Genomic DNA, 142,778 nt, shown 5'->3' with positions numbered 1-142,778 from the left:
CACCAGAACATGACTGCATGAATGGGAAGTTACTTCCTTGCACTGCAACTGATTAATTCATCTCCACAAGGCCTTTCACCTACCACTCTAAAGCAATCAATCTGATTCTCTGAATGCAAAGGGCAGCAAGTTGGCAGCAGATGGGAAGAGGGAATGAGATTGCTTTACAAGGGCCAGAATTTCAACATTACTGAATTAGTGTACTGCCAAGTTGCATTTGATGCCTGCTTGTTTCTGATCACCAAAAGCTCCCTCAGTAGCAATGTTTAACTATCTTGTGCCTGACAACTGATTTATCCACTAGGGTCCTACACTCCAGGTTTGTTGCAGGCTTAACTTGTGATTGTACAGTGAGAACTTTTGCAAAAATCAAGCTTGATAAGCCAAGGCTGGACCTTAAGCTTAATGCACCTGAAAAATAACATAATAAATGACTGCAGCTAAAGGACCAGTTCATCATAAGAACTTAAGATTTGCCATACTGGGTCAGACCAAAGGTCAATCAAGCCCAGTATCCTGTTTCTAACAGTAGCCAAGCCCAGTCACACGTACCTGGCAGGATCCCAAAGGGTAGATAAATTCTAAGCTGCTTATCCCAAGAATAAGCAGTGGATTTCTGCAACTCTATCTTAATAATGGCTAATGGACTTTTCCTCCAGGAACTTGTCCAAACCTTTTTTAAACACAGCCTACATTAATAGCTTTCACCACATCCTCTGGCAATGAATTCCAGAGATTAATTATGCATCGAGTAAAAAAATATTTTCGCTTATTAGTTTTAAATGTATTACCCACTAACTTCATTATGTGTCCCCTGATCTTTGTACTTTTCAAAGAGAAAAGCCAACTGATTAATATTTACTCATTCCATTCTGTCTAGCCTGCCCAGTCTAGAATCAACGTTTTTTTCACTGTGGGTGTGCCACTCACTGGCTAAATACCAGGAAATACCCCATGGTCCATAAGATCCCTCTATTCAGTGTGTGTATGGATCCAGAAGCATACAGCAATTCCCATGCTGGATCAGACCAAGATGCATGGAGCCCAGCATCCTGCCTCGTGCCAGTTTACAAGTACCTGGCAGATCTCCTAGAGTAGATCTAACTCCTCTGTTACTCCCATGGATAGCAATAGCTTTCTTTAGCTTACCTCCAGGTTCTTGTCCAAACCTCTTCTAAGCCCCGCTGTGCTGGTCACCTTGATCACATCCTCTGGCAACAGATTCCACAGCCTGACTGTGCACTGAGTGAAAAGCACTTTCTACCATCTGTTCTGAATCTGCTGGTTGTGAGTTTCACGGAGTGTCCCCTTGTTTTAGTATTATTTGAAAGGATAATTCCCTGCACGTACCCGGATCAGTCCAGACCATGGGTTGAGCCTCCTTTCCAGCAGGTGGAGACAGACCAAAACTGAAAGGGTATCCTATATGAGGACAGAGCTTACCCTGTAGCCCTTCAGTATTTGTCTGTCTCCAGCAGGTGGAACAGCTCACCCTGTGGTTCCCCGTTAACTTCTACTTGCCCCTTCTGGGCGTTTTTTCCTTCTGTGTGTCTATCGTGTTTGGATCCAGCAAGTATTTCTGAGTTATTGTTTAAAAAAAAAAAAAGTGTGAACTCTGTGGATCCTTCACAGGAGACAGGCCCTGTCTCCTCACTCTTGCGGGGGCTGGGCTCCCTTTTCCCAGTGATCCTTGGCTGCAGGGGTGAAAACTGGTGGTGCCAGTCACTCCCCCTGTTCAGCTCCCTTTCTCCTTCTCTTCTGTACTGCTCTCCCTTCATTGGGATCCATATTTTGCATCCTTTATTTACCCATTGCACCCCACTCATGATTTTATAAACTTCTATCATGTCCCCTCTCAGACGTCTCTTTCCAAGCTGAAGAGCCCCCTGTGTAGCCTCTTATCACAGAGGAGATGATCCATCCCTTTTTATCATTTGTCTCCCTCCTCTGCACCTTTTCTAGTTCCGCTATTACTTTCTTGAGTTGGGGCAACCAGAACTGCATCGTGTACTCAAGGTGTGGTAGCACCATGGGCGATATCATATTTTCCATTTTATTCTGCATTCCTTTTTGGATCAGTTTCTTTTATTTTTTTTTTTAACTACTGCCACACACCAAGCAGAGTATTTCAACATATTGTCCACAAGGACTCCAAGGTCCAATACAGAACCCAGCATCCTGTACCTGTAGTTGAGATCATTTTTCCCTATGTGCATCACTTTGCAATTTTCCACATTACATTTAATCTGCCATGCATTTGCCCAGGCTCCCAGTCTCACAAGGTCCTTCTGCAGTTACTCACCATCTGCTGCTGTTTAAACAACTTTGAATAATTTTGTGTCATCTGCAAATCTGATCCTCACTCATTGTTCCCTTTTCCAGATAATGTATAAATATGTTAAACAGCACCGGTCCCGGTACCGATTCCTGTGGTTCTCTACTAACCAAGTTTCTCTATTGGGAAAACTGACCGTGTAGTCCTACCCGCTTTGCCAGCCTTTTAACCAGTTACCAACCCAGTTCTTACCCCATGACTTTGTAATTTCTTGAGGAATCTCTCATGGGGACTTTGCCAAATGCCTTCTGAAAATCCAAATACCCTATATAAACTGACTCACCTTTATCCACCCGTTTATTTACACCTTTAGAAAAACAAACACTCTAAAAGACTGGCAAGACAAGATTTGCCCTTGCTGATTCTTGCCCCTTTAAGCCACATCTCTCTATGCGGCCAGTGATTTTGTTTTCAAGAATGGCTTCTATCATTTTGCTTGGCACCAGTATAAAGTGCACCAGTCTATATTTCCACAGTCACGCCTGGAGCCATGATTGTCCACTTTCCAGTTTTCAAGAATTGTGCATTTTTCAAATGAAGTTACTAGTAACAGGTTAGCAAGTTCATCTTTTAGTTCTTTTGAATGCCATCCAGCCCCAGTGATTTATTACTCTCTAGTTTGTCAGTCAGATCTGCTACATCCTCCATGGTCACAGATGTAACAGATCAGATTGAGAAACTAAAGGTGGAACAACCCTATGTTTCTGATCCCCAAGCATTCACAAGTGGCTCTCCGGCTCTCCAACAGTAGCCATGGTCTGTGCCAACATTAACCTGAAGCCTTCTGGTGTGGCAGTAGTCCAGAGCAGGGTTGCTCAGTCCCCGGTCCTTAGGGTACACCTAGCTGATCATATTTACACTGATTTTTTGTTTTAAAGATGTATTTTTGTATTATGTTTTTTTTTTTATAAATGTCTTTTATGGAATCCACCTTGAAATGATCTGCCGGTGGTAAGTGTGGAATATGTTTTACTACATTCAGAATTCCAAACAAGTTTTCAGGATATCCACCATGAATATGCATGAACAGATCTGCATACAATGGAGGCAGTGTATGCAGATCTATCTCATGCTTATTCAAGGTAGATATCCTGAAAACCTGACTGGCAAGGTGTGTCCCAAGCACAGAGGGGAGAAGCTCTGCTCCAGAGAACCTCTCTGGCCTAGTCCGCAGTTACACTACTGCCCTGTTGCTGCTCCTTTGTGAGTAATTATACTGTAAAGCATTTCCAGGCATGCTCTGACCAACAATAGCAAGAAATGGGCTATTTTATGTGCATGCTTAAATTTCCTGAATCATTTCTTTGTTCTGCTGGAGAGTAGCAGGAAAGATTGGGCCTTCCTGTTGAGTTGTGGCAGCGTCACTGCTGCTTTTGTTTGCCTCTCTGCTGCCGCAGCCGGGTTGTTAAAGCTTACTTGTTCCCATATTACCAATCCTGACAGCAAGCGATGAATAGTAACGTTCCCGTTGGTCAGGTCCTAATTCTCTTAGGGGATGTGCAAGTCGTTTCAGCCTCATCTCTTCCTATTTGTTATGGAGGTGGTGGGTACCTTAGCAGGCCTGGCCAAAGCCAGTAAGCGCTGTAAGAGATTCAGCATCAGGTTTGGGCTCCGGGCAGTAACCGCAATCCTGAGGTCTAATCACGGTCTCAGAGACTCAGTATCACAACCTTTCCTGCACTCACTAATCTGTCACGTCCAAACTAAACCCAGGTACCCCACCCCAAGGAAAAAACACGCTGCATTTCACTGCTATAAAGTAGTTGGGTGCTTCATTCATACGATCCAGGAAAAGCAGTCTGAAAGGAGTCAGAGGTAGGAGCAACACAGTTGCTCCTACCTAAATTGCAAAATAAACTTCAGATAGCCTTCTGCTGCGTAGCTGACAAGACAGACAAAGCTGTAGGAGGCAGCCTGCTAAGGCCCTTCTGCCTGAATCTCTCTCTCTTTTTTTTTCTCCCAAAGGTTCAGAACTGCAAGTCTTGCACCTCCTCCAGAGAAATACTGAAGGACTGCAGGTACAACACCAGGTCATGTGCCGGTGGCTGAGAAACTTTCTCTGTCTCCATCTGCTGGCAGGGAGGCAAAACCCAGGAGTCTGGACTGATCCGGGTGCGTACGGGGAACTACAACTGTACAGAAATTACAGATCCTGCAAAATTAGGCCTTAAAGAACTATTCTTCACGGAAAGGGTGGATGCAGGGAAAAGCCTGCCCGTGCAGAGAGAGGAGGCCCAGAGGATCCCTGCTTGGGAGCAGGGCAGGGAAAACCAGGGCTGAAGTGGGATCCATCGGTCTATAAACAGGAAGGGGGACACTGTATTCATGTGCAGAGTGGAAGCTCGCTGGGGCAAGGATGTGTCCTACAGTGCATGGCTTTTAGGTACTAAACTCCAAAATTAATTAGTGATGTCAGTGAGAGGACCATGATTTTCAATAAAAATATAACTTAAAGGATTCCAAATTTTATATTTTCAAACACATTAAATAGCTAAAGTGCAGTATAAAAAAAAAAAAAAAAGTACTTTCATTGCTGCTGGTGTGCAATACTGCATATATTAAAAATCCCCTCCTCAAAAAAGGGCGTTTTTACAATATGGGAAATGCATCCACTTGACAAAATTATTCCATTCAAAAAAATCTGTAGCGAAGGAATCTGTGACCAATGCCCAGCCCTCCTCACAGGTATAAAATCAGCCTATTCTGAAAATAGATAACACTTTTTACAAAACAATCTTTACAGTCACGTCGCTCCAGGTTTGCATTTCGTCTGCAGCAGGGGCTTCAGCTTGTCCTGTCTTTCGAGAGGAACTGCCACACGAACTCCTGAGCTCTCCTCTTGTCCAGGATGTCTGGCTTGGCGTGGTCAGGGGGAGGTCGAAGCAATAAGCTTCCAAATAAACTCGCTACATGGAAACAGCCCACCCCCCAAAAAAAAAGAAAAAACCATTAAATAAAAACAAAACAGTTTTAAGCAGCAAGATTAATTAATACACGTGAACAACTTTGAAGACATTTATAAAATTAAAGATTCCCCGTTTCTGTCCCCCTTTAAACGGTTTACATCTAAAGATTAGGGTTTAATGGTTTCGGAAGCGCCTGCGCTTATATTACACCACCCCTACCGTTATGGGTCTAAGTAACCTGAGGCGCTGCTGTGCTGATTGTCATCAGAGCACCCTCTATTTCCCCCCCCCCCCCCTACAAAAATGGCCAATAGTGTGCAGACAGAGGAGGACACTTAAACAGAGGCACAGCTGTAACTACGAAAGCCCCTACACGATGAAGCCCTGTAAGACTATAGCAAGAGACATTTATTAGGACTAAAGAGAAGGGGCAAGAACGGAGCTCAAAAAGGAAGTAAGAGCCTAGACTGAGGCGGACGAGCCCTTTTCACTTATCCCGGTAGTGCTGCCGATGCCGGCTCACATTTAGAGAAGAAGCTTCTGAGAGAGCAGTAGCCTCCTGCCAACGGCCCGAGTCCTCCCCCCATTTTCTCTTCATTCATTCTGCTGCCTTTTCCACATCCACCTTGACTGGAGGCCTTGGGGGGACCCAGTCGCTGTTTGTAAAACCCTTTCCCCGCTCCAGGTCACATCTTCCTTTTGTTTGCAATACCCTAAAGCCCAGTCGAGCCGCGGCTTCGCCACGCAGGATCCTCTGCGCTCATCCCGGCCTCTCGAATTCCGCACTCTCTCTTTCTTCTCTTTCACCATGCGCAGTTCTTTTTCCTCTGCTCCAAGCTTCGTTCGTTTGAGCAATTCTAGTATGCAGCAGCATGCCCCCCCCCGGGTCTTCTTCATCATTCTCCCCATCATATTTCATGACAAAGTTTAAGCTTCCGACTGTTTCCGGGAAAGGTGATTTTCAAAGCCGTTTAGATGGCTGAAAGCAATTTACAGAGATAAAAATTACCCTACGGTATTGTGTGCTGTAAACCTCTCTGACTGGACCTTTGTTCAAAGAGGAGAGCATTCTATAAAAGCAACATAACAACTTCAGGTCATTTTTCCAAAGGCTTTCCACAGGTAAAAAGTGCTGACCTGCTTAAAATAGGTTTTAGAAAATTTCCCACCCTTACTGGGGGTGAAAGGAGTTCAGTGACCTTCAAAGCATGCATGGCGACTGGCATGTCACATCTCCGCGTGCTGTTTTCCCCCGTGGCGCTGACGTGCGCAAACAGCAGCTGCAAATGACTCGTGAACTTATCTCCAAAATGAAACTCCACAAGGAGCAATGAAGGTGCAGGCCCCACGGAGATATTTAAAATTGCCCCCCCCACGTAATGTGTCCTGCCCCTAAATCGTGCACGCGGTCTCCCTGCTTTGGCTTCAGGTATCTAATGGAAGGGTTTCTGTAAACATCTTAGTCCTGCTTTTTGTGCTGGCAGAAACTGGCGTTTGTCCTTCAGAGAAACTCGCTACCTGCTTATTTCCTGTTTGGCAAAGATAAATAAATTCTGGCTTTTTTAAAACAGAAGAACACGGAAACAAAAACCGAGACAGATTAAAAAAAAAAAACCTAACTCTTTAAGCACTGATGCCGGGGTCTTTAACCCAGCCCTGGTTCATTTCGCTCTTTGGGTTTGCTTTCTTTGGAGAATTTCGCTAGCCAGCGCCAGTAAATCCAACAGCGGCGCGAGCTGCTTTTACATTTTTCTGCCTCGGCTTAGGTTTGTTTCCCCCAGTCATCCAAATCTTCTTTCTGCCCGTTATTAACGGGTGCCTTACCCAAGGCGCCACCTTAAAATTAGAACAGCAAGGAATTAAGGAAGGAGAGAAAAGGCGGGAAAAACGATGGCGTAGGTGTCAATAGACGGGAAAGGTGAACTTTTTTCACACAGATTTGGCATCAGAAGGTGTGCGCCAACAAATTCTGGTGGTGAGGCACTGAGAGAAGAAAAAGACTCTTGAGTGCGTGGAGAAGAGGATGCGAATGTAAGCAGAGAGAGAGAGAGAGAGAGAGCGAGAGAGAGAGAGAGCGATGCAGGTTTGCCCCAGCCATCTTGAAAGCCCAGTGCAGCTGCACCATGGCCATTCAGGGCTGTAACTGCCCCTCCATACTTGGGCTGCCGGAAACAAAACGGTCTCGGTCCTTTTGTATCCGGCAGCCCAAGAGAGGAGCAGGTTCAGGCTCATCACGAACCCACCACTGAAATTTTACTGACCCACCTTTGGGACGAGGAGATAGGGGGGTTGTCTGTCTCTCTTTTACGAATGGTGGGTTGAGATCACGTCAGACAAAATGGGCACTGGAAGTCATACGAGAAGGATATGCGCTGGAATTCCACAGCTCTCATCGGGACGTATTCATGTTTCCTTGCCACTCCCAGCACAAGAAGCTGGCAGTGGAGATTACACTGCTAAGGCTCCTTGGGATGAGGGCTGTGATCCCAGTACCTACGCCCCAGGAAGATCCGGGGCATTATTCCATTTTGTCATACCCAAGAAGGAAGCTTCCTTTAGTCCCATCCTGGAGCTCAAGAGTATCAACTGTCACCTATGAGTGACCCTTTTTCACATGGAGACCTTATGCTCCATGATAATGGCCGTACAATCAGGAGAGTTGCTAACCTCCCTGGACCTATCCAAGGCCTACCTACATATTCCAATCCAACAAGAGCACAGTTTCCTACGTTTGCGGTACTAGATCGACATTTTCAGTTTTGGGCGCTGCCCTTTGGGCCTAGCCACCACCCCCAGAACATTTTCCCAGATTATGATGGTCATGGCGGCAGCATTGAGGAAAGACAGGATCCTAGTCAGCCATACTTGGACGAGTGGCTGAACCAGCTCTGTGGAAGAGAGCCTCCTGGTGACCAACAGGGTGGTATCCTTGTTATAGCAACTCGGTTGGGTAGTAAACCTGGCCAAGAGAAGCCTCAAGCCTCCCCATTCCTTGGAGTATCTGAGAGTCCGATTCGACTCCAGGCGGGGCAAGGGCTTTCTTCTGACCACATGGATAAGCTGATGTACCAGGTGCGTCAGTTGGTGAACACAGTATGCCCGATGGTGTGGAGCTATCTCAAACTCCTCGATTTGATGGCAGCAACCCTGGAAGTAGTGCCATGGGTGAGGGCACACATGCGTCCACTCTAATGCTCTCTGCTATCATGCTGGAACCCACACGCTCAAGACTATGCAGTTCATCTTCCCTTACCAATGACAGTCTGTTCTCGCCTTCAGTGGTGATTGCAGGAAGCTCATCTGAGCAGGGGCATGTCCCTGTCCTCCCTGAACTGGCTGGTTCTCACGACAGATGCGAGTATCCGGGGCTGGGGAGCTCACTATCAGGAGCTAACGGCTCAGGGATGTTGAATGGAAGAGGAGACCCTCTCAATCATCAATTGCCTGGAAGCCTGGGCAGTCAGATTGGTATGTCTACAGTTCAGCTACAGACTCCAGGGTCAACCAGTCCATAAGATGTTGGACAACGCAACAACAGTAGCCTACATCAACTGCCAGGGAGGAACCAAGAGCCAGCAGGTGTCACAGGAGATAGACCTCATTATGGAGTGGGCGGAAGTACATCTACAGATGATCTCAGCCTCCCACAGTGCAGGAAAAGCAAACCTCAGAGCAGACCATGAATCAGAGATATCTGATGGTCCGGATGGATCCCGATATGCCTCCATCAGATCCAGGGATACCAAGAATTCTTCTCTTCGAACCACTGCGATGACGGAATGCAAAGTTTCCATTCGAAAATGAGGAACTCTGAGAGCTAGATTCACTTTCTTTAAGTCCAGAATTGGACGGAACACCCCGTCCTTTTTGGGCACCACAAAATAAATGGAGTAACGACATACAGGGAATGACCCGTTTTTTTGCTCCTGCAGAGGTACGGGAACATAGGTCCCTAGCCCACGCAGATACTCATGAGTCTGAAGCACGATCCACTTCTTTTCCGCCGAGGCACAGGGAGACACCATGAAGAGGCTTTGCAGCGGATGAGCAAACTCTAAAGCATAAATTTGTTCTATCATGCTTAGAACCCACAGGTCAGACGTGATCTTGGCCCACTCCTCATAAAATTGAGTAAGACGACCTCCTATCACCAGGACGGAGGAGTGGACCAGCCTCGCTTCATTGTGAGGATCTGGCTCTACCAGACCCCTGGCTGGAGCCATCCCTGCCCAGTCTGCGGGCTCAAAAGAACCGATTCCAGGACTGCAACCTCCCCGCGGTCTGCCTCTGTCCAGTAGCCAGAGCCTGAAGCGCCTTTACCCCTGGAACTGGGAACTAGATTGAAAGGACTTCTTAGACTCTTTGGGCTTGTCCCTCTGGCAATCTGTGAACCTTATTCTCACCCAGAAGCTTTATCAGCTGATCCAAGCCCTCAAAGAGAAGCTTGCCCTTGAATGACAATGCCTCAAGCTGAGTCTTCGAGGAAACATTGGCCGACCAGTTCCGCAACCAAAGAAGCCTCCTGGTAGAAACTGCAGATATCATCGTTCTGGACGAAGTACAGATGAGGTCATATAAGGCGTCAGCGCCATAAGCAGCCTCTCAGTCTGTAGGCGCTCTGCCTGCTGAGACTCCGAGGATGACATCTCTGCCTGTTCTTGTAACTTGCTGCACCCACCCCAGAAATTCTCGAAGCATAAAACTGCTGCCGACACCTCAAAAATCTTATGATGCACTTCAAAGCTTCTCGTCTTGCACATCCTTCAGAGCAGTGGCCCCTGCAGCTGCAAACACCAAAACAGAAGCATCCACCTTCGCTTACTGACTCGTGGTGGCCCCGGAGGCTTGGTTTGTGGATCTGGTCAATCTAGCAGCGGACAGTCCATTAAGGTTGGGGCATCTTCCAAACTTACTATGTCAGAGGCTTGGCTTTTGAGAGGCAGAGTTTAAGAAAGAAGGATGTTACTGCTACTCTGTTGCAGGCTCGAAAGACCTCCGCTTCTTTGACATATGTCAGAGTGGGGAGGGTTTTCGACTTTTGGTGCACTGACCAAAAGGATTGATTCTAGAGAGGCGTCGGTGGCGCAGATTCTAATCTTTCTGCAGAAAGGGCTGACGAAATGTTTGTCATTTATAAAGCTCCCTGAGAGTGCAGGTCTCGGCCCTGGGTGGTTTTCGAGGCAAGATTCATGGAAAGCTCCTAGTGGCACATCTGGATGTCATGTGTTTTCTCAAAGGGGTGAAGCATTTACGCCCTCCTGTTCCTCTGGTGTGTCCATCTTGGAGCCTTAATTTGGTCGTCATGGGCTTGTACACAGCGCTGTTCGAGCCTCTCAAGAGGGCTAACCTTAAAGGATGTCACTTTGGAGGTGGTATTCCTGGTGGCAATTTGTTCGGCCAGAAGGGTTTCCAAACTCGAAGCCTCGTCATGCAGAGAGCCTCTCTTACGCGTCTCAGACTCGGGGGGAGGGGGTTATTAACAACGGTTCCATCTTTTTTGTCGAAGGTGGTTTCGGCGTTCCACTTAAGCCAATCAGTGGAACTTCCGGCTTTTCCGAATCTGGAAGTTGATGCACCTCATGCAAAAGAATTAAGACGTCTGGATGTCAGGAAGGCTTTGTTGCGGCATTTAGAGGTTTCAGATTGTCAGATCGCCTTTTTGTGCTATGGAGCTGTGCAAAAAAAGGGTCATAAGGCATCAGAAACCACGACTGCGCACTGGTTGACGGAGGCTTTTGATTCCGCATGCAGCTGTCGGGGTCATCCTATCCCGGAGGGGTTAAGGGCTCATTGTACCCGGTCCAGCTCGTGTCACCACTGCTGGGAAGCCTTTACAAACCTTTGCCAGACACTACTGACTGAATGGCCAGGCTGCGGCCGGCGACTATTTGGGTGCAAGTGTACTTCAAGCAGGACTCTCGCAGTCCCGCCCTGGTTAAGGAAGCTTTGGTACATCCCAGCTGTCCTGGACTGATCTGGGTACGTACAGGGAAAGGAAGATTGGTTCTTACCTGCTAATTTTCATTCCTGTAGTACCACAGATCAGTCCCGCCCGGTGGTGGAGAGGAGATTTGGAGAGTCCGCTCGATCTGTCCTGTTTTTTTTTTTTGTCTGCAGCACAGCACAGGTTTTCTGATCACTCCTTGAAGTTTATATTGCTGTCCATTGTTGTAAGTTGGTTTCTCTTTTCCCTGCTTGTTCAGGAGATATTGTTTGCCTTAAATCTCCCATCATGTGGCTTTTGGGGTAAGCCCTGCATGGTTTTTGGTAGCCTCTGTCTGCACTGCCTTCAGGCCGTCGCCATCCTTTTGAGGACTAGGAGCCATGAGCTCTCTGCATAGTCATTTCTGCTCAGTTTAATACCTCATCCTTGGCATTGCAGTGCCCCCTAACCATACAGCACTAGGACTGGAGACAAGCATGTGAGTGACTCCCTGCAGCACCTGTTTCCAGATACTGATCAGGTCCACGCTGCACCCCCACCGCCGACGTCGGAGGACATTTTTTTTCTCTAATTTGGTAAAACTGTAAAGTGTCTTATTTTTTCATTGAACCCTCCCTTCCATGCCACTAGCTTTACCAAGAAAGCGGCTGAGTTACGCTCATAGAGCTCCAGTGGCTGTAGCTTAGAAGAAAGTGGAATGTCGCTAGCATTCAAGGTAAAAATACAAGTCTTACACAAGCTTGCACTGTGAAAGAAAAACAAAAGCAGAAGAGAAGAGCCCTTCCTGCCAGCAGCCGTTACCACTGGGCACTGAGCCAGCTGGACAGCATTTAAGTTCATGTACTGGAGACAACAGTTTGGGGAAGGAGGGGGAGGAGAATGCATCAGTGCACCAGGGCACAGTTGTGCTATTTCAAGTACAACAACTCACCCAGAATGGGAATATCCAGGTGATTTTGTTCAGTGTTTTTCAGCAGCTCCTGTAGAAATGCCATAAGGTAGTCAAACACATTTTTATGGCACCTGGGTAGCCTGGAGACAGCCTGAAAGAGGAGGGAATATGTTCAGCCAGGTTATTAGTGGGGTTCCTACTCTTTCAGCCAAACCAGAAGTCCGTCACAGTGTGTGACCGTGGGATCCCGGATAGCTTATTGCCCCTCACTGTGCAAGTTAGTGTTTCCAGGCCTGGTCTGAGACGTGCAGGCCCTTGCTGCACCATTTAAAAGAGTCACATTTTATTCTCCTTTTGCTCAAGGTTTGAAAGCTGGGACCGAGGTAACATCCACAGCTGCAATGCAGTAACGGAGCCCACCCTTCCTGACGCATCAAACCTCATCCCCAAAACTCAAACTCTTTTCTTTTTTCTAATCTGTTATTAAATATCTGCCAATTTTCCTTTAACAAAAAATATGTGCAGATCACCTGCACCTGGTTTGGCAAACGACACTTCTGCTCCTGAGCCCTGAACTGCAGAACCAGTCGTGTCTGTCCAACCCTCCAGCAGGCGCCTCTGTATTACCTCTTTACACATGGCATAGTCGCTGGCGCTCTCTAAACAGGCCTCATACAACCGGTAGCAGAGGACAGGCTCCGGAAGTCCTTCCAAGAAGAGCAGCAAGGCCTCTGCCACAGAGTGGATGCTCCCGGCTGTCAGAGAACGGCGTGAAGGAAAAAAAGGTCACCCAGCTTTCTTCTGCTTTGGGGGGGGGGGGGGGTGTCACACACACTGAGCCGGATTAAGACCCTCAAACTATTTTTCCCCTCCCTGAAAATTCTACAACTCGGTTATCTTAGGAGACGTTCAGCAAGGAACAGAGGTGCCTTCACAAGCCCAAACGAAAAGGTTCTCCCAAGCAGACGCTACCATTTCAGCATTGAACTCCGTCTTATCCCGTGAAACGGCCAACCTGAGGCTTGCTCAGAGCACAACGCTACCTGCCAAGGGCATCGTAGTCTGGACCCAGACCTCTATGGGTGAGCCTGCTTGTCCCCATCTGGCAGGGCTTCCTCATCCACTCCCAGTCTTCAGTGGGAGAGCGGGAGGTTGCTGGGGGTCATGGGAATGCAACTGATCCCTTCTGTCGCTCCGTCTTCACCCCTAGATTCCCCTCTTCCCAGACCAGCAAATCAGTTTGTGCTGGTAAGAAAGCTTTAAAGTCAGCAGAGGTACCAGCACAAAAGGCGCAGCGTCTTCACGTCAAAGCAGGAGCACTAGCAATACTGATTTTTTGTTTCTGATGGGGGCGGGGAAAGGATACGAAGGGTGTCAGGCATTCCAGTATCCAGGCAGTCTCGGATAGCTTCGAAGTCGGAGCGTAAGCCAGGCTGTTGGAAGAGATCTTCCTGTGAGGCAGACAGACAGACACAACGCACTCTGTTAGACAGCGGGCAGCTCTGCTTACTAAAGACTCTGTCTCGCTCCTTAGCCCCAGGGTATTCTGTGCTTAACAGAGGCTAAACTAACTGGTCAGGGGAGTCTCTCCCCCCCCCCCCCATAACTCACTTTCAGCTCGAAGTAGGGAGCAATTTTATTATTAAAATGGCCCCATGGAATCCTAGCTTTTCACCAGTCCTAGGTTGTGGTTCTTCTGCTTAGCTACCTGTCTGGCTTTCAGGATATTCCCCATGAATATGCCCACAGTGTAGGCAAGACGCCCAGATGCAGCTCATGCATATTCATGGGGGATATCCTGAAAATCAGAGGTCACCAGGTGGTCCTTAAGGCCAGGGGTGAGAACCAGTGCTCTGAATCAAAAACGCTACCAATTGCTTTTCTTTCCTGTTGGAGCACAGTGTCTTCCATCCCGTCTCCTGCCGAGGGACCTCTCCGCCATAACCCAGCCCCAATGTGTGTGTGTAAGCTGAGCCTTGAACGGGGGTGGGGAGAGTGGGAGTCACAGGAACGAGAACGAACGTCTTCTGCTTAGCTACACCTCAGAATCTCCCTGCGTTAGCATCCGTCTCCCGTCACCTCCCCAGGCCCCACCGGCTGACCTGCAGGCTCACGTTGCGATACATGTGATCCACCATCATCCAGATTTCTTTGGGGATGTCTAAAGGTTTGTCTTGAACATAAAAATCATCTTTTATGTGCAGGGGCATCAGTGTCTAAAAAAAACAAACAAAATCCCCCTCAGAAGACACATCCCTTCTGGCCTGTAAAATCTCTCGCCCTCAGCCGAGTAGCTCAGCCTACCAGTTCTCGGATGGACGCTGCGGACAGGTCGCGGATTGGCTCCCTCATGTAACAGAGGGCCTGTATGGAGGATCCGAAGCAGCTGGGCAGGTAATTCCCGGACACGGAGAGGAAATAATCTTTGCCCCCGGCCAGGTGCAAAACCAAGATATCCTCAATGCTGTCCTCCCCAGAGTTGAGCTGCGTGGCCGTGGACTTGTTCACAAACAATTCTAGGTCAATGACCGCCTCCGCACCTGAAAGACAGACAGACAGACACACGTTTATGAGAGAAAACCAGACCCAGAGGCATGGAGCTGTGCTCTGCACCACTGAGGACAGCTGGCTTTTCTCTTGTGAACCAACAGTTTTCTCCTGTGCCTTTGGGCTTCTAGCTCGATCAGACTACAGTGCCATAACTACCCTGCTAGTTTTATATGCCCCTACCCAACTCACCTCTGCTGTCACAGTGATAGACCTGAGCCAGGGGATCACAAACCAGCTCCCTCCTGGAGCCCAGCTAACAAACACCTGATGTCTGGCCTCTAGGCAATGCCACTGAGCAATGGCTGAGATTCCCTCTCCCCGCTCCTAAGAGGGTCTGCAGCATCCTCTGGCCCAGACTGGGCAACGGAAGATGTGACCTAGGATTAGAAGCCAGGATGTGCACACAGCAGTGCAGGCCCTAGGATAGCTGGATTTAAGTTCCCAACTCAGCCAGCTGGAGCGAGGAACGCTGCACTGTCACAGCTCCAGCAGGGAGGGAGATCCTGCTTTCAGGGGTATTTCCTCCCTCCCTCCCTTCCCCCAGGCTGCTGGCAAAAGTCCAGCATCGGAAGCAGGCCCGAGGGGAGATGAGGCTCATTCTCTGCTCCGCTTGCATAGAAAGGGGAGAAGACAGGGGAGACACTGGCAGCAGTGCACAAGGGCCTCACGGTAAAAAAAAAAAAAAAAAAAAAACCCAAAACAGGCAGCAGCATGTGCCAGGAGAAAAAGCAAAGCCAGAGAACAAGGCAAGCCATGAAGGCTGAACATTAATGGATGCTTACGATATAAAACAAAGAAAAGGAGGTTCTGAAGGTTTCAACAAGTCCACCACGGATTTGGAGCTGCAAATGTTATGGGAACGTATCACTGTTCTCACAGCATTTATGCAAAAGTTGTTTTCCCTATAATATAAAGCTCCAGAGTAAAAACAGAAAACTGCAGCATTCAGACTGGACACTTAGGTCCCAGTCTTGGGGTACTCTCTGCCGATGGTGTGCTACGGGGTCTCCACGTATCGTCTGGGGCACTAATCAGTGAACAAGAGGGGTTCAACAATACATCAGGACATCACGACTGTGCAACCCTTCCAGCACCAGAGAAGAGAGAGCAGATTAGGGATAAGCATTTGTAGCATCCGTTTCGGCGATACGCGCATAACCGGTGGTGAACTTTATAGTACGCGTGGACTTTTAATAACGAGTTATGCACATACTATCCGGTTTTACCCTTGTACTAAGAAGTTACGCGGGTACCGCCCGCACATCCCTAGTGTAGCTAACTTTAAAGACTGCACGAGCGAAGCAGGCTGTCAACTTATACATTTGGCAATGTTTGGTGAAGTGACAGAAAGTATTGGTAATAAAAAAAAATTAATAATAATAATTTGGATCATTTATAAAACGGATCAACATAAACAGGACAAATGTGATGCATCCGCAGACAGAGTTCAGCAGGGATTTCTGTTCATGTCCCAGGATCAGTTTTACATTCTGTTCACCAGGCTCGCTCCACTCTACCTTTTACACTTTACTACCGAGTCGTTGCCGCTCTCAGAAGCCCTCGGATGAGCCACTAACCTTGCATGAGGAATCCCTTGCTGGGGCTCGCAGTCAGCCACGGCTTGCAGTACCACGGCTCGTCCGGCTTACTGATGAACTCAAACTGACACGGCACCTGGCCCTCGTTCTGAATGGTGAAGGTCCTGGTCTGCAGCTGCATGAATTTGACGTCCTCGAAGACGAACTAAAGGGGGGAGGGAGGAGAAAGAGAACCAAACATGAAAATAAATGGACTTATCCGTAACCGCTGTCCGCCCACGTCAAATGCAGAAACGTAATCAGCCCGTAAGCATTATTCAAAGTTTCATGGGCATCCATCTTCTCACACTGCACATCTGTGCTACTTAATCCAGCTTCTATGTAAATTACAATTAAGAAAACGTTGCATAACTTCCAAATGGTGGCGAGAGCAGCAGTGCATTCTGGGGAGTGGGCAAAGAATTAGTTCCCTGGAAAAACCCTGGAAAATCCTTCCACGCACACTTTAATGTTTGGGCAGCGGTGCACACTAAGCGGTTAGTACTTTGAGACACCCTGAGGTTTATATCAGTATCTTTTTTTTTTTCCTTCCAGCTACTGCCGGGGTGACCCTTCCCAAGCTGTTTCCACTCCCCGCACCTCAGTTCACCCCACAGTAATCGCTTCGGTCCTCTCCCTACCCATCTGGTAGCGGTCATGGACTCCAGGTACCAGACGTGCACCGCTCCTTGGCTACTGGCCCCAGCACTGGCCACCTTTTATAGTCCGTACATTATAAGCTGAAAGCCACACTGGGATCCTCTTTGGGGGAAACGCAATATAAACAAAAAATTATTAGTTATTTAACTGGACTGCAACAGCCAGTACCCAGGTCTCCTACCTGAGCTTTCGGAGTGGAAGGCAAAATTTTCAAAACCAATTGGCCTGGCTGAAGTTTGCCCCCACAGCATATGCACTCCTAAGCTGGGTTAAAGAGAGGTGTTCCCGGGGGTGTGGAGGAAAAAGGCGTGCGTCCGATCCATTCACAGAAAGCAGACCGGCTGTTCCACCCTTCCCTCGGCTGCACAGGACAGCGGCACCCAGGCAGTCTCCCCTCGGAAATCCAGCTAGAAGCAGCATGCTTGCTAAAAGCATTAAGGCACTTTGCAATAATGCAGCCTGCGTGGTGCTCAGTCTCCAGCCAGCAATCCTTTTGAATATTCAGACCCTTCCAAGCGAGACTGAACATTTCTGCACGGCCCTGCCTGGGCACGTGAGCAGCCCTCCTACCTCCCTCGTGGACAGCGACACCGACGGGATGTTCTCATTTTCCAGTTTGTCCATGGAGCGCACTATTTCTTCAAAGGTTTTCCTGTACAGCTCTTCATTCACTATTTTCACCTGCCAAAGGAACACAGGAATGGAAGAGAACGCACCCCAGAAATCTCCAGAGCACCAGGTAATGTCCTCGTGTGTGTGAGAGTGCGTCACCGTTCACTTGGGCTCCAATCGGTACAAACCTCCAGAGCAGAGGAGGATCACAAACAACTTACTCGGCCCCTCCAATCTGCAGTCTGATAGCATAAACCATGCTGGTGGGGCAATGATGAATATCTCGCGTGGACCCTGTAGGTATTTCAAAAGTGGCAGATTTCCTTCCCTGGATAAGGTCATCTCCATATCCTACAAGCTGGACCAGGGAACCCTCTCTGCAGACTGAACGAGATGGCCCAATCCCTCTCTAAGATCCTGAACTCTGAGGGCGAGTTCTTCTGGCACTAAATATTGGTGGCAAGGATAGGACATGACACAGGAATCTGGAAAGCAGCTGGAAGGGTCTTACAAAGATTTAAGAGGAAGGACTTTTCAGAATACAGTGTGAACCAGTGGGAACTCACGCTCCAGAATAAGATAATAATGCAGGAAAGCTAGCCACACGATAAGGATAACCAAGAACCTGGGAGTGTCTGCCCTCTCGCTCCTACCGAGAGGGCAGGCACTGCAAGGACTTCAGACAAGGCTGGACATGACCTAAACACCTGTGAGCGATGCCGGAAGGCCCCGCCGGGACGGCACGGGAAGTGGAAGAGCTGCACGTACCCCGATGTTGAACAGAGAGCTGACCGGTTTGTGGTCGCTGGTCTTCAAGCTCATGTGACTTCGGTAATCCAGCTGTGCGATGTGCTTCCCTTTCCAGAGGATGCGGTCGCACCAGGCGGGAGCTCGACACTTCTCACTGTAACAATGGAAGGATGCCCAAGACCAGTTGGGCCATCAATACGTCTTTCACAGAAGAGATGGCAAAAAAAAAAAAAAAAAAAAATACTAGTGAACGAGGCAGGACAGGAGACAAGCAAGGTAAAGCATTTGCCAATATGGAAGGACAATGGAAAAATTGCACCGACTAGAAAAAAAAAAAAATCAGATTCCTGCAAATTCTACAATGCTCGTGCAGTTAGAGGTTTAGCAAATTTCTATTGTCCCGTTCAGTAAGACAGCAGTTTAGCTCTCCCGCTGCAAGACGACCGTCACTAAGCACATGCACCATGCTAGCAAACCAGCACTTACTGGCCCCCAGCCCCCCAAGCTCCCACTGCTGCAATGCAACGCGGCCACAGACTGACCCTTTCCAAACCATTTTATGCACGACGGAGAAAGCATTCAGTCAGACGCTCAGATTTGCATGTGAAGCGACACATACCTGGTGTCCCAGTCATCGGACCCACTGTCATACTTATACGTTGGTTGAAATGCTAGCGCCCCTTCGAGAAAGCCTTCAAATACACCTTTTTCGTCGACCTGTATCTTAAGCTGGTGAGAAAAAAAAAAGACAGAATATTTAAACTTTGGGTTTTATCTGCAGTCCTCTGGGGATTCCAGCTTTGCTGCATAGTCCCCCTTCCCAACTTTTTTTTTTTTTTTTACATTTTTAATCTACTCTCCCCCACCTCCCTTGTACACATGCTCAGTCAGGAGGCCACCAAAGGAAAACTGATTCTTACCTGCTAATTGTCCTTCCTGTAGTACCACAGATCAGTCCAGACTCCTGGGTTTAATCATCCCTGCCAGCAGATGGCGACAGAGAAAGTTTTCACAGAGACTGCTACATAACCCAGAGTGCTACCCGCAGCCCCTCAATATTGACCTGTACCAAAGCTGAGACAATCTATTCCTAATCAACATTCATAAATACTCATTCTTAAAACTCCCTCCAGGAACTGGCGGTTAGCGACCGCTTCGGTATAGTTTAAAGTAAAACCAACTGACAACTCTACCATAGACGCCAAATAACAGAATGAGCGGATGACTCTCCTCCACCTCATATGGGTGGGTTCTGGACTGATCTATGGTACTACAGGAACAAACATTAGCAGGTAAGAACCAATTTTCCTTTCCCTGTATGGGCCCAGATCTGTCCAGACCCCTGGGATATATCTAAGCTCCCCAACCAGGGTGGGACCTGGAGAGTCCTGCTCGCAGAACACTCTCACCAAAGGCCACGGAAGTCAGGAGCCCTGAGTCCAAACGATGGTGCCTAGCAAAAGTGTGCAGTGACTTCCAAATTGCTGCCCTGCAAATCTCTTGCAGAGAAACCTGCTGAGCTTCGGCCCACGAGGCTGCCTGAGACCACATCGAGTAGACTCTCAAAGCTTCATGGACCGGTCGACGCTTAGCTACATAAGTTGGAGCGATCGTCTCCTGAAGGCAACGCGCAATAGTGGTCTTAAAAGTTTCACAAAATCTCTTCGTACCACTCCATAAAACAAAAGTGAGCCCCCTGATCCGAAAATATTGGGCCCTGACGGAGAAGATTCGTTAGATGACTGAACCGCACGGCCCATCCACGGCCATGTCGAAGAGATCTGTGAACCAAGGACGTCGCAGCCATTCCAACGCCACCAGAATCACGTCACACAGATGTTTCTCTATCCATCGCAACTCCTAGCCTACTAGGGGGACATAGAGGAAAGACATACAGTAGAACGTTCTGAGGGGGGTCCCTCAATTCCTAACTCCTGAAGGACAAAAGGAATGATGGGTTCCAACTCCTCCTTCCGAAACAAATGGAGAACCCTGAGATCATCCCCTTCCAGAGGAGGGAGTGTCCCCGCTAAGTCTAAATTTGGATCCGGATCAGGGGTCCCCAAAGGCGCCGGTGGGTCCGGATAGGGAGGGGCCCCTGGGACAGCCCCCTGCGGATCTGGAGCCACAGGGGCGAGTGGAGGGTCCAACCGTGGGAGCTTGGCTGGCAGGGGACCTGGGGAGGGGTCCTCCTCCTCCTGTAAGCTGGCCAGGTAGGATTTGTGCATGAAGAGCACATATTCCGATGAAAAACGAGGCCTAGACTTGCATGGGGGGGGAGGGGACCATGTCCTGGGGGTCGCACGGGGCTAAAATCAGGGGGACCCCAAAAAATTTTCATCCTTTGCGCCGAACAGCCCCGAATCGGGAGCTGCTAAAACTCCCAAAATGGCCACCATTCACGCGGTTTGCCGACCCAGGAACGGCCTGGCCACGCACCTTGTGGCTCGACCCCGGGCTGGATTTGACTGCGCTGCCTGGGAGGGGCCTTCCCCCACCCGGCAGGCACGCAGAACATAGCCCCTCGCGCGAAAATCGCATCGAGGGCTCCCCACAGGCCAGGCAGCAGTGTGATCGCGGCATTCTCAGTGAAGAGGAGCCGCGATCATAAAGGAGAACAGCTGATGAGGAGGAGTGGAGGCAGAGGACTGAACCCTGCACGCTCCTCTCTGAACACCCGGCTGCCGGAGAAAAGAAATGCTGTGCCCCCGAGGTGAGATTAATCGGCTTGTGGGGAGACTTAAGTTTTTTTTGGTTTTAAACTGAATGCAGGCAAAAGTGTCTGCCCTGAAGGCACTGACAGGAGGGAAAATCTCCTGAACACAAAAGGCAGCCAGGGGAGGGGGGAGTGACTGGACCACCAGTTTCACTCCCAATAGGAGCACCGGGAACAGGGGCTTAGGCTATGGAAAGAAAACAGAAGGGGCCAAGCCCCCCTAAGCCCCTCAAGAGCGTGGAGACAGTTCTGTCGCCAAAGAATAAGAACAGAGGCAATTCCCTTTTTTTTTTTACTGCCCCAAAGGAAAAGTACTTGCTTGATCCTGAGATAGAAACTGCCCAAAACTGGGAAAAGGCTTAACTAGCCATGATCAGGGAACCGCAGGGTGAGCTGATCCATCTGCTGGAGACAGACAAATACTGAAGGGCTGCAGGGTAGGCTCTGTCCTGACATAGGATACCCTTTTCAGTTTTAGTCTGTCTCCACCTGCTGGACAGGAGGCTCAACCCACGGTCTGGACTGATCCAGGTACGTACAGGGAACAACAGGTTACAAAGGCTGTAACGCAGAGCTGCAAGTGGGATCCAAGCTGCTTCAAAGTGCCTCAAGCTGTCTCAGCAGCCTCCTGAAGGGGAGGGATCTGGACCACCAGATTTGCAGTCCACGGATCCAGGGACCAAGCGTACTAAAGGGTCACCAACCCAAAGCTCATCCCCCTCAGACCAGGGGCAGTGGTCCCACCAGGACCCAGCAACCCCCTGGGAGGAAGGCCATCTCCTTCTCTACCTTTTTTTTTTCCTAACACCAGAACTGCAGGTTTTGCACCATCTGCCATCTTCTGGAGACACAGAAATACTAAGGTGGCACTCTGGGTCATGTAGCAGCCTCGCTGAAAACTTTCTCTGTCTCCATCTGCTGGCAGGGAGGCAAAACCCAGGAGTCTGGACTGATCTGGGTGCGTACAGGGAACCGTTGTTCTCGCCAGAACCCATTAACATGTGTAACCCTGATTCTGGGTCGGCACGTGTCATCGCCATTGGCTGAGACTCCCTCCACAGCGTCATCCAACCTGTCAGCCCAGAAGTAGGATCTAGGCTTGGTAATGAAGCCCCCGGGTCCCCCGTGCTCCTCATCAGACTGTGGGGCTGCCCCGAGTTAATCTCCTTTGCACGGGGTCGTCATTACCTGATCATATTTATACAGTGTTTGAAAGTCCTTCTTCTCAATAAGCGCTTTAACCTTTTCTAGGTCAAGGTCTTGTATTCTGTAATTGAGATCCCCAAGCCACAGGATGATACTGCAAGACAAAACAAAAACCACAAAAGGATAAAGTATTACAGCTTTAAAATGTTAAGTCAACTGGGCCAAAGCAAAGGTCAATCCAGCTGAGACTTACAAGACTATAAACATTACAGTACAGTGGTCCCTTCCCTCGGAGAAGGAGCTTTACTAATACTTAAGTCACGCCTTATTTAATTTATTTAAATAATTTGTATTCCGCTGATCCACAAACCTCAGCGGATTACAACATAACATACACAGTCAGACACAAAGCCTACGATTATGTACAGCAAAACAAACAGACCATCAAGCTAAAATCAACCAGAAAAACCAAAAGAAAAAAAAAGGATACAAGCAGGAGAAAACATCCTGCAACAGCCATGAACCGAACTGTGGGCTGGCTGCTACCCTGCTGTACCCACATGCAACCCTCACTGCCCTATGCAGGAGAAACCGGGGGACTCTGAAGGTCTCCTGACCTGAAGCAGCTCAGCTTAGGTGCTAACCTTATTATTATTTTTATTTTTTTTTTTAACTCAGGCCTATCCTCATGGCATATGTAAAAAAATAAAATAAAACCCTAAAACTAATAATAAGCCTGAGAGACTTGCCCCCTTTTCAACGTTACTCCAGTTCTCTGCTGAGATATCGGAGAGTCCCACACTGCTGTTGATCTCTATGTGAGGAGAGGCTGCCCACAGGAAATCCCTACACTTGGCAGAAAGTACTTTTTATTTAAGGGTTTCTCGTCTCTTTCTTGGGGTGCAGAGCCCTTTACATTAGTGCTACAGACCTGCAAGGGAGAAAGAAGACACATCCCCATTCTGCCATGTCAGTGCGCCTGTTTAATGTTGGGAGGAACGGCTAACATATAAAACTCAGATGACAAAGTGAGGCAGCGGAACCTACTCGTGCTTGTTGATGGTCCGCGCCGGCAGCGCAGGGTCTGACTGGGAGAACTGCATTCGGGAACAGATGTCCCTGTAGTCCTGGTTCCTTTTCTCGCACTCCTCCGTGTGGGCGGCCAGGTGGGAGTTCACCACACACACGTTTGTATTGTGGAACTTAAACCTCACTGCAACGCCACCTTTGTTGCCCTGAAAAAATGTAGCAAAGAAGGCCGGTTCAGGAAGCCAAAAGAGCAGTGTTGAAGAGCGTCAGAACGGAGAGTCAGCCCAGCCAGAAAGTTGTATTTTTATCGGGATGATGCACCAGTTCACACAGTCAAGCATCATAAACTGCTCCTATGTCCTGTAGAGATTTATCCTATGAGGGCAACTAAGATGAGATATCCGCTGTCAGTAGTCAATAAGGCATTTAAACGTGCATGATGGATTAATCGTGATTTGGTATTGACACCATGTCCACCACAGGCTTCCTCCAAGATTTGTTTGCGTGTTACCATACTCTCCACATATTTTTAGAATCCAACGTAGCATTAAAAAAACATTGTGGTCGAGAGAGGAAAGAGAGAGACTCGGACTTGCCTGTGAACATCTAGCCGCCGAGACCGGGGGTGAGTTCCGAGCCCCGGCGGAGGTGGAGAGAGAGCGCGGCCCTAGGGGGCGGATCTTGGAGGCGGAACCAGAAGCGGCCTACAAAAGAGGCCTGCTAGCGGCACGCAGCAGAGTTTCAACGGACTTCGCCGGATCTTGCTGGACTCTCTCTCATTTCTTTAAAAATGTTTCAAAGAAGGTAATTACAAGACTCTCTTAATCTTGCTTTGGTTTCATATTTTGTGGCAATTTAGAGACCCAAGTGAGACTTGTTATTGGGGTTGGTACCATGCCTGCTAAAAGAAAAGGGAAAGTCAGGGTTTTTCCCTCCCTGCCCTCTTCAGTAGCGTCCCCCATACAACAAGTCATCACTAATTTTATGGTCTCACCCATACAGGAGAATCAGAGAGCCAAGGATTCTGATGATATAAGAAGTTTGGGAGGACAACCTGTATCCACAGAGGAGGCGTCTCTAAGTCCCAATTTGGGACTTCCTCCGGTTCAGAGAAGAGACCTTCAGGCTACTGATACAGACCTGATAAACACCAGTCTTCATGGAGCTGGAGTGGGGGAAATACAATCCCCTTTCCATGGCTCCGTGGAAACTAGGACTGATTTTGACACTGCTACTATTAGTAGCAGTGGGAAAATAGGTATGCCTGTGAGACCTGAATCGATAACTCTGGAGACAATTTGGGAGCTGATGGCAGGATTGTCTGTTAATGTTAAAGAATTAGAAGGGAAAATTGATTTAATAAGTTCAAGACATGTGCAGGATTCCATAAGTGCAATCACAGATTAAAGAATCTAATGATAAGATTAAAAGTTTGGAAGAGAAAGATGCAAAAACTCAAGACTTTAAAGTTGCAGTTATTAAGGATAGAGATCAATTGGCTAGAAGGATAGAGACACTAGAGAATAATGCAAAGCGCTTAAATTTGTGTATTTTAAATTTTCCAAGGGTAACTGGAGAGACTCCTCAGGTTACCCTAATAAAATTTCTTAATGAAGCGCTTGGATTTACCTCTGGTGACTCACCTATAGTCAATAATTGTTATTTCCTTCCTAAAAGTAGAGTAAGAAATACATCTGAAGAAATGTTTCAGGGTAACTTAACTAATTTCCTGGAGGATTCTTGTGCAAATGTTATTGATTGGGGAACTCTTTTGGTGACACTTTTTTCAATAAAGGATTTGAACCAAATTATGAAGAAATATTTTAATAGGTTTCCTATTTCCTATTTGGAGAAACCAATTAAAATTTTCCTGATTTAGCTGTGGTAACACAGCAAAGACGAAAAGCTTTTTTAGCTTTTCGTCAGGAATTAATTTCAATGGGTTTCGTTTTCAGATTAAGTTTTCCATGCAAATGTTTTATTTCTAAACAGGATGAATCCTTTATTTTCTTTTATCCAGACCAATTAAAGGTCTTTATAGATCAGAGGAAACTGCCTACATCATCCCCAATTATCCAGTAAAGGAATTAAATAATGTGTGTTGGGTTTGCCACATAATTACTTGATGAGTGTATATTGTTTTGTTCTCCCTGTGAATTTCATGGATAAATCCAAAGCATCTCTCCTATTGATTGATATGTAATGAAGATGGAGTCAATTTATATGTTTCAAAATATGGTTTAAGGATAATAATTTTGTTTCGTGACTGTCATCTCATGTGTTTTCTTTAAATACAAATTTATGATTGTTTGTATTTATAAAATGATAAATAATAATAAAAAATACAAAAAAACCCAAACATTGTGAGGGTTCTCGATTTAATGACCCTCCTTTATTTGCATTTACACAATATCAGACACACGACTGCACGCTCTGAATTTATTCCCTGTATGTAGCCGGATCCGTCCAAACTCTAGGGTTTATTCATCCCCGCCAGCAGATGGAGACAGAGAGAAACCTCGCTGACCCTGCTTGATAAGCCCTGGAGCTGGGAGAGCTGTTCTGCGTGTGCTTAGTCATTTGAAGGCAATGTTTGGCTTTGGAATCACTGAAGACCCATCCCACTTGTGCGAAGGGGCCAGTCTACATAGTGCGCTGTGCCTGTAGCCTCATATACTTAGGGAAGTCTACAAAATCACTAAGGACCAAAATGATAGAACATCGGCATTCGATTGTTCACCAAAAGGCAGGTACTTCCTCACTGGCTCATTGTATGACAGCTTGACATTCTTACACACATTTCACTTTTGCATTATTGGAAAAGGATACCAAGGTCTCTTAGGGCAGGGCATCGATTCTTTATCAATTCAAAAGAAACAACGGTGCATTTACAATTTGAAACTAAGTGTTAGGATAAAGTGGATTAATGATTCTGTCCCAGTTAATGGTGGGGATTGAGTGCTTTGCATGATTTCAGGCAATCCCTAACTTAAATATACTCAGAAAACTTTTTCTGATTGGCTAAATGTAATGGGTGACTGAGTGTGATTGGTTGGAGATAAATTCTGACATTTGCTGAGCTAGTTGCCATCTTGAAGTAATCAGTGGAGTATATGTGGAGGTTTGGGGATATAGTATTTAGTGTTTGGTAGTCAAGGAAGAATAAATTACTGCATTTTTATTTTTAGATGCTATAACCCCTGAAGCAGGCAATCGGGTCTGCCGAAACATGGGTCTGGTTTTGCACGGGATGTATGAATTTGAGATGTTTGTTTTTGTTTATTAATAAAAGGTGTTTGAGGGAAGTAAAAATTCCAATTAGAAATTTTAAGGTTAACTTTCGAAGAAACCATATTTGATTGAACCAGCAGATGAATAATATGATTTACTGCATGCGTTATGGCGTGCGTTAATGCCATAATGCATTTTGATGAATGACCCTAAATATTAGAAATTATTAGGAAGGGAATGGCGAATAAAAAACAGAGGATGTCATAATGCCTCTGTATCTCTCCATAGTGAGATTGCACCTTGAATACTGTGTGCAATTCTGGTCACCGCATCTCAAAAAGGATATAATTGCGATGGAGAAGGTACAGAGAAGGGCGACCAACATGATAAAGGGAATGGAACAGCTCCCCTATGAGGAAAGGCTGAAGAGGTTAGGGCTGTTCAGTTGGAGAAGAGACGGCTGAGGGGGGATATGATAGAGGTGTTTAAAATCATGAGAGGTCTAGAACGGGTAGATGTAAATCGGTTATTTACTCTTTCGGATAGTAGAAAGACTAGGGGGCACTCCATGAAGTTAGCATGTGGCACATTTAAAACTAATCGGAGAAAGTTCTTTTTCACTCAACGCACAATTAAACTCTGGAATTCATTGCAGAGGATATGGTTAAAACAGTTAGCTTAGCTGTGTTTAAAAAAAGATTTGGAGAAGTTCCTGGAGACGTCCATTACCTGGTATTAGTCAAGTTGACTTAGGAGTTGATTTTAAAAGGAGCACGTGCGCGTGGTTCCCGGCACGCACACATGGATGCGCTGATTTTATAACATGTGCATGCCAGCACATGCATAAAATAAAATCCGAAGACCGCACGTGCAGGCAACCAGCGACCTGCGACTCGCGTGGGGGAATTTTACAAAGCAACGCACAGCGACACAATCGGGCTTCTCCCAGTTCCCTACACCCAACTCTATCCTTCCTCCCTCTTCCCCTCTTCTCCCTGCCCCCTAAACCTACCCTAACTATCCTTAATTTTTTTATTTTAATATTTACTGCTCCTCTGGAGCAGATGTAATCTGCCGGCTGCCAGCCCGCACTTCCCCAGGGCAGCGGCTAATGGCGCTGTCCCGGCCCGCCCCCCCGAGACCATGCCCCCCGGGCCACCCCTTTCCCTCAGTCGATACTTCTGTGCGTACTGGGGTTTACATGCGTGGCCGGGCCCGTCGTAAAATGCGCACGGCGCGCACAAGACCTGACCATGCAAGTAAACCCCAAAATGTATGTGCATAGCCCTTTTTAAAATCCGGGCTTCAGGGAACAGCCACTGTTTATTACTAGCAACAGTAACATGGGATCTTCTTAGTGTTTGGGTACTTGCCAGGTTCTTATGGCCTGGATTGGCCACTGTTGGAAACAGGATGCTGGGCTTGATGGACCCTTGGTCTGACCCAGCATGGCAATTTCTTATTTCCATACAGAGGAAGGGCAATAGAAAAGAAACAAACAAACATTCTCATGCATCTGCTTTCTGGAGATGAGCCAAAACGCGCAATAAATATTTGCGTGCAGGCACGAACAAACCTGCAGAAGCGTGCGTAGCAGCTCAAAGTAAAGGGAGAGGCTTCCATCGGGCAGCGGGAAAAGCAAATCTGTTTGCAAGCGACAAAGAGGCTCTTACCATCCTCCCCATGATGCCAGTTCCCACCGTCTCTGCCTCCACCTCCGAAATGTTCCTCGCATGTTCTCTCTTGACATACAGCAGCAGCATGATGCCTATGAGCCGGACAAGTTTGATCTGCAGGACAGAAGAGAAGCCCTGCCAGTGAGATTCTGTACCGGAGCCAAGAGTCAAGAACGTCAGGCTTGTTCCATCTTAAGTAAAAAGGGAAGACGCTCTGACGTTCAGAAATAAGCCTCCCCCTTAGGTCAAAGGGCACTGTGACGGGTTCAGATCTTCCGTCCACTGGGGTTGATCGGGCCTGGCTGTGTCACAGAGGTGGTTAGGCTTAGACCCAGAGAGAGATGGAAACATGTACGACGGCCCAGGCCTAACTGTACAGCATCACCTTTGCATATTTGGCATCAGGATGCAGGGCGTCCGACACGGCTTTAAACCACTCTTCCTCCTTCGGGGTGTCGTTGAAGAAAAATACTTCTTTACTGAGGTCAAGCTCCTGAAAGCTGTTACAGGAAAAGAGAAGTCAGTCTACTGGGCAAGCGACCTACAGGTAAGGACAGGATAACATCCCTGATAATAGGCAGCTCTGGTCCACGCTCGGAGGGCAGAGCGCAGCTGTGAAACCTGTTCACCCCTGAGTGCTGGGTGACCTTTAGCAAGTTACTTAGGCTCACCCAACGGCTTTCGTACATCACTGGTGCCCACGGCTCTTTGGGCAGAATGACCCGGCTGCAACATGATTATCTATTAAGTACTAAATAATGTGCACGGCATAACAGAGCGGATATGGATTAACAGTTATTGCAGAGCTCTGTCTCCATCTGCTGGAGGGGAGGGGAAGCCCAGCTGTCTGGACTGATCCGGGTACGTACAGGGAACAGTTATTAGCACACATGTTCTCAGACATTTATTGATGCATTAAGCAAACCTGACAGAGAAAAGGCACCAAGAGAGAGGCCAACAAAAAAATGCAATCGATCAAGTCAAGAGCAAAACAAGGTCAACCCTCATGTGGAAGAGAACCTACCCAACACAGTACACATCAGGGGGCTCTGGATGACAGCTCAGCCAAGACTTCAGGCTCTCCTTTGGAGACTGGCCATTCACGTTGTACGTGCCAATGAAAAACCTGCAAGAATTTCAGCGCGAGAATCGCGTTTGCAAGGGAGGCCTCCAGCATAAACAATACAAGTCAGCCCACAACAAATCTGTGAAGTGTAAACACCATAAGGGAATCCGGTATCAAGGGAGCCCACAACAAGTCTATGAGAATGTAAATAATACAATTCAAAAGAATGGGCTGCTTTGCTTTTATGTTTTTGCATTTGAGCGATTACTGAGATTAGCAAGGCAGTGCTCATTAACCTGGACATACCCCCATCCCCTACAGCCTCTTCTGCCCCCCCGAACTTGCGGTTACCTGAAATCCCTGACAGAAGTGTAGGACTCTTCCTGCTTGACGAGTTCCAGCTTAATTATATTGTCTCGTAGACCAAACGTAGATGCCGGCAACACCTGGGCCTTGCTGGACGCCATGACGCTGGAGGATCTCACCATGTCATCCGTGATCAGCCTGCCCTGCCTGTAAAAAGAGAAAAGCAGTTACAAGAGGGTCCTGCCGCAGCAGCTCGGAGCCAGGATTAGCACAATAAAACCGTAGAGAGAAGAAACCTAGGAAGAGAACGAGGGGAAGGAAAGGAGCTAAAGCGATTATTCTAGGGATCAATATTTCCTCTTCTTCAGTAAGGATTTCACGAGGGCCCAGCACACCACACCTTGCAGAGCCTAAAGCGCTATTAAATCCATATTTGGAAATAAACGCAACCTGCTTTGGAAACCCAAACTCTTCTTTGCGGGGTGAAAAATGCTAAATGTAGAGGGGTTGATAGTACGCAGAAATACAGTGAATCTTTTTTTTCACCACTTCCATCCTGCTGCTGCCTCAGTTAAAGGCGAGTAGGCAAACAAGTGGCCGGGAGGGTGTGGGACCTCGGGTGAGGATGCCTCAGGCCCTCTCTTCCTTGGCTTCCATGAGCGGCAGCCTAGTGGTCAACGCAAAGTCTGTTCTCCAGCCAGCCAGCAGATGGCGCCGATGCATGCAACAGCCGCTCCCAACAAGTGGGGGTACTTTTAAGAAAGCCAGGACCATCCAAGGTCGTGGGTCCCTTGGCCCAGATTTAAACCGTGCACAAAGTCAGGGGGCATCATGCATACTCAACAACTCTGTGCAGGAACAGAGGACAGAAACGGAGGTTCCTAAACAGTTACAATAAAATCTATGCTGCTGCTTCAAAGATATTTATCAGAGCACAGCCCTCAACAACTCCAGTAAGGACAGGTGAAAGTGTCCCATAGTCTCACGATGCAGAAGTACGCAGGGGAATCCTGCATCGCATCCTTTGCTCATGTACACCTGTAAGAAAATCAGGTGACCAGTCTGAACCAGTGAGTGCACATATATAAAACACAGAAATCTTCTGGCCCACAAAATCCATCCATAATCCATATGCCCTGCCCCATCTCTATAAATACATGGAAAAAAATCAAATAGGTTAGATAAGGGCTGGCCAAGGTTTAAAGTCCTTTCTATTCTGCCAAACGCACACCATTTACTGCAACTGGTTGAGCAGAACTGCTCATATTATCAGATGCGCCGGAGAAGCCCAGCCACTGCAGCAGAGAGGGTCAGATGCAGAATTCTGTGGCCACTACTTTTAAATTCTACCAAGCTGCAGCAAGCACAGGAGTCCCGGCTACTGCAGGCTGACGGCTGGCCAGGTTAACTTTGGGTATTCGACACCCTCCCGGAGGCAGCTCAACAAGCATTGCTACTACTGCCCGCGAGCTGCAGTTTTTGAAGACTCGCTGGTGTCCGGTCACAAGCAATTTGTAAGGCCGCTCTGGACTGGGAGACGGGTCGGGCTCCGGTTACCTGACAGCGGTGCTGCAGGGCAAAGCCTGATCCGCCCTCACGCTCCCCTTCAGGGATTTCCCATTCTGCTTGCCTTCAGGGCCAGGGTCCCCTAAGAGCAAAAAACAGTTTATTAAGCATGGAAAACACACACCACACATTCATTCCTCGCAAGATTAAGGAAAAAAAAAAAAAGAAACTAAGTGAAGAAAAATGAAAACCCAATATTATTGACCATCTGCCTCATGTCAGCCGCATCCTGAGCTGTTTTCTCGCACTGCACCCAGCTCAATGAAATAAATTCTGCTGGAAGGCAGAGTCAAAAGCCCGAGGCGCAGAGCGAATGGATTATGCAAGCGGGAGACGAGACCCAGACCCGGAAATTTGGGGTGAATTTCATGGACAAGCCACAGAGAAAAATGAAATACAGGATCTGCACAGCTCCGTGCCCTCAAGGAAAAACTACTACCCATGGCCGCCCGGACTCCAAGCGCCGAAACCTCGAAGATGTTCTTCCGTTGAACCTGTAGCTTACAGTCCTGAAGGTCCTTGAGAGCCGTCGCCCCCGTAATGGGAATCGGGGTCTTCTTGGTTACAGCCGACACCGCTGAATCCACCTTGGGGACCCGTAGGAGATCCAAAGCCTCTTCAGGCAAGGGATACAACTTGTCCATCGCCTTAACTGACCTTCAGGCCCAAGTCTGGCGTAGCCCACTCCCGGAACAAGTCCATAACTGAAAGGTGGAACGGAAAAGACTTGGCTGGAGCACGGAGACCGACCATCACTGGATCAATGGAGCCCATGCCTCAATCCCCAATTCCCCCAAAATAGCGGGAATAAGAGGGCCCAGCTCGTCTCTTCTAAAGAGAATGACCACCTTCGGATCGCTTCCGTCCACCCCCTGGGAGCCGGAATCGGGATTAGGCGAAAGAGTCAGGTCCTTGACCAGCGTTGCCCCCTGGTCCTCCGTATCCGAGGACTCGGAGGAAGAAACTGGGCCTTGTCGGGAGACGTTGGTTCGGAGGGGGCGCTTAAGCCTTGTGAGCCCCCGCAGTCTCTAAGGACTCTGTATGTTTGATGGGGAGATCCCCCGATTTTCCCAACACCGGGACTGCGCGGGAGCGACCGCAGTAAGAGAATAAATTCTGACGAAAAGGAGGAGGAGGAGGAGGAGTCTGAAGCTCCCTCGGAGCTCTCCTCCGCCTCCTCAACATTATCAGCCCCAGCACCACCCCCCCGCGGGGGCTGAGGAGAGAGAGGAAGAGGGGATTCCCCTCCCCCCACCGCGACACGAGTCACCGCGCGAAATGTGGCCAAAATGGCCTGCGTTCCCGCGCTGAGCGGGAACGGATCTGTTACAGCAAGTCGCGACCAATCGGGCCTCACAGGCTCCCGGCGCGGCTTTGAAACGCTGCTCCTCGCTAACGCCGAAGTAACTACCTCAACAGATACCTTACTATCTTTTTTTTTTTTTTTTTTTTTTAACTAAAGACTAACAACAGACTGCAGGATTTTGCACCTCCACCATCTGCTGGAGACAGAGAAATACTGACAGACTGTGGGTGGCACCTCAGGGTGTAGGGCAGAGCCTGTCAAAACTTCTCTGTCTCCATCTGCTGGTGGGGAGGCAAAAGCCCAGGAGTCTGGACTGATCCGGGTACGTACAGGGAAATAAAATATAGGATCTGCACAGCTCTGTTACAAGTCTCCTTTCCAAGGCTCAGCACAACCTGAATTTGTCTTCTGAGAGCAGCCCAGCCCATTTTAGCTTTCCGTACAAACAAAGGGCACAACTGGCTCGATCCACAGTGCAGGACTCTGACAGCCCCCTGCTCCTTTGTACTTCAGCTCAGTCGGAACCAGGGCCAGGATCTGGCACCAGGAGCCTTCAATTCCCAGCTACCATTAGGTTTATCCCTTGGGCAACGATCGGGATGCCCTCCCTCCCCCGCCGCAGCATCCCCAACCCCAGCTGAGCCAGCTCGGGAACTGAACCGGAGACACCGAGAGCCGCCGCACTGGAACCTCCAAAATCCAATTTTGCAAAGTCTCATTCGCCACGCTCTTCTCCGAGACTTGTGGCAGAGCACACACTCACAGAAGGGAGGCTCACACTGAGAGGCAGCGCAAAGGATCCTCTCTCTCTCCCCCCCCCCCCCCGACAGCTTTCATTCCTGCTGGAGTTCACAGCTTCCTCTCTGCATGGACGGCTGCAGACCCTCTCAGTTACAGAACGCTGGCACTTGGCGTATTTTACCCTTCCAATCCACTCCATCCCTACAAGACTCCTGGGTGTTTGCTCAAATGCCTGCACTCAGGAAGTACAATTTTGGCGGGATGTAAGAAACAGGCCTAATCCACTGTGGCAATGAGACGTTGCAAAAATAAATATAGACTGTGGAAAATATTTGACCCCATATATATTTCACAGGCCACAGGACAAGAACACGCCAGCAGCATTATCTTGGCCGATAGCCAAGGCTTGGAAAATGTAAGGAATGGTCATCAAAGAACAGCTAAGGCTTCGAGCCAAACATACAAACCCCCTCACTATCTTTTCAGTAAGTCAGAATGAAATCATCTCTGCACAGAAAAGGGGGCAGATGCATTAAACAGGCTCCCGAAGGATGTGATAGGAAGCAAAATGATACCAGAGTGCCAGAAAGCACGAGGCAAGCCGCAGGCATGCAAGGGTGAAACGAGATCAAGCAGAGCCTTGTAGCAGCGAAGGAGAACAAACAGACTAGAGGCCTCACTGACCTTGATCAGACATCTTACGATGAGACTCGAGGTCTCTATCTGCTGTCATAGTCAATGTTTCCATACCAGCCTGCTGTCGGTTAACAAATAAACATCTAATTCCTGCAAAGACTCCCATACAATACGGGAGTTCTGGGCGGCGAAAACGATCCAAAGCGCGGGAAGCCTTCGCATGCTTTACCTGCCAGGTGGCACAGCCTCCTCCTTCCCCCACGCTGAAATACAGGACAAGTCATCACTTGCTAACACATCACAGCAGCAGCAGTTCTAGACGGGGTCATTCCCAGCATCCCCAGTTCTTCTGCGCAGCGCCCAGGTCGGTGGGACTCCTATTTTGTACCTATGTCCTGAAGTGCCACAGAAAACCACTAGAAAGGTCTCAAAAGCAGTGATCCCTGTTACATTCCAAAAAGATCATGTCAAGAGGTGATGCATTTGGGCCTCAGGATCAGAGGCTGCACCTCCAGCTGTCCGCTGGGGTTCACTCTCAGATTTCCCCAGCAAGGTGTGGACCATCACGCTCTGCCCAAGGCAGTCATCCTGTTGGTTGGGGGAGGGAGAGGGGCAGGAAGGGGAGAAAAGCTGAAATAGGACAGGAAATACAAAAAAGAAACAGACTCAAACTGCCAGCTAATGCAAGTGACATACCGAGCGGCTGCAAGCACGTCAACCCGAGCAAATTCACCTAAAGAGCTAAGTGGTCCTTACTGCGAGGAACTAACCAATGTTATACCACACGCACAGGCTGTAAAAAAATAAAGCCGTCTTTAATAAAAAGCAGCAGAGACTCTGCACAATTCGCTTCCACGGCTCAAAGATCTTTTACTCTATTTCCTCAGCGGTTTTGGCTTCCTCAGAACGGAAGCAGAGTTGCAAAGCTCAGACTACTCGCTGAAGAGTCGGCTCCATGCAGAAGGGCTCAGCACATCCCACCAAACCACGGAGGCAAAAGGCGGATGTGCATCACCGTATCTTGGGTCTCCGTTTAACGAAAGCAAGGGGGGGGGGGGGGAAAGAGTCCAGATCCCTCGGGCAGCCATGGGGAGGGCTCACGTTCTATTCTGCAGGAACACATCTGCTCAGGACAACCCCCTTACTTGGTTTCCCAAACCGTCAAAGTCAAGGCCCTTGTCGGTTGCTGTCAGAGTCCAGTTACCTCTTGCCGTTGAAGCAGAGAGCAATGTTGGAGTTGCATCAACAGTATGAAGGCTTATTGCAAATAAGTTACCCCTTGCTTATTTGTTTTCCCAGACCGTGAAATCCAATGTCCTTGTTGTTTGCTGTCTGAATCTAATTCCCCTTTTCCCCCTGCTGTAAAAGCAGAGAGCAATGCTGGAGTTGCATCAACAATATGAAGGCTTATTGGTTAAGGGCAGTAACCGCCGCATCAGCAAGTCACCCCCATGCCTCTTACTACATTCCCCTTCCCTTTAGGGATCCACAGTGTTTATCCCATGCCTCTTTGAAATCTTTCACTGTTTTTGTCTTCACCACCTCCTGCTGAAGGGCATTCCAGGCATCCACCATCCTCTCCGTGAAGAAATATTTCCTGACCTTGGTTCTGGGTCGTCCTCGCTGGAGTTTCACTGAAGAAGCCAATAGAGCCTACTCCTCCTTCGTTAAGGCCGTAGCCTTCAATAAGGAGCTGACATGGCAGTCCGACTCTCCTCCACCCCTGCTCTATGGGCACCACGTTCTCAAATCCAGCCCTGATTTTGGATGCATAAACTCAAGGGAGTAGTACAAGATGAGGAGGTGCGAAGCTGATGTGCATTCACCAAGAGAGGGTGGCACACTGTTAGAGGTGCTGGCCGAGGAGAGAAAAACAGTAAAGCTATTAAAAAATATAAAAAGCTTGGGACAAGCACAGGGGATCAATAGTTGCAAAATAGGATGGTAAAAAAAAGCCATAGAGCAGCTACTACAACCCAAAACAGCAGACTGCATTAGGCTTCAAACATGGCAGAGGGGTAAGCAGCACAGTATGGGAACTACAGTTAAAAGCCAAATGTTAATGAGCATTGTAGCTGTGAGGGATTATTGCATATGGAAAGGGTTTTATGGTCTTGTAAGAATGAATGTTAAAAGTAACAAGACCTGAAATTGCCATTCAGCGGAGGCCAGCACCTTTAACAGATTGTGGGCACGCTCAGGACAGATATGGACCGCGAGAGGCGTTTAGGTTGAAAGGTTCAGGAAAAGGAAAAGGGGTAGTTGGTGTTGGTGGAGAATTCTGTGCTACTGCGGAGCACAGAATCCCACCCCTGCACAGGATATGGAGCAGACCCCACCATCCCGCTCGCTGCGAAGAAGGCCTCGGTGTGCCGCATCTCTGCGAAGAGAAAGGAGGCCCAGGGAGGAGCAAGTCCTGGCGTGCTGCGAGTGGGGCAGGCCTCAGTGAGTCTGTCTGAGAGACTGAGAGGCTGTGTGTTCAGGTTTGTGATTAAGACTAGGCCTATGTGTGTGTGTGAGTAAGTGAAAGAGAATGAATAAGAGGGGGGGGTGGGGGGGTGTGTGCATGTGGGCCAGAGAAAGAATCTTTGTGAAGAGATTGTGAAGGAATGTGTATGTGTGTGAAAAAGGGAGTGTGTGTGAGAGCTTGTTTGTGAGAGAAGGAGCCTATGTGAAAGAATATGAGAGAGCGAAAGAGACTGTGTATAAGGGTGTTTGTGTGTGAGAAAGGAAGCTAATGTGCAGGTGTGTGTGTGTGTGTGAGAGAGAGTAGGTAGCCTGTGTGAGGGTGTGTGTATGTGCGCGAGAAAGAGGGAGCCTGTGTGAGGGGCAGTACTGAGAGAGGGGTCAAACTCTAGGAGTGTACAGTGGAAGAGGCTGAGCCTAGGTGGGGTGGAGAGAGATAGGGGAAGGTGGAGGAGTTGAGGCCTGAGAGGGCAAAATGAAAGGAGACTGGTCAGGGGAGAAGGGAGAGAGGGTGAAAGAGACACTCTTACAGTGAACTTCTAGGGAAATTCTGTTCTAAATATTTTAAACTCTGCATCTTTAACTAATAATTTTTTTCTGTATTACATGTTAAATGAATTACTTAAAGATTGCCATGTATATTGTGTTATTTTACCCAATATAAAAGTAGGCAGAATTTTCAATTTTTTTGTGGTTTGACATCAAACTATTGTACTGGAAGAGACAGGTTATAATACTTTGTAAATAAATAAATCTTCACCTATCCACTCATACATGGCTCGGGCATTCTGGAGAACAGAGGTTATAGGACTCCATCCGGATAACCTACATTAACCCTAATCTACTGGGACTGTGGTTAGAAGACAAAGCTGTGACATTGGGTAATTCACATCTCAGTTCCCTGTGGCTGCCTCTTTGTCTGCTCTTGGTTTTTGCATCTCTTAGATTAGAAGAAAGACTTCATGCAAATGAGGTGACCTACTTCAGTTGACCTCAATTCTGCATCTACCTCTTTCAGCTCCCCCAACTCTTCTTCTGACCTCCCCTCCATAAGTGCAGGCTGCCCATCAGAAGCAATGCACGGAATCTGCTGTCTGACAGGAGACCTCAAGATCAGGGATCATAAATCTTCTTCCACCAACACTGCGAGCCAGGCGTGGTAAGCACTGTACCTGCTGAGCTAACCTCGTACCAGCGCCGCTTTCCACCCTCTGCACAGCGGGGAGACCAAACGATCAATCCGTGCTGAACAGGAAATAAAATCAAGCTGGAGTCTCCTATCCCGGGAGGGCTGACCCGAGCGAAACCCCAAACCGCCTTCCCGAGCAGGGCCCCCGGTGCCATGTGCTTCACTTCAGCGCCAGCAGCCCCGCACACGGTGTCCTGTTGCACTGGGGGGTCTAAAGTTGCTGGCAAACACTCATGAGCTGCACCGGCCGATAACCCAAGCTCAGAGTTCATGTCCACCCATAAGCGCTTGGCCTCACCCAGCAAGCACGGGGAAAGAAACGGCAAAGCCAGCAATCACTCTTCCCGTCTTTCACCGCCCGACCGACGAGGAGAGAGAGACTGAGCTTTCCCGGGGCTTGCAGGAAGGCGAGATCCAGGATGGGAGCCACCTGCCCCCGGTGATTTCCCCTGGGAAGCGCTGCAGCCGGCACGGGGCCACCGAGGACAGCGGCAATGGATATCTGGCCCCGCCCAGGTCAGCCCCGCGGTGTAAAACCTCGCGGCCCAGTGACCCGGATCCGGGGGGGGGGGGGGGGGGGGGGGGAAGAGTCCGAGCCAGTCCAGGCTTTTCCGCTAACCACACCCCCCCCCCCGGTGCATCCTGGGACTTGCAGTGCTTACTGCGAAGGCGCCCCGCAGGACTACAAAGCCCACGATGCACTGGCATGGACGTGCAGGCGGCGCAGCCCCCTCCCCCCCGGTACCGGAGTGCTGCAATCCAGCGGACATCTCACCACCCCGGGCTGCAGCTTCCAGCTCCCCGACTCCGCCGACGTCACCCCGCACTGCGTCGCCGTCACCCGCGGCGGCCCGCCTCCTACCCACACTCCAGCCAATCAGACATTGTTTGCAGGAAAAAAAAAAGCTGACAGCCAGGCCCCCTCCTCTCTTCGCCTGCCTGGGTGGGGCTCGCGTGCTGAGGATCGGGCTCGAGGCTCTGCAGGAGCAGATTATTGCTTCTTGCACGCCACGCTCTCAGCACCCCCCCGAGATAAGCTCACCTCACTGCCCTTCTCCGTCTGTGATGTACACAGTCCGGTGCAAGCCACAGGCGTAGGGATTAAACCCCCCAACGATGACCCGGGATCTCGCCACTGAGCCCAAGGCTCCTGGCTGTCTGCTGAGAAATGTCCAGAACACACGCAGATCGAACTGGAACCCAAACAAAATTATGCAGAGTTTTCCGACTTTCTGCAACGACGCCGAGGGAAATTTACCAAAATCATCATATCGCACCCGACCCCCATTTGATGCGCATTTATCGCTTCTTAAGGAATCCACATCAAATTTGCACTGGTGCAGCCATGGGCCTGGAGAGGGGGAGCCTATGCATACTCACTTTTGGCTGAGGCCCCCACCTTTCGCAGCAAAATCATGTCCCATCTGAATCAGCGCTTAAAACCTGGACCAGTTAGACTAGGGTCTGGAAGCACTGGAATCCTGCACCTTGAAGGGGCAAACGAATCACTGCCCATGGGCTAGGCATTTAAAAGTCAAAAACGCGCGTCCAATCCCCCCCCCCCCCCGAAATTAATAGCGCCTGCAACATGCAAATGTATGTTGATGGCCCTATTAATTAATTAAGCCGCACCTTTTAATTTCTGCCGGGCAAGTGTACAGAAAAGCAGTAAAAACTGTGCACCCTCTGACTTAATATCATGGCGATATTAAGTCGGAGGTCCCAAAAGTTAAAAATAATTTAAAAAACAATTTAAAATTGGCTCGCGGGTTGAAAACCAGATGCTCAATTTTGCCAGCATCCAGTTTCCGAACCCATGGCTGTCAGCGGATTTGAGAACCGACGCCGGCAAAATTGAGCGCCTCTTTTTTTTGCATGCGGGCCGATACTAAATTGTGCGCACAGGAGAGCGTCTTCGAGGATTATGATGTCTGCGGTTTTGGCCGTGAGGCTCCTTTGGTTAAGGAACTGGTCGGCGGATGTGTGGTGTAAGTCTCGGGCCTTACCATCCAAGGGAAAGCTCCTATTTGGCGAGGACTCGGAGAAGCTCGTAAAGCATCTCGGGGAGACCGAAGGGCACAGGCTGCCAGAGGACAGGCCCAGAGGTCACAAAGTGTCCTTTGCAAGGTCGTCCCGGTTTCAGTTTCGTGCTGGTAGGCCCTCGGCGGGGCTTCAGAGGCAGCAATCCTGGAACCAGTCCTTTCGAGGGGGCAGGACGCCAGGCAGAGAAGGTCCCGGACAGGGCTCTGGAGGACCCACGTCCACCCAATGGAGTGAGGCCAGTCCACGCCTCTCTTCCTCATATTGGTTCGTGGACCCGGGCAACATGGCAGTGGACGGTCCACTGAGAATCGCAGATTTACTGAAACCTCTGCAGCAAGGTCCGATACTTTCAGAGAGGGCGGATCGCTTTTGTCTCATGCTTGGCTTTTGGGAGGAGATGTTTGAGAGGGAGAGGATATCTGGAGGATGTTATTTCTACTCTGTTGCAGGCTCAAGACTTCCACGTCTTTATCATATGAGAGGGTCTGGAAGGTGTTGGAGTCCTGGTGCACGGGTCGAGGGATAGTCCCGACTCAGGCCTCAAGAGCTCACATTTTGGCGTTTTTGCAAAAAGGTTTGGTAAAAGGCTTGGCCTTTAGCTCTCTTAAGGTTCAGGGTGCGGCCTCGGGCTGCCTGCAGGGCAGAGTGCATGGATGGCCGTTGGCTACTCACCCAGATGTGGTTCGTTTCCTTCGGGGGGGCAAAGCATTTGCATCCCCCTGTGTGGAAGATATGTCCCTCTTATGAACCTCAGTTTAGTCCTTGCAGGGTTGTGCATGGCTCCTTTTGAACCTTTTAAGGGCAATGATAAAGGATCTTACTTTGAAATGTTTCTGGGAGCCATTTGTTCTGCCCGGAGAATCTGTGACCTTCAAGCATTGTCATGCAGAGAAGCTTTTCTGAGGATCTCCGATGTCTTTGAGGACGGTGCCCTCTCTTCTCCCGAAGGTTGTGTCAGCGTTTCATTTGAAACAGACTGTGGGAACCTCCGGCCTTTCCAGATTTGGATGCTGAAGACCTACAGTGTTTGGATGTGAATTGGGCCTTGTTGCGTTACCTCAAATTCACCAATAACCTCAGGGTGTCTGACCATCTCTTTGTGCTGTGGCGTGGTCCTAAGAAGGGTCAGATGTCTTCAAAGTCTACGATAGCAAGATGCAATAAGCTCGGCTTATATCTGTAAGGGGCGTCTGGTTCTGGAGGGCTTGAGGTCGCATTCAGTGCAGTCTCAGGTGATTTCTTGGACAGAGTGTCAGTTGATGTCACCACAATAATTAAGTCAGACATTACCAGTTGGATGTCCAGGCTCCAGAGGACACGGGCTTTGGTGAGAGAGTGTCCGAGGAGCGGGACTCTCCCAGTCCCACCCTAATTAGGGAAGCTTGGGTACATCCCAGCCACTCTGAACGGACCCAGGTATGAACAGGAAAGCAAAATTGGTTCTTACCTGCTAATTTTTATTCCTGGAAAACCACAGATCAGTCCAGAGTCCCGCCCTGGTGACGGGGAGAGTCCGCTCGTATTTCTGACTTGGTTCTGGTTTTCAGTCCAGTCCCGCCCTGGTGTGGGGGAGAGTCCGCTCGTATTTCTGACCTGGTTCTGATTTTCAATCCAGAGTCCCTCCCTGGTGAGGGGGAGAGTCCGCTCGTATTTCTGACTTGGTTCTGGTTCTCGGTCCAGAGTCCCACCCTGGTGGGAGGGAGAGTCCGCTCGTATTTCTGACTTGGTTCTGGTTTTCAGTCCAGAGTCCCTCCCTGGTGTGGGGGAGAGTCCGCTCGTATTTCTGACTTGGTTCTGGTTCTCGGTCCAGAGTCCCTCCCTGGTGAGGGGGAGAGTCCGCTCGTATTTCTGACTTGGTTCTGGTTTTCAGTCCAGAGTCCCGCCCTAGTGTGGAGGAGAGTCCGCTCGTATTTCTGACTTGGTTCTGGTTCTCGGTCCAGAGTCCCTCCCTGGTGAGGGGGAGAGTCCGCTCGTATTTCTGACTTGGTTCTGGTTTTCAGTCCAGAGTCCCGCCCTGGTGAGGGGGAGAGTCCACTCGTATTTCTGACCTGGTTCTGGTTTATTTAAGATGCAGAGCTGATTAAGATCTCAAAGTCGTTCTCCTGGTTTGGAGTTTTTTGTTTTTTTTTTTGAGTGTACAGTTTTTTGGTTTGGGGTTTAACCTCTTTTATGGAAAGTCATTTGAGGGAGGGAGTGGCTGGATTTAGGGTCCGTGATTGTAACGACTGGACTAAAGCGAATTCTAAAACAGGAGGAGGAACCCCCACGTTGGGACTGAGGGCTCGTGGTGCCAGATCCCGGCCTTGGCTCCGACCGAACTGGGAGAGCTATTAACAGGAAGAAACTGGCCACACAGACACAAACTCCCCACAGGATTCCCATGTATGACGTATCCAAAATAGACATTACTAGAAAAAAAACAAACGTGAAGGCATTCATGTAGATAGATCTATACCAGCAGCACAAATTACAAACTCCTGATCCATGTCATATTCTAGCTTAGGGTTTCCTTTCATTGCTTTAATTGAGAGGAGCAGGAATCTAGTGGTTAGAGCAGCGGGCTACAAACCAGGGAAAGCAGCATTCAAATCCCACCGCTGCTCCTTGTAGCCTTGGGCAAGTTGCTTTTCCCTCCATTGCCTCAGATACGAGTTAGATTATGAACCCTCTGTGGATAGGAAAATACCCACCATACCTGAATATAATCTGCTTTGAATAAAAAAAGATAAATGTATTTAAGCTTTGGCTCACCACCTTGACATGATTAGTAAAAAAAAACAAACAAAAAACCCTTGCCAATCAACCACACAATTAAAGGAGTTTGCAGTATGTGGCATATGCTTTCGTCAGGTTTACTTACGTTCCTGCGATGTCCTGATTAAATAAGCAGCGTCTTTTCCTGAACAAACCCAGGTTCCTCCGAGCAATGCCAGCCACGTGGACCTGGGGAACCCACCTGTGTCTGCTGCCGTGGGACTCTCCTTTGTGCTCTGCTGCCGGCTGCTGAGGAAGGAGCCCGGCTGGAGGCTCTGCCAGTATTTCTTCAGCCAGGGGAACTGTGGCGACGTCGTCCCATCAACTCCTAGGTGGAGAAGAGAGAAAAACCACATTTTAAGAACTCGTGCATCCACCGTGTAGAAATAACAGAGGGGATCGATTCATTCCCCCTGCACAGCTGTCAGTGCCAGAGATGGCAGAGCCAGTACGAAGCCTCTGTTCTTCAAAATTCAGAGATGTACACAATCTCTCCACAGGAAAGAGCCAAATATCACCTCCCCCCCACTGTATCTTTTGTACAGTATGAGAAAATGCACCAGATCTGCAGCCAGACTCCCCAGGTGCCGAACAACAGAGGCCAACGCATTTATGTTTGAAGTTATCCTTCTGGTCTTGCAAAATACCAGTTCCCGATCCTGTGCATGCTTTTCTCGTAAACGCCAGGACAGGCAAACACCATGAACGCACGACGAGGCGCTTACACCAAGACCTGGGGGTGCACAGAGCCAGGAGGCTATTTGTGGGCAGAGTGGAGGGCGTCCACGAAGCAGCGAGGGTGAACTCTTCCTCCTGTGCGCTCCAAGTATCTGTAAATGCCCACGCTGAATCTCTTTTTCTCTTTGCTGCAGGCACCCTTCAGCAAAATCTGAAAATTCTTCCACATTTGCACACCGGAGGCCGAAATGATTTTCGGTGCATGGAGCCGACAAAGTCTAAATCTTTCTCGCCCTCATGTTCTGCATGCAGCACGCGGGCCTGGCCGAAAATCCCAGCTCTGCTTCTGAGACGGTATCGGGAGGGTCCCTCCAGGCTCCGCAAGCCTCACCAGGAAGAAGGACCGATCAGAGACGGAGGGAGAGCGAGGCCGCCCTTCCGGTTTCGTTTTTGGCGTCGACACGGACTTTGAGCCCGATTGCCTGCTCCTCTTTACAGGGGGTTATGGAAGGTCACCTGTGAGGTCATCGCGCGTCTTCAGAAAATGCAGGGCCTTAGCTCATAGGAAGAGGAGACCCGTCCATGAAACGTTGTATTCCTGGGAACGCCAAGGGAGCCTCCAGCGTGGCCCGTTAGAAAGCTTGCGTTTGTTTTTTTTAATTCATTCAGTTTTTAAGTTTGAGCTTGCCTTCCCAAATGATGCTCGAGGTAGTTTACAACATTATTAGAAGTCGGGCACATTAGGTCCGTGCCCCAGACATACTGAGTGGGTTATGTTACCAAGGTACTCTCAGTCTGGTTGTGGCATAGAAGGAGCGAGGCTGGGCTGAAGCAGTGGGGGTGCACAGGGCTGGGAGAGGCTGGCAGACTGGAAAATGCCAGCAGTTTGAGGACACCAAGCCTTCCTTAAGCTACCTTTGTCTAAGTTATTACTTAAGTGTAGTTCAAACAAACAGTAAAAAATACAAGCACGCGAAGACCTTGGGCCTCTATTCTGCAAAAATTCCTGAGCCGTGCGCACAGCTAAGGAGCCAGAGTTAGCCGGCCTGTGGCACCGCCTGCCACGCTAATTCCACCGAGATCCACTCCTCCCCCACATCTCGCCCTTAGCAGCCCTGGAGTACGTGCTCCAGTAACAGTCACGCAGGGAGCTTCGGCCTCTCCAGCATCCCCCAATCCCACTCTCGCCCCCGCCCAAGGAAAGCGGGCTGCGAGCCTCTGGATAAATCCGGTTTCCACTCCCTTCCCGGGGCACTTACCGCCCGCCGACCTCGAGGTCTCGGAAGAATTAAGAAGCTGCTCCATCCTCAAATGCTCACAGTCCTGAGCTTAATCCTAAATTCAAGTTTGCGACGGAAGCGTGTGCCAGTCCCTCGAGGGAGGGGGGGACGGGACACACAGAGGAAGGGATGCCACAGGGAAGGGCTGCTGTGGCCCTGCGGCATCTCTCGGACCGAATGAAGGAAACTGCCGTGCGGAGATGATAACAAGGCTGCCCTCCTGCTAAGGGTTGTGGGACTGTGTGGTGATAAATGTTTAACAATGTTATTTATAAAATAAAATTTCTTCCTGTTTGGAAGAGATGGAGCATCATCCCGTGGGAAGGCGACGGCCTTCAGCAGTGTCACTTGGCAGCCCCCCTGGTGGCTTGGAAGGAGGCACTGATGAGGTCAGGCTGGCTCCCTGGTTTTCAGGACAGAATGATCCAGTCCTGGATTTTTTTTTTTTCCCCATTGCATGCAGGGACTTGTAGTTCTGAATTCCTCAAGAAAAGCGAAACTGCAACTTCACGCCCCTGGTGGAGTTAAAACGGGACCGGATCGGCCTGCGCTGGAGCCAGCTGACAACCTGAGGCACTAAAGTTCTGCCTTACCAGTACAGGAATTACTCAGATCAGATGCAAAGGGGCGTGCCAGCCTAGAGATAAATACTAAGGCAGAGGCCAGCTCCTTTTCTTCCAGCTTCTAGTCCCCTCTCCCCTGTGCTCTGTCCTGCCCACCCTACAGGAATTTGAAATGTTATGAAGAACTGGCCAGCAGGGAGGGAGGAAGAGGCAGTCGTACTGCAGCTAATACTTAGCACATGAAAACGTGAGCGTCTCCTGTGACAGCAGCAGGGGGGGGGGGGTGGTCGAGGGACACTGGGGAAACGCAGCTCGTTTCCCCCTCTCCTCTACCTGGGCGGAGAGCTTGCATGGCAGCCCAGAGTCTGTAAGCCGCTGCTCGGGGTACTGGAAACAAAGAATGCAGCTGAGTCCGCCGGCAGTAAGCGCAAACAGTCTCTCTATTCTGTTCGTGTCCAACGAAATAATAGCTGTTTCTTCTGCGTGGCTGCTGCCACCACTACGCGTCTAACTTAAGGGATCGATGCAAAAAAGGTGTGCGCCCATACAGCTCTGTTGCCAGTGTAGCGAGGAGCTCTGCGCACAGCCGTGAGCGTGTACGTTACTGCCCTCACATGGAAACTCCATGCTACTGATAGCATTAGGTGCAGAGAGGGGGTGCTCGATTACCCCCCCCGTCTCCTTACTGCTGGAGGCTTCGTTCCTATTCCGAGGTGGAGTAAGGTTTCCAGGGCCGATGACCCTTCATTGCATAGAAAATAAATATGCTTTGTGCACAAATGCAAACCGTCGGAGAGATGAGCTGACCTAGGGTGGCGGGATGCGTGCATGTCTTTCCTATCCTTCTGCCTTTGCAGAGGCAGGCGGCTTACCCTGGGAAGTGATCATCCGGCCGTAGATCTGGGCTCTGGAACGTCTGCCTGGCTGCGATACAGGGGGGGCCTTCCTCCTGCTCGCTCCGCTCTCCCCGAAACATTATTACACCAAAGATAAACAGCAGTCAACTCCCCTCTTCCCACACCCCAGTGTTTGGACTTTGCAAGAGGCCCATTTGGAGAGGCAATGGTTGCCGGCTGATGTTTATTTTTAGATAAAGAAGAGGGATCCTGGCTCTGTCAACAGCCCGGGTCGGCAGAAGCTGAGAGGAGAGTGCCAGCCCACGAGATGCTGGCCACGGATGGAGCATTTCAGTGCGAAGTTTCAGGCCAAATCCAGAGGTAAATTCGCTCCAGCAGTGCAAAGAGCGCCACAGGTCAGTTTGGTGCCAGTTTTGAGATCAGGCTGCTTAGACAGCAGGGGTGTCTCATGGCCTGCAGTTTCTGGACTGCAACAAGAAAATCTGCAGAATGGAAAAAGGATCCTAAGGCTGGTAGGTGCAGAAGACACTGGGCACCGTGAATGAAGGCGGCTAGCTGACCTCCCTCTGACCTTTAAGGGGATCCCTGACTCTGCTGCGTTTCTTCCGAGCTTTCAAGAAGCCAAGGATGAGGGGTTCTTATTCTTCCACCAGAAAACACAGTTTGAGTCCTTTGCCCAGAACAGAAAAGCCAAATGCCCTCCTGCTTTTAGGAGTCAATCTCTCCTGCTATTAGGAGTCAATCTCTCTTAACAGAACTTTCAAATTGCCCTGTTCTGGGGTTTGTTTGTTTTTTATTATTTGCCCCAAGAAATACATTCATATTGGACTCGGTCACACTTCGCAATACCCTCGCTTGCTCGTTTTGCAGCCGCACAGGCACTAAGATTGGAAAGCAGCAATTTACCAGGGATTCCATTTTGTAGTTTCACCCAATGTTTGTCAAAACCCTGAAGTTCTCCAGAAACAAGAATCACAAAACTGTCCTTCCACCAAAAGGAAATAACCACCACCACCACCCAACTCCCGTCTTAGACATAAAGCAGGCACGGAGGGACGTTTGCCCAGCAGACGTCGTAGTCTGTGAGCCTGAAGATTTACCTTTTCTGGGCAACACGCACACAGTGCCATCTGCGCACGATTTTCCTTCTCTTTCAGCTGTGGTGAGAGATTAAATCCTCGAGCAAGGTCTGCTATTTCATAACCGTGCAAGTGGTCGGACGCACATCCAATGCAATAAGGGGCTCAGCACGGCCAAAACGTGCGTCTGGACAAAGGCGTAGCTAATAGCTCTCATCACACGTAAATGCCACGTAGATGAGATTAGCTATTACCCCACAATGCAAAAAAATCCCCATGCGCACTTTTGAACCCATAAAGTTTTACACCTGCCTGGAGCAGGCGTAAAATCTTTCTGCACGTCAAGGGCTCATCTTAAAAACAAACAAATGGTGTTTCTGTGGTTCCTCCTACTTAGTATCGTCGCACCATGCCAAAAAAAAAAAAAAAGTCTTGACGTAAAAAAATAAATTTCAGGATGCACAATATTCATACTCCAGGCCATGTGCATTGTGCCAGTAAAGATAGCTGTCACGGGAAAAAACGGATGTTCGTAAATTGAGCGTCCGTTTTACAAACCGGTGCACAGCCACATCTGAGTGCCCCATGCCATGGACGCACGAGTTATCCCTACCACGTCCTTTTTAACGCTGAAGCTCATTTACATCGGGCGCCCAGGACGGGTGATTGTGTGCGTGCACAAAAAATGTGCGCCCGGTTTGGACACATTTTTGGCATGTCCATGTTGCATCGGCCTGCAACTAGTCAGCAAAACGGTCTACAACATTAAGTGGTATCTAGGGTGGGAGCAGTAAGGAGGAACGTGCCCCTGGCATCCATCCAGATTAGATTTTCCAGGCATCAGCAGTGACCCCTGGTGGCCAGATAGAGCATCCACACTGTCTGGGTTCTAGAGAGAGCAGCAGGTTTTTTGGCCCCTCGCCAAGGACTGTTACTGTGATAACCCCCACCCGCCCTGCCCCCAGGATAGCTGCAAATAGCTCAGAATTTTTATCTCTGGAGTGCTCCAGGCTCAGTACCACAATGTTATAAAAGCAAAGAAAGACTCAGAGTGCCGTAACCCAACAGGTTCAAATTGAACTGGAAGCAGAAGGAAATTGCCAGGCCAAAAAAACCCAAGAGTGTAGATCCTAAATCCTGCTCATCTAATTTGTTCTGGTGACCCGGAGACTGCCTCAGTGGCTCGCTTACTGTAACATCGCATAATGAGGGGCTGGTACCTGGAGAAGATCTGCCAATTTCCTGCAGGAACTCCTGGGTGTGCGATCCAAAGGGGAAGTGCACTTTCAGGTGGGTGTCCTTGGAGCTTATCCGCACGGTAATATCAGAACCTAATGGCAGGAGAAAAGCAAAAGTGCTCGGTTACTGTACTGACGACGTGGGAGACAAATTACAAAACTAATTGTTAGTTTAAGGTAATGGTGCCAGGAGTGCAGGAGCAACTGCAGCTTCACAAGCCAATTCCAGTTAGCAGAATTGTCTGCAGGTGGAGGCTTTGTCTAAAGAGAGTTCCTCCTGCTGTTTTGGACTTCCAGTTCAGTCTCTACTGGGGCTGTGGCACTAGGGATCTCTCCTGGAATGTTTTAACCTTCCTCCCCCATTTAACCCAGTCCTTGGCCAGGTGTCATGGGCTGCCAGCTCGCTCCCAGAGCCCGGTAGCATGCACAAGTCTGACCAGCAGGTGTCACTACTGAGCGCTGTAACCCCAAGTGTCACACAGACCCCAGGAGTCCCCGCTCCAAACAGCTTGGCCAATGGTTGCCACCTTTCCCCAGCAAGCCATTCAGTATACTGCCCTGTCACCAGAGTCTGACCTTAAATTTCCGCTCTACACTATGTTTGGATAATCAGAAACACAGGATCAACATCAAGAGGGACGCCACCTACTTAGGATGACACGAGGTCATCTGGGGATCCGGCCTAAGTTACCAGGAATCTGCTATTCTGCATTTACCAGGTCTGCACGCGCATGGTGCTGTGTACACTGCTGGCTCTTTAATAAATGTAGCTACCAGAAGGTACAACGCTGCACACTGGGAATAGCAACCATTGCTCTGTCCCCAGTGCTTCCTAAATTCTGCCCGGTGCGAGAGTCGGGTTATTTCTTTCCTGTTTCTGAGTGCAGCTCTTCAGCTTTTTGGGCTGTATTCAGGTTTTACACTTTCAAGGTGATGCCTGTACTGAGAGGAGGGGAGGAAAAGGAGTTCTGATGACAAACAGCACTGCAGTATCCCTGATTTACCAAGCTTCACAGTGGGAGCAGGAGGAGAAATGTTCACAAGTCTGAAACACTAAACATCTCTCTGGGAGCAAAATAATGCAATTGATGGGAAACAGATTCAAATAAAAAATAAGATTCACCTTTACAATGTCCAGCCATCATCAGGAGAGCTTAACTCTTATTTCTTCAGTTCAAGATAGCACAGAATGCAATAAATGAGAGAATTAGGATTACTCACCTATTATACGAATTCCGTTATCTGGAGGAACTACATAAAAGGGGAGAATAAGGTTTCAGAGTGGATTAGAAGCCTACATCACAGATGTAATTTGGTTTTATAAGATCATGGGGCTAACATGCTTCATGCACACGGTCCAGTGACCGTTTTGGGCGCTTACATAACACTCAGCAGCTTCTGGGGGTGGGAAAAGAAGAAGCAGGATCAGGGTTATTGCACAACAGCAGCTGAGTGGGTGGGGGGCAGTGCAGCCACACGGTCCTGCTCGGGCCATGCAGAGAGCCCGGAGTGCCAGCACCGTGCTCCAACCCACCCCCTCCCTCCCCCACCCCCTTCGGAAGGCCTAAGGTGCTGGCCAGTGGCCACTTACAAAAGGGACGTGTGAAATTCTGCAAGAAAGCAAGTGGTGGGTCTGCCCTCGACAACTCGATTAATCAGGGCCTGAGACAGCCCACCGGCTGCCCCTCATCCCACAGTTAACTTTCAGACGCCTCTTTGTCTTCTAACTGTGGCCGTTCAAGGAGGGTCTGAGGCCTTAGATTCATCGGCTTCAGGCTAGGCCAGAAAAAAAAAAAAGGGCCTGGGAGTGGAGCTGAACGAGCTTAACTTTCCCCATCTTCAGCTTCCTTCTCCAGAGGCTCCGGGGGTCTCCAGCGAGCATCACACCCAAGATGGTGCAGTCTCTGGCTGTTCTGAAGATGCTTGATAGGGCCCCAGGGGGCAGCTGAATGCATCAGCTTCACTGTGCATCACGGGTTCTAATCCCGACATGACCACCCCAGCCCTTCGTCCTTCCCAGGCGGATAAAGGGATAGCGACTTAATTCCTCTGCACACAACACTATCGCTGTACTGAAGCAAGCCAGTATTTCTAAGAGCTAGGACCCACCACCTCTCCCGTTCGGCACTGCTGAGGTTACCTTCTTCCACCGAAAACCCGTCTGCAATGGGCACAATTCTATCCAAAGTAACGTCGTCTCTGGTTATGGCCATCCGTCTGTGTGTGTACAGAAATATCCTACAGAAATGTTTAAAGAATAACAGTTACTGCTGCATCCGTCAGACTTCTGGGGTTGAAAACAAAAAAAACCCTTCTTCTTTCAGTAAATAATGCACATAGCATCTCTTTACAGCCAGTGTTCACTTTTTTATTGAAATTTTGTGGGTGGAAGGTGCGAGACTGACCGTGCCAGAAACCAAGGCCCTCCACTTGTGCACAGAACCAGTACAGCACAAGCAGCAGCAGTGCAAGCTGCACCCACCGGGGCCCAGCACAGAACAGGTAGGAGTAACGTAAGTTTCCTCCTTGCTACTCTACCAGAGTGCCTCAGCACTGGCCTGGATCACTTTAGGGGCGAGAGGGCAAATCCATCACCACATCTGTGCAATCTCTCATCTCTCTGCTAAGAATGCCAACAGTGGAGATTGTAAATAACTCCCAGTCAGTATTGAGCTAAGCCAGGCCTCACCCTAGAAGTGAAAGGCTCTGTAGCCCTTTCTCAGTCTTCTAAGGTCAGCCTTTTCATCTCGCCCTAACAGACTGAAAACCTCCCAGTAAATCATAAGAGCATAAGAAATTGCCATACTGGGCCAGACCAAGGGTCCATCAAGCCCAGAATCCTGTCTCCAACAGTGGCCAATCCAGTACCTGGCAAGTACCCAAACACTAAGAAGATCCCATGCTACTGATGCTAGTAACAGCAGTGGCTATTTTCTAAGTCAACTTGATTAATAGGAGGTAATGGACTTCTCCTCCAAGAACTTATCCAATCCTTTTTTAAATCCAGCTACGCTAACTGCACTAACCACATCCTCTGGCAACAAATTCCAGAGCTTATGTGCATTGAATGAAAAAGAATTTTCTCCAATTAGTTTTAAATGTGCCCCATGCTAACTTCATGGAGTGCCCCCTAGTCTTTCTATTATCCGAAAGAGTAAATAATTGATTCACATCTACCCGTTCTAGACCTCTCATGATTTTAAAGACCTCTATCATATCCCCCCTCAGCCGTCTCTTCTCCAAGCTGAACAGCCCTACCCTCTTCAGCCTTTCCTCATAGGGGAGCTGTTCCATCCCCTTTATCATTTTGGTTGCCCTTCTCTGCAGCTCTGGGGTGTAATACTTACGCATATTCCTTATTACACTCCACCAGGCCCAGGAGGCGACTCTCAACAGCGTTGGTCCCAGCCAAGACACCCTGCACTGCATACAGATTGACGTTAAGGAATAACCTAACACATGTGCAAGCAGGCCTCAGCCATGCATGGAACACAGATCCGTTTCCCCACTGGCCAATGCCCAGGTGAGCTCAGTCTAGATGAGACCTGCAAGGGGAAGTCTCCACAGAGTCCAAGGCCCTCGGCAGGGAGTGCTCTGAGACTCCCCTTGCATAGCACTTTAAGCCGTTCCAGCTTTTACTTTCAGCTTAATGAGGCTCACCTGAGGTTTGTCTCTTCCCTGCAAAGTGGTTGGCTTAGCACTTCCTATCTGTTCGGCTCTGCTTAATTAAGCTCACGGTAATCGCTGGACTGGATCCAAGCACTGCGCTGTGGGAGTCGTAAAACATTCTCTCCTCTTCAGCTCTGCTGGGTGCCAGCAGCTCTCGCCACTTCCCTCTCCACCACTGCCCCTGACAATATAGCACAGCAATCCCTCCTTATACAGAAACTCGCTTATTGGACTTTTGCTTTAAGAAGATTGGGGCCCAAATTTGATACACAGGACACAGAGGCTCGCTGCAATGGAAAATTGTCCTGGTGCACATCCCGTACAGCGAGAGATTCCTGTGTGGTGGTTCTAAAGGAGCAATTGTGGAATGGCAAGCTCGCTGAGACAGAATGACAGAGCATCCGCCTGGGCAAAAAGTGCTTCACATAAGTCATGTCCAGAAAACGAAAGCACTCGGCATGCCCTCTCCCTTCCCAGTGTTTAAAGTTTCTCCAGAGCCCCTCTCCAGGCCTGCCATTGGGACCAAGGCACTTTGGGAGTGCTGCTGCTGCTGCACTGATCGTCATCAGAGACCCTACACCCGGCTGAAAATGATAAAGAGGCTGGTGGCACCTTATGGCCTAATCCATGCACTGAGGCCTGATGCATCTGACCAGGTGGACTCTGGTCCTGGAGGGCTCATGTCTGAATACATGGGTTAGGCTGGGTAGTGTCAGCAGGTTCTTTGTCATTTTTGCCTGTGTCACCCTGCACAGGGTCACAGACAGGAGCAGCAGAGGAGAATTCTTAATAATCAGTGGGGGGGGGGAGGTCACATCTTTTATCTCTTCCCCCACACCAATAAAAATAATTTATACTAAACCCCAAAAAAGTAAAGGGAACCTAGGAATAAGAGCAGAAAGTAAATTGACAGAGAACCGCGTTTTGATATGCGCTTAAGTGCAAGGATATTATGCGGCAGGTCTCCCCCTCTGCCAGAGTCTCCTGAATAGCCAGCGACTGATCCATTCCTTCCAAGCTGCAAGAAAACGCATTTCAAAGCATCTTTTAGGGCTTTCATTCATGCTTCAGCCGTTTGAGGAGAGGGGGGGGGGCTTGCACCGTGGTGCGGTCCCCCCAGGGGCTTTCCACACGTCACTTGTGCAAGATTTAAGGAGCCCCGGGGCCGGGCCTCCGGAAGGGCTTTGTGGCTCTGTCAATGCTGCACGAGAGCCACCCCTGCCTCCCTCTTTGCTTCTTGGCGGCAGGGGGGGGGGGGGGGGGCGATCTGCCTCCTTCGCGCCCCTCTCCCCTGCCCCCGCGGCGGCCACGGTTCTCATGCAGAGGTTTGCTTCATCCGCTGGGGGGTGGGGGGCGGACCTCCCAGCTCGGGATCGCCTACGTGGCACCGTCAGCCGCAAGGGGAAAGGGCGAAAGAATAAAATAAAATAAAAACGCAAACGCCGGTGGGCAGCGCGCGCGCGCGCGCTTTATTTCTGCCACAGCAAAGGGGGACAAGTCAAGGGCACGCGCGCTGGCCGCGCCCCGGCCCGGCCCGGATGGCTGCCCAGTGGCCCCCCCCCCAGAACCGGGGAGACGGTTCCCCGGGCCGCGATCGCCGTTAATGGGCCCAAAGTGGCGAGGGCGACAGCGGACTTTGGCACCGAGCCCCGGGGAAGGCGAGGAAGGAGGCCCCTACCTTATCCGCTGCTCGCCCCCCTTCCAGCGGTCCAGACGACAGCAGCCGGAGAGATGGAGAGCGGGGCGGGGGAGAGGGCCAGGGGGAGGCACCGAGCGAGCAGCGCCCCCTGCACCCTCCCGGTGCTGGAAGCACCACTGCCCGGCACCGGGCCAGCAGGGCTGCTCTGCAAATCCTGGGCTTCGGGGGGCTCTGGCTAATGCAAGGGTTACACCCAGGCCGTCCCCCTCGTCTGCGAGCAGCCGTGGCCAGGGACAGGAAGCTGCTCGGTGCCCCCTGGCTTCATCAGCACGAGAAGCCTGGCCCGGGGTGGGGGGGGGGAGCTCGTGCAGGCCGGCTCCCCCCTGGCTCGAGCCACTCTCTGCCGCGAGCCTCTCGCCCTTGTACTACGAGGGAACCTCTGGTCTCGGGTGTCACCAAAATAAACACTTAACTGTACTTGGAAGCGCAAATAAAGCCCAAGATTACTTCGAACATTCAGCTCGATCCAGTATCGTCCGCTCGAGGATTGCCCGTCTGTAACGTGCTCGTAGCGCACAATTCGGGCGCGCAAGGCAGTTCGGCGATACAGTGTCCAGTTTCACGCGTCCGTATCGCTTCTGAAAACAGACGCATAACCCTTTCCGCACCCGGCATGTAAATGAACGAAAAAGCTGTATAATGAAGGAATTAGCTATTCCCCTGCGATACTGTAACGGGCGCTGATATTATCTCCTCCGTAACCCGCTGTTTCTGCCGCGGCCCTTAACCTGCTAGTTTACCGCCTCCCCCTAGTAGGAGTTAGTGTAGTGTAGTGTAGGGTAAAAACATTGCTTACCCGCCCTGGTCCCGTCCGGTCTCCTGCAGCCCCGTCCGGACCGGACGGGGCTGCAGGAGACCGGACGGGACCAGGGCAAAAAAAAACAAACGAAAAAGTAGCAAGGCTCGGGCCTGCTATGGTAAGTGTAAAAAGTGTAAAAAACAAAAAACCTGTGTGTTATATAAAAAAATAAAACAATTTTAAATACCTGTCGGAGGGCCGTGGGTCCAGGCGGCCGGTGGGCGGCGGGCAGCCATCAGCGGCATCCGGTAGTCCCTTCTCCCTTCCAAAATCGCCAAAATCGCACGGGCGGGTCGGCAGCGGGGGGGGGGGGGGGGGGGGCGGCAGCAGGATCCGGGAGCGGCGGGTAGGCAGCAGCGGGGTCCGGGGGGTCCGGGGCAGCGGCAGCGGGGGGGGGGGGGGGGGGCGGCAGCAGGATCCGGGAGCGGCGGGGTCCGGGGGTGGCAGCGAGATCCGGGGAGCCAGCAGCGGCAGCATGTTCGATCGCGCAGGCAGGTAGGTGGCAAAGTAAAGATGGCCGCCTGCACGGGAAAATCGTGCAATTGGCCGCTGAAGACGTGACGTGACGTTTGGCGTCACGGGGTGTGACGTCACGTCTTCAGCGGCCAATTGCACGATTTTCCCGTGCTGGCGGCCATCTTTACTTTGCCACCTACCTGCCTGCGCGATCGAACATGCTGCCGCTGCTGGCTCCCCGGATCTCGCTGCCACCCCCGGACCCCGCCGCTCCCGGATCCTGCTGCCGCCCCCCCCCCCCGCTGCCGCTGCCCCGGACCCCCCGGACCCCGCTGCTGCCTACCCGCCGCTCCCGGATCCTGCTGCCGCCCCCCCCCCCCCCCCGCTGCCGACCCGCCCGTGCGATTTTGGCGATTTTGGAAGGGAGAAGGGACTACCGGATGCCGCTGATGGCTGCCCGCCGCCCACCGGCCGCCTGGACCCACGGCCCTCCGACAGGTATTTAAAATTGTTTTATTTTTTTATATAACACACAGGTTTTTTGTTTTTTACACTTTTTAAACTTTTTTACACTTCCTGGTGCCTGTCATTTCAAATGTCATTTGAAATGACAGGTACCAGCGCACCCAGGTTACTGTATAGGCGCTGTTACAGCGCCTATACAGTAAAATGGGTTGCGCGGGCATAACCCTTCCCTAACGCTTCACAGCCGCGGCAAGCATTTGCATGCGATTAGAGGAGAGTATCGGGGAGTTAGTGAAGAGAACTGTGCGTGCGGGGAGGAAGGGTGCGCCTGACACTACCTCACTGTTTTTACCGCGGCCTTACTGGATCGAGCCGATTATTTGGGCCGAGTTTATGGTGGAGAAAGAGAATCTGTGCTTTTGCACTGGAACAGATTACATTGACTGCTTCCTACTGCGCAAACTTACCTGCAATTACTACTTCCACTGATTTTTTTTTATTGTTACTCGGGGGCAGAGTGTAGTCTCTTAGGATGTTAAAATAGTCCATAAGGAGAAGACAGCAATGTATGGGGCTGGGGAGGTGCTTTACCAATGAGTGAAACAAACACATAAAAGATTATACAAACATAGCAGCAAAAACAAAACCATGTTCATTTTAATTTTTCGGCAGCAAATGTCCTGCATTCAAAGACGTTCCATGATGATAAAAATATTCCCACTGTATTTATTTCATATACAGTTCAAAGGATAAATGCTTTGTAGGTATCATTAGTGAGAAATGAGTTATTTTCCAGGCAGATTAGTGCCTTAGTAACAACAACAAAAGCCCAGCTGCTGTTTACCGTTTCACTGGCAGAGGACCTGGATTTAATATGCAAAGCGCACCCTTAACAACAGGTGCACGGGGAGAGCAGAAAGCGGCTGCTGGCCAGGTGTGCAGACCGTCTGAGAGCTGGCGTGGACAAAGGGAGAGAGAACCTGGTCCGAGTTAGACCCAATCTCCCTCTGAATGTAGGGGGGGGGGGTGCGGTTCGGCTATTCAGAACCAGATCAGCTCTGGAGGTGGCTCAATTCGAACCTCGCTCCTCGGCTGCTTCAGTCATTTGCCGATCAGAACGCAGCCCCCCCACTTCTCCCATACATAAGGGATCCACGGTCCCGGCCGCCCTCTTGTCGTGCTTCCCGCCCCCAGCACGGTCTCTCCTGCCTGCGCTGTGGCCCTTGAGATCCTGGAGAGCAGAACTGAACCAGGTCCATTTTGGTCTTGCAGTATCCTTAATGATTTATTTCAGGAGTCCCACTCCAGATCCAGAGAGTTGCTGAAGACGGCTTGCTTTCTGTCGGCCAATTTCAGTTTCAATTTTTGTGCCTCTCTCTTCTCCAGCGATTTCATGTATTGAGGAAACAGGAGCAAAACAGGAGCACAGAATTCAGTTTCTTGTCCACTTTGCACGGTTTCGTGTGACACTTTTAAGACAGAAATGTAATTTGGGTGGAGGGAGCCACGTTGCTGAATGGCGGTGTCACCCCCACCACGTGATCCGGATTGCATACTGAAGTGCTGCACAGAATCGGGAAACTATTCAAACACATATTTTTTGTTTCAGTACAGTGCACGGTTATATTACTGGTGCCTTCTACCATCACCAAGATGGCAATTTTGAGGTGACAGCAGTCAAAACTCTTATTTGTGGAAAAGTTAACAAAAGACAAAATTCTGTTTACCCCGTGCCCCCTTCCTGTATTTGAATATGCAGTCTATACTAGGGATGTGAATCGTTTTAGGACGATTAAAATTATCGTCCGATAATTTTAATATCGTCTTAAACCGTTATGGAACACAATACAATAGAGATTCTAACGATTTATCGTTATAAATCGTTAGAATCGTGAGCCGGCACACTAAAACCCCCTAAAACCCACCCCCGACCCTTTAAATTAAATCCCCCACCCTCCCGAACCCCCCCCCCAATGACTTAAATAACCTGCGGGTCCAGCGGCGGTCCGGAACGGCAGCGGTCCGGAACGGGCTCCTGCTACTGAATCTTGTTGTCTTCAGCCGGCGCCATTTTCCAAAATGGCGCCGAAAAATGGCGGCGGCCATAGACGAACACGATTGGACGGCAGTAGGTCCTTCCGGACCCCCGCTGGACTTTTGGCAAGTCTTGTGGGGGTCAGGAGGCCCCCCCCAAGCTGGCCAAAAGTTCCTGGAGGTCCAGCGGGGGTCAGGGAGCGATTTCCCGCCGCGAATCGTTTTCGTACGGAAAATGGCGCCGGCAGGAGATCGACTGCAGGAGGTCGTTCAGCGAGGGTTCCGGCGCCTCGCTGAACGACCTGCAGTCGATCTCCTGCCGGCGCCATTTTCCGTACGGAAAATGGCGCCGGCCATACGCGTATGGCGCCGGCGCCATACGCGCCATACGATTTCCCGCCGCGAATCGAAAACGATTCGCGGCGGGAAATCGCTCCCTGACCCCCGCTGGACCTCCAGGAACTTTTGGCCAGCTTGGGGGGGGCCTCCTGACCCCCACAAGACTTGCCAAAAGTCCAGCGGGGGTCCGGAAGGACCTCCTGCCGTCCAATCGTGTTCGTCTATGGCCGCCGCCATTTTTCGGCGCCATTTTCCAAAATGGCGCCGGCTGAAGACAACAAGATTCAGTAGCAGGAGCCCGTTCCGGACCGCTGCCGTTCCGGACCGCCGCTGGACCCGCAGGTTATTTAAGTCATTTGGGGGGGGGTTCGGGAGGGTGGGGGATTTAATTTAAAGGGTCGGGGGTGGGTTTTAGGGGGGTTTAATGTGCCGGTTTTGCGATTTTACGTTTTTTTTATTTTTCACGATTTTTCACGATATTTTACCCCCCCAAACGGCAACAATACGATTCCCTCCCCCTCCCAGCCGAAATCGATCGTTAAGACGATCGAGGACACGATTCACATCCCTAGTCTATACTGAATTTAATGAATAAATAATACTTTTATTTGCAAAGCAGATGAGTTTCTATAACCCTACTGCTTTGTAGCCCAGGAGCAAATAATAAATCTCCCAGCTGAATTTTTAGAAAAGCACTTTTATGTTCTTTATTTTGTACAAAAAAAATGATCCTCAAAGGCCTTTAGAAGCAAAACAGAGCAGCTCAGAGAGAGGGAGCGAGCAGGTGCAGCAGGGGAGTAGTCCAGCCCCCTGCATATTAACTTGTGGACTGACAAGCGTGGGGGCTTTATTGCCCATCCAGGTGAAAGGGCTCCCTCTGCCTGGATAGGAACGATCGACCAGCGGTTCTCCATCTTGACCCTGCTCGATTTCCCCCTAGTGGATGCTGTGCCCATCCCAGGCAATGCTTGGATTCTGGTTACCTCTGCCGAGAGGCCTTCCCGAACATCCACCGCCCTCTCACTCCCACCTCCCGGGCTTCCTTCCTGCTGCAGCCAGGGCTCCAAAAAGAGACAGAGTGCAAGACAGATGGGAAATAAAATACAGGGTGAAAAAGGGAAGGAGCTAGGAACGAGCCCATTTCCACCAGGCTCACTGGGAGCCACGCGCTCTGCAGGAGGCCCAAACATGGCCTCTCTTCCTGGCACCCTGCACGAGGCTCCCTCGCTAGTACACAAGACAGATGGGATCTGCAGGAAAGAGAGACTCGCAGCAAGGGGCTGCGTTTTACCGTACCCTGCATGGTGCTGATTATCCCAGGGTATAAGGAGCCGATATCCTCATTACGCTATCGGTGTCGTCTGTGGGATCTTCAGTACGGGAGGGGGGACAGACTTGCTCCGGGCGGTGGGGACCAGTTTTGTTTCTAGTGGTTTCCCCCTCTCCCTCCAAGTGCCCCCTAGGTTTCCAGATATCACCACCACCACTCGCCAAGTCTGTTTTCTTGACTTCCTCTTTGCTTTTCTAGGTTCCTAGGGGCCGAGCGCACTGTATAACCCGCACGCCGACTCGATAGGGGGATTAGCGCCTATTTAACCCGCATCAGATGTGGAGTGAATGTAATAGCGCTCATCACTTGCAAATTTATTTATTTATTTAAACAGTTTTATATACCGACAACCGTTTGCACATCGTGTCGGTCTACAAGTAACTTAAAACCAATGTATATATAGGCATTGCCTTTACAAGGAGCAGAGAACGAGCTCCACGTGAGAATGAGTCTCAGAGGCACATTTATCGCCTGGAGCAGGCGTTAATAGCTGAGCGCAGGTAAAAGAAAAACAGAAAAGCAGAAAAAAACTGCTTTTCCGGACTTCTTTTTTAAAGTAAAAAATAAAAATAACCAGACCGACGCCGGTAAACTCTGCGTCCGTCTTCATAACCGGCAGCCATGGCGGGTCCCCCTAATTTACATATTGCATGGCACCTCCCCCCTTGCGCCCAGCGCCTGCTTTCCGTGAAAATCATTGCATCGGCCCCATAGGTAGCTGAGCAGAAAGCCCTGCCCAGGGTAGAGAGAAGTAAGGCCAACGGCCTCCCTCCCTGTCCCTCCCAGGCTTCCACGCTGCCCAGTGTGATCCTCTCCCACCAGCGAGAGACAGCGGCACCCATTATCCATGCCCGCCTGCTCCTGGGCACAGCCCTGCATTTCTCACCCCTTATCCATGCCCGCCTGCTCCTGGGCACAGCCCTGCATTTCTCACCCCTTATACCTGTGCCTAGCATGGTAAGGATTGGGGGGGGGGGGGCATCCAGCGGGCTAAGATTTCCTGCCTTCCATTGCTGCTGAATCTCACTCAGCAGGGAGCAGCCCTCTGCCGCCCTGTTACAGGGGGCGTGGGGTCAAAAAGCAGCAAAAACCTAAATCCCCCCCCCCCCCCCCCTGCCTGTGCCAGCTTCAGTGCACGATTGGGGCTCTGTAGTCTGGGGGGACCACCCGCCCCGCTCATTCAGGCAGCTGCAAGTGAGAGGTCCTGCTGTGTGGGGCAAGGGGCCTCTGTACAGGGTGACTTGCCCTGGGTCCTGCACACCCACTCCCCCTCAGCCTAATCACCCCTGGATGAGAGGTCAGGTTCCCCCCTCATGTTTTACCACCAAGCTCTGTAATAATTTAAACAATCCAGAGATGTCCCCTAAAATCCACAAACCACAGATTTCGCCACAAGTTTGCTTTCCTCCTCTCATGAATGTGGCGTTGACGGTGAAATCCACACCAGCCCCATTGAAACAGAAGACTGCAGGTCCTCTCCAAAGTCTTCCCAACTCACTTCCCCCAGTGCACATTAATCCGCACCTCCCTGCTGCTAAACTAGGCCCCAGGGAAGCCCCCAAACTGCCGGTCCCGTCTCTTACCAGAGATAGCCCCGGCAACGTCTCTCATTCACCTGCAATAATCCAGCCACTTCCAGGGCGCTCGGCCCAGCAGATATTTTAAACTTTTATTAAGTGTTGGAAAAATACATCATTATATTCATCACCGAGCAACAAGAAGGCTCCCAGCTCTGCAGCGAAAGCCCATCATTTGCAGAATGAAGGCTGTCCGTTTAAAAGAAAAAGGTCCTTTAGATATTTGTATGCAGCTACTGACTCTGTCCTTTCCCAGCTGTCAAGGAGTTTTCCTTGGCAGGAAGGGGAAGAAACGGAATAATCAGCGGCCACTTTGGTGATAAGAGTTGCAGAATTTCCTGTGCATGACTGCTCTGTGGTTTCCGCTCCTATCCACTGAAAATAGCTTTGTTTTGGTTGGGGGTTTTTTTTAAAGCTTGTTTATTGCACAGGAACGTGGAGCATGAAGCTCAGGCTGCGCTTGCTTTGGTAGCAGCTACAGAAAGAGCAGCCTTTCTGCTTTGCATCCTCTTTCCTCACTTTTGACGACTCTGAAAGTCTTTTCCCACCCATATGTGGGATGGGACTCGCGGCTCAGGACTCTGCGGTTTATTCTATGCAGCCATTGAGTATTCCTTCTACTTTTTGAATGCAGAGGGAAGGAAAACCTGACTTTCTCTCTGTATAGTAAATTAACTAATATAATTTTTTTTCGGTTCACTAAAGGAGTGTGCATGTATATATATATTTTGCACAATTGCACCAGTAATTACAATAATTCAATAAAATAGTTGCAAAAAATCCCATAAGCATCTATTTTGTCTACATAGTAGCTCCTTAGCTTTTTTATTTTTAAATCTTGAGGCTTATGTAATGTTTTGGGACCTTTTTTGTGCATAAAAAAAAAGCTTCTCGTTAGAGATACTGTTTTATAATAAGCTCTTAGCCATCCTGGACTGTGTGATATGTCCCAAAACAGAAACGGCGGGCGGGCAACCTCAGCCCATCCAACACCAAAAGTAACAAAAGTGGAGGTTTCTGAAATTCCTTTCAGAAGCGCTCGGCATCCTCTAGAAGCAGCCACTTCAGCCAGAGGGTAATCAACAGTGACATCACCCACACACTTCACCCTACAGACGTCGTCACGTGTGTCACGTAAAGCACGCTGCCTGCACCAATCAGATGCCTCTGTGTCTGTGATGTCACGGTGGCTATGTGACTTCTTCCTCAGAGGCACCGCTCAAGGAATTAAAAAAAAAAAAGAAAAAAAAAGTTAGGATTCTAGAAAAAGTAAAATTGATCCATACTTGAACTCTAGAATTGTTTTGACCAAAATGGAGGAGAGATGAGCGCATTTTTTTTTTTCAGTATTTTGCCCTCCCAGTAGGGACAAACCTTGATGATCTCAGCTGTGGCCATCAGCTTTTCTGTGAGGTGCTGATCCTACCGCTGCTACCTGAAGGTGGTCAGCCTTAAGGAAATCATGCTTCTAAGTTCTGTGACCTGTACATAGAAATTTTAGTGCGTTTCAAAATTGTGAAACGTGCTGTTTATTTTGATGTGGCCTGGCCTCCTGTCACAAGGGCTGTCCAGATCACAGCGCTGAGCGGCAGTGACAGGTTCTGTGATAAATCCCTAGGTTTCAAGAGTACCCTAAGCCAGGATATACAATGAGTCCCTTCCCTGAAGAGCTGCAATCAGTCTGGGAGGCTGAAGGAAGGGGAGATGGTGCGAGAGCAAGCGTAAGGTTGAGGGAAGTGAGAACGCCAAGCCAGCTTTGCTTCCCTTGGATTTTAAACCTACGAGGCCATGCCCTCTCCCACTAAGACACTCCCTTTTCCACTAGGCCACGCCCACTGCCATCGGTATTGGCCTTTTACGGAAAAAAAAAAGTATCCAAAAATTGCAATTGATTGACAGGGCAGGCCAAGTACTGGGTGATCCTTTTTTTTTTTTTTTTGTGTTTGCTTTATGGCCTTAAAATTTCTCAGTTTGCACAGGATGGCAACCGGCTTCCAGGTCTGGTGCCACACAGGGGCCGGCGAGGCACTGACCCGGCAGAGGCTTCTCCACGCCCGTTCGCTTCCCTAAACCCAACGAAGGGCCGGGACCCGGGCACTCAGGATCACCACCGCAGCGCAGAGGAGGAGTTTAATCAGCGACCCGCTCCTCACGCGCCCCCCGCTGTTGAAGTGCACTTTACCGTCCAGCTGCATGCAGCAGGCGCTCGCGGTGGCGTTACAGCACTCCTGGTAGCAGTCACTGGTGGAGGCGCTGGTGCAGACAGGGCTGCCGGTGATGCATTTGTTGCTGCAGCCACCGGCGAAGGACACCTGAGACCCAGCAAACTTCATCATCAACTGAATATATAAGAAATAAAGAGAGGAAAACATCAGAGTCAATCCGTGCTGTAACTCTCCCCTCACTCACACAGACTTCATATAATACTTAGCATGGGATTTATTATTGTGCATCAAATCCTCGAGATGGGGGAACGCCAAAGGGTTTACAGCCCTGTCAATAGTGACTCAGAAGTTGAAGAAATGAGAGGGAGTCGGATTATTTTTTGGCAGACACATATACCAGGTATTGCATAAACTTTGCCTTCCCCCAGTGATCTACTGGATTATCCTGCTAATATAATTTTTGTACCATTTGGTAGGCCATTCAGTTTGGAATTTAACAGTACCTGTTAATTGGTCTTCTTAAATAAACAGATCTGGACTGACATACCTTGCTTAAATGTGTTATTTATGGCCGGAACGTACATTGTATTTCATGAGGCACCTGATGCTGGAGCAACCTTTTATAACGAAAAAGTGAAATCTGGCTTCAGGGGACATGGGGGCAAGACTGCCGAGCGATTACAGAATTCGGTGATGGTCGACTGCTGAAGTTGTCTCAAGAAAACCAAAAAATTCCAACAGCAAGCAGGAAAAGAGCTGTTACCCTGCTCGTTTTAAAGCCGATTAGCAAGCTAACGGTGGGCAACCAACTATTAATATTGAGGTCCATATTAAAAAACATTTAGCCGGCTAACTCAGAAGTTAAATAAATCTAAATCACCACTGTAAGTCAGCGATGCTAATCTAATAAAAAATAAATCAAAAGCAACATGTAGCTGCTGTGTCGCTGCCAAATTATGTTTCGCTATGGGTTCTCTGGAAATTATATTTGTGTTCAACAACTTCAAAAAATTGCTTGATTACCCTACACTCTGTGAAGCAAAATTTCAAAAAATCTTTTTCAAAAATAATAAAAAACTTGAAAAATATTTTTGTGGAGAGGTGGAAGTTTCATATATAATGTAGGCAACTCCGTACCAATATATAGTTGGTTATAATCATCATCCCCCACCGCCTCCACTCGAACAGTACTTTTTTTTTAAGGAAATTTTTATAAATGAAAATTGTGAATCCCAAAAAATTCAAAAGGCATCCACAGGGGTGAAAGTTTACCTTTCCTATAGAAAGGACCTGAGTATAATCTTATGAAAATACCAAATTAACTGGAGGCGGGCCCATCATAGACTTCCCTACGAACGTTGGTGAATCTCCAAGTGTTTTTAAACCGAGACACAAACAGTTCGTGTTTCAGATGTAAATCCTTCTTCAGGGGAATCTCTTCAATAATGTTCACCAACCTTGAAGAATTCTGTACCTCGCTGAAAAAAGTTGTAATAAATATTCTTCAAGTTTGCCTTGGACTCAAAAATTCTGTTCGCCGCGTCATGCTGGCTGAGTTCCTTTCCAAACCCCCGGACGAGGCGCTAGGGACACTAGCGTGTCCCTAGCGCCTCTTTTTTGACAGGAGCGGCGGCTGTCAGCGGGTTTGACAGCCGACGCTCAATTTTGCCGGCATTGGTTCTCGAGCCTGCTGACAGCCACGGCTACGGAAACCGGACGCCGGCAAAATTGAGCGTCCAGTTTTCAAGCCACGGGCTGATTTCAAATTTATTTATTTATTTTTAATATTTTGTAACTTTCGGGACCTGCGACTTAATATCGCCATGATATTAAGTCGGAGGGTGCACATTTTACTTTCTGTATCACGCAGAAATTGCTAATAGGGCCATCGACATGCATTTGCATGTTGTGGGTGCTATTAGTCTCGGGGGGTTGGACGTGCATTTTTGATGCTCTGTTACCCCTTACCGAATAAGGGGTAGAGCTAGCGCATCCAAAACGCACGTCCAAATGCAGGTTAACAGAGCGCACTGTACTGTATCGGCCTGTAAGTCAGGGGCGTTCCAGGGGTGTAACTGGGAGGAGCTGAGTTAGCTGGCTAACTTCAAAATAACCATTTATATTCAATAGTCGGGTTTGACGATTGAATATCCAGCTAACTGCTACCTGGACTGTGCCTGAATATGGCCCTCCCCATGTGGTTTAATTCCGTTTGATTGCTGATTAGAAGGGTATCTTGCAGGTTTCTAGCAGATTTCTGCTGCCAGGGGGGAGGGTAAGATGTGTGAGCACAGCCAGAGTAACACTGCAATAAGACAAATCAATGCTAAGGAACGAACTTCAGAAAATAAAACAGGTTTGCAATGCTGCTTTCTCACTCCTTGATTTATTCACTGGGGTTTGGTGTTTTTTTTCTTTCTCGCTTTCTCCCTACCCTCTGCCCTGCCTTTTCTATTCTACTTCCTTGCAGTCTCTCCCTCTCCCTGCCAGCTAAGTCCTCCCTTTCCCCCCCACCTCCCCTTCCCCCATGGCGCAGTGTCAGCAAAAGCGTCTTCAGGACATGGCCCACAATCGCAGAGCAGCTCTGCAGAGCTGCTTCCTCTCCCCCAGAATAAAGCCTGCAGCCCTAGAGCCGGATCAGGACAGGGCTGCTTCCTCTCCCCCAGAATAAAGCCTGCAGCCCTAGAGCCGGATCAGGACAGGGCTGCTTCCTCTCCCCCAGAATAAAGCCTGCAGCCCTAGAGCCGGATCAGGGCAGGGCCGATAGCTTTTCCCCGGGGCTTATGTTAATCGGGCTCCTTGCCCCGGTCCTTGTGGAAACACTGATGACTGCCTAATGTGTGCCCTGTGAAGGGGGAGCAGCTCCTGAGGGTGAAACATTGGGACGCACCTCACAAAAGTCGTAGCCCACCCTGCACTCTGCGGCGTTCGTCTGGGTTTTGAAGCAGTCGGTGCCACTGCAGGTGAAAGTCCTGCATTTCTTCCCCTAGAAAACAAAGCCAGACAAAACAGGGTGAACATGCTCTCACATTACAACCTTTTGCTGTCCCCTGGGCTGTGAACCAAAAAGTGCTGTTTGCCCTGGAAATTGGCAGCTTTTCATGTGTTCTGGAAATGTGCTCGACCCGAAGCTCTTACTGTATCGTAATGCACTGTGCTCAGGCCGGAGGCAGTAACCTAAAGGAGACAGCAATGTCTTACACTCCTAGGCTTTCAGCCTAGGTTTTGTTTGTCAATCCAACTGAGAAAGCGTGAGGAAAGCCATTTTCTCGCCTCGATAGCCCTGAAGGACGTAAGAGCCGACCCTGTGACTCCGCTACTGTTCCCTGGAGAGATGCAGCCACTTCTTTAAAAATTCATCCATTTCCCCAAATCAGATTTGACCAGTCCACTCAGACTTCATGGAAGAAAAGCGATCGTAAATCTAGAACGCATCACCGAGCGTGCAAGCCCTTAGAAAGTGTCTGTCGTGAGAATAAAGGAAGTGCCAGGCTGGGTCAGACCAAGGGTCCTCTCTCTCTGATCTCTAGGAAGCAGCAGCGGATGCCAAAAGCATAGAACCAGTTGGGTTTTTCTCCAAGACTATCCGGTAAATAATTGTCTGTGGACTTTTCTTTCAGGAACTTATCCAAACCCTTCTTAATCACAGTTGTGCAAGATGACTTAACCTGTCCTCTGGCAACAAATTCCACAGCTTAATTGTGCATTGAGTAAAAACAAATCTGTCTCCCTTTTGTTTTAAATCTGTTATGAGTTTCCTGGCATGTCCCCTAGTCCTTGTGCTATCTGAAAGAGTAAATAACCGTTCCCTATTTCTCTCTTCCACCCCACTCAGGATTTTATAAACTTCTATCATATCCCCCCTCAGCCGTCTCTTCTCCAAGCTGAAGAATCCTAACCTCTTCAGCCTTTCCTCATAGGGGAGCTGTTCCATCCCCTTTATTATCTTGGTCGCCCTTCTCTGTACCTTTTCTAATTCTGCTATATCTTTTCTGAGGTGCAGTGACCAGAACTGCACACAATACTCAAGGTGAGGTCGTACCATGGAGTGACACAGAGGCATTGTGATATTCTCTGTTTTATTCTCCATTCCTTTCCTAATAATCCCTAGCCTTCTGTTTGCTTTTTTTGGCCGCCACTGCACACTGAGCTGGCGATGTCTAAGTCCTGTCCACAGTGCCACCAAGATCCTTTTCCTGGGTGGTGACTCCCACTCTGGAGCCCAGCTTTGCATACCTACAGTTAGGGTTATTTTTCCTTACGTGCATCGCTTTTTTCTTGCCCACATTAAATTTCATCTGCCACTTAGTTGCCCAGTTCTCAAATCTGGCAAGGTCCTGCTGCAGTTTTTCTTGATCTGCTTGTGTTTTAACTACTCTGAATATGTTGTGTCATCTGCAAATTTGAAACCTCACTCATTGCTTCCTTTTCAGATCAATAATGATTGAGTTCTCCATTGGTCCCAGTACAGATCCTAGGACACTTCCTTCCGTGGGGAAAACTGGCCATTTGGTCCTAACTCTTTGTGTCTCCCATCTTGTGACCAGTTACCTCTCCACAGTAAGACCTCGCCTCCTTATCCATGGCTTTTTAGCTTCCTGAGGAGTCCCTTATGAGGGATTTTATCCCACACCTTCTGAAAATCCAGTTGTGCACATTCACGCCTTCAAAGAATTCCAATACATTAGTAAGGCACAACCTCTCTTTGCAAAATCCGTGTTGGCTTTCTCCCCATTTTCCAGGCTCCAACCTCGGGCGCTTGGGGCATCCCTGGACTCTTTTGAATAACTCTCCACCCGCCAGTCCCCAGGTACAGAAGGCCGATCGGAGTGATAAAGTTACAGATTGTGGTTGCTTATTTGGACTCCTTTAGAACCCGGAGGTGAAAACCAACAGATCCCAGTGATTTGTTACTATTTAGTTTGTCAGTTTGCTCCAGTGCCTTCAAGATTCACACTGATTTCTTTCAGTTCCTCCAAATGGTCCTGGTTTGGGTACGCCCTCAACGCTCTCCCCCACAATAAAGCCTAAAGAAAGAAGTCATTCAGTTTTTCTGCTATGGCCTTATCTTCCCTCAGTGCCCCTTTTACCCGCTGCTCATCTAACGGCCCAGAAGACTCCCTCACAAGTTTCCTGTTTTTATTGCCCCCTTGACAAGCCTTTCCTCAGACTCTCTCTCTTAGCTTGTGTTATATTAGTGCTTTACATCTGATTTGCCAGTGCTCATCACCTTCTTATTTGCCTCATCAGGGCCTGCTTTCCACGTTTTAAAGGATGCCTTTTTGGTTTTAGCCAATCTGGGAGATGCTTGTTCCTCTTTTGTCCCAGGGGTGACAGTCATTCTGGCACAACCTGACCTTCACGGCGCTGTGTGCCACTGTTCTGCAATTTCCAGTTCAAATTTGCCACGTTTACTGATCATAAAACAAATTTCTCCATTATTGCAGAGTACAACGGAAGGAGGAAAGCGTGCGGATGGTCCCTAACTCTGGACCTACCAGGGTTCTCTCAGGAACTGATGGTGACATCATCACACTTACCATGGACATTGCCCAGTGATGTCAGCTCTGTTTTCCTCTGGTCTGACTTTCATTACCAGAGAAAAGTACTGTTACGGATTTTTATTAAAGAGGGTCTGTGTTCGACTGTTTTGTTCTTGTTATTATGTGGAAAATGCAATAAAAATTGTTAAATATAAAGAGGGTTAACAACACCTACATTTAAGGCTATGGTAGTGGTGGTCGTAGTAGTGGTGGTTGTGGTCGTGGTGGGCACCGTTGTAGTCAAGATGTCACCTGTAATAGGCAGCAAACAAAGCAGGTGAGAGAAGCAGGCCGTGTACCCAATCTGCAAGTCACAAGCAGAACCGTTAGGCCCAATCTGAGATTAAAGGAGCTCGCTGTCCATGCCAAAACCCACAGAGAAGTAAACTCTGACATTTCCGATAGGAGGGGAAAGTTACGAAGGCATTGGTTTGTAATTTAAGGGGGGGTTAATTTCTTCTTCTTACCGAAATAGGCTGTCCGGTTGAGTTTCAGGCAGAGGGAGGTGTTGCAGCACTCCACGGTGCACCAGCTCTGCATTGTGCCGTTCATCCAGCACATGTTCATGGGGGAACCACACTGACTGCTGCACCTGGCTTCGTAATGAGACATGTTGTGCTTGTAAAGCTACAAGACACATGTGTGGCCAAAAAAAACCAACAACAATTAACCAATATAGACAGAAGACAGCATAATTTACAAAATACAGCCACGAGAGACGTAAAGCAGGTTTCTAGTTGTGTTTTCTTGTAATACATCTCTGGGTCATTTCTATAGCATAGATTTACTTTTCTTTCTGCTTTCACACCGAAAGTCCCAGGACTCGGGGCAGATTAGGTTCCTTATCAGCGATCCCTAGGGCTGTTAACACCAGCAGGATGTAAGTAGCTGAGTTGCTGGCAAAAATTAAAATTGTGCACAATTCTGAAATTCCCTGGTGGTTCTTTAATCCAGCTAACACTAAGGAGCCCATCTGACGCACATCTCGCTTCAGTGTAAGCCCATTGACTTCCTCGTAGAGTACACTATGTACGTAGACGCGTGCCCACATCAAGGGTGAGTGGGCTACTTGCACTCATTAGGTTCTGAGGCTCCCTCCCACCGAGAGCCGGGAGGGTTACTTCAGCAACACCCCCAAGTCTCGCTCACCCGGAGCCCGACCCAGGACTGGAACTTGGGTGGAGATGGCCAAGGGTGGCCCAAGCTCCCCTTCTGCCTTAGATACTGCTTCTGCAGCGAACAACGTCATTTACGGAGCTGCGGAGCATCAAGGGGGAGCTTGGCTCCTGCCACCAATCTAATTGGGAGGCCTCTGGGACTGGGAGTGGCCAGCTACCCATCGTGCAGGCCAGGGCATTAATACGCAGAGGTGTTTCTGATGCAACAGGATGCCTGGCTTACAGCTCTGCAGATTTCACCGTCTAAAGGCAATTCCTGACTGAGGGTGGCGCCCCTCAGGGCAGAGAAATGTAGGTATCTACCTAATCTCAGCCAAGCATGGCTTCATCAAACACAGTATTGCAGAATTAGCCTCTTAAGGCAACTAAATCAGAATTTGTTTTGACGTAATTTAATGAATAATAGCAATTCCTAGTAGTTCGGCTGAGCTGCAGTAAAACATAGGGGAGTCATTTTACTGAATTCGGACCTGGCGCACAGACAAATATTTAACAGAGGCAGAAAGGGGAGAATATGGGTTTGGGGGGGGGGGGGTTTGCTTCCGTACATAACCTGGAGAATGTGCCCAGATGGCGTCCTGCAGGGCTCACCCACCTTTCCTCTGGATCCCCACTAACCCATGCTTGCCCAGAGGTGGCAGCAGTGGTTTCCTGCTTTCAAACAAGCTCTTCACACCCCTGTGAGAACTGACTGATTTTGAAGAGGGCTGCCCGAAGTCCACAACACAAGCCCTACTCCGAGAGGCTCTAGGACAGGGGTGGCCAACTCTGGTCCTGGAGGGCCACAAACAGGCCAGGTTTTCAGGATATCCAGAACGAATGTGCATGAGGTAGATCTGCATGCACTGCCTCCCCCTGTATGCAAATATATCTCATTCATATTCAGTATGGATATCCTGAAAACCAGGCCTGTTTGTGGGTCTTGAGGACCCGCCATCCCTGTTGTAACAACTCAAAATGGCCCCTATACAAAAGATAATATGGGAGGGGAGGGGAAGAGCTAATGGTCTGTAGGAGGGTAACGGGGTTAGGTTTATCGTGCGAGCTGGGATGGTGGTTGGATAAGGCTGGTTGGAATGAGTGATGTGTTTCCCCATAGGCTGAATATTGTGTATTTGGTTTTAGAAATGTGATATGAAGTTATTATAATTTTATGTTGTTGAGATTGTAACTCACCTAGAGTGCTATTACATTAGATGGGAGGTAAATTTAAACCAAATAACAACATGGTAAAAGAGGATAGGATAGAAACGTTTGAATATCCAGCAGGCTTCAGTGAAGAACATGATGGATCCATAGAAAGGATGGAAACAGAAGGACTTGGGGTCATGACATGAAGCTGGAAGGAGGAAAGCTCGTTCAGAACGTCAAGAAAGTCTCATATTGGGAGGGAGGTGGATACCTGGACCTGCCCCTCAGCAGGGGTGGTGCTACCCAAAACAGGGGCAGAATGTCAGCCTGCTTGAGGCAATTACAGAGGAAGCTGTGTAAGAGTGAGGGAAGGAGATGAGGAAACCCCAACTGGCAGGGACACAGACTGGGTGGATTCATCGTCCCAGAACGGGCAATGTCCATGCTACTTTGCTTAAGATGTTGGAAGCCCACTTCCAGCTTTTATCCATGGTTCCAGAACAATCGTGTTATCACAAAGCTCAAATCAGTCAATTGGACTGACCGGATCTGTTTAATCTACCCTGGTGTCAATGGATCAGAACCTGGTAAACATCCACCAACGTGAGCCCGGGTCCCCAGAAAATACCCCAACATTTACAGCTTCTGCAATTCGGCAAGGTCGGCCCCCCCCCCCCTAACTGCTGGTTCACAAAATACTCAGAAAACCAAACCTGGAAGCAGGCACCCCCCAGTAAAACAACAGATAAAGAGCTCCCTTACCTCACAGAAAGATGCATTGCTGAGGCAGGGCACAGAGGAGTCAGCAAATGTCTGATTCTGGTAACAATGCATCCCCATGCAGTGGAAGTTCCTGCAAGTAATCCTCTGAGGAGAGAAGGCAGAAGACTGAGAGCAGAGCCCGCCTCAGGAAATCATAGCCCAACTGCGCATTTCTGTAGCCCTTAAAGCGTTTAAGGATGTGCCTCCAACCTAGGGACACCTAAATGAAATGGCTTAAGTGTCTGATATTCTTAAACTCTAATGCAGGGGGGCCCTCAAGTGCCCTAAGGGTTTCAGGATATCCACAATGAATATGCAGGAGGTGCATTTGCATCTCATGAGTCTCCAGGGTTGCTATCTTGAAAAGCCGACTGGCTTACCGCACTCAAGGACCGGAGCTGCTGACCCCTGCTCTGATGCCGGGGATCAGTCTATGCTAGCAATGCACACTCAGGTCTCTCTCTCTATAAAGGAATATGTAGCTCTATATCTTTGTGTACGGACAACAGGCAGCGTTAGATGGAATTTATTTCTGTATTTATTTGATTTTTATAGCTCATTTTGTCCATCATTAATAAGCAGAGAACTCTTAAGAGTCCAAAATACAGAAGGAAAGTGCTACAGATCAGAAAGGTTTAAACAGCAGAGGCCCATAACAGAGTCTCTCTCAAATGTTTTGGGGGGAACCTCCTCTTTTCTTCTCTGTGCTTCTTTGAAAATTGCAGTAGTAAATTGTTCTGTAGTTAAAGTGCTGTCAGCCCAAGCATCTCGTGCCCTCGGCCCCAGCTCAGCGAGGCATGGAATTGCAGGTGGGCAACACACACCTGACTGGACCGGACCTCGGGGGCTGCTCCTGTGGAAGCCACATGGGATAAGCCATTTCTTTAAAAATCCCATGAGCAAACTGATGAAAATTACTATCAGTAACCCCCCCTCCCCCCCCCCCGGAAAAAAAAAATAAATACATGAAATAAAACATGTCGCTCGACACACGAGGGACTTACTGATGATGGAAGGGTACATGTCCACCCCTTCTCCACACCAGGCTGCATCACATGGCCACACCTCCATCATATATCAATGACCCCTCCCACCAAATATAGTGATACAAAATATTTTGGCTAAAATACATTTAGAAATTCATATGTGTGACTGCTGGACTTGCAGTCTGCTTGGATTAGGAGTTAGCATGATGCTAGGTCAATGCACTCCACTATTTATAAGATGTGCTGTCGGGGCATCCACCCCAAGGAAGGCTGCTCACCTGCTTCTCAAATGCTATTTTAAATTGCCCTGGGATCCCAATAGGATGAAAGGTGCTATCTTCAGCCCATCCAAACAATTCTTGTATTTATTTTGTACTGTTCAGTAACTGGAATGATATTTCCAAGCGCAGTATGACGTAACGTTGGTACTATAGACGCGTTTCACTTTCCATGCATTTAAGCAGGGCTCGCGTGCATGCATGTATGCATGTATGTATGTCTCACTTACTGACTCATTCCCCATCTTGCTTGTAGAATTTGAAATAGTCACCGTAGTGGAACCTGCATATAAATAACAGACTTTATATCCTTTCTATTGCGCTAGTCCGTTACCCAACCAACGGAAGTATGGCGCCCACCATGCCTCACAGAGGGCAGAGTAGCAGCCTAGTGGTTAGAGCAGTGGCTATGAACCAGGAGACCAGGATTCGAGTCCTGCTGTCGCTCCTTGTGACCCTGGGCAAGTCACTTTACCCTGCATTGCCTCAGGTACAAACATAGATTGTAAGCCCTCTGAGGATAGGGAAATACCTACAGTACCTGAATGTAATCCACTTTGAAGTGCTGTGAAAAATGGAATATAAATCTAAATAAATAAAAAAAATGCCAACCTTGATTGGGCTCAATATCAAGACTTAAGCTACATGAGAAGATCTGGGCTACCAAATGGCTCCACTCCATCCAGGCAGGTGATCCTGTCCTGGTTTTACCATATTGCGGGCATGGGCTTGTATTTCCCGCTGTTCTTAGGTAGATCAGAATTGCAATGAAGCAAAACCAGGATTGGAACAGGACTGATCCACTCCTGGATTACCCCCACTGCCTGCAGAGACTTGTAATTCCCAAGAGAAAATATGACTACAAGTCCCTGCATGCAATGGGGTAAACCCAGAACTGGATCATCCCTATCCAGCAAATCCAGAGCCAGTTGGCCACCCTACAGACAGACAGATTGACCAGACCACAAAATGCACTGTGTGATATGGCATCTACTAAACTCCATGAACCCTTCCCCAAGATGCACTCTGTCAGCACAACCCTAGCGCTGCCCTGACTTTCTCACTCTCTCCTGCTGAGGGCCGGGTACGCGGCTTCGGCATCGTGCTCACCTCCTAGCACTGTAGAAGCGGTGAGGCCCGTGACTCCAGTACTGGTGTCTGGAGTAAGCCCCCCATCAGTAACCAAGTCTTCAGAACATGCAGCCAAAATCAGAGCACACAGCAAAAGAAAACCTGGGAAGAGACAGCAAAGCAGGTTTAATTTTCTCTTTTTCATTTTGCACACAAACACACTTACAGGCGCAGAGAGGCAGCGAGTTCTTGACAAGCAAAATTGTCTTTTAGAGAGGAATAATCTTCTCTTTGCCTTGTGAGACTGGGGCAGGCCACTCCAGTCCTCGAGTGCCACAAGCCAGTCGGGTTCTCAGGATGTCCACAATGAATATGCATGGCAGTAAATCTGCATAAGCTCTCAACGTTTTCAATTACCAGAGGACTCCAAGGCCATCGTGAACAGGCTCGCTAGTCCTGGTTTCCCCCATCTTTGGTGAACAGTCAATCATGTCCTCATGTAAAAGGTGATAAGCCCCGCCCACTTCTGAGACTTGCTGGGAGGTGACATGAGTGCATGCGTTCATTTGTGTGAGAGAAAGACAGAGCTGTGAGTAGCCTGGGTGTCCGAGGTTGTGGCCCCCAGGCACTGCCCTGCTGTTCTTACACTCTTTGTAAAATAAGAGTGCACAGACAGCAAGGAGGCAGAAGAAGGGGAAGGGGAGGGGACCCCAGCAGCGGAAGATAAATATGACACAAAGTCCTTTGGTCTCTGGCAGGACAGGCGCTGACGCTCCTGGGCGCAGCAGCCTGCACTTAGCACTAATGCACCAGGGGACAGGAGGAGCTTTGAACACCCTTACTGCTCATCTCCCTCAAGGCAGTTCAATTGCTTTCGCACTGCAACAAAAGATTAAAGATGCACCGGTGAGGATGTTATTGGCAAACCCGCTGAGAAATCACTGCTGCTGTACAGAGCAGGCAGTGTGCAGTGGAAATGATCTGCCTTGCAAATGATTTACTACAGGACCATGTAAAATGGGGGCATGATGCAGTGCAAGAACATCATACAGTACGACACTGCAGTGGCAACTGAAAAGTGGACACAGGGAAGAAAATTTTAAACATATTGAACACTGCATAGAATAATTTATAAAATGCATGAGTCAATATATATTAGAGCAATAAGGGAGGAGACCTATGCATAAGAACAGGAAGGGTGCAATGAAGCCAAGGAACCAGGAGGTTGGAATCCTGGAGATCGTAGGCAGAGAGCCAACATCGACACACTGCAGCCTGTGTCTTACTCTTCATTCTCCTACAGGCAGCTCCCTGCTTGTGGACCATTTACAAACCTTCCTTGCCCCAGTTCTGCCGGCTGCCAGCTGAGTGAGAAATGCTCCAGCAGTTAGGGGAGTGCCCTCCCGGCTCCGCTTTACCTTGAAAGAGCTGTGCCCGCCTGCTGCTCCGTGCCATTCCCAGCCTGTCCGTCATGCAGCCCCCTGGTATCCTGTGAGAAAAAGAGACACAGAAGTCTTATTTCAGTCTGCCACGTCTCTCTGAACACGGGCTATTCACAGGGTCCAGGCGCTCACAGATAGCATCGCACCCTCAAAGAAGCCCTAGTTACTGCTATTTTGAATAAATGATCCTCTTATGACACCCAATTCACTAAACGTTTTTTCCCAGTTCTCTGCACCAATGGCGAAATCCAAGCAACTAGTTGATATAGCCCGAGAATCCCATTACTACTTTTGGGTTTGCAGGTCAACTGAACCCAACCTCTGTTAAATAATTGTGCCATAAACCTTCATTCAAAACAACCCGGGGACTTTTCCACTCTTTTTAAGTATTTATAGCCCAGTCACTGTAGCCATGTTCCTCCTTCCAGGACCCTGGCCAATGCAGATCCCAAGTCTAGATACTGAGTGATGACCAAGGGCCGTGAACATTGCCTCCCTGGCGTCCCCTGCCCCAGGCAGCTCGGGGAGCAGAAGCCCAGCCCAGGAACCGAGACCCAGGCCTTCCTCATGGCAGTGCACAGCGCTTGCCGCTGGCTGCCAGGCACACGTGTAAGGTATTCTGCACAGCCTCAGGCCTTCAGTGGCTAAAGCCTCGAGCAAGATCCTAAAACACCGACTCCTTTCTGTGATCTACAGCAGTGACTAAAGGATACAGAGACACAGGTTGTTGCTGCAGTTTCTTAACGAGGGGATTTCTCATCTCCAGTTTTCCAAGCACAAGGCGCTAGGTAAACACTATACAATATTTATATTTCAAGTGCATGTTTATATTATACAACATAGGTGTGGTTTACATAGTGTGTCACGTACACAGCACTGGAAAAGATAACTGGCATGGCTGCCATGCTCCTGATATGATGTACATCTAAAACTGGGCACAGAGAGCTGTATTGTTTAATAAGAGGACAGGTGTGAAGTCCAAGGGTACCTGCTGAGCTGGCAGGCAACTCTCAAAGCGAAATGCAGATGTAACTAATCGGAGAAAGTTCTTTTTTACTCAACGCACAATTAAACTCTGGAATTTGTTGCCAGAGGATGTGGTTAGTGCAGTTAGTGTAGCTGGGTTCAAAAAAGGATTGGATAAGTTCTTGGAGGAGAAGTCCATTACCTGCTATTAAGTTCACTTAGGGGTAGATTTTAAGAGGCGCGCGAACAGCCTACTTTTGCTTGCGCATCAGACTCAAGCAAAAGTACGCTGGATTTTAGTAGATACGCGCGGAGCCGCGCGTATCCACTAAAATCCTGGATCGGCGCGCGCAAGGCTATCGATTTTGTATAGCCTGCGCGCGCCGAGCCGCGCTGCCTCCCCCCGTTCCCTCCAAGGCCGCTCCGAAATCGGAGCGGCCTCGGAGGGAACTTTCCTTTGCCCTCCCCTCACCTTACCCTCCCTTCCCCTACCTAACCCACCCACCCGGCCCTGTCTACACCCCCCCCTTACCTTTGTCGGGGGATTTACGCCTCCCGGAGGGAGACGTAAATCCCCGCGCGCCAGCGGGCCTGCTGCGCGCCGGGCCGCGACCTGGGGGCGGGTACGGAGGGCGCGGCCACGCCCCGGGCCGTAGCCACGCCCCGTACCCGCCCCCAAAACGCTGCCGACACGCCCCCGGAACGCCGCGACGACCGGGCCTGCCCCCCGACACGCCCCCCTCCGAGAACCCCGGGACTTACGCGAGTCCCGGGGCTCTGCGCGCGCCGGGAGGCCTATGTAAAATAGGCTTCCCGGCGCGCAGGGCCCTGCTCGCCTAAATCCGCCCGGTTTTGGGCGGATTTAGGCGAGCAGGGCTCTGAAAATCTACCCCTTAGAGAACAGCCACTGCCATTAGCAATGGTTACATGGAATAGACTTAGTTTTTGGGTACTTGCCAGGTTCTTAGTTTTTGGGTACTTGCCAGGTTCTTATGGCCTGGATTGGCCACTGTTGGAAACAGGATGCTGGGCTTGATGGACCCTTGGTCTGACCCAGTATGGCAGGTTCTTATGTTCTTATGTAGTTTTTTCTTTTTAAAGTTTGCTTATGAGGGTGCCTCCCTCCACCCCGCTGGATGCGCATCTTTTTTCTATTCTTTGGAGGGAAAGTGGAGAAAGCATGCATGCAGATTAAAAAAAATGCTGTTCTGCGCGCGTATCTCGCTCCCCAGAGCTAATCGCGCCCCTGGGAACGCCCCTCTTAGTGCAGCTCGGAGTATGTGCATTGTTAGCCCAGGGTAAATAATCCTCTACGTGTTTTAGATGCAAATCAAAGATTTACGCAAACAAGAGGCCAGCACGGGAGGGCTCAGCATTTTTAATTCAGGTTTCTAAGATCTGGGAAGCTCCCTCTTCCTATCACGATTCCCCCTGCCCACAACAGGAAACTGTCTTCAGCAGTAATCTTTCAAAAGCAGCTTCCCCCAGTTTATCAATTTCTCTGTCTTCTTCTGGTGACCTTTATGTTAACCTCTGCAGGACCCAGGAACTAAACCTCTGGGGGACCGCGTGCCAGAACGGGTACAATCCGGTGAAAGGCCTGAGGGCCTGATCCAAGGGTGAGCGAGACTGTGCAGCGTGGCTTACACGGCACGGCGGCCCAGCAGCAAGGGCTCCATGCACTGCCATGCGGAAGACCTGTGTTCAGGCCTGGTGGCCAGATAAAGGAGGTAGAAAGTCCACCTTGTAATCAAAGTTTCATAAGAAAAACTAGTCACATAGTTTTCTTTGAAAATCCAAATTTTTTTTTATTTAATTGCAGACTGTTTTGAGTGCCAATGAAAGATGGATAATCAAGTAAAACTAACTAACTAACTAAATACAGGGGTTTCCCCTGTCTAATTAGGCAGTTCTACTCTTGTACTGACTCATAAACAGCCACACACACCCCCAACCCCCTCATGACTTGACGCACATTCCCCATGCGCCAGCCATGCGCCAGCATGACTCGGCACTGGGGTGCTCAAGACTATTGGCGACAATGAGTGTGCAGTTGAGCCGTTCTGGAAAGGAAAGCATCAGGTGACAGAAGGCCTTCGGCTCCTAATTCACCAGGAAGAGGGAATGGGTGGCTAATTTTATCTAACAGGATGCTGGGAGGTGCGGAGGCAGGATCTGCAGACTGCCGAATTCCTCAGAACCAAGGAAGCAAACCCAGGAACTGCGGAAGGTTCCAGGAACCAGGAGGAAGGTGATCGCTGTCCATCGGGAGCGGAGGGCATACTATGACGTAGTCTGTACCATGCAGTATACAGGCGCTGTTAGAAGATGTTCCCCAAATGTACAAAAGCATCCAGCAACGCTTTCTAGGGATGTGCTGCTGTTTTTATTTATTTCTTTATTTAGTATTTTAAAACTCTTGTATGCTGCTCTGTCCTAAGTCCTAGGCAGCTTACAATAAAACAATCATAATGGTAAAACAATTAAAACAGTGAAATACTGACATTGCAAACAAACAAACAAAAAACATAATTGTTTTGTGTGAACAGATAACATAACAAATACAGATAATACCAGCTAATTTTGCATGAATTCTTATAAACATGTCTTCTTAGTAAACTGCTTGTCTGATTAAACGAGCTTTGAGTTGTTCTGGAATTGCTGACGCGCTTTCCTGTTGGGTTAATTGATTCCACAGTTGTGGGCCTGCCACTGAGAGTAGTTTGGCATGGTCAATCTTGTGACTGGGAGTCTCTAGTAAACACCGATTTTCTGATCTGAGACTTTGTGATGGTCGGTAGATTTTTAATAAGGTACCGATACGTAATGGAATGGCTGCATTCACGGCACTGAACACCCTACTTAAGATTTTAAATTGAATGCGTTGTTCTGTGGGGAGCAATGTGAGGCCCAAAGAACTGGACTGATACACTCAGATCTGTTGGTGCCAGTAAGTATTCTTGCTGCTGAGTTCTGGATCAACTGTAAAGATTTTATGTCATAAGCAAGTAGAGTTACAATAATCAGCACTTGGGAGCACTTGCTTTATGGAATTCAGGAGGATTTAAGAATGCTTTATGCCTACGAAACATTCATAGTTTCCAGAATGATTTTTGGATTTTTCTACATTTATTTATTTATTTATAAGCTTTTCTTTGCCGACATTCGTAAGGCACATCATGCCGGCTTACATTTAACTGAAAAGGAGGAAAATACAATAAACACAATATATCGCAATCAATGTAAAAGGAGAAACTATTTACATGATATGAGGAATTATAATTCAGGTTTGAAAGTAAAACAAAGAGGTAGAAAGAGGTAGAAAGGGGTAGAAAGGGCAGAAAGAGGTAGAAAGGGCTTCAAAGAGAGAGACCTCTCACTGCCAACTCCAAGATTATCTGCTTATGAAAGGATGGATGGGAATATTCAGTGAATGAAAAGGAAAGGAACATGAGGCTATGACATTAGTCCTGTCCTGGAGATATTCAGTGGGAGCCAAGTTTTAACAGCTGACAGGTGAATGGAAAGGAAGCTAAGTCTGGTTGAGGAAGAAGAAGCACTGAATGTCATCAGCAGAGATTCTGTAATGGGATTCCAAACCGATAAGTATCTATGAAGACATACTGCAGAGAGCGAGGAGCCTTGTGGGACTCCTGTCCCAAGCGGAAACCAGGAGGACAACTGTGAGCTATATCTCACCTGTTGGGTTCGGCTGGGGAGATATCATTTCAACCATTTTAGGATTGAGTCTCCCATTCCAATCTGGGTCAGGCGTGCTTTTAAGATTTCACGGTTTAGGATATCAAAGGCTGTGGACAAATCTAGAAATATCAAAATGAAATTTTTGCCATTATCAAACCCCCGAAGGATTGTACCTAGGCTTGATCTGATTGAGAGCTCAGTACTGTTTCTTTCTAAAACCAATCTGGTCCAAGAGATCTTGCAATTGGTTAAGCACTGCGTTTTCAGTGACTTTTGCAGCAAAAGGAATTGATGAGATGGGTCTGTAACTGTTTGGATCATCAATTTTAACGTTGGTCCCTTTGAGAAGGGATCTACTAGAAGCTTTCTTTAATGTCTGGGGAAAGGTTCCTGATGTAAGAGAAAGGTTGATGAGTTTAGCAAGAGGTCCGCTGATGGCATTAATAAGGACTCTCATGACAGCTACGTTGCATTCATCTAGCAGACTATGTGTTTGATTCATCTTTTTGACAATGTCTGAGAAGCTTCCTGGTAAGACAGTTTCAAAAGAAGACCATGCGGGAGAGATTTGATCTGAGGTCCAATTGTTTGGCATCGGTGAGCAATGAAAAGTTTGGCGTAATAAGGAGATTTTAGCCACAGGGAAATAAAGACCACATCTGTTCTGTTTTGTGTCACTTCCCATCCGAAATGGCACAAAAAAAAGTAATGAAATATCATATTGTTTTGCTTCTGTTGTCTTAGTGTGTACCGAAACCTCAGAAACTAAACAAAACGAATCAGAAAATCTGTAATAAATATAAAATAAAAATGACTAATAAAATGTTTTATCATCAGTATTTTTGCAATCTTGTCTTCAAGAATCCCCTTCCAGGGTGAGCAAAATATGCTAACGAACCTGGTGGGCCAAATACATGCAAATCCAAGCCTTGAATATTCATTGCGCATACACATTGAAAACAAGAACTGTGGGAGATTTCTCGAGAACCACAGGTCTGTATTATAGCATCATAGCAAATTTTGCTTCTTAAATACACTGGTTCCTGGTCACTATAGACATACATAGCACGTAGATACCGAGTGCATGTATCTGAAATTTCATCTATGGACCAAACACATGTAACGTACATTGGTTGTGTATTATTCACTGCTATGTTCTGCACTGCATAGATCATTATCACTGTGCCAAGAACAGCCCTGGAGGAAAATTCAGCCCTGGAAGAATTAAATTATAGTCAATTTGTCTCTGTAAGGATGAGAAGAGAGGCTCGGGCTATGTAACAGTAGTTATCTGGGATTACTCCAGGTTAAAAGCATCAATCCAATGCTTTCATGCAGATTAACCAAAATTCACATGCGCACATCTGAGAAATAATTCATCATGTGGCATATATTGTGACATGGAAGATTTGGGCATTGCGCCAAAATGAGCCCACGTGCAAACTGCACGCGAGTGGCGATGAGTGTACTATTCAGCTAATATTCATTAGAGAAAATCGAACCTTTGCAGTTAAAATAAATGACAATATTTCAGAGACTATTCAGTTAACGACAGGGGTTCCCCAAGGCTGAGCGGCGTCAGCGACATTCTTCAATGTATATTTGCTTCCATTGTGCCATTTATTGACAGGTCTTGATTTGATTTACTTTGTTTATGCTGATGATATTCAGATTTTGTTCCCTATTGAGAATGATTTAGACGCGACTTTTAAGCTAGTCAAAATGTATTTAGAAATTATTAGACAAGTGCTGGCACAACTAAAACTTATTTTAAACCTAGATAAAACTGTTTTTATTATCTTAGATAGGAAAATGATATATGATGAACCAAAGTTAAGTCTGATTACCGATAACAAAAATATGAAGATAGAAAATGTAACAAGAAATCTAGGCTTCTATATTGATACTGAATTTAACTGTCAAGCACATATTTCTAAGAAAGTTAAGGAAGGCTACGGTAAGCTAATGATGTTGAGACGTCTTAAACCATTGTTATCCCAAGAAAAGTTTAGAATGGTATTACAAACAATGATATTTAAGGGAATAGACTATTGTACTGCAATGCTTCTTGGCCTACCAAAAGTCGCACTCCGACCCTAGCAGATTTTACAGAATACCGCGGCACGTATACTGACAGGTACTAGAAGGAGAGATCATATAACTCCGGTCTTGAAGGATTTATACTGGCTGCCAATTGAACCGAGGATAACTTTTAAGGTTTTATGTATCATCCACAAAATTCTACACGGAGATATGACAGATTGGTTGAATACCGCAATAAGATTACGCGTACCGCAGCGTGACTTGAGATCATCAAATAAGGGATTACTCACAATTCCGAACATCAGATCAGCCCACTTATGTGAAGTAAGAGAGCGAGCTATATCAATTGCGGGTCCCAAACATTGGAACAAAATGCCACTAGATCTGAGATTCCAGCAAGATAAGAAACAATTTCGGAAAGGACTAAAAACATGGCTGTCCTGGCAAGCATATGCAGACGAGTAAAATGAACACAGGAGTTTTCAGGCATTTTTAGCGCGTTTTAACCTTTTACTTATATTGCTTTTACTTTTTAGCTTTTGGTAATTTTATAGTTTTTTAAAAAATCTAGATTTTTAGCTATATTTATAATATAATAATTGTATTTTTCTATTTTCCCCCCTTTTTTTTACTGTGATAAATTGTGAACGGTTGAGATAGACCTGTCCGCATAACGGTATATACAACTGTTTAAATAAATAAATAAAATAAATATTCAGCTGTATTTCGGAAAGCAGTGTGGCCCTGAAACTAGAACATGAAGCTATAAAAGTGGAGGTGGCGAACTGCTCCAAATCCCACTGCCAGTGCCCTCAGTTTGTTGGCAATGGTGGGGCCAGAAAAGGAAGACGGTTTCTCAGCTACCAGTTAAGGACCCCCCCTAACTTGTGCAAAACTGGCCTGTAGAAGCCTTTGGGCTTTCAGCTGTGATGCTCCCGAAATCTGGAATGAGCTTTGCCTTGGATAGTCCTATGTCACTTTCTGGAAGAAAGCAAAGGCCTTCCCTCAACCTGACTGCTAATAAGGGAGCAATATCCTCTACACCGAGACTGATTAAGTGACAACCACACATGACCCTAGAACATAGGGGCCACTTGCACGTCTGGTAATCATCCTTATTTGGTTGTAACCCGCTTTGAGACCATTTTTAACAAAGGCGGAATATCGAATGCTTGGAAACAATTATTGAATTAAATATGGATGGCAGAATAAAAACAGAACTATTTAAAAAATCGAGTCCTATCGTACTTCTCCACGCCTCCTTTAAGCGCCGCCTGCCTCACTCAGCGGCTCTCAACTTCAGTCCTGAGGGCTGCAAAGGGTTTCAAGGTAACCAAGCTATGCAAATTGCTTGTGTTCTTTGGCCAGATGCATGCAAACACAGCTGATGAATATTCATCGTGGGGACGCTGAAAGCCAGATCCGAATGCGGATCTTTGCTGAGAACCTCTGGCAACCTGAACATTTTCAAGAGTTGAATGCATGGGTTCTTGGCTTCTTTCAGGAGTGGCAGTTGAAAACATTCATGCAAGCTAATGGGAAGGGGGATTCTTTACAACAGCCTCACTAATCTTAAGAACATAAGAAAATGCCATACTGGGTCAGACAAAGGGTCCATCAAGCTCAGTATCCTGTTTCCAACAGTGGCCAATCCAAATCACAAGGTTCCTGGCAAGTACGCAAACATTAAATAAATTTCAAGCTACTACTGATTATTAATTAATAGCAGTTTATGGACTTCTGCTCTAGGAACTTATCCAAACCTTTTTTAAACCCAGTTACACTAACTGCCCTAACCACATCCTCTCGCAGTGAATTCCAGACCTTAAATATGTGCAGTGTGAAAAAGAATTTTCTTCGATTTGTTTTAAATGACCTACTTGCTAACTTCATGGAATGCCCCCTAGACCTTCTGTTGAAAGAGTAAATAACTGATTTACATTAACTTGTTCAAGTTCTTTCATGATTTTGTAGATTTCTATCATATCCCCCCCCCCCCCCCCCTCCTTTGTCTCTTCTCCAAACTCCAAAACTTCTCCCTAACTTCCTTAGCCTTTCCTCATAGGGCAGCCGTTCCATGGCCCTTATCATTTTGGTCGCCCTTCCCTGCATTTTCTCCAGTGCAGCTATACGTTTTTTGAGATGCGGCGATCAGAATTGCTCACAGTATTCAAGGTGTGATCTCACCATGGAGTGATACAGAGGCATTATGACATCCTCAGTTTTATTTGCCATTCTCTTCTTAATAATTCCTAACATTCTGTTTTCTTTTTTGATTGCCACAGCTCACTGGGCCGATGATTTCAATGTGTTATCCACTATGATGCCTAGATCTCTTTCCTGGGTGGTAACTCCTAAGATAGAACCTAACATCATGCAACTACAGCAAGGATTATTTTTCCCTTAATGCATCACTTTGCACTTGTCCACATTACATTTCATCTGCAATTTGCATACCCAATCTTCCAGTTTTGCAACGTCCTCCTGCAATTTATCACAATCTGCTTATGATTTAACTACTCTGCATAATTTTGTGTCATCCGCAAATTTGATACCCTCACGTGTCATACCTTTTTCTAGATCATTTATAAATATATTGAAAAGCACCGGTTCAAGTACAGATCCCTGAGGCACTCCACTGTTTAACTTTTCCCACTGTGAAAACAGACCATTTAATTCTACTCTCTGTTTCCTATCTTTTAAACAGCTTGCAATCCACAAAAGGACATCATCTATCCCATGACGTTTTAGTTTTATTTATTTATTTGTGGTTTTTTATATACCGAAGTATAGCGTTTTGCCTTCACTCCGGTTTACAGGATAACAACGTAATACATACAAATAACTTATAACTGTATTTAACATTCATATAGTATAACTTTATTTAACATATTAGAAGAGAAATTTATATGAAAGAGGTAATCTTTTAGTTTTAGTTTTAGTTTTCTTAGAAGCCTCTCATGCGGGACTTTGTTGAACTCCTTCTGAAAATCCAAACATGACACATCTACTGGTTCACCTTTGTCCACATGTTTATTCACTCCTTCAAAAAAATGTAGGAGATTTGTGAGGCAAGACTTCCCTTGGGTAAATCCATGCTGGCTGCATCCCAAACCATGTCTATCTAATTGTTTTGTGATTTTATTCTTTATAACAGTTTCCACAATTTTCCCCAGTGCTGAAGTCAGGCTCACTGGTCTACAGTTTCCCGGATCATTCCTGGAGCCCTTTTTAAATATCAGGGTTTACATTGCCCATCTTCCAATCTTCAGGTATTACAGATGATTTTTATGATAGGTTACAAATTAATTGAAATAGGTTGAAATTTTATGTTTTATTTTTTTTCAGATCCCTGGGGTGTAACCATCCAGTCCAGGTGATTTGCTACTCTTCATTTCATCAGTCTGGCCTACTGCATCTTTAAGGTTCCCCATGATTTGGTTCAGTTCATCTGAATCATCACGCTTGAAAACTGTCTCCAGACTGGGTATCTCCCCAACATCCTGTTCAGTAAACACTGAAGCAAAGAATTCGTTTAATCTTTCCACAATGGCCTTATCTTCCCTAAGTGCACCTTTATCTCCTCATTCTTCTAACAGTCTAACTGACTCCCTCACAGGCTTTCTGCTTTGGATATATTTAAAAAGGTTTTTATATTGGTGGCTGTGGGGATTATCATGGTCACACAGTAACATGATGGAGGTAGGAAAAACACCAATTTGCCTATTTGGTCTGCCCAGTTTATTCCTGCCAAGAATATATAATCAACTGCCCAGCATAGAGCATGAACACCTGTCAAGGATCCTCTGTGCTTATCCCATTCCCTCTTGAAGTATGAAGTTACTGTTTTAGCCTCAACCTTGAAATCATCAGATATAATTACCCTAAGGTCTCTTTCCTGCTTTTTGGGCATCAGTATCTCCCCAGCCCACCACTATCTTGGATTTATGCATCCCAAATGCCTAACTCCACATTCTTCAGTCATGCAACTTAATCTGCCAAGCAATCAACTGAATCTTGAGCTTTCATCTATCACTTCTCATTCTGTCTCCTTCCTCAAAGACATCCATAAGAAAGGCAAACAAACGTCTCCTCCTAACCCCTCACAGAGATATTGGACAGAACTGGCACCAGGACAGATCCCCGAGGCATTCCACTGTGGCCTAAGGTTCTGGCAAGGAGTAAGCTCTGGGAGCCCTTTAAGCTTTATCTCCCCAAAAGCGAAGAACTGCAGGTCATTTCTGAATTCTGGAGACCTGTTTACACTGCGTTGGGATACCTCTTCCCTCTTCTCCAGGGAGCCATCATCTTGTTTTCCTGCCTTTCTGATCCTAGTGATGTTGCCACAGCAGCGGCTCATTAGCAGAATGACGAGGCTCATCCCAGAAGTAGTAATGGCACCCAGGGGAGGTGGCGTGCGGGGCCAGCTGGTTGCTATGGAAACTTTGTGCGGTTTGGTCTCTCTTAGGTGAAGCCAATGAAGTTGAAAACATGTGTCATGGCATGAAGGGTGCAGTGCTTGTGTGTGTTTGGTTGCTAAGCTCAATCTGTCTGGCCTTGCCTGTAACAAGAACTATAGGAGTCTACTTTTCGGGATGCACACGCGTGCTTTTGTATGTCCTTCCTACCTCCGCTCAGCCCTCGTAACCATAGGCGCCCGCTTTCCAGGCGCTTGAGCACGCCCAATATTTAGCAAGCTCCTTCACCGTGTCTAAGGAGGGGTAATTTGTGTTGAGTTTGGCACCCTCGATCGTTTTGGCTCCTATATTCATAGCAACAGTGCTCAGCCAGGGGCCACAGACCATGGCTCCCTCTGGAACCCGGCTAATGTGGACCCTGTATCCAGCCACTAGGGGTTGCTGTTGCGTGACGGTAGAGACCGCCTTCCCTCCCCGTAGCACTCCCAGCCCCAGCCGGCCCGAGGAGCAAAGTCCTGGCTCAAAATCAAACTCAGGTCCCTCCACATGGCAGCACTTGCTAATGAACCATTCCCTGATCCAGCCCATATTAAAGTCACGATTTCCACTGTATTTGAAAACTTTTGCAACACCGTAGCAATAAAAAAATTAATGCCCTGACTCAGTCATGACACCTCGGCTCTGGTGTTATTCAGTGAAATTAAATCAAATAAAGGCCAACTAGTCCCTGTGCTTAGGCAGAAGCATCTCCAGCCTAAAATTCCCAAAGCAAGTCAGTCATTTGCTTCTCTATCCAGTGTACACAGTCAGCTGCCGTCTTTCATGACGACCCGCCTGGAGCACAGAGCTGGAAGATACTAATCTCCTTTATTTCCTTCTTAACCAGGAAATGCTTGACAAAAATGTCACCGTGCCAGCGTCAGCACCACAAGATCAACTTGTCTGGACTGCATTGTGCCTAATGTGCAAATGCAAATAGTGATCCACCGAGAGGAAAGCAACAAGCAGCAAAAACAGACTAACGGTTTTACTGAGGCCTAAGGCCCAGGACATTATTTGAGCGTCAGAGAGACTTTTGAGTTCCCAAAGACAACGCATCAACTGCTCTTTGCCTGAAAACCTTTACTGGTATTCTGGATTAGGGAATGAAAGTTGAAAACAAAAACGGTTAAATATATAAAGATTTATCATCATTAGTAAGAAAAGCTGAGACTCCTATGTGACCCTCTCTCATCGCACCACTTTAACCATATCCCCCCTTTAGCTGATCAAGAAAACCCACGTTCAAAACGTCTAACAAGAAAAACAGTGAAGATACAACTTCTCCAGGTCCTGAAAAGCAGGCAGGTGGAGTAACTTTCTCTCCCTGTACGTTGAGAAGTCCCAGCCTCGGCGGTTGGTGGCACCATAATGAAGTCACCGGGGATGTGTGCGGTAAATCTTTTTTTCCCTTTTGCTGTCTAAGGAGAAAACAGAGAGTTCCTCTTGGAGATAATAACAGCTTAGACTTCATTAATTGCCACGGTCCCCAGCCAATGCGTGGAAAATGGAACCAGCAACGGCCCTGAGAAGGGCGCTGCTCTGCCAGGAGGCTGCAGTCTCTTATAGAGGTATAATAAATATACCGGGCACTCTCAGAATATTTACCAGGCATATAATGGCAATATTTGGGCCCAGAGTGAGGATGAACAAGAGATGATATGGCTCCAGGAGGGATGTGCTTAATCCTCTCCAGGAAGTAGGGTTCAGGATATCCATCATGAATATGCATGAGATACATCTGCATACATTGGAGACCCCATCTTTCTCATGCATATTCATTGTGGCCACCCTGAAAACCCGACTGGCTGGATGCACCTCCAGGAGAGGGTTGGGAAGCACCGGCCTAATCCCCAAAGCGATGAGGAAAGAGGAGGAGACGTGGAAGGGAGACAGTGGTAAAACGATAACTTTGGTCAACCTACAGAGGGATCATGACTAGGTCACGCCACTTTTTTGTCCTTATCACTTCTTCCCTTGCTTCCGCTCTTGAGGCGGGAAGGGTGGGTTGTTTGCAATGTTGCAACTTCCCAATCCGGTTCCTACCACTGTCGCAGTAACAATGGCAGGAAAAAAAAAATTGGCTCATCCGTTCTGCCCAGATATAATCCTTGTGCTTTGGGCAGATGAGCAGATGACTTCTCCTCATCCCCATGTCTTTTACGTGACCTCTCAACCCCTTTCCTACCGCTGCCTTCCATATCCGTCCCAAGCGTGCCCAGAATCTGGTAACGCACTGGTCTCCACCTCCTCGGGCCTTGTCATCTTCCTTTTTAATTCTTACATCCAGGGCCCCCTCCATGTTTTCTAATAATCCAGACAGCCACCAAAACTAGTGTAAGCCCTGGGCTGATAGTCCACAGTCTTCCCATGATGCAAATGCTGCTCGAGTGTCCAAAATTCCCTGGGGTGGGGGGGGGGGGGGGAGATCATTCTTCTAGGCCCTATGCATTGATTTAAGTCAAATTCCCCTTTACGGTTCATTGTATGCAGCACTGATGATCTATTGATTGTAAACAGCAGCAATAATCACTCGGAAGACTTTTATGGTTTCCAACGTGACTTTTACTTTTGAATTTTGAACTTGGTGGAAAACGTCTTTAGAGCCTTAGCGATCGCCGGCACATGAAGTACAAGTTCCAAGGTTTTCTTCCAAGACATTTGTGACCTTTGTTTCTACTTCAGTTTCTTCTGATATTCATTGAATGCCAATTGTCCAATTTACTTATTCTCCCGTCCAATCAGGTGATAGTATCCACTCCCTTCCAATTGACGGAAATATTTCACAAGTCATTTTGGTGTATTTCTTGGAAAAATCCCAGTTTTCCTACCTCTCCTGAGGTTCTTCTCACTTTTCATCCATCCTGCCGGTGGTACCTGAGGTCTTATTCCTCTTCTCCCATTATCTCCTGGAGATTGCAGTGAACTTCAAAGTTTCCTTCCATTTCATTCCTTCTCCCCGTGGATGACTCCTATGTCATGCCAAGGTCCTCTCACAGTGAAAGGTACCTTCCTCTTAATGTGGAACATATCTGAGTCCCTGGATCCTGGGGAACTCAGCACAAATCAAAAGGAAAGGAGCACTCCATAAATTAAGAAAACCAAGGAACTCCAGTGGGAAGGGTGGAAAACATCCCCCTCAGGCAAAGGAAGAGGTCTCCAAAACCAAGGTCCTCAAATGAGTAAAGGTAGTCCATCTCTATTTCTAACCCAGGTCGCAAGCACAGAGACCCCAGAGTCCTTTTCTCTGCAAAACTAAAAACCCATTGGGAAGAGCAATGAACATGCTGGATCTAGAAGGGTGAAATCATGTTCCCACGCCTCAAGATGGTGGTAGAGGTTTATAAACGCTTCCACCTGGGGCAGATAAACTCACACCACCGCTAACTCTGTTCCTTCCTCCAAACAGGAATCCACTGGATTCTCTACACTAGCAAAGCCATTGTCCAAAGCATCCAGCCTCCATGTTCTTCGAAGTTTGGGTTTTACTCATGGTCACCCCATGCAGGTCACCCCAAAACCTTCTTGGAAGCCTGATGCAGCCGTACCCCTGCTGCCAGTGTTGTAACCACCGCTTCATGCAGGCTGCTCCAGTGCCTTCTTGGAAGCCTGATGCAGTCTTGCTACCGCTGTTTGCTTGTTATTTTTCCTTTTCTGATTTATGGAGTGCCATTTCCTTTCTACTTTTCTCTGGTTTGTGGATGATACTTGTGTACAGCCCCAAGGCAATGCAAGATGCGCTGAGAGCTGTGCTGTTCTTTGGGTCAGGCAACAGCAACGTGACAACAGCATGAACTGAACGCCATTTTCCCCTTATGCTAGATTTCCTTCTGCAATCCACCTCGCATGGCGAGATCCACCTTACTGAGCAGTGAGCTACCACGCTGAACATTAGGTCTCTCCGCAGTATAACAGAAGCCCATGTTAGAAAGTTCCAAACTGACAGCTCAACCCGAAGTTTCTCCTTCTTCCAGACTCTTTCCATGTTTGACACCTTCTACACCGAGCTAGCGACTGAGGTTTTCAGACTACGAAGGTTTCTGCTAACATCTGAAGGAGGGTGCTGGGTGGTGCCATCGTTTGATAATTCTTATGTTTCTCCAAAGTCCAGTTAAAGGTTTCACAGCCCACAGAGGATTCAATTGTCCCCAGGACCACTGTGGCGGCTGCCACAGCTCTGCATGGCTTATAGTGAAGTGAAACAGTTCTGCCATTGGTGACATCACTATTCCGAAAAAGGTGCTTTCTACACCGGCAGAACAAAGTCCAACACAAAACTCTTGAAAAACTAAAATAGTTACTGCCACCATAATCTAACACTGCACAGGTGAGCAGTGTCAAAATTAAAAATGCTTAACAGAAACCTCATTCAGAGTCAGACATGTGCAGTCATTTCAGGCTGGGTGTGATAGTTTAGATTACATCTGCAAGGAAGCAGATCAAAGAACCAAGCACTTCCACAAACTGTGGGGAGTCCCTTCCTCCTTCCCCCGAATGATTGGAAACTTTGAAAATGCTTTTGGGACACAAGGTCAGAATTTGACCTTGGCAAGGTGGGGATATGCAGGTGGACAAATCCTCAGCAGATTCGATACCAGCTCTTTCTTGGACCCTGCCATGTGGTGCTGAAGGGGGGAGGGGCACATGCAGGGTTACACATGAAATCTCTAATGTAACCCAGTCACCCTTTCAGAGTCTGCATTTCTGAGCTCCAAATGGGTGGGATGGGGGCGAGGGATATCAAACATCGTAGAAAAGCAAAGCCAACAAAAACGTTTCACCATTTCATGCATTCAGAATTGTATCTGATACAGTGTGCACGGTAAAGAAAGCCCAGGGAAACATAATGCAAGCTGTTTGTAACAATGTGTGTGCTGTCTTGTTTTCTAAAGTTTTTCTGTTAATGTTGAATTGTACTCTCCATGTAGCAAAAAGCCAGCCTTTTATACCCTACTAACAAGGCTTGCACAATTAGTTACAGTAGAGGGTATTACCGTATGTACACACACACACACACATATATTATCAGTACAGATAAATGCTTATGGACCATCACTGCATGGAGTTACAGGGTCACCCGTAGCTCTTAAAACAAAAAAGATCTATCAGAAGTGGGATCACAAGCCAATGAATTCACCATTCATACATCACAAGTGCAATAAGCCACAACATGTATGTGACATGTTTCATCCCTTCAAGCGATTTTTTTCCATGTATGGACTGTGCAGTGCCCAGTGGCACAGAAAGGCTATGCGAAAGGCGATCTATTGTACAGATGTGACTTTTAGGCAAAAACATCTGCACACACAAGTACAAAATACACATAGGTAAAAATTTACAGGCATGCCTATATAATGATACTATAGAAAATGACATCTGTACAGTATATTTGCCATTCACAAACCTGTCCTGTGCCAGATGTGGACAAGTTTGAAGAGCTGTGAATTCTCATTTCTTTCCCAGCACCCAGTCAAAGAGGTCTGTCTTTCCCTCTGATGAAAATAAATGATGGAGAGAGAAAGCTGGAAGCCTTCCAGTGTCTTCCTAGTGCAGTAATATTCTATATTTCAGTGGCTTTCCCTACAGATTCACCCATCACCTCAGGCAGGACTGCAATTCTGTATAAGTGCTTATGCCCTTTTGCTTGTCTGTATGTCTTAAAACTCTAATTTCAGCAAAGACAAACATTAATAATTAGCAGAGCAAATAAGATCTGGTAGAATGAGAGGTGAAAATAAAACGCTCCAGTCACCTGAATACTAGGAGAGTAAAGAGAAACATCAGTGACTTACCCGATGTGCACCGTTAGCTGTGCGTGAGAGACTGAATCGCAGGCTGCCTCTGGTACCCAGGGGCTTGCGCAGCTGCCCCACCCCTCAGTCTGGCAGAGACCCAAACCAGGACTGCTCAGAGGTGTGCGCGTCTGACGCCCAGGTAAGAAAAAACAAATGGATGGAACCGGCTCAAGGAGGCAATATTGCCCTTGTGTGGTTCACTCGTGAGACCCCCGCCTCAGGTTTTGGGTTTAGCTCGAGGCCTTACCGTCGTAAGCACATGGAAAGGAAGCAGTTCAGAGGGTCTGTCACAGCGGTAACAATGCAAGATGGTAAATGTCAGCAGATAGTGACCTATTCAGCCTTCCCCTCTACTTCTCTACCAGCACCAGGTTTCCCCTGAGCTCTCAACCCTGCTCCTACCACTGCCCTCTATAACTGATTCAGTTCTAAAACAGGGCTGGCGCCCACCACCTCTGCTTCTTACGAGGCCCCATATTTACCTTAAAGCTTTGTAATAACCCTGGCCGCAGAGCCTGCTGCACAAACCCCCCCTAAGGAGCCCAACATGTACTCGCTGGAAGAGAGAAAGCAAAAGGCAGGCAAGGATGGAGCCAAATACTTTACAGGTATCAAGAAAATACGAGGAGGCGGCGTTTTAAATTTAAAAGAAATGCATTCAAGCACAAGGGCTCATGACCTCTACGGAGGATGCCTCAAAGGAAATCCTTCTTTACCAAGAGGGTGGTGGTTCTGGAATCCCCTACCAGAAAAGCTTAGCCAGCGACCAAAGCCAAGAACGATACAGAGGGCAGTGGTAAGAGCAGGCGGAGAGTAGCACTAGGTGAAGGGAACATGAGGGGGGTGGGGAGCAGGGTTAGTTCTGTAAGGGATTTTTATTTTACATGGGTTTTTTGATATTTAAAGTTCATGTAAAGAAAGCAGCATTTTTATTGTAGCAGCATAAAATATACAATGGCTTTATATATGGTAGGTATATAGTATATATATAGGATGGTTATATATACACGGTAGATGTTGTTTTAAGTTTCTGGTATAACAGAGTAAATCACTCTTGTTACAGAGGCTATGAAATAGACCTTATGTCCAGCTCAAAGTTAATTTCAACTTCTCAAATGATTGGCCAGTAACTACCCAGCCTAAAGTAGTAATTCAGCCAGTTTATTTAATGCTGTCAGGAGGGCATAATGATGTCACAGTCTCTCACACTCCGCCGCAGTCGCGTCGTCCTTCTGGAGAATTAGGGTCGTCTCAGCATGGAGAGTAGCCAGCTGGACTTCTGGTAGGCAAATGATAGGTTAACGCCACAGTCTCAGAGTGGCAGACCCAGAACTTACAGATGCCTATATGTTGTCCTGGATGTATATAAATCTAGTCTTTTCTCTTCTCAGGACTTCATATAGATGCATATGATCTGAAAGTTAATATGGACTGGATGTTACCACAATTCACTGGCATGGGATTGGTGGGATTCTGATAGGACTTCATTTTAGCTGGTATGTATGTGCACATTAGCATAAGTTAAAAAAAAATGTTTTTTTTTTGCCTTGAAAAAGCAAACCAAAAGAAGTGAATGTTTATTGTCTCATCCAATTGGCCCAGTTCTCACAGTTTTAGTATTCTGTATTTATGCAATATATATTTAAGAAATAGTATTTCTATATGCTGTAAGCTGCTTTGGGCAGTCCTGTGGGACTGAAAAGGCAGGATTTAAGTGTAAGAGTAGAGTAGAAGCAGTGCCAAGACTGGTACATTCTCAGATATAAATAGGGTAGTAGGGAGGGAGCAGGAGGGGGACAAAGTTTGCAGCTTGGGCTGCAGGCTGACTTGGCTACACTGTCCAGCTAAGGACAAAAGGAGAAGGAGCGATATTCTGCAACTGGTCAAACCTATAGAGCTGATAACTGTGAGAACTGGACCAATTGGATGAGACAATAAACATTCACCTCTTTTGGATTGCTTTTTCAAGGCAAAAAAAAAGTTATTTTTTTAAAACTTATGTTAATGTGTTCCTCTCGCCTTTACAGATTGGTGAACTGGGAAGCTGTGATATTGCTTGTCATCAGAAAATACCCAGATCAGTCCAGACTGCTGGGTTAGGCCTCCCTTCCAGCAGATGGAGACAAAGAAAAATAATCTGCTTTCTGACTTATCAAAAGGATCAACTTGGCAACTTTTTAACAGTTAAAGTGGAGAAATCAAGAGGTGGATGCCACCAGTCTATGGCTCTCTCTTTAAAATGCATCAGTTCACTCTATCAGCTCATCCCTTTTATCTACAACCTACAAAGACATAGGAAATAAATGTATTTAAAAAGATGCTAATCACTTTACAGATGTCAATAAATCGCCCAAATAAATACATTCACACACTGAATCATCAACATCCAACAAACAAGTCTAAAAATTACCCATTAGCTCTGAAGAAGTTGGGTCAGCTGCCGAAGGAACCCGTGCAGGATCTCCAAAGCTGATGCACAATGTCTTCTTCCGATAATGCTTGTTGGTACTGCATGTGAGAGTCCAGGTTTCTCGAGGAACAGACCTGGATGCTAGAACCCTGCTCCACCCTAAACGTTCATCTGAGGTCAGCTGGGCCTGGTCAGGGGTTAGTTTTACATAGAACAGTTTTTTCATGCAACCATGCCTTACCTCTATCTTTACTAATTAGACAAAATGGAAGGGAAACAGCTCACTGCCCCATTCAAGGGTGAATTCTCTAGACTGTTGCACAACTGGTGAGCCATTTCCAATTCTTTTTGCATCAGAGGTGAACCTTCAGGAATATGAAACCTAGCAAAGCAGAAACCATCTGTGCAGGCACCCCACCACTTAACAAGCAGAGGTGATGGGGAACACATGTTACAGAGAACAGAAAGATGAGTTATTGCCAGGAAGAGAGTTTGGGGGTTTACACTTGTCTTTAAAGAAGCAGTACAACAAGACTGCGCAACATGTTAATTTGCCAACTTCTGATGGTCTTCTTCCTAGGTCTCCTTTCCTTTTGATAGCAATATATTTTTTAGAATATTAGGTGTGTACTTTTTTTTTCTGGTCACATCACACACCCTGTGCAGGGCTGCATCCACCCTTCACAGCTCTAGGAAAATTGGTTCTTACCTGCTGATTTTCATTCCTGAAGTACCACGGATCAGTCCAGACAAGTGGGTTTATTCATCCCTACCAGCAGATGGAGGCAGAGAACAAAACTTTGAGGCACTGCTACATAACTGAGAGTGTCACCTGCAGTCCCGCAGTATTGACCTGTACCCAAGCCAAGATGACTACCTTAAATCCCAATAAAGCTGGGACAAACAGATACTTAAAGATTGGAGGCCCCTGAAAACTAGGCCCTCTTAACCTAATAGAATGCACATCTCAAACTATGTGCATTTCTCATTATTCTGAATATATATCAGCTCAGCAACATCCAGAAGCAAGGAAGTCTTTCGCAAAATGGGGAAGGTCTCTGGACTTATCCGTGGTACTTTAGGAACGAAAATTAGCAGGCAAGAACCAATTTTCCTTTCCTGTTCGTACCTTAGATCAATCCAGACAAGTGGGAGGTACCCAAGCCCCTCTCTATTCTGAGCCGGAACTCGAAAGACCCGCACGCAACACATTTTCACCAAAAGACACCTCCTCCAGCGTCTGCACATCCAAGTGGTAATGTTTGGTAAAAGTGAGAAGACCACGTTGCCACACGACAAATCGCCTGCAGAGAAAGCAGTTGACTCTACACCCATTAGGTTGCCTGTGCCCTAGTGGAATGCGTTTTCAACCCCTCCAGCACCGACCAGCCCTTACAGATATAAGCTGAAGCTACTGTCTCTTTCAGCCATTCTGTAATAATGCCCTTGGACACCTTATTTCCCTTCTTAGCACCACTGAACAGGACAAACAAATGATCAGATCTCCGAAAGGCATTCGTCACCTTAAGATATCACAAAACCATTCTGCTCACATCTGACAAGTGAAGCTTCCTCGCCATAGGAGCATCCATAGACAAATTCGGAAAGGCTGGTAACTCAATCACCTGATTGACGTAAAAGGAAGAAACCACCTTAGGCAAATAGGAAGGAACCATCCATAAAGAAACCCTCTCCTCCAAAAAAATGCAGGAAGGGGTCCCTACACAATAAAGCTTGCAGCTCAGAAATTCTTCTAGCTGAACCATATGCACCAGGAAAACAGCCTTCAGGTTAAGTCCTTTAGAGAAGCCCTCCTAACCAGTTCAAAGGAAGTACCACACTGCTCCCAAAGAACAAAGTTCAGATTCCAAGCTGGACAAATCTTCTGAACCGAAGGACGCAAATTTTTGACACCCCCCCCCCCCCCCCCCGAAGAAATGAACCATATCCAGATGAGATGCCACATAAGAACATAAGAAATTGCCATACTGGGTCAGAACAAGGGTCCATCAAGCTAAGCATCCTGTTTTCAACAGTGGCCAATCCAGGCTACAAGTACCTGGCAAGTACCCAAACACTGAGTAGATCCCATGCTACCTCTTCCAGCAATAGCAGTGGCTATTTCCCAAGTCAACCCAATCAATAGCAATCAATGGACCTCTCCTCCAAGAACCTATCCAAACCCTTTTTTAAAACCAGTTACTCTAACCACATCCTTTGGCAACAAATTCCAGAGCTTAATTGTGCATTGAGTGAAAAAGAACTTTCTCCAAAAGAGTAAATTACCGATTCACATTTACCCGTTCTAGACCTGATTTTAAAGACCTCTATCATATCCCCCCTTCAGTCGTCTTTTCTCCAAGATGAACAGCTCTAACCTCTTCAGCCTTTCCTCATAGGGGAGCTGTTCCATCCCCTTTATCATTTTGGTTGCCCTCCTCTATACCTTCTCCAGTGCAACTATATCTTTTTTGAGATGCGGTGACCAGAACTGTACACAGTACTCAAGGTGCAGTCTCACCATGGAGTGATATAGAGGCATTATGACATTTTCTGTTTTATTCATCATTCCCTTCCTAATAATTCCTAACATTCTATTTGCTTTTTTTGACTGCTGCAGCACATTGAACCCTACCTCAAAGGGAATCTAAGGCTGCCACCCGAACCCGAAGGGAATTATGGGCCAAACTCTTAGATAAGCCGCTTTGCAAAAATGTTAGAACCTGCGGGACATACACTTTCAAAGGCTGCACCTTGATCTGCAAATACCAGGTTGCATAGGCTCTCCACACTCGGACATAAGCCAAAGTCATGGAAGACTTCCTTGCCTGAAGCAATCAAAGGCTCTGAATAACCTTTTAAGTGGAGCCATTGCCTCTCAAAAGCCAAGCTGCTAGACAGAAGCGATCCTCCCAGTCTGAAAATACGGGTCCCTGTTGCCACAACCCTGACAGACAGGCCAAACGAACGGGACTGTTTACCGCTAGACGAAGAAGGTCCACAAACCATGGCCGGCACGGCCACTCGGGCGCCACCAGAATCACCCTGCCTGGATAAATCTCAATGCGTTCGACCTATGAAGAGCCACAGTGGAAACACATACAGCAACTGTGTCAGCCAAGGTTGAACTAGAGCTTCGATGGCCTTCGATCCGACTTCTCTTCTGCGACTGAAAAACCGATCCGTTTTTTAATTTCTCGGAATCGCGATGAGGTCCACCACTGGTCTGCCACACCTTGCCTGCAGCAAGGCAAAGGCAAGGTGTGGCCAACTCCCACACTGCCGGGTCCAGACGCTATCTGCTGAGGAAGTCCACCTGCACGTTGTCCACTCCAGCCGTAAGGGAAGCAGCTACCCTTATTAGATGTTTCCCCATCCATACAAACAGCTCTTGTGCCTCCAGCGCTACTAGACGACTCTTCGTTCTGCCCTGATGGTTGATGTACACCACCGACATCGGATTGTCTGAGAACACTCATACAGACTTGTCCCGAACGAGCTGGAGAAATGTCAAAAGGCTTCACACACTGCCCTGGTTTCCAGCCGATTGATGGACCAGGTCGCCTCCTCCGACGACCACTGACCTTGGGCCGATTTCCCTTGACAAATCGCCCCCCAGCCCAATAAACAGGCATCCATGGTGACTACTGCCCAGTCAGGCACTTCGAGGTCCATCCCTTTCTCCAAATTGTGCTGAGATAGCCTCCACAAGGGACTGGGCCTGGCCTCCACCTATAATGGCAACAGAAGCTGAAATTCCATGAGGAAGCCATGGAACCCAGACCTTCTGGAACAGATGGATCACTCTAGGATCAACTTCTTCCTGCACTGGAACCTCTCTGGGTCTGATAGGGGCTTATCCGCATCCAGAACTTCCTCTGGTGTACCCTGGAATCCTCTCCAGGGCCATCACCAGCACCCCTTGAGGACCCTCCGAAGCTTCCGAATTAGCGATGGATCTCTCTTTCGCCGAAGAACACCCAAAGCCTAAGCGATGGAGCGGCCCCTCCCCCCCCCGCCTTTCTCGCAGCTCTTAGCATGGTGCACTCTGAGAATGAAGCCCATGCTGTCAGCATAGTCTTGCTATCTACGCATCTGTGCAAACTGATGAGCTTCCCCACTTGTGGTCACCTGCTCCATCCTGCGGGCTTCTTAGCAGAATGGATGCAAGGGATCGAATGAGGACGTGGAGCACTCGGAGAGCATGTGGTCCTTTCTGCCTGGGGCCTGGGCCTTAGGTAGCACTGAGCAATGTGCAAGGAACCAGGTCTTCTGTGCGTAGCTTCGGAATGCCTCCTCCGGATCACTGGTATGCTCAGCGATCTCCTTATCTGGCTCTTCCCCACTCTACCGGTCCTCAGGTCCTACACTATTGGATAGAGAGTGGGGGGATGGTGCCCCTGACTTCCTCGACTCATCTGCCTTCTACTGCGAGGAGGCAAGATGACCGCCGCCTCACTCTCAACACTGGTGGCCTCGATGCAAGCACCCAAATAGCGGGTAAAACGCTTGTCCACTGCCACTGGGGAGCTGCATTCGCCCCTGGAAAAACCATCAGGGAAAGGAGTGCCTGCCCTCACACGCGCACCTGAATGCTGTCTCCCAACGCTCCGCCGCACCAAGCACCCACAATGCCGAGAAACCCTCCCGGATGCACACTGCATCGCCAGCAGTAAAACTCCTGGAACTCCGGTGTGCAGCTGCGGCCTCCCTCCTCACCCCGTTCCAGCACAGCCAACACTTCACACGCACTGGCAGACTACTCCCCCCTTTTTTTTTTTTCACTTCACAAACAAAAAAAGGGGAGGCAGTACACTTAAAACAAGACAATAGTGGGAATACTTCCCTGAGTCTTGTAGCCACGAACAGGTGAGGACCAGGAATCAGTGAGGGGGACCCAGAGGAACTGAGGAAGCTAGGACCCCTGGCTTTCAAGTCCTCTGATGGCTTCGGGCCGAGATAGCCAGGGATTTCCAACTCCCCGCTCGCCTGGCTTGACCTAAGGGATGGCCCATGAAGGAACCCAGCACCTTAGGGAGCCAAATCTATTTTCTTTCTTCTTTTCCTATATTTTTTTTTTAAGTCCAGACTGCAGGTTTGCACCTCTACCATCTGCTGGAGACACAGAAATACTGAGGGACTGCAGGTGGCACTCTCAGATATGTAGCTGTGCCTCAAAGTTTTGTCCTCTGCCTCCATCTGCTGGTAGGGATGAATAAACCTACTTGTCTGGACTGATCCATGGAATGAACAAGAAATGTATTTTTCCTGTCGGCCTGGGATTTTGCAGAGGAACAGAACAGCAGCACCTCAGTTTTACTTAGGTTTTTAATAAAAAGTGAAGAGGCCTAGCAATGTTTTTTGTTTTACTTTCAGAAATTAACATGTCCAAACTTTTACCAGCATTGTTCTTTTATATTTTTGAGTTTTATTTATAATTTCAAGCAGGTTTATTATATATTACATTTATAGACTGCCTTCCTTGAACAAAGTTCTACCCAGAGGATTACAGTACAAAATATCTAGAAATACAAAGTTACTGTAACAAATTCCCTCTACTCATCCATACCCTAGATTCCCCCCTCCCCTTGAGACATGGAAACATCTGGAAAAGACATTAAAAGGTGTCAAACACTCTCTGCTAGAAGAAAATCTCCTTAATGGGTGATTAATTCTGAAGAGAAATATCAGTGCCCCTCTCTTTCAGCAGCCCAGGACGACGAGTGCAAAGCTTTGCTCATGGTTTTACTTTATCAAAATGTGTTTTTTTTATTCTGTTACCATCCTTTCCCTTCGTGGCTCAGCCTCCCAGCACAAACAACCTGAAACGTGCAGAACAATTGAAAACGTGAATAAGCACGGGGAGCAAGCTGTATTCTAAACACCAAACAGTCTGTGCAAACACGGGAGGCATAGGCCGACGGTAATGGGAAACCAGAAGGGACAGAGGGGGTGGCAGGGGGTGGACACATGCCCTGTTTCTTAACACTTCCTCGAAGGGCCCGCTGTTTGCCACCGGCAGACAAGAAGCTGAGTGAGACCTAAGCTGGCAACTCTTATTGAGCATTTGGAGCTAAGGTACAGGTGGAGGTCAGCCACACTATTGGAAGCGGACTTACTCGTGCATATGCATTTTCACCTTCGTTATTCCTTCCGGAAGCTTTTCATGGACGTTGTGTTTTATATGTATTGTCTGTTATTTTAATTTGTTTGTATCTGTGTAATCCTCATTGATACGTTGGAAACGTGGAACATAAAAGATTGGAATACATAAAATAAAATCTAACAATGGCCCCAATATGAATGACAAAGGGAATTAAAGATCTCCTTTGCACAGAGATGGGAAAACCTGAAATATACGCAGTTGAAATGTTTTACCAAACCTTGCAGGCATAAAGCTCTCATTTAGCACTGACTTCCTGTTTAGTGGATTGACTGATGGCAGAATTTGTTTATTCAGTTTTTGCATCCCCTCAATTCGGGGGATTTTAATCTCTGTCCTGAAGAGATTTACACCTGGGCTTGATTGTTTATTCATGGCTGAGAAATTATAATTCTCAGCATGTGAAGTGACAAACTGCACGAGAAACAGAAAACGAAAGCAAGCCCCCGAACGAACCGCATCCACCATCTGTGGAGATCTTGGATTTGGGATTCAGTTACTCACCTTTCAAACCCGTGCTCAAAGCAAGTTACAAATTCAGGTCCCTGCCCCATTAGGCTTACAATCTGAGTTGGTACGTGAGGCAATAGAGGGAGGGCTGATTTGCCCAAGGTCACAAGGAGCAGCAGTGACCCTGGGCAAGGTCACAAGGAGCAGCAGTGACCCTGGGCAAGGTCACAAGGAGCAGCTGGTTCCCAGCCCCTGCTCTAACCACTAGGCTACTCCTTGTGTGAAGCGCAGAGAAAATATATTTGAGAGATTGCATTACTTTGCAAAACAGACCCAGTCTTCTGGAAGGTCTGTTCGCCTGGGAACATAAGTGTAGGGAAACCTTGCTACAAGGGAGTGGTTTCCAAGTTTAACCCTTAGTAGCAGGAGAAGGAAGGGAACGCCAGAGGCCTGCTGAATGTTGTGCTACTGCAGCAGGAGGAGAGAATGGGCAGAACAGATAGGAAATGACACCAGAAACTGCCAAAGGACCAAGCCTGATCGTAGAAAAAGGTTTCTCTGCCAAACATGGGAATGGAAGGGGGTGTAAAGGAGGAATAAAGCTTGTCAGCACCAGTGAACTATTCTATTTGACTTTTTAATACAAAATTTGTTTTAAAGACAAGGGCCATCCTTTACAAGAAACGGCATGCAGCAAAATTGTATCTGGCTTGACTCCCGCTGTAGAGAACTTGGGAACATCTGCAAAAAAAGAAATCTATAATAGCATCCCCTTCCCTTTACAGCAGCCCCTGTCGCTTCAGATCCTCGTAGGTCTTCTTGTTCACAACATTCCCGCTGGAGTCTTCATACTCCTCCTGCAATTGGACAGGGAGTGGGTGAGTCAGGCACAGGAAGTCACGGGGCGTTCTGACACTCTCTAATATTAATAAAGCCCTGGAAGTCGCTGTTCGACTCAGCAGTCCTGCTGGACACCTTTGCTAGATTTTTTGCCTCCCGAGTACATAGGAGCACTGCGGTTTGCTGAAGGAGAATTTTGTGAGACAAAAAAAGTACCCAGTCGGGTTATGCCTTTATCATGATCGTGACAGTGAAATACAAGAGGCATAATAGGGGCCAAGCACAAGGCTTAGCAAAGAGGAAACCAACCATTTCGCATTTAAACCTCACCTCTGTATCCGGCTGCCACCTCTCGGAAGCCTTTTGCTGTTTCAGTTTTGCCCACACTGCAAAAAACAAACAAACGATATGCATTAACTGGAAAACGTAGGGGGTCCAGAGAAATCAAGATAAATACAAAAGCATTGCAGGACGCGCCTCCTGAAATGTGCGACTGTCCTCTGGACTTTCCTGTTCAGTGGGAACGACAGTGCCGTCTCATGGCCCAGCTGCAAGACTCCCTGGGCTGAGTCTGCGTTTAAAATGAAACTTAGGACAGGAGAGGGGGAGACAAACATCACTACTCACGTGAAACTGCATCTTCGATCTGCGTGACGTTAGCAAAATGGGCCGTGTTGGGGATGCCGAGGCACCTCATTCCGTGAGCATGGCGCCACTCCTGGGAGGGAAACACAAGCCTTCACATTAACCAAGAGAGGAGTAGAACCTCTCACACTGCCGCCCACAGCCCCCTGAAGCCATCTGCCCCCGGCTGGAATTTCCTCTTTATTTATTACAGCACCGTGCACAGGGTTGGCTGTAACTGGTATAAGTTCTGCACAGAGAACAGAATATGTCCACTCTTTTCTACTGAAAGCCTTCCATGTGCACATAACAATGTACCAAGCTACCTCTGGGTATGTGGTAAGGCAAAGCCTAGGGCATCTTCCGGGCCCCAGCCACATCACGCCCGTCAGAGGCCAACGCAGGAAAAATATCCCTTTCCAGGTGGGCGCCAAGCTTTGTACCGCAGTCCTCCAGCGCTTTGATGGGTCAGAGAGCATGCAAAGTTAGAGAGTGCTTATTACCGCAAAGTGCCGCTGGAATGCTTTGGGTCCACGGTAAGTGTAATTCCCGCAGATCTCACAGTTGTAGTTGATGTTTAAGCCGTGTAGTTTGTACAACCAGTAGGGGATAGGCTGCAAGAAAGCCCAGAGAGCGGCAGCTGTTACTGGATGGTTCTTACCAGCAGCGCAGTACACACACAGTATTCATTCCAGCCCGATCTGACACAAAACAGTTAAAGCATGAGACTTTCCTCTTGGGTCAAGAGGTGACCACTACCAGAGCATAAAGTGGCAAAGTTGAGTCAGGTTACACTGCTGGGGCTGACAACTTCCACCTGTTCTACACACTCTGAATCCTGTCACCTGCACTGGGGAACGGGCTCCTTAAAAATGAAAGGAAACAGGACATTCAACCGGCCTGGTAACTCAAGGGCAGTGCTGTGCCCTGCCACGTGGAGGGACCAGAGTTTGATTCCCTGGGTCGGCTGGGCAGGGGATCCTGCGGAGGCAGCGCTCACGGCCTCTGGCTAGGGGTGAGTCCCAGTCACTATACAATGGCGACACCTAGTGGGCACATTTAGTACCTGACTGCAGGATTCCAGAAAGACCTCCAGTCCTTAAGCCCCCAGCTAAGGACTGTTGCTGCAATGACTAGACTAAAATAAGTTAGGAGATATAAAACGGGGGGGGGGGGGGGGGGGGGAATCCCTGGCTAACTGTGAATGAAGCCCTGGTTGTGAAGGAGCTGGAAGCCCACGCGAGCAGGAGGAAACGTCCTCATCAAGGCCGATGATGTCATGGGCATGCTCCATCAAGCATTACGATTACGCACGTAGATGTGCGACGCACGCGCGAGCCGATTCATGTTGCGCCTGTTACTGACTGCGCCTAGATGTGGCCTTTCAAGTAAGCTGGGAATACTGTTGTTCCCATTAAGCTAACACTGCCGTTTCCAGGAAGACCGGGGAACAGGAGTTGGCCAGCACCTTGCCGTCCCAGCCGAGGGGCAGGTTTTTAGGGTTGTAAATGATTTCGTTTTCCTCGTCTTCACTCTCACTCTCGCTGATCTGCTCCTCCTCCTCCTCCTCTCGCTCCTCCCCTGTGCGGGCCTGCTTCCGCTGCACGTTCTCGTGCGTCAGGTGTCGCTGTTCCTACAGCACAAGACAGAGAAATCTGATCAAACTGGGGGAGAATCTGCCCGAAAGCTGGGACAGAAGCGCCCCGGTGGGTCCAATATAGCAGAGGACAATACCCAGTTCCAAAATTCATTGTGATTTGGTACGAAATTGAAATCTATTGGGTATCAGGTTTAAGAGGAATAGGAAAATTGGTTCTTACCTGCTAATTTTGCTCCTGTAATACCCCAGATCAGTCCAGACAAGTGGATTATGCCTCCCTACCAGCAGATGGAGGCAGAGAGCAAAACTTTGAAGCACTGTTAGATAACCGAGTGCGCCATCTGCGGTCCCTCACCATTGAACTGTACCCAGGCTAAAGAGTAGAGTCCACCACCCTCATTTTCAGGGTGAACAGGGAATTCAGGGTTGGAACCACCCCCCCTGACCTGGAGCCCTCCATGCTTCCAGAAAAACAGATAACCCAATCAACTTATGTACAATGTGGGAACTTTCTGCAATCCAAACCAGGATATTCAGTTTTTCGGCAGTAACAATGGGCTGGGTCTCTGTACTGATCTGTGGTATTACAGGAACGAAAGTTAGCAGGTAAGAACCAATTTTCCTTTCCTGTTCATACCCAGATCAATCCAGACAAGTGGGATGTACCAAAGCACCCCTAAACTGGGCAGGATCCCAAAAGATCCGCACAAGGGACACTCAAAGGGCACATCTTCCTGCACTCGCACGTCCAATCAGTAATGCTTAGTGACTGAAGTGCTGGCCATGCCGCTGCCCTACATATCTCCTGCGGATATCTCCAACTGACACTCTGCCCAGGACGCCACCTGCGTTCTTGTAGAATGCGCTCACAAGCCTACGGAGACCAAACAACCCTTACAAATATAAGCAGAAGCAACCGCTTCCCTTCAACCAGCGAGAAATCGTCGCCTTTGAAGCCTTAGCTCCTATGTTCAACCCTCCGAACGGTACAAAGAGGTGATCCGAATGCCGAAAGGAATTTGTAGTCTTCAGGTAATGCAACAGGGTCCTGCAAACATGCAAAAGATGCAGCTCCCTCTCTGGTGGAGACACCTTAGACCAGTCCGGAAAATCTGGAAGCTCCACCGTCTGATTCAAATGAAAGGAGGAAGCCACCATCAGCAAAGTCACCCTGTGGGACTCAATCCGGAGAAAGGGGGCCCTACAAGATAAAGCTTGCAGCGCCGAAATCTTCCTGGCCGAACATATGGCTACCAGAAAAACAGCCTTCAACGTCAGATCCTTCAACGACACTGCCTTTAAGGGCTCAAAGGAGGCCTCATAGAGAACCCGAAGAACCAAGATGAATCTGGACACAGCTTCGCCATTGCGCGACCGACCTTCAAGCCCACTTCCGGGAAGTTCCATTCCAGGTTTACCAACTTACGGATCTTCTTAGGTAGTGGGAAAGTGCTAGGGGGCCCACACAGACCATCCAAAACCGGGTTCACCCCTTCACTATCTGATTCACCCAGGGCTACCTTCACCCCTAGTTCCTCCAGAATCTGGGGAATGAGGGGCCGCAACTCCTCCTTCGTGAATAGACAGACTACTCTGGGGTCATCCCCCCTCCGTCACGGAGAACTCATCTGGATCCAGTTCTTCCACATTCCCATCAGGATCGGTATTTGGGTGCAGGTCAGCGGCCACATCTGGGTCTGCTCGCGGAAGATCTGCAGCATCCTCCTGCATATCATTGGAGTCCTCCCAATTCCCGGGGACCTTCTCGACCCCCCGCGTGGCTGAGACCCAGCCGCTGCAGAAGATCCTGAACCAGCAGAAAAATCCCACCTTCTGCTTCTTGGCTAAGCGACCGGGAACCTTCTGTATTTCTTGGCAAACAGGGATGTATCCAGGACGCTTCCCCCCTGCTCCCTTACTGGACAGAAAAGCCCTTTGCATGAGGAGTACAAACTCCGGGGAAAAATCCTCTGTATCCGCAGTGCCATGATCCAACAAGCTACCTTCAGACTCCCCTCCTCCATGCTGATTCTCCGCAGATACCTGAGACACAGGGGAGAGTGGAGGAAGGTAATCACCGGTCTCCCTAGAGCCCGCAGACCTCTGCCAGCACTCCTCAGACGATACGGCTAAGCAACTGGTTAACAACCCCCTGGTCGCCCAGTTCCAGCTGAGGGATGGCTCACGAAGGTGTCTAACGCCTCAGGGAGCAACGAGTAGAATCCAAAATCTTCTGGTTTGTTTTTTTTTTAAATACTAAAACTAGTCAGACTGCAGGTCTGCACCTCTACCATCTGCTGGAGACAGAGAAATACAGAGGGACTGCAGGTGGCTCTCGCTGTTATGTAGCAGTGCCTCAAGGTTTTGCTCTCTGCCTCCATCTGCTGGTAGGGATGAATAAACCCACTTGTCTGGACTGATCTGGGTATGAACAGGAATCTATGTTACTAACGTATTCAAGTTTTGATTCATTCTTATCTAACTCAGAATAGCATTTTGCTCTCTTACAGACATGATAAAAAATTGAAGGAATTTGCTTGTGAACTTCTACTCTATATTATTTTATGCCTCACAGGCTTGACTATAGACCACTTTGAATGGTTGTCCAGGAAGGCGATACTATAATTAATTGTTTAAAAGTGAATCTAACACTTACCCCAAGAATTTCAACATATTCATAGACCTGCGCCTCCAGAAATGCGATATCTTTGCTCCGCTCCGTGTCCCTGCGGATAGAAGGAAATCCCAGGGTGGGACACAAGATTTACTTCAGGTAGTGAACACGCAGGTTGAGTGCACTGAAGAGAAAGGTCTGACAGAAGAGATCCACAGTACCGACTCCTACCGTTTGGTTCCTTTCGATTTGGGATTCTTGGCAAACAGGGATGTATCCAGGGCTTCCAGGGATTTTCCTTTGGTGCTGAATAGCCTCTGAGCTCTTTCTTCCAGGGTCCTGTAATACAATGGTGAGCATATTCAGTCAGTTTTAGATTTAGGGAGCTTGCTTAAAGAATTTGAGTGGATAAGAGAGAATGGTCTCAGTTCCCTAGGGATGCTGAAGAATTCCTCCTGCTCCTTTGTACTTTCAGCTCAGTCGGAACAGCACCATGAGCCTTCATTCCTCTGTTTTATACCTCATCCCAACCTCTGTTCAGTGTAGTCACTGCAGTGGCATTCCTGGGCTGGAGGCCATGCAGAAGGGGGGTCCTCCCCCTGCATCATTGGCCCTCAATCTGACCACTAGGTGGCACCCTTAGGCAATGACAACTCCCCACCCCATCATCCAGGGGCTGTGAAAGCCGCCTTCGCAGCACCCCCGGCCCTGCCCGACTCATGGATCGAACCAGAGACCTTCCATACAGCAATGCATAGCGCTTATTCACCGAGCCACCAGGCCAGCCCTTCTGCCTTTATTTTAACAAGGGAAAAACTGGAATACTCATTTCTGAGCATGTACAGACGTACATGCTCAGAAATGGTACATGCATGATAATAAATGGTGAGGGGCATTTCTTGGCCTGTTGGGGAAGTTAAGGGTCAAAGGTTAAGCCAAGGCCCTCTTTAAACTGACAGGGTTTCCGTATATAAACCGTAGGTAGGAAATAAATAAATAAATAAATAAATAAAATTGTAATTACAAAACCAAGAAAGGATTTAGGATTTTACCCGCCACATTTCAGCCCTAAAGCCATTAGGGCAGATTTCAGTCTGTCCAGACCCAGAGATGCCAATTCCTGTTGAGTGAAAAGGAAAGAAAGAAACCTGAAGATTGTAAGCATTTGCTTACCACGTTACGGAGTTACACAAGTCATGTAATGGATCCCAGATTTTGGGTAATCATAACCTGTTGAAACTTGCTGCAAACAAACAGAATTCTATAAAAGGAAAGGAAAATTGGTTCTTACCTGCTAATTTTCGTTCCTGTAGTACCACAGATCAGTCCAGACTCCTGGGTTTTGCCTCCCTGCCAGCAGATGGAGACAGAGAAAGTTTTGCTGATGCTGCCACTTAATCTCTTGTGCCACCTGCAGCTCCTCAGTATTGAACTGTATCAAAGCTTAAGAACCAAACTTCCAAATAACAAAAAACTATTGACTTCAATTCTTCTTTTTGTATTATATACAATTAGAAAAAATAGACTGAGTGGACAACTTTCCTCCTGCATAAATTGTGTGGGTTCTGACTGATCTGTGGTACTACAGGAACGAAAATTAGCAGGTAAGAACCAATTTTCCTTTCCCTGTACATACCCAGATCAGTCCAGACTCCTGGGATGTACCAGAGCTCCCTACACTGGGTGGGACCTGGAGAGTCCCACTCGCAAAACACTCTTGAGGAAGGATGGATGACCTGTATCACCCACATCCAAACGATAATGTCTTGCAAAGGTATGCAATGACTTCCAAGTTGCCATCCTGCAAATCTCCTGCAGAGAAACTAACTGGGCCTCCACCCACGAAGTAGCTTGAGAGTGCGTTGAATGAGCATGCAACCCCTTCGGAGCCGGTCGACCCTTGCACACGTAAGCCGACCTAATAGCTTCCTTCAGCCATCGCGCAATGGTAGCCTTTGAAGCCTGAAGACCTCTCCTCGGACCACCCCAGAGGACAAAAAGGTACCGCAATAACACCCTGCAGACATCCAACTAAGCTCCTTCGAGTGAGGAGCTGAAGCATCCACCTCTGGAAAGGCTGGAAGCTCCACCATCTGATTCATGTGAAAAGTGGAAATGACCTTCAGTAAAAAGGAAGGCATAGTGTGCAGGGACACCCCCAGGTCAGAAATCCTTAAAAATGGATCTCGGCAAGACAAGGCCTGTAAATTGGAAACTCTCCTAGCTGAACAAATGGCCACCAGAAAAACTGCCTTAAGCGTCAAATCCTTAAGAGCTGCCCTTCTAGGAGATTCAAAGGGCGCCCCACACAAACCTTTAAGGACACGATTAAGACTCCATGGTGGACAGACCCTCCGCACCAGAGGATGTAAATTCTTCACATCCTGCAAAACACACATAATATCAGGATGAGCTGACAAAGCAGCACCGTCAAGCTTTCCCCAAAGGGAACCTAAGGCAGCCATCTGAACCTTAAGAGAGCTTAGTGCCACACCAGTTCTCAAAAACCTTCCAGACCCTGACATATGAGAGAGAAGTAGACTTCCTTCTAGCCTGCAAGAGGGTCATCACCACCACCTTGGGACAGCCCTTGCATCTCAAACGCCTCCTTTCAAAAGCCAGGCCGCCAGACAAAAGCGAATGGCCTGGTCTGAAAATATGGGCCCCTGGTGCAGAAGACCCGAAATGTGACTGATTGAATCGGCCCATCAATGGCTAGATTGACCAGATCCAAAAACCACGGATGACGCAGCCATTCCAGAGTTACCAAAACCACTTCGCCTTGATGTTTCTCTATCCGACACAAGACCTTCCCTATCAGAGGCCAAAGGAGGAAACACATAAAGCAGTATTCCCCGAGACCAGGGCAGCACCAGCACATCCATGCCCTCGGCCCCGAACTCTCTTCTCCAGCTGAAAAACCGAAACGCTTTGGCATTCTGACGAGTCGCCATCAGATCGACATGAGGATCTCCCCATCTTTCCCGAATGAGCTGCATCGCCAACTCCGACAGCTCCCATTTTCCGGGATCCAACATTTTGCGACTCAGAAAATCCGCCTGCACGTTTTCTACGCCTGCTATGTGTGAGGCCTGTATGCGCTCCAGATGTCGCTCCGCCCATTGGATTAAGTCCTGAGCCACTGTTTGACCCTTGGTCCCACCCCGACGATTGATAGAAGCTACTGCCGTGGCACTGTTGGACAACCAGGAACAAATCTCGAATGATTTTGCAAACTCTAATGCGTAACCGTCCCTTATCACCGTGAGTACCCATTGATCCTGCATGATCTTGGACCACTCCCCGTAAAACCGCATCAACTGGCCCCCTATAGAAGGAACGATGGAGTGGACCAGCCTCGCCTCATTGAGATGATTTAACTCCCCCAGTCCTCGGCTCTTGCAGTCCTCAGCAAGAGCCGTGGACTGCTTTTGCTGCCCCAAAACCCCCCCCCCCCCCCCCCCCCCCCCCTGGCTGGACGAGACCTCACCTAAAAGAACCGTTTCCCCTTAGGCAACCTATGCACCTTATTCTCTACTAAACTCTTTTTTCAACCACTCCAAAAAGGTAAGGACCCCAGCTGGGACTTGGAGGACACATCTGCCAACCAATTACACAACCACAGCAACCTCCGGGCGGAAACAGCGGACACTATAACCCGCAAAGACATTCTCATCAAGTCATATAAGGATCCGCCTCAGATGCCACCGCCGCCTCTATATGCTCCCTCTTCTGGCATCAGCCCGAGCTTGCCTAAGGATCCTGAAGCTGCTGAACCCAGCACAAAGAGGCCTTCTGCATAAAACTTGTACAAATAGCAGCCCAAAGACCCAACACTGACACCTCAAAGATCCTCTTCAAAATGACCTCTAACTTATGATCCTGAAGATCTTTTAACGCTGCAGATCCCGCAACTGGAATAGTAGTTTTCTTAGTAACCACAGAGACAGCCGCATCCACCTTAGGGAGCGCTAAGAGCTAAGAGCGCTCCCTAAGGAGGAGAAGTCCATTACCTGCTATTAAGTTCACTTAGAGAACAGCCACTGCCATTAGCAATGGTTACATGGAATAGACTTAGTGTTTGGGTACTTGCCAGGTTCTTGTGGCCTGGTTTAGCCTCTGTTGGAAGCAGGATGCTGGGCTTGATGGACCCTTGGTCTGACCCAGTATGGCATGTTCTTATGTTTTCAGGCAAGGGATAGAGTCTTGAAGGAAAATTGGTTCTTACATGTGCCCAAGAACTCCAGAACCTGAGATGAGGAGAGATGATTCTTCGGCAGCTTCACCACCAATCCCAGGGACCTCAGTTGCTGCAGCCCCTGAGCCACCGCCTGAGAACCAAGAACTTCCGACTTTGCCTGAATAAGCCAATCGTCCAGATATGGATGAACCAAGATGCCCCTCTTCCTGAGCGCCGCCGTCGCCGCCACAATCACCATCACTTTGGTGAACGTTTGAGGCGCTGTCGCTAATCCGAACAGAAGGGCACAAAACTGGAAATGTTTCCAGAGGATCATGAATAGAAGAAACCACTGGTGGTCTGGACGGATTGGATTGTGCAGGTTTGCTTCGGACAAGCCCAGGGAAGCCAGGAACTCCCCCATGCGCACTGCTGCAATCACTCAATACAGATTTTCCATTCAAAACTGGGGAACCTTGAGAGCCACATTCACTTTCTTTAGATCTAGAATTGGACGGAGGAACCCTCCTCTTTCAGAACCACAAAATATATGGAATACTTTCCTGTCCTTCGTTCTCCCAAAGGAATGGGAACTACAGCTCCCAGAGCTTGCAACTGGTCCACGGTTTCCTGAACCACCTGTCCAATGTGACCTTGGTCCACCCCTCATAAAATAGAGCCAGACGGCCTTCAATCAGAGGAAGAGGGGTGGACAGGCCTCGCTTCATTGGGAGGACCTGGCTCCACCAGAGCCCTGACCGAGGCCATCTCTGCCTGACTTTTTGCTGCTTCGAAAGGACTGGTTCCAGTACTGCTGCCTCCCAGCACTTTGCCTCTGCGTTCCCGCTGAAGCCCTATTCGGCCAAAACTGTTCGATCAAAACTGGGGCCACTCAAAGAAGGAACTCGTTTCCTCTGGAAGTCTATGCCCTTTAGTCTCTCCAAGACATTTCACAAGCTCCTCCAAGTCTTCCCCAAACAGGAGCTTCCATCTGAAAGGTAATGCCCCTAAACGAGACTTAGACCAAACATCCGAGGCTAAGCAGGTGCCTGCTTAGCCTCGGATGGAGATAACGGTCTTGTGGTCTGTAACTGCTGAACCCAGTGCAAAACTGGCCCTCTGCATGAAGCTACTGCCCACAGCAGCCTGAATGCCAAGAGCAGACACCTAAATATCTTCTTGAGATGAATCTTCAACTTTCTATCCTGCACATCCTTCAGCACCGCTGAACCAGCCTCAGGAATAGTGGTCTTTTTAATGACCACAGACACGTCAACCTTAGGGATCGCCAACTGCTCCAGTGTGTCCTCAAGCAACGGGCACAACTTCACTGGACTTCTCAGGCCATCCATGTCTGGGTCCACACCCTCCTGAGGAACTTTGATCCCAAACTCCTCCAGAACATGAGGAATTAAGAGCTACAACTCTTCCCCTCTATACCCCTTCCCCCCCCCCCAAGACTGCAGGAATTGCACCTCCTCCATCTGCTGCAGACAGAGAAATACTGGAGGACTGCAGGATGCACTCCAGGTTATGTGCCAGGGCAACTTTCTCTCTCTCCATCTGCTGGAAGGGAGGCATAATCCCAGGAGTCTGGACTGATCCAGGTATGAACAGGAACATAGCCCTCCCCACCTTCAACCTGGCCTCAGGAGCATCCCAATTCCTCTCCACCAGCTTTCTCATTGACTTGTGATAAGGAAAAGCACTTGGCGGACTCCTCAAGCCATCAAGAACTGGATCAGCGCCCTCCAGATTCGAATCTTCCTGCAGCACCTTAAGACCTAGTTCCTGAAGCATTTGTGGAATCAGCGGGCCTAACTCCTCATTAAGGAACAGACGTACCACCTTCGGATCGTCACCCTCAGAAACCGGAATATCAACCGCATCCGCGGCCTGGTCAGGGCCCCCCGGGCCAGGTTCTGCAGGCAAATCCTGCCCAAGAGGGATCCCTGCCTCTACTGGGGAATCGTTGGAATAATCCGAATCCTCTCCCTCCAGAGCATCCAGAAAGTGCCTGGCCGAGTCTCGAGCCAACACAGGATCCCTCAGGCACTGGCTGCAAAGTCAGAGCCTCAGAGTCAAACATCCCCCTTGGAGCCAGATGCGAAGGGGGGACGACCCCCCCCCCCGATGGGAACAGCCGAAAAAGAATTCAAAATGGCCGCCATTCCCATGCTGAGGGGGAAAGGATCATCTCCTTGCTGCACCGGTAGTTGGGCCTCCAAACATGGCGGGGAAGACAACCACAGGCGTTTCGCCCTGCCACGAACCACCAAAGGCCCCTCCTCTGCCACGGCGCACAAGGAACACAGGCCCTGCCTGATTACACGGGCGCGCATCGAGCCGAACACATGGCAGGTCGACCCACGCCCCATCACCAACCACAGACCTGAAAAAAAAACCTCTTACACTAACCTGTGCCAAGGAGGAGAATCGCCAGTCAAACACTTACTTCTCCTTTTCTTTTTTTTTATATTATTAAACTTTATGAAGCAAGCAACCCTGGAAAAAATAAGAGCCAGGGAAGCTTACAGCTTCAAAAGGGGAATCGGTCCCCGAGCCTGCAGCAGCAAAGCAGCCTCGTGAAGGAGAAGGATCTGGACCACCAGATTTTTACCCACCGGCTCCCAGATCAAGCCTACTAAAGGGTCACCGGTTGAGGCTCGTCCGCCTCAACCGGACAGGGAAGGACCCACCAGGATCCAAAAACCCCTGGGAAGAAGGCTCAAAAGAACATAATATACCAAAGACCACTTCAGAGCTGCAGATTTTGCAACATCCACCATCTGCTGGAGACAGAGAAATACTGCAGGTGGCACAAGGAGTTAAGTGGCAGTGTCAGCAAAACTTTCTCTGTCTCCATCTGCTGGCAGAGAGGCAAAACCCAGGAGTCTGGACTGATCTGGGTATGTACAGGGAATTCCAGTTAAAAAAAAACAAACAAAAAACCCAACCCCCAAACTATGCAGTAAAGAAAAACCGCCTCAAAGGAAAAGAAAGGTAAGAATGCGATTGTAGTGGGCCGTCTTCCTTCTGCGGCCCAGCGAGGTTCTCACAGAGCTGCGCACATCGGTCCCTGATGAAGGGAAACGCACCTCCCAGGACGAGAAGGCGGACAGATCCAGGTGGGCTCCCGCATGCGTCAGGGCACTGCTCGTCTCTTTCTGCAAACACAAAGGTATTTCAGTCTTCATCAGTCACCACGCTCTAAGCTCCTAAAGAACACCTTATCTGAGCCCTGACACAGGCTCCAGATCCTCTAACCGCTGCCTCTTGTTTCCCAGCATTCCCTGGCCCTCGTGGGGCAATAACGGCAGAAGTGAATTAGCACTGGTGCACGCAGCCTCTGGAGGGGCTGCAAATCAGCACAACTCAGGAGCAGAAAGGGCCGTGTAGACCAGGAGTGGCAGAATTATAGACGTGAGATACACGAGCTCAAGCTTTGTGAACACTCCCTGCCAAATGTAAAGATCAGTCCCTATATCTTCTACAATCCTGATTAAAAATCTCAAAGGAGTCATTTCTGATTCTTGTGATACAAGCTTAAACAATATTTATATATTTGGGGAGTACTAGTGAAATGTAAGGGTAAGAGTAATTCTCTTGTGTCTGCTGGGTACCTCTAAGTTTCTTGGACCTCTCCTGTAAGTGTAAACTTGCTTCTGTAAATCCTTAGTCTTTGTATTATCACCCACCCTCTCGGGGTTGAGGCTCGTTTGGTTACTCGTCTTTGCAAACCTGGAACATGAAAAGCTTGTTACTTTGGCTTACCGGCCAGCCCGGGAATGTGCCATTCTCCCACTTCTTCTCAAAGTCATTCTGTATCTTTCCAAACAAGTCATTCTGATCCAGCAAAGGTTTCACCCTGTCAGTGTAATCCTGAAGGTACTCCAAGAGCATCTCAAGGTACCTGCCAGAGTAACACAGCATTTTTAGAGATATATCAACGTCAACCGTGTCTGTTCTTAAAGAAAAAAAAAACCAAAGATACACATGCAAAGGCCCCAAGAAGGCTACTGCTCACAGCAGGGCTCCCCTGAAGGCTATTCAAGGGGACCAACCCCCACTTACAGAATGAGGGCTCCCTGCTGAGCCTGTAACCATGAAACAAACACCTTACACACATCAGCACAAGCCAGCAAGACAAAGGGCACATGGCACTGGAACCCGCTAGTCACATGCAAGGGCTCTATCGCTTGATCTTGCCATAGTACAGGAGGTTCTGCCTTTATACATCCATCCTGACATCTCCCTGTCACTTGTTGGCTTACTGCCTTCTAGCCTAGGATGCCCTGTACACTGTACCTGATATAATGGAGGGTGAAAACTAAGAATTAGATTTATCAAATTGCTATAAATATCACGGAAATAGCACCCACGATAAAAAAGGGGGCGTGGTTAGGCTAATTTTCCTGCTACCGCATCGCATATGAGAGAGAGAGAGAGAGAGAGGGGCAAGCTGTCACCTCCTCTTCATCCGTGCCATCCGGGTCCCTGCCAGGAATGCCCTTGGTGAGGCGAGGCAGGCCTCCAGGTCTGCTGATAGGACTGGGCTTCCTCTCGGTGCTGACATAAGTTGGAATCCAGGGCAGACTGTGCAGCCCTAACACGACAAGCAGCGCAGCGGGACAGGCGCTTATGTTTCTTCGCTGCCGGAGCCATTGGCAGCGGTAACTGTCTGTTTTGTCGGCTCGTGCTTAAAATTTTATGCACACAGATTTCGGGCGCCTAGGCGGGACACGGCGAGGCGCAAGCACAACCCGTGCACCCAGCTTTACCTGTATTCTGCGCTTAATAGGTTGTGCGCGTATGTATGCACGCGATGTTATGTGCACAGAGCCGACGCACTGCGAGTACCGACGTTCTATGGAGGGCAATACAGCACACACAAAGACATGCACTACATGGCGCCACCGCAGCCTACCTAACCTAAAGCAGGGCCTAGCCCACCAGGGGGGCTGCTCAACCCGCTCAGAAGCCCCCTTCCCCTTACCCCAACGGATCAGGAACGACGTCAGTACGGCGCACCAAGCTAGGAGACCAGAGGAAGTCTTACCGAAACCCCTCCAAATGTCTCTGAACTGGGAGGTAAATCATCTTTTTTTTTTTTAAACTTACCTGGGCTCAGCGCTTACCGGCTGAGTACAGAGGCTCTGGCTGCAGGGGAAAGGGTCTTTGGTTGTTCTGCAGCGCTCAGCTTCCTGCTCCCGCTGCCTTTCAGCTGCACAAGCAGTAAAGTCCATGCCAGGAAGCGGCTACCGGACCAAGGCACACCTCTGAGGGATCTCGGAAATCACCTCAGGAATTGTCAACTGAGGGAGGGACCTTTAGGTATCACCACAGGAGAGCGGGGATCAATCTTTTCTCCAATTTAAATGTAGAATTTCTCCTTCCAAAAAGTAAAGCAATCCCCATAGGGAAAGCATGTTGACATCTGCTGGAGACTGAGAAATATTAAAAGGCCAAGGTCACTGCAGGGGAGTATCTAGGGTGACGTGAGCTTTGAAACTTGACTCTGTCTCCATCTGCTGGCAGGGGAGCATAACCCATTGGTCCTGAGTCCATCTGGCTAAACGCTAGGAAAACCTGTGTTGCTGTGTGTTACTTTATTGCATGCCACGTTAACTGTCCCTCATTTCCATGTACTCCGCCCAAACCCCTCCCACTCGAATACTAATTTTAAATTTGCATACGCATTTTGCAATGGAGTTATTTATTGCGTGCGTTAGGCCTCTAAAGCGTGTGATAAGGCTCTATCGCAATCTGATAAATGACTCTGTTAGATTGTAAGCCCTCTGGGGATAGGGGAATATTTACAGTACTTAAATGTATTTTGTTTTGAAGTGCCAAAAAGTGGAATATAAATAAATAATAAATTAATTCTGTACCCAGGCAAGCCCAATAGGCAGAACTAAACTGTGCATTACGTTCCAAAGCTTCACCTCTTAAATTCTGTATTTTTTCTCTCCTTAGGAATGTCAAACAGCTGATCAAATGTCGATAAATACGTGATGTAATCAAGTTTCTAAAAAAGAAATTAGAGCAGAATTTAAATTCAAACACATGAACCCTTTGAAAAGTAAACAATGTAAAAAGAAAAGTGACAACCTACGGCTTCCTAAAACAGCGACTTGGCCATTCCTTGGCTCTGCTCTTCTACGCTGCCTTTCGTTTCCCTGCACAGTAACTGTATCTTTCCTTTTCAGATTTTGGAAGTTACAGCTGCGCACCTTTGATTAAGCACAGATTCCCCAGGTTTTGGTAACTCATCCAGAGCCAGATTAAGACAGGCCGAGGCCCTAAGCTATGTCAATTTTAAGAAGCACCATGCATTATCAAAAAAGTTTAAAACTTGAAATTTAGTAAACATTTTTTAATTTAGATGCCCCCAAGCTATAGCTTCGGTGGTTTGGGCCTAAATCCGGCACTGAATTCACCTGTTATAAAGCCATGGAGAGGTCCCTTAGGTTTGGGGAATGGCAGCTGTTTATGTGCAGTCTCAGACACATTCAAGCACGTGGCCAGGCATGAGAAATGGAATTTACTACACCGCTACTTAAAGAGATGATCATTTATGAGCAGATTTTAATATGGGTTTGCATATATGTTAATGAGCATAACCGATATGGTAAAGTATTGTCACCATTGGCTACTTTTTGCATGGCTAAGACTGATTGTACAGTATTCATGCCAATACCAAGGTAAGTTTTAAAAAAACCTGATTCCCCAGTGATCAGGTCAGGTAATCATGCTGTACAGCTACACCACAGCAATGCTAGCACTGACGGCACAATAATGCCCGAGTTTACTTAGATATCTAGTGGAGGGAGTGATAATATAGTAGGAATTTTCAAAACCTCGTATTGCTGTTGGGAATGAAAAATTGATTAGAGTAATGGGCTGAGAACCAAACAAATCCCACTTCTCCTCGTGACCTTTGGCAAGTCATTTTATCTCCCTTGACTTAGGTACCCACAGACTGCAAGCTCTTTGGGGTAGGGACTTATTGTGCTTGGATACTTATATTTTATAGCACTGGTAAATGTGCATAGTGCCGAACAATGGTGATAAGTATTGGTATTCTTAAACTAAATCCAGAAATAAAGAGAGAGACATGTCAATGATTTTGATAGTTCTTACTGCTTTTAAAAACTGTCGGGCAGTACTGTTGCTTCAGAGTTCAGAGTGTTTAAAGATTTTTTTTTCCTGTTCTAGGGCCAGTTATGTACTCCAGGTGCACCACAAATCACTGCCTGTTACGATAACTTTCACACTCATTCTCTGTGCACCTCCCTAGGCTGCCAGGCACTGTTTCACTGATTAAAAGGACCATGTACTCTCCTTGGTGAAGCTCAAAGGAGCAGAATGCAGGAGACTAACAGGAGCATCACAGGACATGTCTAACAGCTCCAAAATTTTGGACTGGTGGGATTTTTGCATTTACAAAGAAAAAAAAAGAAAAACACATTGCCAGTAAAAATGTGCAAGCACATGTGAAATCAAACAGGCAAGGCAACAAAAGTCAAGTGAGTGGCCAAACCTCGGATGCTTTTAGGTTGATATACTTAAGGTAACAATCGTGGAGGTCCAGGTACCGGCCGTAGCCTTCTTCATCGGTGAACTCCACGAGATCTAGAGGAGATGCGTTATAGAAAGAGAAGCATCAGACACAGTTAGGAATCGGGATTACACACGGTCACAGAAAACACTGACCTGTCAACAGGGTGAGCTATTCCTAATCCTAGATGTGAGAGTCAGAGCTTTCCTGACTCTTGCTCCTAAACCAGAGCGACAGCAGGTATTCAGGCGGAAAGCTCCATACTCCTGCCTCACCTATTCATTTATTTTTGAACATTTGTTGCCCACTCTTAAAAAGTGAAATTACATAAAACAATGCTTTTATACAGTAATAACAACATAATAAATCATCAGAAGTAAAAGGTAACGGGCAGGATTTAAAAGGCCAATCTAGCTGAGTAAAATGGAGGAAAGGAAATTACAAACAGCTACAAAATTCAGCCTTTTTTTTTGTGTCCAAAGAAGTCGGCAATAGAAGCATTGCTTGCCCGAGCTGGTTTAAAACTGTACATTGGACTTACTTTGTGCATCTTCACTGGGGTTCTCTCTTGATTTCAGGAGCTCTTCAAACTCCAACGACATTGGAACACAAATCTTCATTACAGAGGGGAGGGGAAGGAGAGATGTTTAAATGTATTAAATGCTCCAAAACAGAGAATTCAGAAAACAAACCAGAGAGAAGGCTGATTTGGTAACAATCTTGACACTTGCTTTTATGAAGAGAAAAAAAAAAAAATCCATTGTCAGCGTAGGCCATGCAGCCTCAGATACCTATTTCAGTATTAGCTGCTGCACAGTGCCATGCAGAAGACCCGGGTTTGACTCCTGGGCCAGCAGGGGATGCTGCAGAGATCCTGTGCAGGGGGCAACACATACTAACCCCGACCTAAGGTGCATGCGCACTGGATTCTGGAGGAACCCATGGTTACAGACTGCTGCTGCAGTGACTGGGCTTAGCAAGCTGACAAAGCGTATGCAGACAGGGGGAAAGCCCCAAGCACTTGCACTAGAGACCTAATAAAGGCCAGTACTGATTGAAGTAAAGGAGGAAAATGCCAGGCTACAAATAAACAGATAAGGACTAGGCAAAGCAAAGCAGCAAACTAAGTACAGGAAAAAGGCAAATCCCTGGGCACACTCACCTCATTGGGGTGCTTCCTGTGAAACTCTTTTATCAGTTTAAGTCTATTATAAAATTCTCCAAACTCGTTTGGACCTGAAATGGCATTTAGCTCCTCTTTCCTTAATCTAAAATAAAATTAAAATATTACAAATTGGTTTATAGTTCAGGAGCAACGGATCCAGACAACCCTGAACCAGATTTTGGTTTCAGGTGCCAGCGGGTCGCGTGGCATGAGTTAGGCCAGCCTATACTACTGCTTGCAATCAGAACTTGTGGAACTCCCTTAGAAATTAATTTCTCAATTACAATGTTCTGTCTCTAACTGGTATTATCGTAAGGTACAGATAGCATACCCAAGCCCCACTGCACATAAACAAAAACACTGCTCCTGAATTCATAAATAACTTGCTTCACTGTTGCAGGCACAGCTCAGGACAGGATTACATGAACTGCTCCAATGAAGAGTCGTTTTCTGACTTACCCGTCTTTGTCATCGTACAGATCTCTCAGGTTCCCGCTGACTTCCATGTACCGCTGGAAAATAAATCCAAACTGAAGAGGCGAAGCACGGAAAAATAAAGAACAGAAACTGCACCCCCTCCTGGCCACACCTCCCTACTTAAGTTAAACAAACATTTGAAATTTAGCGAGTTAAAGCAGACACAATGAAAACTACCTAAAGGTATAAAGTGAGCATCAGGTTCTACAGGTGCAAAGGGGACAGACTATTTGTCCCAGGTCTGCATGCCACTTGCCACTATTTTATTTCTCCGACTTGCAAGAGCCCTCCGTCAGCAATAAAAGATAAAGGAGCTCGCTTGCAATATACACAGATATTTACAAAACCTGTTTTTGCACCAAGCAGGAACATATTCTACTCCACTTTCATTTCTATTTGCCATCTTTGCATTTTTTTCCGTGTTTTTTTCATCTAAAGATTTGATAGTAACGCAATTAAACTACAAACTTTGCATGGTTTTGTATTTTGGTACAAAGGACAACCACGACTACAATGCACTCTCATTTTCTGCACATGTTTAGATGCTTTCCTATTAGGGAGGAAAAGGGGAATTGCATTCAGTCAACAACCAAGGGCCCTGACTTTTACAGTCTGGGGAACTGATGAGCATGGGGTAATCTGCACGGAGCGGCAGTTACTACCCTTAATACTAACATGGGGGTAACCTGCACGGAGCAGCAATTACTACCCTTAACAGAAACATGGGGATAACCTGCATGGAGTGGCAGTTACTGCCCTTAACAGAAACATGGGGGTAACTGCACGGAGCGGCAGTTACTACCCTTAACAGAAACATGGGGGTAATCTGCACGGAGCGGCAGTTACTACCCTTAATACTAACATGGGGGTAACCTGCACGGAGCAGCAGTTACTACCCTTAACAGTAACATGGGGGTAACCTGCACGGAGCAGCAGTTACTACCCTTAACAGAAACATGGGGTAATCTGCACGGAGCGGCAGTTACTACCCTTAATACTAACATGGGGGTAACCTGCACGGAGCAGCAGTTACTACCCTTAACAGTAACATGGGGGTAACCTGCACGGAGCAGCAGTTACTACCCTTAACAGAAACATGGGGGTAACCTGCACGGAGCAGCAGTTACTACCCTTAACAGTAACATGGGGGTAACCTGCACGGAGCAGCAGTTACTACCCTTAACAGAAACATGGGGTAATCTGCACGGAGCAGCAGTTACTACCCTTAATACTAACATGGGGGTAACCTGCACGGAGCAGCAGTTACTACCCTTAACAGAAACATGGGGTAATCTGCACGGAGCGGCAGTTACTACCCTTAATACTAACATGGGGGTAACCTGCACGGAGCAGCAGTTACTACCCTTAACAGTAACATGGGGGTAACCTGCACGGAGCAGCAGTTACTACCCTTAACAGAAACATGGGGGTAACCTGCACGGAGCAGCAGTTACTACCCTTAACAGTAACATGGGGGTAACCTGCACGGAGCAGCAGTTACTACCCTTAACAGAAACATGGGGTAATCTGCACGGAGCAGCAGTTACTACCCTTAATACTAACATGGGGGTAACCTGCACGGAGCAGCAGTTACTACCCTTAACAGAAACATGGGGGTAACCTGCACGGAGCAGCAGTTACTACCCTTAACAGTAACATGGGGGTAACCTGCACGGAGCAGCAATTACTACCCTTAACAGAAACATGGGGGTAACTGCATGGAGCAGCAGTTACTACCCTTAATAGTAACATGGGGGTAACCTGCACGGAGCAGCAGTTACTACCAGAAAATGCTTGCTGGGTAGACAGGATGGACCATTTGTCCTTTTCTGCCATCATTACTATGTTATAAATATGTTAGGTACCACTACCACATCCAGACATTGCAGATTTAAGAAGTGAGAAAAGTAAGCTTACATCCTGCATGGCTCTTGTTCGGTGGTCAGAGTTGATCTGGTCTCGCAGCTGAGGAAGAGGAGATGTTCAAGCACAGTGAGTAATCAGACAACAGAAATCCAATGAAGTAAAGAAGCATCCTCTAGCAGGTGCCTTGTAGGCTGTGCAAGGAGGGGACTGGACACTAAGGGCTGGCAGCTAGCCCCAAGCCAAGGTTCAATGCACTCCCAGGGAAAAAAAAGCATTGACGCCCCCCCCCCCAATGATTAGAGCGGGCAACTCACCTCAGCCTGGGTCAATGGAACCGGCTCACTCTCACTCAGTCCTGGTTTTAGCCCATTGCAAGCACGGATTTGTAGTTCTGATTTACCCACCGAGATCCCTAAGAACATCAGAACCACATCTCCATGCACGCAAAGGAGCAGAACCGTGACCGGCTCAGTCTGTCCGGCCGACCCGAGGTAAGGTGGGGGGGGGGGGGGGGGGACCCTACGCAGAATTCCTCCCTCCCTCCCCAGCCCGGGATCTGTCTCTCCCACCCCCCTCCCGGCAGCGCAGACCGTGGATTTCTTGGCCAGCATCTCCTTGGTCATGACGTCCATCAGCCGCTCCTTCTCCTCATGATAGCGACGCTGCTGCTCCAGGATGGTCTCCATGTCCCCCAGCTCCGGACACCGCGAACCGGAAGCGGAAACTCCTAACCGAAGCGCAGCTTCCCCGTCCCACGACAGCGTCCTACGCACCGGAAGTTAGGGTCGTCCTCCCCAAACCTTCCGGCCGGCGTGCGCTGCCCAACATAAGGGTTCCGCCCTCCATACCTCTCTCCTCTGCAGGGAATAGTTTACCCACCCTCACTCTCTATCTGCCCCATAAGTGCGAGAAGAGAGGGCTGGCTTCCCCAGGGGCCACTTTGGCTTCATTTTTGTACCGCAAAGGAAACTTGGGCTTCCTTCTTCCCCAATATACTGCGTATGGTCCGGTCCGAATTTAGACAAGAGGCAAGGTGCAGCTCCTAGGAGCGCCAAATATTTAGGCCAAAGGAGCCAGCTTCTGCTGGCTTTGGGCCCATGTGCCAGTACAGGGTCAAAAAGGTACTGTCCGTGGAAGCCAAAACTGAAATCTGGCCCTGGGTGTGTTTTGGACACATGCTAATTCAGCCACTTTTCTGTAAATGTTTGGAACTTAAATTAGAAACAATTGTTAAGGGCCAAAAGAGAGTTATCAGCAATGTTATGAAAGCCAATCGGAGGACTGGCTAGTGGTTACACCAGGCCCGAATTTAGGAATAAGCAACAAAGGTAATTGCCCAGGGCAGTTGTCCCCCAACCCTGTCCTGGGGGCCCACCTGCCAGTCAGGTTTTCAGGATATCCACAGTGAATATGCATAAGAGAAATTTGCATGTTTTGGAGGCAGTGCATGCAAATTTTCTGTCATGCATCCTGAAAACCCCAGGGCAGGGTTGGGGACCACTACCCTAGGGTGCTGAATTTTGAAGGTACCAAATACCCAGGCCATAGAGGAATGCAACTGGCCAAGGAGGAGCCTGTTCGAGCAATTCAGTCTGGAGTAGGGTTGCCAACTGGTTCCAGATTTTCAGAACACGTTGATCCAATCCTGTTTTTACCCCATTGCATGCTGGAACTTAATTTGATTTGCCTATTGCATTCCCTAATAAAATCAAGACTATAAGTACTTGTATGCAGGGGAGTGGAGGTAAAGGGTCTCCCATCTCTTGTGCTCCAGTCCTGTCTATGGATGCCTAAATCTGGCCCTAGTTACAGTAATTGACTGAGAATTAGAGATGTGTATTTGTTTCTTCCATTTCAGTGGGTATGTGCTTACCTCACCGACTTTCTAGTACATGCAAAAAAACAGATATTATCCATGCATTTTTAATAATGAGTTATGCATATAATATACATTTTTGCGTGTGCTAGAAAGTCAGTGAGGTTTGCACATACCTGCTGAAACAGAAGAAACCAATGTAAATCCCTACTGAGAACTAGCAAAAACAGTTCAAATCCCACTTTACCCACCAAAACAGGAGTTGCTAACACTGCCATCCCAAGCAGCGGGCTAGGAGAAGACACTGTGCTGGCCTGAGCCTAAACAGAATTTCTGCCCTGGGGCTGCTCAGAGGAGAAGTTGCAGTCTCAGTCAACCCATGCTGCTGGGCCAACACAGGATGCGTTGCTGTCATGGAAACCCAGGGGAACACACCATTGCTGGGTCACATTGAGAAGAAGAGGCTGAAGGAAGAGAAAGGGAAATGAGCAAAACTGAAAACAAACTGCTAAAAAAAAAAAAAAAAAAAAGGAAAAACAATTTTTCTCTGGCTTCACTTGCATTAGTTACGGAAACGACTACAATATTCAGTTAACCTTAAAGAGATATTTAACTCTTTCCTGCTTACTCCCTCTACAGGACCACTGTCCCTGGGGAAGTAAATATTCCTGCATGTTTTGCAAAAATAAACTCCAGTTCTAAGATTGCTGCTGTTTTTATTGGGATGTGTATTGAATTCATCCATTTTGGTGGTACCTGCAAACTTCACTGACTTTATAGTACCCGTGAAAAAATGGATAGTATGCGTGTGTTTTTAATAATGAGTTATGTGCGTATTATCTGCTTTTTTTCATGTGTACTATAACATTGGGGAGGTATGCGCGTACTGCTAAAATAGATGAAATGTATTTACATCCCTTCTGTTTGCCAGTAGTTATTTATTTAGTGAAAGAAAATCTGTGAAGCCAAGCATTTACTTCCTTGTTAACTGAGTTCAAAGTTATTAATTCACCTTTTAGGCTGTAGAAGGAGCATTCCTCTAACGTGGGCAGGCTCATTGCCAGGCTAACTAGCACCATGGGCGGTTCAAGGCGGGGGTGGGATTCCCCCTCCTAAGTTCTGGCTAGCTGTGGAGGGAGAGGGAGAAATGTCCCCTTCAGATGATGCAGCCATACAATATTGGCCAGCCAGGGTCTTCCCTCCGATGATGTGGCTGCACATTATTGGCTAGCTGGGGTCCTTTGATAATGCAACAACTAGTGTTCGGCCATATCATTGGATGGGGACTCTGGTTAGCTGCTTATGGCTGTATTAACAGAGGGGACCCCCCCCCCCCCCCAATGGCTGAGCTTATGGCATACTAGCACCCAGCTTCCTGACAAGATGCTCTGCTATCCTGGGTGGCCCCTATCTTGCCCAGTCCTACCAATAGCCCTGATTATTACAACATAGTGTGCGGCTCTCCACAAGTGCACAATGGGTTGACTCAGATCCTAGCGGTCAAGGTTGGCCGCACATTGGCCTTTGCCTGTCTTGAGTCTGTTTAGCAGGGATCAATCTTGTCATGTTAATTCAAAGCCCACAAGTTGGGCTTATTTGTAATTTCCTTTGATCCTCATTTCTTCATCCAAAGGATATCTGCAGACGGATCCTAGTCAGGGAGGTTGTTCCATAAAGGGTTTTATGAGGAAAGGCAGACCTTAGGAGAATTAGACAAGTCATTGTAGACTAGTAGGTAAGAAGCAGCACAAATGGTTTCAGCCAGCCTATGGGTCATCATCAGCTGAAGCATGTGTGGGGAAGTGATATTTACGGGAACAGGAAATTAGGGAAGAGGAGCTGCATGGATGGTTGTCTCCTGCTGGGTGTATATTGCTGTGCACCACTCTGTAGTCCACTGGGGAAGACTAGTTTATAAAAACGAGAATAAATGAAGATGCATATGTGATTACCTTTGCCATTCAGATGCACAGGTGGGAAAGGAGGAGGAACTGGTTAGAAATAGAGAGATTCTGAACTTTCTTCAAGGGGTTCTCTTCAGATAAAAGGGGATGGAACCCAGGAAGGAAGAAGCGATACTGGACCTGGTACTTATGAATGGGGACAGTGTTTGAATTAACATAAGAATGATTCCTGCTAAACACATTCAAGACAGGCAAAGGCCAATGCGCAGCCAACCTTCCCTGCTAGGATCTTAGAGCCAACCCAGTGTGCACTGGAGAATCCTGTCAGCATTCTTGGTTAGAAATAGAGAGATTCTGAACTGTCTTCAAGGGGAGTCTCCTCAGAGAAATCGCGATGGAACCCATGAGCGAATGAGCAATACTGGACCCGGTCCTTATGAATGGGGACAGTGTCCTTAATAACCAGGTGTAAGGATACTTCGAGGATGTATCTGTGGAGACAGCTGGGGGAGAAGAAGCAGAGAGATAACAGTAGTATAATAATAAGATTGAAGTGATCAGACTTGTGGAAATAGCCAAGGCAGTTAGAATGCTAAAGTATGTCAAAGGTCAGCATTAAGCTTTGCTTCTGCCTTCTGGGCCCAGCTTATAAGAAATCATATGACTTACATGAATGCAGTATTAGTAGCATATATGAGATAAGATAACATTTTTCTAACTGGTTTGGTTAATACTCTTATGTTTACAAAGAAACTAGCCCATTGGTGTGCAGGTTTGGGGGAGGTGATGCATATAACTTATTACACAGCTTCAGGTGAGTGCGCTCTGCGTTTGCCTTACTCTGCATTGCTCTGTAAGATATCTTACTAAGGAAAAGAATTTCTCTTTGCTGTTAGTGTTTAGTGTCTACTCTTTCTTACAGTGGAAGTGCACACAACAAGACAGGCACTCACCAAAGCACCAATGAGCATCAAACGATATGGTTTTGATATAAAAAGCAAGGCAGAGAGGAATCATTCAAAGCTAAAAGTCTTGGATTTCAAAAATACTGACTTTGCTACAATGGGGAAGAACCTCAAGAAGGTGCTGACAGGAGGGAGGAGGTGGGCAAAGTGAAAGAACAGTGGGCTATAATAAAAGGAGCCTTAGTAAGGACAGCAGGGCCCTGACGTTTATGGTCTGGGGAACTGATAAGCAGGGGGCAACCTGCACGAAGCGGCAGTCACTACCCTTAACTAATAAGCCCCAATGCTTTTGATGCAACTGCTACATCACTCTCTGCTTTGACAGTGGGGAGAGGGGGGGGGGAGGAGAATTGGATTCAGATGACAACCATCACGGGCCCTGACAAGGGAAAAGGCGCAAGCCAAGGCCAAAAGCAAAGCACACCAAGCAGCACTGTTTGAATTTTCAAGAAGGCTCCTCACCCAGTAAAAATGTTGCTTGCAGTAATTTTTATGGATTTATCATAAGGTTTGGGGATGACTGCATGGAGCGGTAGTTACTACCCTTAACAGAAACATGGGGGTAACCTGCACAGAGCAGCAGTTGCTACCCTTAACAGAAACATGGGGGTAACCTGCAGGGAGCGGCAGTTACTGCCCTTAACAGAACACATGGGGGTAACCTGCAGGGAGCGGCAGTTGCTACCCTTAACAGAACACATGGGGGTAACCTGCAAGGAGCGGCAGTTGCTACCCTTAACAGAAACATGGGGGTAACCTGCAGGGAGCGGCAGTTGCTACCCTTAACAGAAACATGGGGGTAACTTGCAGGGAGCGGCAGTTGCTACCCTTAACAGAAGGCATGGGGGTAACCTGCAGGGAGCGGCAGTTGCTACCCTTAACAGAAACATGGGGGTAACCTGCAAGGAGCGGCAGTTGCTACCCTTAACAGAAACATGGAGGTAACCTGCAAGGAGCGGCAGTTGCTACCCTTAACAGAAACATGGAGGTAACCTGCAAGGAGCGGCAGTTACTACCCTTAACAGAACACATGGGGGTAACCTGCAAGGAGCGGCAGTTGCTACCCTTAACAGAAACATGGAGGTAACCTGCAAGGAGCAGCAGTTGCTACCCTTAACAGAACACATGGGGGTAACCTGCAAGGAGCGGCAGTTGCTACCCTTAACAGAACACATGGGGGTAACCTGCAAGGAGCGGCAGTTGCTACCCTTAACAGAAACATGGAGGTAACCTGCAAGGAGCGGCAGTTGCTACCCTTAACAGAAACATGGAGGTAACCTGCAAGGAGCGGCAGTTACTACCCTTAACAGAACACATGGGGGTAACCTGCAAGGAGCGGCAGTTGCTACCCTTAACAGAAACATGGAGGTAACCTGCAAGGAGCAGCAGTTGCTACCCTTAACAGAACACATGGGGGTAACCTGCAGGGAGCGGCAGTTACTGCCCTTAACAGAACACATGGGGGTAACCTGCAAGGAGCAGCAGTTACTACCCTTAACAGAAACATGAGGGTAACCAGTATGGCGCGGCAGTTACTACCCTTAACAGTAACATGGGGGTAACCTGCATGGAGCGGCAGTTACTACCATAAGAAGCTTGCTGAGTAGACTGGATGGACCATTTGGTTGTAAAGTGTACTGAGATCCAGGTTGAGCAGCAGTCACTGGTCCCTATTATTCTTAACATAACATAGTAGTGATGGCAGAAAAAGACCAAATGGTCCATCCAGTCTGCCCAGCAAGTTTCTTATGGTAGCAGTTGCTGATCCATGCAGGTTACCCCCATGTGTCTGTTAAGGGTAGCAACTGCTGCTCAATGCAGGTTACTTACATGCCTTATGTTAAGGTTAGTAATACTTACTATCAAAACCAAGCAACTATCTAACCCATAACAAATTATTGCTAGTAATATTTTTTTTCATGGTGAGCAGCCTTCCTAATAATTCAGACAACTTCCTTTCAACTTCTGTATCCTGCTGACATGATAAACAAAGTAATATACAACAGTAATAAATGTGACCCGTGGAGAGACAGACAGTGGGTGGAATGCCTGATTAATGAATGCCTCTTCTTTTGCACTAGCAATCTAGTGCTCGTTTGCAGGTCAGATGCCTGCATGGCAGGTCAGTGTCAGAGTTATTCTGTCTCCATAATATCTGTTTTAGTTCTTGCATGTTTATAATTACCTGACTGTGAGACTGGAAAAGGTCCAGAGTGGTACTGCAGAGTTGTCTTAAGGAAAATTGAATTCCCTGTGTATTTTGTAAAGCTTCAGACACTGAGATGCCACAGTTACTCACTTGAGAAAGGCAAAGCACAGTACTGAAGAAGAGGAGAAAATGTTGCAAACGCAATAACTACACACCTAGTCAGCACTGTGTACATCTAACGGTGCTCCAGAATAGGTAAGCAGTAGCACGAGTACATAGACAAAGTAAAGAAAAAATGGCCCCTTTCTCAGAGATAGAAATATAGATGAATGCAGCATATGAGCTTGCTCCACACAGTCTGCCTATTTGTGTTTGTCCACTCTACTGTCACAGATCTCATTTAACCTGTGGTCTCCTCTCTCCCTGCTGCCACCACCCCTCTGTGTCTGTCTCATCCATGCTTGAATTCTGCCAGGGGTTTTGGCTCTGGTCCTCTCCACTGGAACTCAGTGAGGGATGCACCTCCTCCTTTCAGCTTCGTATTATGACTCCCGCTGTCCATTTTGCCTCTTCTGGTAGATATAGGGGTAGGGTCAAGAAGTTGGGTGGTGGTGGTGAAGGGAACAGAAGAACCGTAGAATTACCTGATTTGGGGTGGTAGTGAGAAACAGAATATTCCAGAGTTAACGTAAAGCAATGAGTATGTATCTTTCCCATAATTCGATAGCTCTTAGGTTGGAGAGATGTCATTCTGATTTTGCTACTGGAGATGCATTGGTTAATTGTTTGGGTCGATAGGTGGCGGTCTCTGCCCAGACAGGAGCAGATTTTGGCAAGCAGAGCAGGGAGAATGTGAAGGGAGGGAGAGCTGGAAGCCCACAAGGCTGGAGATTCCGGTTGAGGCAGAGGCGGCAGGCAGGGATTTGCAGGCGCCTGTCAAGGAATCTGCATTTCATTTGGAAGATGACAGGTAGCCAGAAGAGGGGCACCTAAATTCAGATCCTTTCTGGGATATAGTGGCACACAAATATGGATTGAAGGCCTTCACCTAGTGCATGGTAGCGTTTGCTGACATTTGGAAACTCCCACCTGACACAAGGATCATAGTGGATGGCAGGGGTAGTGAATGCTGCAAATAATTGCAACGAGAAAGCTGTGTGAGGGTATCTGCGTGGCAGCAACTGATGCTGCTGTGATATTACGCCTTCATCTTCAGGAACACAATTCTCATCCAATATGCACCCAGCTGGATTCAAGATCTGCGTGCACTGCATGTGAGCGTCGGGGACTGCTGCATGTTCGGTCTGGCCGTGTCTAGATCTGGCTCTGCTGGAAAGTTCAGGGCAGGTTCTTGCCGATGTGCACATTGTGTGTTTGCTGCAGTTCTTTTTGTTGCCAGCAATATTTCAAAAAGCAAAGTAACACATTCTAAGCATGTCGCCTCGAGCATCTGCCACCTGAAAATTTACTGCTCAATTAATTGCTGAAAGTGCTAGGAGGACAAGAATTATAACCATACTGGGAGTGAATTTCCAAGATTTACAAAGTGAGAGCGAGTGGTGCTGAAGAGGTGGGGGAGGAGAGGAAGCATGGGCTTATCAGGGACTGGGTGGAAAAAGGATGTACACAAAAGACGAAACTCCTTACTCCCAGCAGCCTGCTGCTGGCCACAAACTCACTCCGCTCCACTCCATCAGGGCCACTGTGAGCTGGTCCTTGGTTTTAAACTCCCATCCCCGAGGCGCTATGGGATTTCTTACTCCTGTTTTGCCAATACAACCTGCAGAACTTCAAATCCCAGAATGCTCTGAGTTGGGATTTAAATCTCAAGGATTAGCTCAGTCTCTCTGATGGCGCGGAGTCAACTGGCTGCTCTTTCAGAGCAGAAATGATGTCAGCAGAGAAGGACCACTTGTCCCACCCCTCCTGCCCATTTGTAGCTGCATGCTATGCTGTCACACTTCTTCTCCCTCCCTTGTCCTGCAACTAAGGTCCCTTTGGGTCTGACCCACACATGCTTGAACCTCTGCTGGAAGCCTGCCCCAGGTGTACACTCCTGTCTCAGTGAAAAAGTACTCCAGGCCCCCTTCCTTCATCTTCATCTGATGACCCCTCACCCTTGAACCTTACACTCTGTAAACAAAGCATAACCCAGTGAACGAGAGCAGAAAAACCCCAGCCGGCCCATCCAGCCTGCCCAGTTATTCCTGCCCACATTGCTAAGGACTCATCCCAGCTGTGAGCCAGAGAGTGAGGCAGCTTCTCAGATACTTCTCCTTATCCAGGACAGTTTTTGTAATATCATCCTCGTAGTTATTCCACTATATTGGGCAGGTGTGCATACACAATCCTCCACTTAATTTGCACTGAGCTGCACCACTCCCTTCCCAGTTCTACCCACAATCTAAATACCCACCAATACTAGTGTGCCTTTTGCCCATATATCTGGCCTCCTATGTCCCTTGTGTAGCCAGTCTGCAGGACAGTTGTGACCTGGAGTGAGTGTGTGGGTGTGTATTGCAGCTTAACACACAAAACAGTTGGTCCCCTGTGTGTCCCGGTGATGACATCATCCCTGCTTTCTGGGTTATAGAGTAAGATGCAGTCTCCAGCCTCTGTGGATCCATGCCTAAATAAACCAGATATTCTAACCCATGTCAACTCTATTGGCTTACATCTTCGGGGGGCTGGAGGGGTAATGCCTCCTTTTAAATCACTGCCTTTTGTTGTTCCCTCTTCGTTACCATCTGGAGAAGTTTCATGGTAGGGTACTAAGCCTTTGGCATCATACGTAAGCACATGGTTGGATGGAGCTGGGCTTGTTAAGAAGGGTGGAGAGCTGCGTTGTAAAGACAAAGGAAGAGGCAGGACTGCTGGCCCGTTCTGGGAAGGCAGTTCTTTAGTTTGCACCAGGGAAAGAAAGGCAGCATGCGGGGCAGGACTTAATCAGGCAGAGGCAGCTGGAAGGGCACAGTTTCAAATCTGACACGTTGACAGTCCTGCCTGTGTCCCTCCTTTTGGAGATACCGACGGAGGTACATACATATGGCTGTGGAAATGCCAGTCATGTCTTGACTAGTTACTGAACTGTGTTTGACTGGATTGTAATTCTGGTTGCTATGAGAGCAAATGTGGCAATAATATGCAGTTGAAATGCTGACGTGGCCCCCTCGTGAAGAAAGATGCACCGTGCGCTACAAGACCACATTCAACATTACAACACCTAAGACTACATTCAGCGCCACGTATAAGGATAGACACATACATTTTTCTTAAACTAAGATGCAAACTATAGACTCCTTGAAGTAATCTCTGCTCAACCATTATGACGCAAAGATGTTTAGCTAATATGATTCATTGTTTAACTAATATGATGTGAACCGTTCTGATGGCGAAACCGAAGGACGGTATACAAAACATGTTAAATAAATAAAATAAATATGCCATGCCGTGCATTGCACCGTGTGCCCTGTGCCAGGCCGGGAATAGTGGCAGAGTTACTGGAGCTGCACGATCCCCTCCTAGCTGATCTTGAAGAAACGTTCAAACTAGTTACAACTACCACTGCTGCTACTAGACATAGGCAAGGCTGCACGGATATGAGATAAAGAGTTTGGCGATGCTTATGGGACGGTGCTTCACCCTTTTTATAAACAGGGATGGGTGTGCTGAGTATATCATTGCATATCCAGGAGTCTGGCTGACCTCAGGCTGAGAAGAAAGAGGTAATTTCCAGGCCTGTCAGAGGTGGAGTCCTGGTGATGGGGGTAAGAGAATAGAAACGAGGAGCTGGGCCGTTAAATGGATCCAGCAAGTAGTTTCCTCAGCCAGATGTGAAATTGCGCTTTGGTGGCGCAAACAGGGGCCCCCACATTGGGAACCGTCCAGTCTAGGCTAGATAGAATCTATTATATGAGTAAACTCACCGCAGTCCGACAGGACAGGTTGGTCCTTCATAGGGACATTTGGTCTCACTATTTGGCATGGAAGCCTGGGAACGTGCATAACCCGGCTGAATGCGACTTATAAATATCCCATTCAATCTTCCTACTCTCTTTATTTATCGCTTTCAGTATTGAGGACTGGGGGGGGGGGGGGGTACAATGGGGTAAAAAATCCAGACAAAACCAGTTCATTGAAAATTATGCTATTTATTTGTTTATTGCTCGACAACATTTCCAGATGCTTAAATCTATTGCTGTTATTTGGTGCTTGTGGTATTGGCATGCATCTTGCTGTTATGTTCATTTGCATTTGTTTAATAAAAACTTCAATTACAAAAAAAAAAAAGAAATGAGGAGCTGGCGGGTTCCTTTAAGGATGGTTCAGACTGGAAATCTAAGGAAGCTGCTTACTGTATGTGATGAGCACAAACCTCCCAAGAGCCAGGGTGACAGAATGACTGACTGCAGAGGGATTATTTATCACAGCCACTGCTCTTCAGCCACAGAATCCACAACCCCCTTCGCTGCTCAGGTGCCATCTGTCGTTTTATGTTCCTCTGACCCAGCACATTTGTCTTCCTTCCTTGCAAGATCCTGCTTGCTCCGCTACTTGTTCTTTTTTTCGGACCGTGTATCTTCTCTGCTTCCGGTGTTGCGGGTGCATATGATCCAGACCAGGCTGTGCACTTAGGTCCATGTCATAAGGAACAGGCTAAGCCAGGCCTGGTATAACCCCATTGCATGCTGGGACTTGTAGTTCTGATCTTCTTAAGGAACTGAATCAGAAAATCAAAACGTAGACCCCTGTATGCTGGGGGAGGGAGGGAACCAGCGGTTCTGGCCTGTTCCTTATTGGACATGGTTCCAGTTAGTAGTCCTTGTTGCTCTGTATGAGTGTCTGTGGTTCACACCTTGAGTTTTGTTATCTTTGTATGATAAATCTGCAGGCTCACAACTGATTTTGAATTAACTCTTCTCCCTCCTGTTTAGGTCAAGGTTGGTGCTTCCATGAAGTGAACCAGGCGGTCATCTAGAGCACCCCAGCTTGAGAGGGCAGCATGAAAATCGTGGGAGGAGGCCTGGTGCCTCCAATGAAGCCCATCCTGCCAACAGCTGAAGAGCACATCATGAGCTGCCACAAGGAAGTCTTCCATTTACATTTACATTTATTTAAATGTATAAGCCCTGAACAAGATTACATACGTAATGAGGGGAGGGATGTGAGGCAAGGCTAGTGGTTGCGTAGAACAGGGGTGATCAAACCAGTTTTTGCTGCCCCACCAATCAGGTTCGCAGGATATCTCTAAAGAATATGCATGAGATTTATTTGCATGCACTGCCTCCTGTGTATGCAAATGTTTCTCATGCATATTCATTAGGGATATCTTAAAAACCCGAGGACCGATTTGAGCACCCCTGGCCTACAGCACCTGCTATCCTTACACCAGACCTGGTTTCAGTGCTTGCAAATGGTAAAAATTCCCAAACTCCACCACATAAAAGCAGCGGCACACACAGAGTGGAGAGGAAGATAACAAAAAATGTTATTTTAAGATGTCCTTCACTGCAAGAAAACTCTCACTAAGTCTGGGGTGGCCACCTCCAGTCCTCGAGAGCCACAAACAGGTCTGGTTTTCAGGATATCTACAAGGAACCTGCATAAGAGAGGTTTGCATACAATCTCTCCTGCAGATTCCCTGTGGATGTCCTGAAAACCAGACCTGTTTGTGGCTCAGGAGGACCGGAGGTGGCCATTCCTGCACTAAATAAACAGAGCTGAAGGTTCTATGAGTCAGACCTACAGAGCGATGCAAACATCCCTAAACCTTAATTCTCACTTTACATGCAGGTACTGTCAGGAGAGGGTAAGCGAGCATTTCACGTTCCCTTCCTGCTCTGCTTCAGAGATGCTTGTGAACAGCAGTTATACAGCACTTTACATGTTTTTATTGCCGTGTTTTTTTTTCTCGGAAAAGGAGAATTTCTGCCCAGGGCATACAGTGATGCTCTTGTCTTGTTAGTCCACTTAAAGCAAGAAGAAAGCAAGCTACAGATGACAATTCTTAGTGGCCTAACCTCCAGGATACTCTCCTGTCATCAGGGCAGACTAAGGCAAGGGGGCTCCAGCTCCTCAGGGGCACGCTGAGCCAATCCTGGTTTTATCCCCCACCGCACTGCTGGACTTGTGCTCAGGGCAGAATCTAAGGAGCGGGCCTTGGCGGCACCAGGAGCCCTGACACTCTGCCTGCGTGACGTCACTCAGCTTTGCCAGGGGACCCCAGGCCATTGCCCTGCCTGTCCCTCTTCTTCCAGTCCAGGAGGGGCAGGAATGTGCAAGTGTTTAGATGCAGTGGAGTAAAACCAATTTGCCCTTTATGACATGGAGGCACCTGGTCACCTTCGATTAACTTATTCATTTCCCCCATAATATACACAGTACATGCTGTAGTTTTTAACTGTTCAGTGTTCTGTCCAGACAAGATTTTCCAATTTGCAAATATGTCAGCATATTAATTATGAGAACTCGGAACTTCCAGACTGAGAGTTTAATGTAAACCAAGCTGGGAAAAGGAACAGAAAAAGAGAATTACTCTCGTGGAGGTCTGGCTTTCTGAATTTATAGCACATGGAACAATACCTTGCACCGACCCTCCCCCCCTCCCCCCCCCCCCCAATGATTTTTCTCTTTAAAATAATGACGGGGGCTCGATGCTTCATTCTTACCGGCAGTCTGAGCCGCAAGGGCGGACCGGTCATTCGCACGATAGGGCAGTGGCCGAGGGCCCACAGCACTCTTCCCCTAGTCCCAGACGGGTGGTTAGGGGCCAGTGAGAGGCCAGGGACTCTTATCACCAGGGGCCCAGATCACTGTCACTTCACTCCTGTTTGAGGGAAACAAAAAAGGGTTTATTTTGCTTTTATTTAAAAAAAAAAAAAAAAGAAGCTATTGCTCTGACAATGAACCACAACTGCTGCCTCTTTGCATTTAATCTGCCAACTTGATTTAAAAAAAAAACAAAAAACCAACACAGAAAAAAAATACTAAAAATGTTTTCCAGTGGCAAAAGTTAAAAAACAGCTGTGTCAGGGGAGACCGGCTGAGGATTTGCACAACTCCTTAGGCCAAGCCCGTGAGGAAGGCCGGGTAAGATGGAAGGAGCCGGGTTAACCTGTCCCCTGTTAATGAAGGCCCATGGTCATGTGTCGTCCCTCAGACCTTTCGATGTATTATTATTTTACCTCAGGAACTTCTCAAAAACATATATATATATAAGGAAAACCCTGGCTTTATTCCCTATCGCATTGCTGCACTTGTGATTTTCTGGTTCGTCTGAGAAGAAAACTGGAACTTCGAGTCCCAGTGATGTTCTGGGGAAAAAGCAGGACCGGCTCAGGCTACAGAATTACCCTGACAACCTGAGGCGATCTGGTAACTTTTGGAGAGCATTTTGGCTTAACCCATACTTTGGCTGCAGTGCGAGTTAGGAATAAAATCGAGGAGGTTGCCATCTCGCCCCCAGGTCAGCCTGGAGTTGATCCAGCCCTTGTTTTGCCCCACTGCATGCAGGGATTTGTAGTCCTGATTTTTTTCTCCCCATTGGTTTCGTTAAGAAAATCAAACCTAAACTGCAAATCCATGATTGCAGTGGGAGCAGCACCAGGACTGGATCAGCCTTCAGTGGATCTGGAGTGAATCTAGTACAAGGATCTCAGTGCTTCAAAACCCTAGAAGGGCAACGGGAGGTGAAAAAATCAGGAGTGGTAGAAACTGTATGTAGCAGGGTGGAAAGCACATAACTGGGAGTGGGCAACGGAGGAGAAGGAAGCAGGATAGTTTGCGAGAAGGGGTGTAGGATAAGAGAGGAGAGGTAATGAGGAGCTGTAGAGTGAAGGCCCTTGTAGGTGAGTAAATGAAACTTGAACTCTATGTGGAAGTGGGATGTGGCGCCAATGTAGTGACTTGAGAAGAAGGGTAACTTGGGCGTGATGACATTGGAGGAAGATAAGAGGGGACAGATAGTTCAGTGGGAGACCTTTGAGGAACAGGTTACAATATTCTAAGCAGGAGGCGATGAGAGAGTGGACAAGAATTTTAGTAGCATATCTAGAAAGGAAGGGATGGATTTTGATGATGTTATAGAGAAAGAAATTACATTTTAGCAGCGTTTGATGTCTGTAAAGGCGACAGGACTCAACAATGACCCCAAAGTTAAGAGCTGAGGGAACTGGGAGCTTAACAATGTTATTTACAAAGATAGAAAGGGAGAAAGCGGGTTTGGGGAAAGAAGACGCTCTGTCTTGACCTTGTTTAAGGTGACGATGAGTCATTCAGGACGTGATATTGGACAAGCAGGCTGAGATTTGAAATTAGATTCTGGGTGAAAATTCTGATGCAGCCAGGTAGATCCTGGAGTCATTGGGATAAAGATGGTACTGAAAGCCATGGGAAGAGATCAGCGCACCAAGGGAATAAGTGCAGAGAGGGAAGAGGCCCACCACAGAGCCCTGAGGCACATCGACTAATAATGAGTTAGTGGTGGAGGAGGATCCACCTAGTGTGACGGAAGAGATTAGAGGAGAACTCAGACACAATGGAGTCCTGAAATCTAACTGAGGACAGAGCGTCAAGGAGGAGTAGATGTGATCAACAGAATCAGCCTCATCAACCTTCTTCAGACCCCGGATGGAACAATCATGTAAGGCAATTATCCTTGACTGCGAGAGACTGCTGCTGTTACCTTCGTTAACATTTTGTGAAAAGGTGTTCTAACTTTCTAACGCCTGTGATAAACAATAGGGCCCATTAACTTTACACAAACAGGATGCAGAGAGGACTGCTCTATTCCATGGATCTGACATTTTGTTTGCCTCCTTCCCAGCGAGCCTGTGATGGAAAGCAGGGGCCGTTGCCGGCTGAGTCACCGCTCTTTAATTTATTGGGACGCTTGTGGGCTTAGCATGGTTTAGGAGCTGAAAAGAAGGCTTGATGGATTGAGAGAAACAATCCAGCTGCTAGGGAAAGGAGAAAAAAAGAAAAGGCCTATTCCACTGAACTCTCAGCACATCTTGAGTTCGCCAGCAGGATCAGAGCACACTGCCAAAGTGCTGTGATAGATTTTAAATTCCAGTACCAGCCCACAGAGAGAGACCGGAAAGTATAAGCTGGGTCTCACATGCAGGCCAGCACTCAGTAGAGCTTTAAGAGAGATTGGGATGAGATAGGATTAGGCGATACATTACGCATCATCAGGTCCTTCTGTCTGAGTCACCCAGGGCATTTTTCCACGTGAAAGCCATAAGTCAGCCAGTCCTATCTGCTAGCCTGGCGTTCCGCCAAGTGTGCTGCACCCTACCAGGTTCTCACTCCATCAGCGGCTGGAGACAGTGCCAGGTATGAGCGATGGAGGCCTTCCGGAGCAGGATGAACAGTGTAGAGAAACATCTCTCATGCCTGACCATGGGTCCTCACCCTGTTCTTCAGGTAGGCTGGATTCAGTTCATTTCCATTTATCTTCTGCTTTTCCTCATTTCACTCAAAATGGATCACAACAAAGTCAAATAGTACAGGATTACTTAGATAATTATCTATTCTAAACAACAAAAAAAATTAAATTAAAATGCAGGATAAGTAAGCTAAAAAAAAATCAAAGAAGCACAACTCAAAATGTAAAGCATCACATAAGATAAAATTGCAACAAATAACCAGCAAATACAGGAATGACAGATAAAATAAGCAAAGTATAAACCATAGCATAAACCGGTTTAGTTTAATGGTTCACACACATCATTATTTTCTTTGTGGGGGGGGGGGGGGGGGGGGGGGGGGGGTAGGGGTACTTCAGCCTGCCAATGCCTCCCAAGTTATGAAGTTTGGTTTAGGTTGGTGGCAGGTGGCTGGTCAACCTGACAGGGAAGGGCTCATTTTACCCTCTTTACAGATTTTAAAAGAGAACAATTCTGCCCACCCTGGTCAGTAGAGTCCTTCAAGAGTGCATGAGGCAAGGCAGAAAGTTCATTCTGCATACAAATGAGAAGTTTGCATTCAGATTAGTGTTTTGTGAACGAGCATGGGTGCTCCCTCCGGGAATTAACATGCTCTTCACTTAGGTGCATCTATTTTTTCCTGGTTCAGGGGTGTCCAACCTTGGCTTTACCCCATTGCATGCACAGAGATGTGGTTCCCCTTGTTCCTAGGGAATGTTGAGCTACAAGGGCTGGAGCAGCTTATCGGACACAAAATGGAACCAGCTGGCAACCCCTTCCCTTCCCACTGACGCAGATAAATTCTATAAGTCCATCCACGTCTCCTGCTCGACTTTATAGTCCCTTCCTCTCCCTCAGAGATCCTGTTTGCTTTTCCCATGCCTTCTTGAGCTCAGATCCTGTCCTTGTCTCTACTCCTACCTCCACCATCCTCTCTGTAAAGAAATATTTCTTTAGTTTACTCCCGAGTCTACCCTCTATCACCTCATGAGCTCTTGTCCATTGGAAGAGGATCATCTCCTATGCGTTTATTGCTAGGAGGTGTTTAAATGTCTCTTTCCCTCCTTTCTTCCAGGGTGTACATGTTTAGATCTTTAAGTCTGTACCCTTATGTTTTATTATTTATTTACAATTTTCCTTCTGTTCTGCCTTGACGCACAATGTGGTTTATTATGAAGACCCTTGACCATTTTAGTGGCCGCCCTCTGCACCAACTCTGGTTTCTATGCCTTTGAAGGTGTGGTCTCCAGATCTGTACACAAATGAGGTCTGGCCAGAGACAGAGACTTACACAGTGACAATATCACCTCCCCTTCCTCTCCCTATGCACCCAAGCATCTTTCGTTTTTTCCTATCACTGTATCTGTCTGTTTGGCCTCCTTAAGATGATCACCCCCAGATCCCGTTCTTGTTTTGTGCACAGAAGAATTTCACCTCCACTATTTTCTCAATCCGAATGCATGGCATTGGCTCTGCATGTTTTTAGCATTAAGTCTGGTTCACTAGATCCCTTCTCGTGTTCTCCACACTTTCCAGGGTGTCTATCCTTTTGCAAACCCTTCCGCAGTATGGCTTGCACAAGTAAAATTTGAACATAGCATGATCCATTGATGTGTTCTCAGGTGCACAGATTGTATTCTCCCTCCCCCCCCCCCCCCAAAAAAAAAAGTGTAAAATATAAGACAGGAAATATACCAAGCTAGAAAAGAAAGCAGACCTGAGAATAAGACCTAACAGAAAGGAAAAAGAGCCAAGAAACCAGCAAGTTGGTAGTCAGAGCTTAAGCAGGGCACAAGGGAAACCCTTTTTAAATCAGTCTCGACTCATCCGAAGAGAGGAGGGGGGAGGGGCAGGGAGGGGTTCTGGTTTTTAGGTCTCTGCCCCGATGGTGAGAAATTAAAGTTCAGCCATTTGGTATCTCCGTGACATCCAGCGATAGATGGGCGAGTGTGGAAGTGGACAAATGGATGAAAAGCGGGGAGACTGGAGCTGTGTACTCGGAAACTCTTAAAGAATTAACGTTTCCATATCCTTTAAATTGCACAGCACTAGTAAGCAGTAATTACATAGCGGTAGGAATGCGTCCTGCCTCCTGCTGCTCAGGCACACTTTCTAGACCCTCTTTGTGTCTGACAACAGCTGTGTTTGGCTGTCTGAGGCTTCAGAACAGGAGCTGCCTTGGACTGTGGAGGAATTACCCTGCCACGCCACAAGAGGTCAGCAGCGAGAGGCACGAGGTGGGGGACAGATGGCCTTAGGCCATGTGCCTTTGGACACACTGCTATTGTCTCGCCCGATGAATATTCAGCAGCTGCCCTGCCAGTTTAAAATCAAACAGCTGATCTGGACCCGCGGTCTTGACTTTTGGCTGCCTTCCTGGATTCACTGTATTGAATGAACACGTTTTATGGAGGTTAGGGAGCGGGGTAGGGAGGTTTGCAGTTCCCAGTTCTTGTGGTGCGTGTGTGTGTGTGTTTGCACACTGGTTATACAAGTGGGGCGAAACCGGTGCCATCCGGGGACTCTCATCAGGGCTGCCACCTGAAGAGGAGGGTCCTGTCCTGCTTTCGGCCCATTGCATGCAGGCAGCTGCCGCTCTGATTTTCTGAAGAATCAGGCCGATACAGAAAAACGCGCGGGAGAGCCGGCGAGCGCACAGGCCACTCTTCTGGGCTTGCGATTCAGAAAGCCCAGGTATGTAAATTAGGGCCCGCAGTAAAAGGAGGCGCTAGGGACACTAGTGCGTCCCTAGCGCCTCCTTTTTGACAGGAGCGGCGGCTGTCAGCGGGTTTGACAGCCGACGCTCAATTTTACCGGCATCGGTTCTCAAACCCGCTGACAGCCATGGGTTCAGAAAACGGATGCCGGCTAAATTGAGCGTCTGTCTTCCAACCCGCAGGTCATGGGCAGATTTTTTATTTTTTTTTAAATTTTGGGCCTCCGACTTAATATCGCTATGATATTAAGTCGGAGGGTGTACAGAAAAGCAGGTTTTTCTGCTTTTCTGTGCACTTTCCCAGTGCCGGCCGAAATTAACACCAGCCTTTGGCACGCATTAATTTCTTAAAGTAAAATGTGCGGCTTAGCTGCACATTTTACTTTCTGTATCGCGCGGGAATAACTAATAGGGCCATCAACATGCATTTGATAAATAAAGCAAGGCCCTTCTCAAGATGCTCTAAGTGAATTAAACACCTCTTGGGGTGCAGCTCCGAGCAAGTCCTGGATCTGATCAGTCTGTTTACCAGGCAAATGCATATTGAGGGCGCTATTAGTTCCGGGGGGGGGGGGGGGGGGGGTGGCCACGCATTTTCGACGTGTATAAGGGGGTCAAAAACGCGTGGCCAAACGCGGGCTAACAGTGCGCTCCGCTGGAGCGCACTTTACTGTATCGGCTTGAATGGCAGGAGGAGTTGCATGCAATGGGGTGAAAAACCAAGACTGGATCTGCCTCTCCAGGGTGACTTGGCTGAGGTGGCAACCGAAGTAAACGCTTTCCCTGCTCACAGATGAAAATTATCCTAAAAGTAAAAGCTCCTCATCTCTGGCCATCATTAAAGAGGTGGTCAGTTGTCCTGGTAAATAGACCGATCAGACCCCAGGAGTCAGGACTCCTATCCCAGCTTGCTCGGCGCACCCCAAGAGGTGTTTAATTCACTTAGGGCATCTTGAGAAGGGCCTTGCTTTATTTATCTTTGTCCAAGCCAGGCTGAATGTCTTTGAAAAGATGGCCCTGGGGGCGCCTGGCAGCTTCCTCCAGGTCAGTCAGAACTGGGGCTCGGATCCGGCACCACCATCGACCCCTGTTTTACACCTCCTTGCAGTGCCCTCACAGTGGCAGTGCTTGGCGAGAAGCCATGCACCAGGGCTCCTCTTTCACTTCTGCACTAGTGGGCCCTCGATAGTGCCACCACTACACAATGATTACGACTCCATCCCAGGGGCCGTGAACTCGACTTCTGCAGCTGAGCCGGGGAGCAGATCTCAGCAGGGCACAGCCCTGCACCGAGCCACCGGGCTGGCCCCCAGGGCCATCTTTTCAAAGACATTCAGCCTGGCTTGGACAAAGATAAATAAAGCAAGATGCGGTGCCGTGTTTGTTTACCACTGACTGGCATCCCAAGCGCTTGGTTTTCTAAGAGCCCTGCTGATGCTTTTATTGTATTCTCTCTCTCTTCCCATAGCGGTCATCATATTTATTTATTTATATTTAAAGTAAGGATTGTTGACGCTCAGCCCTCCTCCGGACTGGATGGGCTCCAGACCACCTCCAGACCCCGTTGGACGCTCTCCCTCTCCCACAGTCCTGCCCTTATATGGTGCAGTTGATTGCAGGGAGGGATGCCAGCTAAGCCAGGATCAGGGCTGAACCCCCCCCCCCCCCCCTCCCCAGTGTTTGACCTTTCTCAGGGAACAAAGGCTAACGAAAGGGCAGAGCCAAAGGAAAGATAAGCCCTAGGAACATGCGCAGCGGAGCTGGAAATGAGAGAGAGAGCATCAGAGAACGCTAATGAATGGTGGCTGGGAGGGAAGCGCGCGTAGCAAAATAGAAATAAAAAGGTCTCTGGCTCTGTGACCTGTTCCCCAGCCTGAGCCCTCCCTAATTACCAAGTGACGCTCTTTCTTGTGAAAGACTTCTGTTTTGTTTTTTTTAACATCTGTCCCGATGATCTCTGGGATTTGTAGTCTGTGCTTTTCTTTGAAACTAGGGCTGCAGGTGCTAGGTGTCAAGCAGCTAGGCCCGGTTGGGTGACTCGCCCACTCCGTGGCGTTTTGCCACAGATTCTTGTAATTGTCGCAGCTGTTGCCTAGGTTCCAAAGGGTTAATGTGAAACCAAACTGTCTTTATCCATCTCTGGAAATCTGGTTTTGCAAGTCACTCACTAT

At 48.0% G+C, this 142,778-nt stretch overlaps 3 protein-coding genes across 7 annotated transcripts; all 3 read right to left on the bottom strand.

Moving 5' to 3' along the window:
- Positions 1-3,229: 3,229 nt before the first annotated feature.
- Positions 3,230-53,377, bottom strand: INPP5B (inositol polyphosphate-5-phosphatase B). Of its 5 annotated transcripts, XM_029620141.1 has the most exons (24): positions 53,140-53,372; positions 52,413-52,479; positions 51,140-51,219; positions 49,933-50,030; positions 49,014-49,043; positions 47,775-47,885; positions 42,300-42,425; positions 30,954-31,044; positions 29,442-29,603; positions 29,049-29,150; positions 28,410-28,524; positions 28,022-28,138; positions 23,136-23,323; positions 22,131-22,242; positions 18,846-18,955; positions 18,245-18,380; positions 17,435-17,545; positions 16,205-16,370; positions 14,382-14,617; positions 14,180-14,293; positions 13,444-13,528; positions 12,705-12,832; positions 12,117-12,228; positions 3,230-5,241 (listed from the first exon to the last, which is right to left on the bottom strand). In XM_029620141.1, exons 2-24 carry the CDS (start codon positions 52,467-52,469, stop codon positions 5,120-5,122), a joined length of 2,709 nt encoding a protein of 902 aa, XP_029476001.1. In that variant the 5' UTR covers positions 52,470-52,479; positions 53,140-53,372; the 3' UTR covers positions 3,230-5,119. The 5 variants fall into 5 exon arrangements, with proteins under 5 accessions (XP_029476001.1, XP_029476002.1, XP_029476003.1 ...); XM_029620142.1 differs by lacking the exon at positions 17,435-17,545 and having other exon boundaries at positions 53,140-53,377; XM_029620143.1 differs by lacking the exons at positions 47,775-47,885; positions 49,014-49,043; positions 49,933-50,030; ... (1 more) ...; positions 52,413-52,479; positions 53,140-53,372 and adding an exon at positions 44,035-44,216.
- An 8,706-nt stretch (positions 53,378-62,083) lies between these two features.
- On the bottom strand, positions 62,084-91,692 carry LOC115073455 (integumentary mucin C.1-like). The gene is made up of 9 exons (XM_029571887.1): positions 91,677-91,692; positions 74,693-74,763; positions 73,314-73,436; positions 72,434-72,486; positions 70,940-71,044; positions 68,336-68,495; positions 68,044-68,120; positions 65,216-65,311; positions 62,084-62,499 (listed from the first exon to the last, which is right to left on the bottom strand). Exons 2-9 carry the CDS (start codon positions 74,745-74,747, stop codon positions 62,227-62,229), a joined length of 942 nt encoding a protein of 313 aa, XP_029427747.1. The 5' UTR covers positions 74,748-74,763; positions 91,677-91,692; the 3' UTR covers positions 62,084-62,226.
- A 9,629-nt stretch (positions 91,693-101,321) lies between these two features.
- SF3A3 (splicing factor 3a subunit 3) lies at positions 101,322-122,401 on the bottom strand. Its single transcript, XM_029619629.1, has 17 exons — positions 122,220-122,401; positions 121,681-121,728; positions 119,746-119,798; positions 119,284-119,389; positions 118,663-118,735; positions 118,104-118,195; positions 116,506-116,588; positions 114,335-114,473; positions 113,659-113,727; positions 107,433-107,500; positions 106,612-106,719; positions 106,423-106,492; positions 103,635-103,799; positions 102,670-102,780; positions 102,170-102,260; positions 101,873-101,928; positions 101,322-101,559 (listed from the first exon to the last, which is right to left on the bottom strand). The coding sequence occupies exons 1-17, from the start codon at positions 122,313-122,315 to the stop codon at positions 101,482-101,484; spliced, it is 1,506 nt and encodes a 501-aa protein (XP_029475489.1). The 5' UTR covers positions 122,316-122,401; the 3' UTR covers positions 101,322-101,481.
- Positions 122,402-142,778: the final 20,377 nt, after the last annotated feature.

This window comes from Rhinatrema bivittatum, chromosome 11 (genome assembly GCF_901001135.1).
Source record: "Rhinatrema bivittatum chromosome 11, aRhiBiv1.1, whole genome shotgun sequence".
Lineage (NCBI taxonomy): Eukaryota > Metazoa > Chordata > Amphibia > Gymnophiona > Rhinatrematidae > Rhinatrema > Rhinatrema bivittatum.
Note: the sequence above shows the minus strand (reverse complement) of the source record. Positions and strands in the feature narration are given on the sequence as shown.

Coding starts and splice junctions, on each gene's coding strand:
- LOC115073455 (XM_029571887.1), bottom strand. CDS start 74,747: ATGACGGACAGGCTGGGAATGGCACGGAGCAGCAGGCGGGCACAGCTC. Junction 71,045..72,433: donor GCAAGATGGGGAATGAGTCA/GTAAGTGAGACA, acceptor TTCTCTCCTCAG/AGGATTACTTGCAGGAACTT. Junction 62,500..65,215: donor TGGGCTACGACTTTTGTGAG/GTGCGTCCCAAT, acceptor TTATATATTCAG/TTGATGATGAAGTTTGCTGG.
- SF3A3 (XM_029619629.1), bottom strand. CDS start 122,315: ATGGAGACCATCCTGGAGCAGCAGCGTCGCTATCATGAGGAGAAGGAG. Junction 107,501..113,658: donor CCGCCTTCTCGTCCTGGGAG/GTGCGTTTCCCT, acceptor TTCACTCAACAG/GAATTGGCATCTCTGGGTCT. Junction 102,781..103,634: donor CCCTCGGCTGGGACGGCAAG/GTGCTGGCCAAC, acceptor GCTTTCTTGCAG/CCTATCCCCTACTGGTTGTA.
- INPP5B (XM_029620141.1), bottom strand. CDS start 52,469: ATGGATCAGTCGCTGGCTATTCAGGAGACTCTGGCAGAGGGGGAGACC. Junction 42,426..47,774: donor AATTGGCAGATCTTCTCCAG/GTACCAGCCCCT, acceptor TTCTCCACCTAG/GAGTTGATGGGACGACGTCG. Junction 12,833..13,443: donor TGGAATGCCTGACACCCTTC/GTATCCTTTCCC, acceptor GTTCTCTGACAG/CCGGGAGCATCCACTCTGTG.